The sequence below is a fragment of the Coregonus lavaretus genome, assembly GCF_964263955.1.
Source record: "Coregonus lavaretus genome assembly, chromosome: 3".
In the NCBI taxonomy this organism is placed as follows: Eukaryota; Metazoa; Chordata; class Actinopteri; order Salmoniformes; family Salmonidae; genus Coregonus; species Coregonus lavaretus.
The window spans coordinates 29013435-29157613 of NC_139990.1; the positions used below are offsets into that span (position 1 = coordinate 29013435).

Here is a 144179-nt window from a genome sequence, read left to right on the forward strand (position 1 = left end):
ATAATAAAGTTAAGTATGTTCGCAACCAACGCTGCGCATTGGTCTACTCTCTACGACGATCGTGACAGAAGATCCCACCATACCAGGACCAAGCAGCGTGTCCAGGAGCAGGCAGCCTGGACGTGGGAGCAAATATTGGACGGGCAGGGGTCCTGGACCTGGGAGGAAATCCAGGCCGGGATGGACCGCCGTCCATGGAGTGAGACGGTAGAGGCGCGACGGAGAGAGGAGCAACGGCGTCAACAGTGTCGTCGTCGGACGGACGAGAGGCAACCCCAAAAAAAATTTAGGGGGGGCATACGGCATGGGCGACGGGGCAGCAGGAGGCAGCTACAGGGCGTAGTAGGAGGTTAGGTGAGGAGGCCACCAGGTTAAGGGGGCTATTGGCGCAGAGGGAGCAGGAGTTAGTGGTGCAGAGGGTGGAGCTATTGGAGGCGATAAGGGAGAAGGTGAGAATTGAGGCACGGCGAGAGGAACTCGGTAGGCAGCTGAGGGAGCGGAGGGTTATGACGAAACCCAGTCCCGCTCCTCACACCAAGCAAGTGGTGTGCGTCACCAGTCCGGTCCGGCCCGTTCCTGCTCCCCGCACTAAGTGGATGGTGCGCGTCGCCAGCCCGGCCCGGCCTGTTCCTGCCCCTCGCACCAAGCCTACGGTGTGCGTCGCCAGCCCGGCCCGGCCTGTTCCTGCCCCTCGCACCAAGCCTACGGTGCGCATCGCCAGCCCAGCCCGGCCTGTTCCTGCTCCCCGCACCAAGCCTACGGTGTGCGTCGCCAGCCCGGCCCGGCCTGTTCCTGCCCCTCGCACCAAGCCAGGGGTGCGCATCGTCAGCCCGGTCCGGTCCGTTCCTGCTCCACGCACCAAGCCAGGGGTGCGCGTCGTCAGTCCGGCACAACCCGTGCCTGGGTCACCGGTGCCTGATCAGGTACTGGTCAGCTGCTCCACAACGGAGCTTAAGCAATCCGCTCCTTCAATGTCCAGTCCAGCTCCAGCCTGCGGGACCAGACCGGACCAGGGGCGCTACGGGGGGATTATTGAAGGGTGGTGGTCAAGCCCGGAGCCGGAACCGCCTCCGAGGAGGAATGCCCACCCAGCCCTCCCCTGTTTGGGTTTTGTTGAGGTGCGGTCGCAGTCCGCGCCTTTGGGGGGGGGGGGGTACTGTCACACCCTGGCTCTGGGGACTCTATATGTTGAGCCAGGGTGTGTAGATTTATGTGTTTATGTTCTGTGTGGGAGTTCTAGTTGTTGATTTTCTATGTTGGCCAGAGTGGCTCCCAATCAGAGGCAACGAGTGTCAGCTGTTGCTGGTTGTCTCTGATTGGGAGCCATATTTAAACAGTCTGTTTCCCTTAGTGTTGGTGGGATCTTGTTTCCGTTTGGTTTGTTTCTGTGTTAACCGTAGGACTGCACGTTTCGTTTATTGTTTTGTTGTTATATTATCACTTAAGATAATAAAGGTAAGTATGTTCGCAACCAACGCTGCGCATTGGTCTACTCTCTACGACGATCGTGACACTTGGCTGTGTGCTTAGGGTCGTTGTCCTGTTGCAAGGTGAACCTTTCTGAGGTCAGCATTCTGAGGTCCTGAGTGCTCTGGAGCAGGTTTTCATCAAAGATCTCTCTGTACTTTGCACCGTTCATCTTTCCCTTGATCATGACTAGTCTCCCAGTCCCTGCCGCTGAAAAGCGTCCCCACCACCATGCTGCCACCACCATGCTTCCCCGTAGGGATGATGCCAGGTTTCCTACAGACCTGATGCTTGGCATTCAGGCCAAAGAGTTCAATCTTGGTTTCATCAGACCAGAGAATCTTGTTTCTCATGGTCTGAGAGTCCTTTAGGTGCCTTTTGGCAAACTCCAAGTGGGCTGTCATGTGCCTTTTACTGAGGAATGGCTTCCGTCTGGCCACTCTACCATAAAGGCCTGATTGGTGGAGTGCTGCAGAGATGGCTGTCCTTCTGGAAGGTTCTCCCATCTCCACAGAGGAACTCTCCAGCTCAGTCAGAGTGAACATCGGGTTCTTGGTCACCTCCCTGACTATGGCCAGCTCTAGGAAGAGTCTTGGTGGTTCCAAAATTCGTCCATTTAAGAATGATGGAGGCCACTGTGTTCTTGGGGACCTTCAATGCTACACAAATGTTTTGGTACACTTCCCCAGATCTGTGCCTCGACACAATCCTGTCTCGGAGCTCTACGGACAATTCCTTCGACCTCATGGCTTGGTTTTTGCTCTGACATGCACTGTCCAGTGGTGGAAAAAGTACCCAATTGTCATACTTGAGTAAAAGTATAGATACCTTAATAGAAAGTTACTCAAGTAAAAGTGAAAGTCACCCAGTAAAATAGTACTTGAGTAAAAGTCTAAAAGTATTTGTTTTTAAATATACTTAAGTATCAAAAGTAAATGCAATTGCACACTCCAACACTCAGACATTATTTACAAAATATGCATTTGTGTTTAGTGAGTCAGACCATAGGCAGTAGGGATGGCCACGTGTTATCTTGATAAGTGTGTGAATTTCACAATTTTCCTGTCCTGCTAAGCATTCAAAATGTAACAAGTACTTTGGGTTGTCAGGGAAAATGTATGGAGTAAAAAGTACAATTATTCTTTAGGAATGTAGTGAAGTAAAAGTAAAAGTTGTCAAGAATATAAATAGTAAAGTAAAGTACAAATACCCCCAAAAACTACATAAGTAGTACTTTAAAATATTTTTACTTAAGTACTTTACACCACTGTCAACTGTTGGACCTTATATAGGCAGGTGTGTGCCTTTCCAAATCATGTCCAATCAATAGAATTTACCACAGGTGGGCTCCAATTAAGTTGTAGAAACATCTCAAGGATGATCAGTGGAAACCGGATGCACCTGAGCTCAATTTGTAGTCTCATAGCAAAGGGTCTGAATTTGTAAAAATTTGTAAAAACCCGTTTTCACTTTGTCATTATGGGGTATTGTGTGTAGATTGATGAGGAAATTGTTTTATTTAATCCATTTTAGAATAAGGTTGTAACGTATCAAAATGTGGAAAAGGGGAAAGCGTCTGAATACTTTCCGAATGCACTGTATATTTGATTCTCTGCTCTACACGCTCCTATTAACAGCGTATGAATGACTGGTTTATCATGTCAATAAAGCTATCAGCTAGCCTAATTAAAACAATGTACTGCTCTTTGCTCTGACGCAGTGAAATGCAGCAAGAAGATCAGCGGTAGATAGGAGGGGAGGGATTGGTAAACTAAGTTTCGTTTCTTCCATAAACACAACTTCACCTTGTGAAAAAAACATGGAAACATGGAAACATGCCAAATGCAATAAGTACATTGTTAACTTAATATGGTCATATCGGTTTGTTTGTCTTAGATGTGGCAGATTGCTTGGAGTAAGTTTAGCTTTATGAACTCACGTGAAATACAAATGATATCACTTGAAGCATTCTCAAAATGTTATATTTTAAAGAGCATGATAATTTAGAACATTAATATTGCATTTGTCCATTTGATGTGATTTGCGTGCACAAGTTCCTGCAAACCGTGACCATAAGAGTGGTGGGGCAGGTCAAATGCAAATTCTGCCTTTTAAAGTGCTGATTTGCATGGCTAACTATCGTGACTAACAAGGTGATTCTGTGTACTTACAATGGTTTCTCTATTGTACTTGCAGCCACTATAGGCAAATCTAAAGAAGTCAAAAGTAAAACAATTTCTATTTTATTATGATAATTTCTTTATTTATACCTGTGTCACCAATTTAACACCAAGCTAAGGTGACAAGTGTGGTGTGAGAGAATGAATTGATAATTAGACAAATGTATTTTCCAAATAACACGTTTTAGATAACTGACACATTTTCTTTTGTTTAGGCTAATGATGCAGTGGGCATACAGCCTTTAAAATTATCCCATTATGTCACGATCGTCGTAAGGAATAGACCAAGGCGCAGCGTGATGAACGAACATGGTTAAACTTTATTATCTTTAGTGATAATAGACCACAATAACCAAAACAAGAAACGACTCGTGAAGTCCACGGTAACAATGACCAACACGGAACAAAAACCCACAAACACAAAGGGAAAACAGAAAGTTTAAATATGGCTCCCAATCAGAGACAACCAACGACAGCTGACACTCGTTGCCTCTGATTGGGAGTCACTCTAGCCAACATAGAAATAAACACAACAGAATGAACACACCCTGGCTCAACATATAGAGTCCCAGAGCCAGGGTGTGACAGTACCCCCCCCTAAAGGCGCGGACTGCGACCGCGCCTCAACTTGAACAAAACAGGGGAGGGCTGGGTGGGCATACCTCCTCGGCGGCGGTTCTGGCTCCGGCCTTGCCACCCACCCTCCAATAAACCCCCCATAGCGCCCCTGGTCCAGTCTGGCCCCGCTGGCTGGAGCTGAACTGGACTTAGCAGGAGCGGTTAGCTTCAGCTCCATAGTGGAGCAGTTGACCGGTACCTTACCAGGCACCGGTGACCCAGAAACTGCAGAGCCTGCAGAGCTCCATCATACTATCCAGGTCTGTGCCCAAACAGTTTGAGCTTCTACTTCTAAAAATCCACCTTTCCAGAAATAAATCTCTCACTGTTGCCGCTTGCTACAGACCCCCCTCAGCCCCCAGCTGTGCCCTGGACACCATATGTGAATTGATTGCCCCCCATCTATCCTCAGCGTTCGTACTGCTTGGTGACCTAAATTGGGATATGCTTAACACCCCGGCCATCCTACAATCTAAACTAGATGCCCTCAATCTCACACAAATTATCAACGAACCTACCAGGTACAACCCTAAATCCGTAAACATGGGTACCCTCATAGATATCATCCTGACTAACGTACCCTCTAAATACACCTCCGCTGTCTTTAACCAGGATCTCAGAGATCACTGCCTTATTGCCTGCGTCCGTAACGGGTCCGCGGTCAAACGACCACCCCTCATCACTGTCAAACGCTCCCAAAAACACTTCAGCGAGCAGGCCTTCCTAATTGACCTGGCCCAGGTATCCTGGATGGATATAGATCTCATTCCGTCAGTAGAGGATGCCTGGTTGTTCTTTAAAAGTAATTTCCTCTCAATCTTAAATAGACATGCCCCATTCAAAAAATACAGAACTAAGAACAGATATAGCCCCTGGTTCTCCTCAGACTTGACTACCCTTGACCAGCACAAAAACATCCTGTGGCGTACTGCATTAGCATCAAATAGCCCCCGCGATATGCAACTTTTCAGGGAAGTTAGGAACCAATATACACAAGTAGTTAGGAAAGCAAAGGCTAACTTTTTCAAACAGAAATTTGCATCCTGTAGCACTAACTCCAAAAAGTTTTGGGACACTGTAAAGTCCATGGAAAATAAGAGCACTTCCTCCCAGCTGCCCACTGCACTGAGGCTAGGAAACACTATCACCAGGCGCAGAGGCGCAGAGGAAGACGGGAGAGGTTGTGTTTTCTCTAGCAGGAGGTAAGCTTGGCTTCTTATATGGTGTTGAGTATAGCTTAAACCATGTACAGTAATCCCTCGTTTATCGCGGGGGTTACGTTCCGAAAATGACCCGCGATAAGTGAAATCCGCGAAATAGAAATTTTTTTTTTTTACAATTAGCAACTATTACATGTATACAAATACAGTGACTCACGTGTAGGCCGTTTCACTGCTCTTCAGACTGGGCCGCTGCATCCTGACTGCGCTCTGCAGTGTTCTCTTCTTCTGAAGCCCGCGGTGCAGGTGTGTTTGTTCGGGAGAAGAACATAGTGATAGGCAGCTGTTGTCGCTCTTTTTTCTTCTTTGCAAAAAGATCCTTGTACACCGACATGCCACCATCGATTACGTTGGAGAACTGTAATGAACGGCTCATCAAAGGGTCCCATTCCTCAGCTACTCGCTTAAGTTCAGTGGCCATTCGCACCATGGTTGCTAAGCGACCAAGCGTTAGTCCTTCCTCCTCATCTCTCGTGTCCTCTTCTCCCTCTTCTCTTTCATCGTCGCTTTGTCATTTACCTTCCCTTAGCACAGTGGTCACCAAACTACGGCCCGCGGGCCGGATACGGCCCGTCAGCACATTTGGCCCGGCCCTCTGAACAATCCCAGAGACGCTATCGGATTTTTTTCCTATTTGGCCTCCAGAAAAAAAATCCTAGGCTCGGCCCTGTCAAAGAGAGAACGGAATAATGGCGAAAAGGTTAGGTAAGAGAAAAATTGATTCAGAATGCAGGGTATTTAACCCGCAGTGGACAAACGATTATTTTTTTGTTCAATGCAAAGAAAAGGCTGTTTGTCTCATCTGTCAAGAGACGGTGGCGGTATTCAAAGAATACAATCTTCGCCGACACTATGAATCCCGTCACAAAGACAAGTACGATAGCTTGCAAGGCCAAATACGAGCAGACAAACTCTCAAAGCTAAAAAGTGGACTACTATCTCAGCAGAATACATTTGTACGCCAAGCTCAGCTGAACCAGGCATCCGTTCGGGCCAGCTTTCGGGTTGCTAAACTGATAGCAAGCAGCGGTAAGCCTTTCACTGACGGAGAGTTTGTTAAGAAATGTATGGATGCTGTCGCGGAGGAGGTCTGTCCCGAGAAGAAAGATGCATTTAATGCCGTAAGTCTGTCGGCGAGTACAATCACCAGACGCGTTGAAGAAATCGGGAGTAATGTATATGCCCAGCTGCAGCAGAAGACGAAAGAATTTGACTTTTTTTCATTAGCACTGGATGAGAGCACGGACGTGCAAGACACAGCGCAACTGCTCATTTTTATTCGTGGAGTTAGCGCAAACTTTGAGATATGCGAGGAGCTGGCAGCCCTCCAAAGTCTCAAAGGGACTACAACGGGTGAGGATATTTTTGACAAAGTGTGCCAAACCATGGAGAAGTTGGACCTGGACTGGTCAAAGCTAGCTAGCATCACGACTGACGGGGCTCCTAGCATGGTGGGCGAAACTCGCGGTCTAATAGGACGCATGAACCGGGAGTTGGAAAAAAGGGGTCTCACCGCCCCGCTACGAGTCCACTGCCTAATTCACCAGCAAGCACTGTGCTGCAAAGTGTTGACGTGGGATTCTGTAATGAAGGTTGTGGTGTCGTGCATAAACTTCATCAGAGCAAAGGGAATTAAACACAGGCAGTTCCAAGAATTCCTGTCTGAACTGGAGTCTACGCACGGAGATGTGCTGTACTACACAGAGGTCCGATGGCTGAGCCGGGGCAGAGTTTTGAGGCGTTTTTACGAGCTGCTACCCGAAATTAACGCATTTCTTCATTTAAAAGACAAAACGGTCCCAGAGCTGATCGACCCAGAATGGAAATGGCACCTCGCATTTTTAACAGACGTGACAGAAATACTTAACAGCCTTAACTTGCAGCTACAAGGCGAGGGGAAACTCATTTGCGACATGTATTCACACATAAAAGCATTTGAGGTGAAATTAGCGCTGCTTTTGGAACAAGTGAAAAAGCGCAACTTCGTCCATCTTCCTGCTACCCAAAACCTGTCGACAGAGAACCCAGCGGTCCCGTTCCCAGCTGAAAAGTGCGTGGAAGCACTGGAAATGCTGAAGGCGGAGTTCAGTGTGCGATTCAGTGAACTACATGTTCATGCAAAAGAAATCCGTCTTTTTCAGAACCCCTTTGTTGCCGACATTGATGAAGCCCAGCCTTCATATCAGTTTGAGTTGGCTGAGTTACAGAACTGTGATGTTCTGAAAGACGCATTCAAGCCCAACAGTCTCATTGACTTCTATGCCGCCCTCCCAAACGACACATATCCAAACATCAAAAAACACGCAATGAAAATGTCCACAGTTTTTGGCAGCACGTATATCTGCGAGAAAACCTTTTCTCGCATGAAACTGCTGAAAACTCCGATGAGATCAAGATTGACAGATGAACATTTGCATCAGTGCTTGAGACTGGCTGTAACTAGAATGGAACCTGATATTCAACTTCTCACCAGCCAGATGCAGGCCCACAGTTCACACTGATGAACATACATAGGTAAGCTCACTTTTCTGACTTGAATGAGTCATTCTGAGCATAAACAAATATAATCATAATAAAATCTACTGGGATAAAATCCATCTTTACAACCATACTGGTAGTGAAATGTATTGTGCTGTGTAGGTGCTGTATCACTTAGTTCAGTTTCTCAACCTGCTTCCTTTGTGGTTTTCACAGGGAAGTTGATGAGAGAGAGCTGCAAACAGCGGTGTCTACAAGCCTACTGGAACCTACAAAAGGATTATAAGGAAGGAACACAAGAACTTTAAGAGACTGCTCATATGTGTCAGAGAGATTCTGCTCTGACAACTGAGCTGAACTTTTATCTGTTAAGATTGTGCATGGCACAACAGAAAGTTAATGTTCCATGGCTTTTTTTTTCTATGAAGAACCCAGAGAGAGTTATTTAGTTATTATTTATTTCATAAATAGTGTTATTTATTTCCTGTTTTTTCTGTGAAGAACTCAGAGAGGGTTATTTAGTTATTATTTATTTCATTAATAGTGTTATTATTTGTTTCCTGACTTTTTTTCTGTAAAGAACCTGGAAAGGGTTATTTGGTTATGTGTGGCTTTCTGGAAAACAATACATTTTTTAAGCTCCCCTACGATCGTCACACTTTTTCTGTTACAAACTGACACCGGCCCCCCATCAGAGAAGGGAAAAGTTATGTGGCCCTCACAGGAAAAAGTTTGGGGACCCCTGCCTTAGCATGTCCAGAAGTTTAACTTTATCTGAGATAGGTAGCATCTTCCGCCGTTTGGGCCCATCCGCAGGTGCTTTTGTCGGTCCAGGCCGTTTCGTCGACATTATGGGTTTAGGAGATGTTCGAAATTACAAGATAATTTGGCCAACTTAATGTAAATTTGCCAAGCTGTTTTATGTACGTACACATAACTGCACGAGACGACAAAATGATAGCACAATTCGTAGCATGTTTTGATACAAGAAGCGGGAGTGAGTTTTTAGCGAATCAGAATGCAGAGCACAATGCACCAAAAAAAAAAAAATGCATTATGAAAATCCGCGAAATAGCGAATCCGCGATAAGTGAACCGCGAAGTGGCGAGGGATCACTGTATTTAGATTGTAGGTAGGTATTGTAGTTAGGTATTATAGGTAGTTTACTCAGGTAGTTATTGTAGGTTATTGTAGGTAATTATTGTAGGTAAGGACTGTATTCGGCGGACCCCGGCGAAGCACGAGGCTAGCCTACCCACTACTTGGACCAACAAAGCTAGCTAGCTAGCGGGTAGCTACCGGTAACTTTTAGCAACTGTGGTTAGCTGTTTCCAATGTTATTTCACGCTTAAGAGTACCTGTAATTGAGCCAGCTAGCTGCCACCTTCAGCTGTTTTTCTAACCTCATTATCATTAACGTTAGGTGGTTGGTAGCTGCTGTACTTAATTTCGGCTACTGATTGCAGTCTGCCAGTTTGGCTTTATACATAGCTTGGGCTTTGTCGAGTAAGGCTTAAACTATGTATTTAGATTGTAGTTAGGTACTATAGGCAGGCATCGTGGGCTGTATATTATTAAGTAGTATAGGTAGGCATCGTGGGCTGTTCATCGTGGGTAGCTGTTGTGTAGTTATTGTAGGTTACTTTTGTATTCGGCGGTGCCGGATGTAGCACGAAGCTAGCTAGCTAACTCACCTCCTGGATTAGCTGGCGAGTTGCTATTAGCAACGGTTGCAACTAAAAACAATATCCTTTTAGCCAGCTACATTCGTTCCCAGCGACGCCGTTTTTCAAACAAAGTCAACACAGTAGCCATTGCTAGCCAGCCAACACTACCAGCTGGCTGTACTGTGGTAGCTAAATACAATATCTTTGTGCTAGCTACCCAAAGTTTAATCATTGCTGCGTTATGAAAGGTAAGCTTGGCTTCTTATATGGTGTTGAGTTAAGCTTAAACCATGTATTTAGATTGTAGGTAGGTATTGTAGTTTGGTATTATAGGTAGCTTACTCAGGTAGTTATTGAAGGTTATTGTAGGTAATTATTGTAGGTAAGGACTGTATTCGGCGGACTCCGGCGAAGCACGAGGCTAGCCTACCCACTACTTGGACCAACAAAGCTAGCTAGCTAGCTAGCTAGCGGGTAGCTACTGGTAACTTTTTGCAACTGTGGTTAATTGTTTCCAATGTTATTTCATGCTTAAGAGTACCTGTGATTGAGCCAGCTAGCTGCTACCATTCAGCTGTTTTTCTAACCTCATCCGAGGCATTAACGTTAGGTGGTTGGTAGCTGCTGTACTTAATTTCGGCTACTGATAACAGTCTGCTGTAGTTTACAACAATTCTAATTTCTAAAGTGGAAGTTGGGAGAGTTTTACTCGGGTGGTTCAGTGAAACAATTATAGTTTCTGAGGTGGAAGTTGGGAGAGTTATATATATTTTTTTTTTTTGGTGAGGGAGGCCTGCTCTCTCCTTTCCCTGATGTTTAGTTCATTTCCTCCCGATCTCCTCTGCATTATTGTAGCCATCTGCTGCAGCCTGTCAACTATGCCTCTGCCTATCCCTGTTCTCTCCTCTCCGCACAGGCTACACAAACGCCTCACACCGCGTGGCTGCTGCCTCTCTAACCTGGTGGTCCCTGCACGCACCACACACCTGGAGTTCCAGGTCTCAGGCAGCCTCTGGAACTGCCGTTCTGCCGCCAACAAGGCTGACTTCATCCTAGCCTATGCTACCCTCCAGTCCCTCGACTTCCTGGCACTGACGGAAACATGGATTACCACTGAAAACACTGCTACTCCTACTGCTCTCTCCTCGTCTGACCATGTGTTCTCGCATACCCCGAGAGCATCTGGTCAGAGGGGTGGTGGCACAGGAATCCTCATCTCTCCCAAGTGGTCATTCTCAATTTTTCCCCTAACCCATCTGTCTATCTCCTCATTTGAATTCCACACTGTCACAGTCACTAGCCCATTTAAGCTTAATATCCTTGTCATCTATCGCCCTCCAGGTTCCCTTGGAGAGTTCACCAATGAGCTTGACGCCTTGATAAGTTCCTTTCCTGAGGATGGCTCACCCTTCACAGTTTTGGGGGATTTCAACCTCCCCACGTCTACATTTGACTCATTTCTCTCTGCCTCCTTCTTTCCACTCCTCTCCTCTTTTGACCTCACCCTCTCACCATCCCCCCCACTCACAAGGCAGGCAATACGCTTGACTTCATCTTTACTAGATGTTGCTCTTCTACTAATCTCACTGCAACTCCCCTCCATGTCTCCGACCACTACTTTGTATCCTTTTCTCTCTCGCTCTCCTCCAACACTACTCACTCTGCCCCTACACAGATGGTAACGCGCCGCCGCAACCTTCGCTCTCTCTCTCCCACTACTCTCTCCTCTTCCATCCTATCATCTCTTCCCTCTGCTCAATCCTTCTCCCTCCAATCTCCTGATTCTGCCTCCTCAACCCTCCTCTCCTCCCTTTCTGCATCCTTTGACTCCCTGTGTCCCCTATCCTCCCGGCCGGCTCGGTCCTCCCCTCCAGCTCTGTGGCTTGATGACTCATTGCGAGCTCACAGAACAGAGCTCCGGGCAGCTGAGCGGAAATGGAAGAAAAATAAACTCCCTGCCGACCTGGCATCTTTTCACTCCCTCCTCTCTACATTTTCTTCATCTGTTTCTGCTGCTAAGGCCACTTTCTACCACTCTAAATTCCAAGCATCTGCCTCTAACCCTAGGAAGCTCTTTGCCACATTCTCCTCACTGCTGAATCCTCCCCCCCCCCCCCCCCCCTCCTCCCTCTCTGTGGATGACTTTGTCAACCACTTTGAAAAGAAGGTTGACGACATCCGATCCTCGTTTGTTAAGGCTAATGACACTGCTGGTCCTGCTCACACTGCCCTACCCTATGCTTTGACTTCTTTCTCCCCTCTCTCTCCAGATAAAATCTTGCGACTAGTGACTGCAGGCCGCCCAACAACCTGCCCGCTTGACCCCATCCCCTCCTCTCTTCTCCAGACCATCTCCGGTGACCTTCTCCCCTACCTCACCTCGCTGATCAACTCATCCTTGACCGCTGGCCATGTCCCTTCCGTCTTCAAGAGAGCGAGAGTTGCACCCCTTCTCAAAAAACCAACACTCGATCCCACTGATGTCAACAACTACAGACCAGTATCCCTTCTTTCTTTTCTTTCCAAAACTATTGAGCGTGCCGTCTTTAGCCAACTCTCTTGCTATCTCTCTCAGAATGACCTTCTTGATCCAAACCAGTCAGGTTTCAGGACTGGTCATTCAACTGAGACTGCTCTTCTCTGTGTCACGGAGGCTCTCCGCACTGCTAAAGCTAACTCTCTCTCCTCTGCTCTTGTCCTTCTAGACCTGTCTGCTGCCTTTGATACTGTGAACCATCAGATCCTCCTCTCCACCCTCTCCGAGCTGGGCATCTCCGGCGCGGCTCACTCCTGGATTGCGTCCTACCTGACCGGTCGCTCCTACCAAGTGGCGTGGCGAGAAGCTGTCTCCGCACCACGTGCTCTCACCACTGGTGTCCCCCAGGGCTCAGTTCTAGGCCCTCTCCTTTTCTCCCTATACACCAAGTCACTTGGCTCTGTCATATCCTCACATGGCCTCTCCTATCATTGCTACGCTGACGATACACAACTAATCTTCTCCTTTCCCCCTTCTGATAACCAGGTGGCGAATCGCATCTCTGCATGTCTGGCCGACATATCAGTATGGATGACGGATCACCACCTCAAGCTGAACCCTGGCAAGACGGAGCTGCTCTTCCTCCCGGGGAAGGACTGCCCGTTCCATGATCTCGCCATCACGGTTGACAACTCCGTTGTGTCCTCCTCCCAGAGTGCGAAGAGCCTTGGCGTGACCCTGGACAACACCCTGTCGTTCTCCGCCAACATCAAGGCGGTGACCCGATCCTGCAGGTTCATGCTCTACAACATTCGGAGAGTACGACCCTGCCTCACACAGGAAGCGGCACAGGTCCTAATCCAGGCACTTGTCATCTCCCGTCTGGATTACTGCAACTCGCTGTTGGCTGGGCTCCCTGCCTGTGCCATTAAACCCCTACAACTCATCCAGAATGCCGCAGCCCGTCTGGTGTTCAACCTTCCCAAGTTCTCTCACGTCACCCCCCTCCTCCGCACACTCCACTGGCTTCCAGTTGAAGCTCGCATCCGTTACAAGACCATGGTGCTTGCCTATGGAGCAGTGAGGGGAATGGCACCTCCGTACCTTCAGGCTCTGATCAGTCCCTACACCCAGGCGAGGGCATTGCGTTCATCCACCTCTGGCCTGCTGGCTCCCCTTCCTCTGCGGAAGCATAGTTCCCGCTCAGCCCAGTCAAAGCTGTTCGCTGCTCTGGCACCCCAATGGTGGAACAAGCTCCCTCACGACGCCAGGACAGCGGAGTCACTCACCACCTTCCGGAGACATTTGAAACCCCACCTCTTTAAGGAACACCTGGGATAGGATAAAGTAATCCTTCTACCCCCCCCCCCCCCCAAAAAAAAAAAAAAAAAAAAAAAGAAAGTATAATCGTAAAGTGGTTATCCCACTGGCTATAGGGTGAATGCACCAATTTGTAGTCGCTCTGGATAAGAGCGTCTGCTAAATGACGTAAATGTGCCCTTGAGCAAGGCACTTAACCCTAATTGCTCCTGTAAGTCGCTCTGGATAAGAGCGTCTGCTAAATGACTAAAATGTAAATGTAAATGTAAATCTACAATAATCGAGAATTTCAACAAGCATTTTGCTACGGCTGGCCATGCTTTCCACTTGGCTACCACTACCCCGGCCACCAGCTCTGCCCCCTCCGCTGCAACTTGCCCATGCCCCCCCCGCTTCTCCTTCACACAAATCCAGACAGCTGATGTTCTAAAAGAGCTGCAAAATCTGGACCCCTACAAATCATCTGGGCTAGACAATCTGGACCCTTTCTTTCTAAAACTAGCCGCCGAAATTGTCGCAACCCCTATTACTAGCCTGTTCAACCTCTCTTTCGTAACGTCTGAGATCCCCAGAGATTGGAAAGCTGCCGCGGTCATCCCCCTCTTCAAAGGGGGTGACACTCTAGATCCAAACTGTTACAGACCCATATCCATCCTGCCCTGCCTTTCAAAAGTTTTTGAAAGCCAAGTCAACAAACAGATCACCGACCATTTCGAATCCCACCGTACCTTCTCCGCTATGCAATCCGGTTTCCGAGCTGGTCATGGGTGCACTTCAGCCACGCTCAAGGTCCTAAACGATATTATAACCGCGATCGATAATAGACAGTACTGTGCAGCCGTTTTCATTGACCTGGCCAAGGCTTTCGACTCTGTCAACCACCGCATTCTTATTGGCAGACTAAATAGCCTTGGTTTCTCAAATGACTGCCTCGCCTGGTTCACCAACTACTTCTCAGATAGAGTTCAATGTGTCAAATCGGAGGGCCTGTTGTCTGGACCTATGGCAGTCTCTATGGGGGTGCCACAGGGTTCAATTCTTGGGCCAACTCTTTTCTCTGTGTATATCAATGACGTCGCTCTTGCTGCTGGTGACTCTCAGATCCACCTCTACGCAGACGACACCATTTTGTATACATCTGGCCCTTCATTGGACACTGTGTTAACAAACCTCCAAACGAGCTTCAATTCCATACAACACTCCTTCAGTAGCCTCCAACTGCTCTTAAACACTAGTAAAACTAAATGCATGCTCTTCAACCGAACGCTGCTTGCACCCGCCCACCCGACTAGAATCACTACTCTAGACGGGTCTGACCTAGAGTATGTGGACAACTACAAATATCTAGGTGTCTGGTTAGACTGTAAACTCTCCTTCCAGACTCACATTAAGAATCTCCAATCCAAAGTTAAATCTAGAATCGGTTTCCTATTTCGCAACAAAGCCTCCTTCACTCATGCTGCCAAACATGCCCTCGTAAAACTGACTATCCTACCGATCCTTGACTTCGGCGATGTCATTTACAAAATAGCCTCCAACACTCTACTCAGCAAATTGGATGTTGTCTATCACAGTGCCATCCGTTTTGTCTCCAAAGCCCCATATAATACCCACCACTGTGACCTGTACGCTCTTGTTGGCTGGTCCTCACTACATATTCGTCGCCAAACCCACTGGCTCCAGGCCATCTATAAATCACTGCTAGGCAAATCCCCGCCTTATCTTAGCTCATTGGTCACCATAGCAACACCCACCCGTAGTCTGCGCTCCAGCGGGTATATCTCACTGGTCATCCCCAAAGCCAACACCTCCTTTGGCCGCAATTCCTTCCAGTTCTCTGCTGCCAATGACTGGAACAAATTGCAAAAATCTCTGAAGCTGGAGACACTTATCTCCCTCACTAACTTTAAGCATCAGTTGTCAGAGCATCTTACCGATCACTGCACCTGTACACAGCCCATCTGAAATTAGCCCGCCCAACTACCTCATCCCTATATTGTTATTTATTTTGCTCATTTGTACCCCAGTATCTCTATTTGCACATCATCTCTTGCACATCATTCCAGTGTTAATACTAAATTGTAATTATTTTGCACTATAGCCTATTTTATTGCCTTACCTCCATAACTTGCTAAATTTGCACACTGTATATTATATGTATTTCTGTTCTATTTTTGACTTTGTTTTGTTTTACCCCATATGTAACTCTGTGTTGTTGTTTTATCGCACTGCTTTGCTTTATCTTGGCCAGGTCGCAGTTGTAAATGAGAACTTGTTCTCAACTGGTTTACCTGGTTAAATAAAGGTGAAATAAAAAATAAAAAAATAATAATAATAAAAGGCACGGGTTGTGCTGGACTGACGACGCGCACCCCTGGCTTGGTGCGTGGAGGAGGAACGGGCCTTACCAGGCTGACGACGTGCACCCCTGGCCTGGTGCGTGGAGGAGGAACGGGCCTTACCAGGCTGATGACTCGCACCCCTGGCTTGGTGTGTGGAGGAGGAACGGGCCTTACCAGGCTGACGACTCGCACCCCTGGCTTGGTGCGTGGAGGAGGTACGGGCCTTACCAGGCTGACGACTCGCACCCCTGGCTTGGTGCGTGGAGGAGGAACGGGCCTTACCAGGCTGACGTCTCGCACCCCTGGCTTAGTGCGAGTGGCAGGAACAGGCCGGGCCGGGCTGGCGACGCGCACCGTAGACTTGGTGCGAGTGGCAGGAACAGGCCGGGCCAGGCTGGCGACGTGCACCGTATACTTGGTGCGAGTGGCAGGAACAGGCCGGGCCGGGCTGACGACGCGCACCGTAGACTTGGTGCGAGTGGCAGGAACAGGCCGGGCCGGGCTGGCGACGCGCACTGTATACTTGGTGCGAGTGGCAGGAACAGGCCGGGCCGGGCTGGCGACGCGCACCGTATACTTGGTGCGAGTGGCAGGAACAGGCCGGGCCGGGCTGGTGACGCGCACCGTAGACTTGGTGCGTGGAGCAGGGACAGGCCGGACTGGGCTGGCGACGCACCCCGTAGGCTTGGTGCGTGGAGCAGGGACAGGCCGAACCGGGCTGTGGAGACGGATAGGAGACCTGGAGTGAAGAGCGGCCACAACCCGTCCTGGCTGAATGCCTACCCTCACACACTCTGTGTGAGGCATCCGCACAGGACGTACAGGGCGGTGTACCCGTAACCTGGTGGCCTTCTGAATCCGCCCCTTTTCTGCCTCCGTCAGCCCCGTCGTCCATGCCGTGTGCCCCCCCCTAAAAATTTTCTGGGGTTGCCTCTCGCCTGTCCGACGTTGACACTGCTGACGCCGCTGCTCCTCTTTCGCCAGGGCCTCTCCCGGCGCTTCCTCCCATGTCCAGTCCAAGTTCTGCCCCGGGACACGCTGCTTGGTCCTTACTTGGTGGGTTTTTCTGTCACGATCGTCGTAAGTAATAGACCAAGGCGCAGCGTGATGAACGAACATGGTTAAACTTTATTATCTTTAGTGATAATAGACCACAATAACCAAAACAAGAAACGACTCGTGAAGTCCACGGTAACAATGACCAACACGGAACAAAAACCCACAAACACAAAGGGAAAACAGACAGTTTAAATATGGCTCCCAATCAGAGACAACCAACGACAGCTGACACTCGTTGCCTCTGATTGGGAGTCACTCTAGCCAACATAGAAATAAACACAACAGAATGAACACACCCTGGCTCAACATATAGAGTCCCAGAGCCAGGGTGTGACACATTATCAACATTCTCATCTAATCAGTGAGCTAGAAGTAAGTCGTTTCACTTCAGGTCACATTCTCTGATGTAGTAAATGTCTAGTAATGTTTGTTATTCAGCTGCATCACTGTTGAAATTTCACAATAAAAATATAGCCAACTTCCTGATAACAGTACCGATATCTATCCTCTGACCTGTCATTTGAAGCAAAGATAACGTTATTTAATAATAATAATTATAATAGGTTTATTTTATATAGTACTTTTCATTACAAAAAGAATCTCAAAGATGTAAAAACAAACAAAACAAATGGGGGGGGGGAGGGAGGGGGGGGGGGGGGTTAGAGCTCGGTGGTAAGGGGACCAGGATTCCGGTGGTAAGTGCGATGACGCGAAAGCGTAAGAATGGCACTGTTAAGATCAGAGATTTGTCTCCTGAAACACCTTCGTTCAAGGTGTACATACCTATCCGCCTCCGAGAGGAAGCGGGCGCTTCAAGTCACGCGGCTCGGGGCTCAACCTGTGGTGTGCTTTGCTCTCCGGAGCAGGTCGCCACTAAAAGGGGTGATCAGTGGGGTAGTGTTGAGTGTAGAGGTGGATCAAATGAATATTCCTAGTGTTTCTGACGCCTGTCATTTGGTGAGACGTAGACCCAGTGGCAATGGCGAGACTGAGAATACTCTGTCAGTCTTGTTGAGATTTGACACAGAGTTTCTACCTGATAAGGTCGGGTTAGGTTATATTTGCTATTCTGTGAGGGCCTATGTTCCAAACCCGCTTCAGTGCTTTAGGTGCCAAGGATTCTGACATGTTGCAGCAGTGTGTAGAAGGGAGATCCCATGATGTGAGAAATGTGCAGGAGTGCATAGTCAAAGGGAGTGTAAAGTTGGGATAGGGAAAGCACTGTATGTCAACTGTGGGGGTGTCCATGCAGCTGGGGATCCGAAGTGCCTTGTGAGAAAGAGACCGGTTAAGATTGCCAGAGTTCGAGTGCGGCAGAAAGTTTCCTATGCTGAGGCAGTGAAGAGAGTAGAGGATAGCCCAAGGGTGAGTGAGTCGACTGGGAGACCCCCAGTGAGTAGGCCTGAGGGGAGCGAGCATAGAGGATGAGTTTTAGTAAAGTTGGAATTCTTGCATTTATAGCCATGGTGAAAACCACAGAGGATATGATGTAGTTGCAGCAGCAGAGAAATATTTGGGTGTGAGAGATTTTAGTCCAGAAGATCTACAGGAAGTTTTGAGAAAGGGGTTCCATCCTCCCAGGCCGTTGAGCCTGGTGCAGGGTTAGATGGTGGTGCAATTTGAGTCTTTCCCATTCCCCTTTTCCCTTTTTTTTTGTGACCAAAATGTGTAATCCGCCAAAAAAAAAATTGTGTATTGCTGCGAAAGGCAGCAATACACAACACAGCGTCTAGTCTGCCGGAAAGCCACATGAAGAAGAAGGCAGGTCTTGGGCGATGGTCTTCCACAGCTTTAGATGATAAGGTGTTGTTCAGCCAGGCAGTTCAGAAAGGCTAGGCAGTAGCTTAAGCAGAGGGAACTTCGATGGCACAGAGAGGGAGCAGCGTCAGTCAGTTACTTATACAGGCCCGGAGCTCTTCATCAGGCACCTCGTTCATTGTCTCCTCCTTCTCCTCTGTAGGTAGGCTGGATAGTCCACTACTGAAGTGTAACACCCACCCGTGCTACACTGTGTCTGAAGTTTCAAATCAAAATCAAATGTTATTTGTCAAATGCGCCGAATACAACAGGCTTAGACCTTACCGTGAAATGCTTACTTACAAGCCCTTAACCAACAATGCAGTTCAAGAAATAGAGTTCAGTAAAAAATTAAATAAAAAGTAACACAATAAAATTACATAACAATAACGATGCTATATACAGGGGGCACCGGTACCGAGTCAATATGCGGCGGTACAGGTTAGTCGAGGTAATTTGTACATGTAGGTAGGGGTAAAGTGACTATGCATGGAAAATAAACAGCGAGTAGCAGCAGGGTAAAAACAAAGGGGGGAGGGGGTCAATGTAAATAGGCCAGGTGGTCATTTGATTGATTGTTCAGCAGTCTTATGGCTTGGGGGTAGAAGCTGTTAAGGAACCTTTTAGACCTAGACTTGGCGCTCCGGTACCACTTGCCATGCGGTAGCAGAGAGAACAGTCTATGACTTGGGTGACTGGATTCTTTGACAATTTTTTGGGCTTTCCTCTGACACCGCCTAGTATATAGGTCCTGGATGGCACGAAGCCGTACGCACTACCCTCTGTAGCGCCATAATGGACAGATGCCGACCAGTTGCCATACCAGGTGGTGATAGTTTGTTAGTGATGTGGACACCAAGGAACTTGAAACTCTAGACCCACTCCACTACAGCCCCGTCGATGTTAATGGGGGCCTGTTTGGCCCACCTTTTCCTGTAGTCCATGATCATCTCCTTTGTCTTGCTCACACTGAGGGAGAAGTTGTTGTCCTGGCACCAAACTGCCAGGTCTCTTACCTCCTCCCTATAGGCTGTCTCATCACTGTCGGTGATCAATCCTACCACTGTTGTGTCATCAGCAAACTTAATGATGGTGTTGGAGTCGTGCTTGGCCACGCAGTCGTGGGTGAACATGGAATACAGGAGGGGACTAAGCACGGACCCCTGAGGGGCCCCGGTGTTGAGGATCTGCGTGGCAGATGTGTTGTTGCCTACCCTTACAACCTGGGGGTGGCCCGTCAGGAAGTCCAGGATCCAGTTGCAGAGGGAGGTGTTTAGTCCCAGGGTCCTTAGCTTAGTGATGAGCTTTGTGGGCACTATGGTGTTGAACGCTGAGCTGTAGTCAATGAACATCATTCTGACATAGGTGTTCCTTATGTCCAGGTGGGAAAGGGCAGTGTGGAGTGCGATTGAGATTGCGTCATCTGTGGATCTGTTAGGGCGGTATGCGAATTGGAGTGGGTCTAGGGTTCCGGGATGATGGTGTTGACGTGAGTGCTACAGGGCGGTAGCCATTTAGGCAGTTTACCTTTGCATTCTTGGGCACAGGGACTATAGTGGTCTGCTTGAAACATGTAGGTATTACAGACTCGGTCAGGGAGAGGTTGAAAATGTCAGTGAAGACACTTGCCAGTTGGTCCGCGCATGCTCTGAGTACACGCCCTGGTAATCCGCGGCCTTGTGAATGTTGAACTGTTTAAAGGTCTTGCTTACATCGGCTAAGGAAAGCATGATCACACAGTCATCCGGAACAGCTGGTGCTCTCATGCATGCTTCCGTGTTGCTTGCCTCGAAATGAGCATAAAAGGCATTTAGCTCGTCTGGTCGGCCCGCGTCACTGGGCAGCTCACGGCTGGATTACCCTTTGTAGTCCGTAATTGTTTGCAAGTCCTGCCACATCCGATGAGCATCAGAGCCGGTATAGTAGGATTCAATCTTAGTTCTGTATTGACACTTTGCCTGTTTGATGGTTTGTCTGAAGGCATAGCGGGATTTCTTATAAGCGTCCATATTAGTGTCCCGCTCCTTGAAAGCGGCAGCTCTAGCCTTTAGCTCGGTGCAGATGTTGCCTGTAATCCATGGCTTCTGGTTGGGATATGTACGTACGGTCACTGTGGGGACGTCATCGTCGATGCACTTATTGATGAAGCCGGTGACTGAGGTGGTATACTCCTCAATGCCATTGGATAAATCACGGGACATATTCCAGTCTGTGCTAGCAAAACGGTCCTGTAGTGTAGCTCCGTATTGAGCGAGTCACTGGTACTTCCTGCTTTAGTTTTTTTTTTGCTTGTAAGCAGGAATCAGGAGGCTAGAATTATGGTCAGATTTGTCAAATGGAGGGCGAGGGAGAGCTTTGTATGTGTCTTTGTATGTGTGTGGAGTAAAGGTTTAAGGCACTTAAACTCATCTTGTACAAAAGGTTAAGGTTACAAAGGTTCTCCATAGTTATTTATCAAAAGTAATCAATATCTTCACTCAATAGACTATCTGCACACATCTAGCGTGAGTTGGCTAAACATTGCTATAACATTCTATTTTATTTATAACAAAACATTTTATTTATGGATAGTGCTGCTGAATTTAAAAGAGTGTATATGTCTTTATTCCACTATCTTATTGAATGAGATGACACATCATCATTTGTAGGACAATTCTGAGCCTGGGAATTGTGATTTATTATGCCTTGCCTCAAACTCAAAATATGCACTGTCCCTCCTACCATTGTTCTCTATGCTTTTACTAACCCCTAGTGGATAAATGTACTACTGCAGTCCCCTAGAAGCAGGAAGTGACGTTTTAGAAAAGCTAACGCGGTTGTCTTGTTTGAAAGAGTCAGTGTTGAGTCGAAACAACACATTTACAAATAAACCAGACACGTAGCTACGATAAATCACAGTTGATAATTGTAAGGACACCACTTTACACTGTAAGTTGATGTGTTTTTATTTCACTAACTTGCTTCATAGTATTTCATTAATTATTTAGCAAGCTAACGCGTTAACTAGCTAGCTATGGCTAACAGTCACTGAGCTTGTTTTATTTTGCTATGGACTCGACGCTATCCATGTCTAGACAGTTCATGATTTTCTTTGGTATGCAAATAATTTACACACGTTTCTATTTATTTAGCTAGTTACGCTAAATCAGACTTTGATACACAATTTACGGCATCGCCACGTTTCGTGAATAACTAGTTAGCTTAGTAGCCCTTGTTCGGGACTCTCAGTTCTCAATAGTGTGCAACTGACTGCAGTTCGGGGCGTTCCTCATCGAGCATTTCATTGGTTCCTTAATGACCCCCCCCAAGCACGCCATTAAAAAAGGTTAAAACGGTGTACAGTGAGTGTGTATTTTGAATGTGTGAGATTATTTTGATGTGATATGAAAGTACAGGGATTTATGTTTCTAGAACCATACCGCAATTGAGTCGATTCACGTGTAGATGGAGTGTTTGTTTGGCTGTTTTGGCTTCGAGACAATTCTCCTTTAAACAGAACATGTAAGGTCCTTGGACTATAAAGAGTAACAATAGGCTCCTTTAATCCATTATTGGGCTAGCTAATTGGTAGCTAGCATAACAAGGGTGCTGTTTATTATATTTACATTTTAGTGTGTTTTCACATATAGTCCTCTTTAAAGTAAACTCTGTAAATGTAAAAAAAAAAAAAAAAAAGAAGAAGCTAAAGAACTCAGTTCTCTTTGTATTCACACTGCCCTTGCCTTTGAATGAGGACTCAACTCTTGCCAGTTCACTTCACCTATTTTGTGATCCGAGTCATTTTAGCATTCACATTGCTATGTTTCGAAAGGAACCAATATATTTTTCCAACATTCACTCAATGCACTGTGGATTTTTACAAAGTGCAGGACAAGCCATTCCATCAGAATGTGTTATCGGACAGCTAGATATACCATATATCTACTTACATTTTGAAAGCTAATCGATTGCATTTAGTTAAAAGATGAGACATAATAATTGTAATCAGAAGATACTTTTACCAATAATATTTACATGTTAACAGAATAAATAGCAGAATAACTGCAGATTAAATAATGCTGTAATTGAAAAATTGTACACCAAGTGTAGGCTACTGCCCCTTTAAGAGCTAGAATGGATTTTGTACCCTATGTTGTGATTTGCACCAAATACTTTGTCTTCTTCTCACACTATTCAAACCCCACAATCGAATAAACAGCTTATGAAGCTCTCTTAGCCTATAGATCACATATTGCTAACAAATAATCTGAACTAAAAACTCCACACATATTTTAGAATATCCTTGACAATCACTAATCAATATGCAAAAACTGCAATTTAAAAAAAACTATTCTGCACATCATAATTTTCTCTTTTGTGGCAGCAATGTGAGGTGCTATGGCAGGGGAAACAGTGTTGCAGTAGTCTAGTGTGTGGTGCGGGAATAATGACAAGCGAACCTGGGGAGCTTTGTGTTCTTATTGCCCTAAAAAAGGGAACCGAACTGCTGAATTCAAGCGAACCGAATTCAGACCACCTCTCGAGATGGTCTCAGTTCGGTTCGCATTTGCGTCTCTTTTGAGGGGTCTGAGTTCCTTTTGGAGTGTTCACACTGCACAAAACATTAAGCAAATCGCACTGAGTTCACAAAAATTGTCTGAAAGGGACCGAGTGTGAAAACACCCGTAGTCATATAGCAGACCACACTTATCCAGAGCGACTTACACTACAGTGCAGTTTCATACATTTTGTACTGGTCCCCCATGGGAATCAAACCCACAACCCTGGCGTTGCAAGCGCCATGCTCTACCAACTGAGCCACACGGGTTAATGCCTCCCTCAAATATCTTTACCTTGGTTGAACAAATCCTTTAAGTAAAGCAGTATCACTTTGGTTTTAATATTTGATAAAAGCTTGTGCAAATTGCCTATGAGTGCTTGCTTACCTGTGTACTCCATTGTGCCAGACCCCCCTCTCACCCTTTGTACTCCCTCCCCATTCCCTTCCTCCCCTTTGCGTCCCTCTTCCCCTCCCTAGGTCCCATATGGCTACACCCTTACCTCAAAAGGGGCCTGGTCTGGCTGGTATGCTCCCCCAGCAGCAGCAGTCCCACCTGCTCCCAGGCTCTGGCTCAGGCCCCGGCCAGCCCCCTATGCTCCCTCAGGGAGCCCTGAGAGAGATCTCCCCTGTGTTCCTCTGTCGCATCGGCCAGGAGACCGTCCAGGACATCGTCACACGCACCATGGAGATCTTCCAGATCACACGAGCCACACAGGTAATGCCAGTGTTTCCCCAAAGGTTGGACACATTCATTTTATACATTATGCCTTCGCATCACATGGGGGGTTAATTAAAGAATGATGTGCTGTCTGTCAGTCTCATTGAGCGTGTCCCCCATAGATATTCAATATAATACTGTTTATAGTATACAGTGCATTCGGAAAGTATTCAAACCCCTTGACTTGTTCAACAATTTGTTACGTTACAGCCTTATTCTAATATGGATTAAATTGTTTTTCCCCCCTCATCAATATACACACAATTCCCCATAATGACAAAGCAAAAACAGGTTTTTATAAATTTTTGCTAATTTATAAAAAATAAAAAATAAAACGGAAATATCACATTTACATAAGTATTCAGACCTTTTACTCAGTACTTTGTTGAACACCTTTGGCAGCGATTACAGCCTTGAGTCTAATTTGGGTATGACGCTACAAGCTTGGCACCTGTATTTGGGGAGTTTCTCCCATTCTTCTCTGCAGATCCTCTCAAGCTTTGTCAGGTTGGATGGGGAATGTCGCTGCCCAGCTATTTTCAGGTCTCTCCAGAGATGTTAAATCGGGTTCAAGTCCGGGGTCTGGCTGGGCCTCTCAAGGACATTCAGAGACTTGTCCCGAAGCAACTCCTGCATTGTCTTGGCTGTGTGCTTAGGGTCGTTGTCCTGTTGGAAGGTGAACCTTCGCCCCAGTCTGAGGTCTTGAGTGCTCTGGAGCAGGTTTTCTCCCAGTCCCTGCCGCTGAAAAACATCCCCACAGCATGATACTGCCGCCACCATGCTTCACTGTAGGGATGGTGCCAGTTTTCCTCCAGAGCTGACGCTTCGCATTCAGGCTAGAGAGTTCAATCTTGGTTTCATCAGACCAGAGAATCTTGTTTCTCATGGTCTGAGAGTCCTTTAGGTGCCTTTTGGCAATCTCCAAGCGGGCTGTCATGTGCCTTTTACTGAGGAGTGGCTTCCGTCTTGCCACTCTACCATAAAGGCCTGATTGGTGGAGTGCCACAGAGATGGTTGTCCTTCTGGAAGGTTCTCCCATCTACACAGAGGAAATCTGAAGCTCTGTCAGAATGACCATCGGGTTCTTGGTCACCTCCCTGAACAAGGCCCTTCTCCCCCGATTGCTCAGTTTGGCCAGGCGGTCAGCTCTAGGAAGAGTCTTGGTGGTTCCAAACTTCTTCCATTTAAGAATGATGGAGGCCACTGTGTTCTTGGGGACCTTCAATGCTGCAGAAATGTTTTGGTACCCTTCCCCAGATCTGTGCCTCGACACAATCCCGTCTCGGATCTCTACGGACAATTCCTTCGAAATCATGGCTTGGTTTTTGGCTGACATTCACTATCAACTGTGGGACCTTATATAGACAGGTGTGTGCCTTTCCAAATCATGTCCAATCAATTGAATTTATCACAGGTAGACTCCAATCAAGTTGTAGAAACATCTAAAGGATGATCAATGGAAACAGGATGCACCTGAGCTCAATTTCAAGTCTCATAGCGAAGGGTCTGAATAGGGCTGTGGCGGTCACGAAATTTCGTCAGCCGGTGATTGTCAAGCAAATAACTGTCGGTCTCACGGTAATTGACCGTTAATTAACAAACACATTTAGCATCTCCTGGCTTCCACACACAGCCTACAAGCCACTGATGCAGACCTTTGGAACATCTACATTTAAAAAAGTCTAATAAATCCATGTAATAACCTACACCTTCACTATAAATCCATTATTATAGAAAGGATATTTTCTCCAAATGATTTGAGGGAGTGCGCACATGCGGCGGTTATTCTGTGTTGAACGGTTAACAAAGAAATAGGTACTCCTATATGCTTAATTTAGAGTTATTTATGTAACTTTAGTTGTTCTACAAATGTTGGGCTATATGTTTAGATTTTTAATACATTGTAAGGCTGCATGATGCGACTAATTATGATTAGAAAAAAGTTGCTTGAAAGGCATGAGCTCTGCTTTGTTTTTTGTGCAGGCTGTACACACTTCGTCAGTCTCTCATTCACAATTTGAGAAGCACTTGATAATGCCACGAATCTCCCGGCGGCATCCCCTTTGTGTGGCCATATCGAATTTCCCAGCGGCATCCCCTTTGTGTGGCCATAATGCACCCTATAAAAATCCATGCCTTTTGCAGCCCTTCTCCCTGAGTGCTGCCTGCTCCGAAGCACTTCTCACTCACACGGCTCTCATCACGTGATCTGGTCTTTCTCACAGGCTACAAGTGAAGACAGACGCATCAGAGATGCAACTGCGCGCTTCCTTATCCAATGCCGAGGTGCATATTGAAGATATTGGAAGAACTGTCCACATTTACTTTTCGTCAGCCAACAAGATGAGTAGGCCTAACGAACAGCCAAAGCAAATATTCCAAACATAGTCTGGGACAATTGTGGGATGCGATAGATCCCAAAATAATACAACCACTATCATCAAAAAACCTTTTTTACGTAATGAGGCTGACGCAACAGATCAGAATGTTTAGCTTAAAATGTTGATAAACTATTAGGCTATTTCTTCACATTATAAGCGCAGCAATGCGCACACAGCAGTAGGCTATAAGCGTGAATGTTCCATTAGCAGGAAAACCCCATTATCAAAAGTGACCACAAATGCGATTATGCATGTAATGCTTTTATGATAAAGGTGCATTTCTTTGGTGAAAATTATTTTCCCCAAACTTGAAACGCACGTGCTGATTATGTATGCCAGTTAGGCTCTACACCCCTTGTAAAGCGGATTAATGTGCTTAATTTTAAGAAGTTATTTGGCCACTTTAGTTGTGATACAAACCTTATTAAAACATATAGGTTAGGCTACATTAGGTGTATGATTAAAAAAAAGGCATCGTTTCTTATGCTGGGCATCATTCACAAGTGCTAAGCTAATATTGTCACCCATCAGACTATTCTTGATTTAATCTTGTCTTTACATATACTAAATAATATGTGTGAAATTCGTTTTGATTTAGAATGGACCATTATCATGAACCGGTATCGAAACAGGGACAGGGGAAAAAATACATTTAATCTCTGCACTTAAATAGCGAATGGAGGACGCTTTTCCTGTGGTTCATTTTCATACCAGCCAGGTAGGCTATGCACCTGTTGTAAAGATAAGCAATGTGCTTAATATTAGGAAAGTTGAGAAATAAATATAGTAGGCCTAGCCTATAGAAAGCTGATGGGATCCTCCTCTTTTTAATAAGAGTCCATCACTCAGTTTTCTTGCACAATTTCATACATGAGCTCATGTGCTCTCATTAAGTGTTTGATTAGATTTTCGAAAACATTTGCATTGATGTCAGAGTGATTAGAGGGACAATGCTGTCTCTCCAACTGCTGAGTACCAGGCAATTAGCAAGTTTGGTAGGCTACTAATGACCATCAGCAGCATCAGAGCTTGGAGAAGCCTAATTACCGTGACTAAACGGTCACCTGGAATTTGACTGCCTTCATGATGCGTGACCACCGGTGTGGCAGTAATACGGTCACCGCAACAGCCTTAGGTCTGAATACTTATGTAAATAAGGTATTTACATTTTTTTTTTAAAATACATTTGCAAGCAGTTCTAAAAACCTGTTTTCGCTTTGTCATTATGGGGTATTGTGTGTAGATTGAGGAATTTCTATTGAATCCATTTTAGAATAAGGCTGTAACGTAACAAAATGTGGAAAAAGTCGAGGTCTGAATACATTCCGAATGCACTGTACATACAATATACTATTAGCCTCATTCTGTGGTTATTCCTGCTCTTTCCCCCCGTCTGTCAGCTGCCTAACGGGGTGACCCAGAGCCAGGCTGTGTATCAGGACCGCTTTGGGAAACTCCAGGAGCACCTCCGTCAGCTGGCCCTGCTCTTCCGCAAGCTCCGCCTCCTCTACGAGCGCTGTGTGGAGATGACCTCTGACCTGCAGGAAGAACCCTCAGAGGTAGGGCTCAACTTCCGCATTGTCTCCGTACTGCTGTGCTGTTTGTTGCTACTTGGCTACCTGCCAAACTATTCACGTTTTACTTTTAATAAACGTTTAATCAATCTCTGTGTTCAACAAATTTACCAACTTTTTAGTTTTGTCCTCACTCATCTTTTTTCGTTAAACTTTTTCACCCCGGACGTTTATCCCGAGACAGAAGAGTCATTTTCCTGTGCGTTTTAGCTGCCAACTTTACGTTATTTTCCTTTTTTCCATCGCAACTTTTTTCCCTTATTCAACTTTTTCACTCCGGACGCTTTATCTGGACATGGTTCATCAACATCTTCAACAGCCGAAGCTAAGTAGTAACATTAACATGATGTCTTCTAATTGCAGTCGCTGTACTCATAATATACAGGAGAATTCTCGCCTTACGGCGAGAATAGCTGTGCTACAAGCCCAGCTTCAGACGCAATCGTTAGGCAAGGGTAATATCAGTGTAGGAAAGGAAGAAACAGCGTCTGTGCCACCAGTAAGTACAGACAGTAACGTTAGTATAAATCCCCCCGCACAGTCCCCGCAGCCGGACAACTTTCTCATGGCTTCTGGAGGGAAATACTGTTGGAATGCTCAACCGGTGTCGCTCATTCAGCCGACAGAAACCTTCAACCGGTTTTCCCCATTATGTAGCAAGTCGGAGTCTGAGTCTGAGTCTTCTCTAGTCTCTACTCCTCCCGTTACGGGGTCTGAGACTCCGAAGGCTCCCACCATTAGCTCTGACAAATTGAAAACCCTAGTCATTGGCGACTCCATTACCCGCAGTATTAGACTTAAAACGAATCACCCAGCGATCATACACTGTTTACCAGGGGGCAGGGCTACCGACGTTAAGGCTAATCTAAAGATGGTGCTGGCTAAAGCTAAAACTGGCGAGTGTAGAGAGTATAGAGATATTGTTATCCACGTCGGCACCAACGATGTTAGGATGAAACAGTCAGAGGTCACCAAGTGCAACATAGCTTCAGCGTGTAAATCAGCTAGAAAGATGTGTCGGCATCGAGTAATTGTCTCTGGCCCCCTCCCAGTTAGGGGAAGTGACGAGCTCTACAGCAGAGTCTCAGCACTTAATCGCTGGTTGAAAACTGTTTTCTGCCCCTCCCAAAAGATAACATTTGTGGATAATTGGCCCTCTTTCTGGGACTCACCCACAAACAGGACCAAGCCTGACCTGCTGAGGAGTGACGGACTCCATCCTAGCTGGAGGGGTGCTCTCCTCTTATCTACCAACATAGATAGGGCTCTAACTCCTCTAGCCCCACAGTGAAATAGGGTGCAGGCCAGGCAGCAGGCTGTTAGCCAACCTGCCAGCTTAGTGGAGTCTGCCAATAGCACAGTCAGTGTAGTCAGCTCAGCCATACCCATTGAGACTGTGTCTGTGCCTCGATCTAGGTTGGGCAAAACTAAACATGGCGGTGTTCACCCTAGCAATCTTATTAGGATAAAGACCTCCTCCATTCCTGCCATTATTGAAAGAGATCGTGATACCTCACATCTCAAAATAGGGTTACTTAATGTTAGATCCCTCACTTCAAAGGCAGTCATAGTCAATGAACTAATCACTGATCATAATCTTGATGTGATTGGCCTGACTGAAACATGGCTTAAGCCTGATGAATTTGCTGTGTTAAATGAGGCCTCACCTCCTGGTTACACTAGTGACCATATTCCCCGTGCATCCCGCAAAGGCGGAGGTGTTGCTAACATTTACGATAGCAAATTTCAATTTACAAAAAAAAAAATGGCGTTTTCATCTTTTGAGCTTCTAGTCATGAAATCTATGCAGCCTACTCAATCACTTTTTATAGCTACTGTTTACAGGCCTCCTGGGCCATATACAGCGTTCCTCTCTGAGTTTCCTGAATTCCTATCAGACCTTGTAGTCATAGCAGATCATATTCTAATTTTTGGTGATTTTAATATTCACATGGAGAAGTCCACAGACCCACTCCAAAAGTCTTTCGGAGCCATTATCGACTCAGTGGGTTTTGTCCAACATGTCTCTGGACCTACTCACTGCCACAGTCATACTCTGGACCTAGTTTTGTCCCATGGAATAAATGTTGTAGATCTTAATGTTTTTCCACAAAATCCTGGACTATCGGACCACCATTTTATTACGTTTGCAATCGCAACAAATAATCTGCTCAGACCCCAACCAAGGAGCATCAAAAGTCGTGCTATAAATTCTCAGACAACACAAAAATTCATTGATGCCCTTCCAGACTCCTTCTGCCTACCCAAGGACGTCAGAGGACAAAAATCAGTTAACCACTTAACTGAAGAACTCAATTTAACCTTGCGCAATACCCTAGATGCAGTTGCACCCCTAAAAACGAAAAACATTTGTCATAAGAAACTAGCTCCCTGGTATACAGAAAATACCCGAGCTTTGAAGCAAGCTTCCAGGAAATTGGAACGGAAATGGCGCCACACCAAACTGGAAGTCTTCCGACTAGCTTGGAAAGACAGTACCGTGCAGTACCGAAGAGCCCTCACTGCTGCTCGATCATCCTACTTTTCCAACTTAATCGAGGAAAATAAGAACAATCCAAAATTTCTTTTTGATACTGTTGCAAAGCTAACTAAAAAGCAGCATTCCCCAAGAGAGGATGGCTTTCACTTCAGCAGTGATAAATTCATGAACTTCTTTGAGGAAAAGATCATGACCATTAGAAAGCAAATTACGGACTCCTCTTTGAATCTGCGTATTCCTCCAGGGCTTAGCTGTCCTGGATCTGCACAGCTCTGCGAGGGCCTGGGATCGGGAGAGACACTTAAGTGTTTTAGTACTATATCTCTTGACACAATGATGAAAATAATCATGGCCTCTAAACCTTCAAGCTGCATACTGGATCCTATTCCTACTAAACTGCTGAAGGAGCTGCTTCCTGTGCTTGGCCCTCCTATGTTGAACATAATAAACAGCTCTCTATCCACCGGATGTGTACCAAACTCACTAAAAGTGGCAGTGATAAAGCCTCTCTTGAAAAAGCCAAACCTTGACCCGGAAAATATAAAAAACTATCGGCCTATATCGAATCTTCCATTCCTCTCAAAAATTTTAGAAAAAGCTGTTGCGCAGCAACTCACTGCCTTTCTGAAGACAAACAATGTATACGAAATGCTTCAGTCTGGTTTTAGACCCCATCATAGCACTGAGACTGCACTTGTGAAGGTGGTAAATGACCTTTTAATGGCGTCAGACCGAGGCTCTGCATCTGTCCTCGTGCTACTAGACCTTAGTGCTGCCTTTGACACCATCGATCACCACATTCTTTTGGAGAGACTGGAAACCCAAATTGGTCTACACGGACAAGTTCTGGCCTGGTTTAGATCCTACCTGTCGGAAAGATATCAGTTTGTCTCTGTGAATGGTCTGTCCTCCGACAAATCAACTGTACATTTCGGTGTTCCTCAAGGTTCCGTTTTAGGACCACTATTGTTTTCACTATATATTTTACCTCTTGGGGATGTTATTCGAAAACATAATGTTAACTTTCACTGCTATGCGGATGACACACAGCTGTACATTTCAATGAAGCATGGTGAAGCCCCAAAATTGCCCTCGCTAGAAGCCTGTGTTTCAGACATAAGGAAGTGGATGGCTGAAAACTTTTTACTTTTAAACTCGGACAAAACAGAGATGCTTGTTCTAGGTCCCAAGAAACAAAGAGATCTTCTGTTAAATCTGACAATTAATCTTGATGGTTGTAAAGTCGTCTCAAATAAAACTGTGAAGGACCTAGGCGTTACTCTTGACCCTGATCTCTCTTTTGACGAACATATCAAGACTGTTTCAAGGACAGCTTTTTTCCATCTACGTAACATTGCAAAAATCAGAAATTTTCTGTCCAAAAATGATGCAGAAAAATTAATCCATGCATTTGTTACTTCTAGGTTAGACTACTGCAATGCTCTATTTTCCGGCTACCCGGATAAAGCACTAAATAAACTTCAGTTAGTGCTAAATACGGCTGCTAGAATCCTGACTAGAACCAAGAAATTTGATCATATTACTCCAGTGCTAGCTTCCCTACACTGGCTTCCTGTTAAGGCAAGGGCTGATTTCAAGGTTTTACTGTTAACCTATAAAGCGTTACATGGGCTTGCTCCTACCTATCTTTCCGAGTTGGTCCTGCCGTACATACCAATACGTACGCTACGGTCACAAGACGCAGGCCTCCTAATTGTCCCTAGAATTTCTAAGCAAACAGCGGGAGGCAGGGCTTTCTCCTATAGATCTCCATTTTTATGGAACAGTCTGCCTACCCATGTGAGAGACGCAGACTCGGTCTCAACCTTTAAGTCTTTACTGAAGACTTATCTCTTCAGTAGGTCATATGATTGAGTGTAGTCTGGCCCAGGAGTGTGAAGGTGAACGGAAAGGCTGGAGCAACGAACAGCCCTTGCTGTCTCTGCCAGGCCGGTTCCCCTCTCCACTGGGGTTCTCTGCCTCTAACCCTGTTGCAGGGGCTGAGTCACTGGCTTGCTGGTGCTCTTTCATGCCGTCCCTGGGAGGGGTGCGTCACTTGAGTGGGTTGAGTTACTGACGTGATCTTCCTGTCTGGGTTGGCGCCCCCCCTTGGTTTGTGCTGTGGTGGAGACCTCTGTGGGCTATACTTGGCCTTGTCTCAGGATTGTAAGTTGGTGGTTGGGGATATCCCTCTAGTGGTGCGGGGGCTGTGCTTTGGCGGAGTGGGTGGGGTTATATCCTTCCTGTTTGGCCCTGTCCGGGGGTTTCTTCGGATGGGGCCACAGTGTCTCCGGACCGCTCCTGTCTCAGCCTCCAGTATTTATGCTGCAGTAGTTTATGTGTCGGGGGGCTGGGGTTAGTTGGTTATACCTGGAGTACTTCTCCTGTCTTATCCAGTGTCCTGTGTGAATTTAAGTATGCTCTCTCTAATTCTCTCGTTCTCTCTTTCTCTCTGAGAACCTGAGCCCTAGGACCATACGTCAGGACTACCGGGCATGATGACACCTTGCTGTCCCCAGTCCGCCTGGCCTTGCTGCTATTCCAGTTTCAACTGTTCTGCCTGCGGCTACGAAACCCCTACCTGTCCCAGACCTGCTGTTTTCAACTCTTAATGATCGGCTATGAAAAGCCAACTGAGAGACCTGAGCCCTAGGACCATACGTCGGGACTACCGGCCGTGGTGACTCCTTGCTGTCCCCAGTCCGCCTGGCCTTGCTGCTATTCCAGTTTCAACTGTTCTGCCTGCGGTTATGGAACCCCTACCTGTCCCAGACCTGCTGTTTTCAACTCTTAATGATCGGCTATGAAAAGCCAACTGAGATTTATTCCTGATTATTATTTGACCATGCTTGTCACTTATGAACATTTTTGAACATCTTGGCATGGTTCTGTTATAATCTCCACCCGGCACAGCCAGAAGAGGACTGGCCACCCCTCATAGCCTGGTTCCTCTCTAGGTTTCTTCCTAGGTTTTGCCTTTCTAGGGAGTTTTTCCTAGCCACCATGCTTCTACACCTGCATTACTAGCTGTTTGGGGTTTTAGGCTGGGTTTCTGTACAGCACTTCGAGATATTAGCTGATGTAAGAAGGGCTATATAAAATAAAATTGATTGATTGATTGATTGAATTAAATCTGTCTGTCTATGTACAAAATCGCTCTACTGAGCCTATCCAAGCTGTACTGGGCTGGCTTGGTTATGCATTCACCATAGTTGCTGGAATGGATCATGTAAAAAATTAAATATCCTAGCCAGTACGATTCGGGTCTGCCCTCTAGTGTGAGTCAGGCACGTTTGTCTTTCTGTCTATACACAAGCTCTACCTTTTTTTCTGTCTATCTGTACTTTGTCACCTTTGACAGTATATTACTTGTCCTGCAGTTGTTTCGATGCGTGCCAATGATGTGATAAACTTAGTGTATAATACATTTTCTTTCCAGCTGGTGCCATATGTAGGAGAGGAGATAGCCCCTGTGAGAGTGGATCCCTGCAGTCTGGCTGTAAACCAGGAGAGACAAGAAGTGCTGGAGGTTTGTGACGTGTCCACTTCCTCTGTACGTCACTGATTCAATATTGTTTCTTGGATGACAACCAATAGTTAGTACAGTGACAGTACATTTCCTTGATTCTGATTGGGTTCTGTGTCATGGTCCCTCCCACAGAAGGTGAGGCAGAAAAACCAGGAGATGAAGATTCTGATGGACCAGATGAGGAACCTGTTATGGGACGTCAACGCCATGCTGACACTCAGGAAATGACATCACAGATGAACTCACCCCCTCCCTCACTGCACTTCACGATGCCCTCCCACTAGGGGCCATTAATTATTACTGACCAAGAAAACTCTAGGCCCTAGTACCTCCAACCATTGTTGTGCTGGTGTGAGACAGACCGCTGGAAGCTTTGGGTGATCTACCTTTACAGTATGGTGCTTTCAGAGACATTGAATGAACTGACTTTACTTTAAAATGTTTTTACTACATATGTTTTGTACTGTCAATATGAGTTCAGACTTGCAAAGCCTCAGGTGAATTTCCTGCCTTTTTTTGGGTGGTAAGCACTGACCCAGGACCAGCTAAATAAACTTTAATTCAGTGTTATGAATTCCACTCAGTGCCCAAAGGGCTGATCTAGTGTCAGTGCTTAACATCTGCCCTTATTCTTTGTGTACCAACACTAGTGAGTGTCACCTGTGAACTGAGTTGAAGACAATGGTATCTCATCACAACTTAGCCCATGGCAGCTATTTATCTCAGGTATGTGTGTGTCTTAGCATCATTAATGAGGTTAGCTTCCTAAGTGCTGGGCAACACACCTGCTTACCTTAAGGGTTGAGGACCTTGCATGCCGACTGCTGAGGAGTCGGAAGTATCATGCGTGTGAATCTATTTTTGTACACTGTGCAGGATCTCAGAGAAAGCACAAGCAATAGGTTACTGAGTCTTTTTCTACAAAATAAATACATTGTAAAAACACAGATTTTTGTGAGATGTTTGCTTTGCCTTTTATACTTTTAAGGGTCTGGTGAATGCAGTTGAAGTAATGCTTTGTGATGTCAAAAGTCTACATCTGCGTTGAATACCACCGTTTGCACTGTTTTTATTGGTCTTAGTTACATTTACATTTACGTCATTTAGCAGACGCTCTTATCCAGAGCGACTTACGTGATGTGAAATGAACCAATCGCTTTGCGACATTCCCAACTCGCAGATGTGCTGGAGTGCACTGCACCATTAACTGTCCTCTTGGCGCCTTCCTTCGATATGAAATACTGTTCCTCTCCATTCAAACAGCAATGGGAGTGAGTGACATCTTCAACAAGTGTTCATTCACCCATCCATTATCAATGGAGAACCAATCACAGGGGACATAAGGCCTCCTCCATATGTTATCTCCTCCAATAGCCCGTTGTCTCAGACCCCTGGAGGCGGAGTCTCTCTTAGCTTTAGGTCCCCTTCCTATTTCTTTTATCATCAGATCAGTCCACCCATGTCTGTCTTTCTACATTGAACCACCAGACCAGGCCTCCACACAGTGTTTCCCTCTCAGTCTGTCGGTCCCCGTCAGGCACGTTCCAGGTCCTTGTACTTCTTGCGCAGGACAGACACCTGGTCCTTGAAGAGCAGGGGGTCCAGGCGGAACTGGGAGTGGACCAGGGGCATGTAGCCGAACCATCTGGCAAAGCTGTTCACACACTCCTGTCTCTGGGTAAAGTGCTCTGGGTTGGCCCACGGAGCGCTCATCTTCGTACCCTAGAAGGACGAGAGGAAAAGAGGATGTGGAGAGAGAAGAGGGTGAGTTTGAAACCAAGATCGTCGTACACACTGTTGCACATAACGCCAATGTACAGACGGGATGTACAAATGGAATTATGGTTCTCTGTATACCGTGGGAATGTATACTGTAGACAATTACTGGTGTCGAGATTCCTCAATCTTATCTATAGGCTGATAAAGATGTATGGCTGATGTAAAGTATATTTCCTGTCAGAAAACTAGGGAACTGTTAAAATTACGATGGCTAATTGATCTCACGTCTGATACAGATAGGGTTGTTCTCTCCAATCTGACAGAGTAGGGCGAGATACTGTGACATACACGGTCTGGGATAATCTCATCTTCACTAAAATAAACCGGAGCAAGGTATTGTTAGGTAAAAAGGAGTTGTCATTCTTATCAGCCATTGTCAATTATAGGCAGCAGATGTTTACAGGTTTTGTTGAGGTTGTTCAATGGGCTGACTTTCAGCCGGGGTCATTTGAACAGAAAGTTTTGCACTTGATTATTATTGTGTATTCTCGCAGCAATAACAGACTGGCGAGGGTGCAGAGAAGGATTGAATGATTATTGTTGTGTAAAAATATATCTATAACAGGTTGAACTCTGTCTAACCCTTGTTAATAAGCTGTCTATCTATTCATTCTGCTATTGGTTGATCTTTAAATTTAAGAAAACAAATTAAATGTAACAAACTTTTTTGGACACCAAGACAACAAATGTTATGCTTTATATACAGTATCACGACTACAGCAATAAATAACTAATTGGTCAGACATCCAACTGATGGGAGTGGCCTCACCTGTGGGCTGGGCAGCTCATTGGTCAAATTCACCATTGATGGGTGTCGCCTCACCTGTGAGCTGGGCAGCTCCTTGTACTGCTTCCTCTGGGCCACTTTGATTGGCGGCAGGTGGGTGACGGAGGAAACCAGGAAGTTCATGAGGATGTCCTCACAGTTGGAGGTGCGGTCCACCAGTGCCCGCAGTGAGGGGGGCAGGTAGTGGGAGAACAGGTAGTGATAGTACCTGATGGAGAGGAAATGGAAGGGTGAGAGATAGCAAAGTGATCACTAAAATGGCAAATAAATAGTTGATGTGCACAATGTATCTACTTGTCAGATCTTGTTGGTTGGAATATTGATATTGAACTGTACATTAAGCCTGGTAATACATTCTTCTAAGGGCAAAATGTAAGTGGCCACAGCTCATAGACCATCTGTTTAATGATCTTCGTTTGTTTACTATGTTTTTCTATTGTGTGTCAGTAGAGCAACTGCTCAGTTGTGCATGATGTTAGTCATAGAAATAGAATCCATAGAAAGGGCTTGGAACCTCTAACCCTGGCAATTTGACTGGTTAACTTGAATGGGGAGGTCCGTTCTACCTGTGGTAGAAGGCTGCTCCCGTCAGAACGATGGAGTACTCGTTAGTCCACTTGGAGGTGTACCCCCACGCATGCTTCACTGGGTCCCAGAAGTGACTCCTGGGGGGGTAGCCCACGATGCGCTCAGGAAAACTCCTCCACACCAAGAAGGCAAAGTTCACCTGCGGGAAGAGTGAGTACAGTTAGATGGGTAAAGTGGGTGTGTGTTTTCTACCACAGTGTGTAGTTGTTTAGGAAGGTCATACCTCACTGGTCAGCAGGACTGTATCTTCATCCAGACTCAGCACTGCCTCTGTCTCTATGGCCACGTTGGGCAGGAAACGACTGCTCGTCTGGAGAAGGGGGATCGAGAGAGAGATAATCATTTCCATTCCTTATTAAGGTTGACAGTGGTTGGTTTATGTGTGGGAAAATGAAGGAATGACAGGGACACTGTCCGCTCCACTGAGGTCTGTGGTATGGGGAGAGAGAGGATGAGTCAATGTCACGGATGTGTGAATGACAAGCAGTGAAAAAGGAAGGATTTTACTCCCATAGATTCACTCTGTTTTGTGGTTAGAGGGCGGGGTAGACAGACAGAGAGAGGCACAGAGAGAGGCAGACAGTGTATCATTCTGCCTCTCCCGTGGCCTGACTTGGGTTTTGGTGACGTCATTGTCACTCACCTTCCTCCTGCCGTCTGTCACAGTGAGGGGGACAGGCATGGGGGGCCATTTACTCCTGTGGGGCGGCGGCTTCTCACTGTTCCACAGGATGATGATCTAGAGGTGGAGGGAATAGTGTGTGACACAATAAGCATAAGGGTTATTAGGCTTAATGAAGCAATGTAGAGTTGTCCATTTGTTACCTATGACCTCTTATTCACCAACACGCTAAAAACACACTCACCTGTGTACAGTATTTGGACTTGGAGACCACCTGAAGCAGCTTCATGATTGGCTGAGACTGGGAGACCAATGGGGAGACGGCATGGATGATGGCGGTGAACTCTTGACCTGGACTGACCCCTGCAGGAAGGAACGAGGAGTTTCTACTTTTACTATCTACCTTGTACATTGTTGCATATATGAAAGTAGTAACATATTTACTGTAGGAGCCAAATATTAGATTTGCTTTATATACTATTTATTATAAACTTTATGAAATATCTATTTTTGTTTTATCAGAGGAGACCCTATAGATGAGATATAATTATAAGGATGAGCCAGTCTAGTCAGGTAGGTCTGAACTAGTCGGAACCGGTCCAGTCCGGTCTGGTTCCTACCTAGGCTCAGGTAGTAGAAGGGGAAGTGGGCCAAGTGAGTGGAGTACTCTGGCAGGACAAGCAGGCCTCCTGGTAAGGAGTTCCACATGTACTTATTTCTGGAGACGTGGGAGAACACCCGGTCCTTGATTATCTGAGAGAGAGAGCGCGATGACAAGGTGAGAAGGTTTAAGGGGAGCTACTGTATGTTAATATGTTAGAACGCCCTGATGTACCCATATGTTCAAACCTTAATTATCTATGTCCATATGGGCTGGCCAACTTTGTGTGTGTAAAACTGAAGTAATCACATCAAGAATACAAACGCAGCAATCTTAAGTACATGCACTTGCTCACTTTGACCAGCTAGTGTCAGTATAAGAACAAAACATCCAATCCAATACGTGTTCATTAGAGCACATCGCAGCAAAATATAATTGCCACAGAAAACAAAAACAAGCATTTCTTATTGGACAATGTCCAGGTACTGTTTCAGTCCGTTTTCTCCCATTTGGTGCCTAATGAACAGGACTCCTTATCACCTACCTCCAGTGTGGTGAGGACTATCTTGTCTACGGAGGAGAAGTAGGCCTCCCACAGCATCTGGGTCCGCTGCCTCAGAGCTAGGACCCGCTCATTTCCCACCGCACGCACCGTAGACGGGACCTGGGAGAGAGAGGAAGACGAGGGAGAGAGGGTGGAAGTTGAGGGAGAGAGCAAGGGTGCGTGAGATAGAAAAGGAAGAGCATAGCAGGCAAGGTCAATCATGTATTCAACAGGATAAAACAATCAGAATGTTGCTGAATGAAATGTACTTCATAGAATGACACTGCTCTCTACACTGCCTGGTAAAATAATAACATTTTCTTACAGTATAATGTTACATTTTTACCTGCAAGGCTGAACCAACTGGCAGTCAATAACCCTTACTATGGAGGAAGACAGGGAAAGTGGGAAGACACTAGCTACATTATTTAAATCCAGCCAGAGTCAAATCCACTATCAATGGTATTGTTTTGCCAGAGGGAGAGCTTGGGTTCAGGAAAGGTTCCCAGCAGCTACCCTAGCTCACCTACCTCTGTCTATAGCGCAGACTACTTCCATCAGAAGTAGTACTCTTATTTCTCACATGATTTACCTGAAACCAACATTTCAGGCAAGTTACATGTTACATGATGACACTACGCTCTACTAGAGGAAAATAAAAAGGGGTCACCCCACTGGCACCAAACGAAAATAGCCCAAATTCAACCCATTCATTCTCCTAAACTAAATACTATGAATGTGTCAGCTAGCTGAAGAAATAGGAAATATATCCAGTAGACTCACCTAACCTGTAAGTCTACAACAGGCAGTTACTTTGGATAAAAACATCTGCTAAATGGCCATGTGATTTGATTATTATTAAAGTTAGCCTAGTAGGGAAGTCTGCATCTTCTACAGTGATGTTAAAAGGCCAGTCAGATAGCCAGTTGACTCCCCTAGAACTTAGTCTACCATATAACAGCTCTTCTAATGATAGGGACCTGAGGAAGCAAAGGGCCTCCCTCCTCTTTCACTCTCTCCATCTCCTCTCTCTCTCCTCCCTCTCACTCTTTCTCTCCTCCAACTCTCATCTCTAGATCTGAAAGAGAGATTCACCTCTCAATGATCTCCTGTCTCTCTGATGTGCTTGGCCCCATTCAACCTCCTGTCACCAGCTTTATTTCCTCAAAACTCACAAGGCGTGTGTGTGTTTGTGTGCGTGGAGTGTTAGAGGGGGAGGAGTGTGTGTGTACATGCGAGCGCACGTGTTTATGGGTGCACACGTGGGCCTAACGTTGTTGCGGTCAATTCCATTTTGAATCTGTAAATTCTATGATTTTAACATGTCCCATGATGTACTTTCAAAAATGCTATTTAGCTAGCTATTAGCTAGCTATTAGCTAGCTGAATGTCAGGTTATTTCCTGTATCAACTGGGTTCAAACATAATTGATTCCAGGTGTGTGTGTTTGTGTTACCTGCAGTAGCAATCTCTCATCTCCTTCTATGACAGCCTGGTTCCACTGGATGACATCAGAGAAGGGCAGCTCCCAACCATTACTAAGCAACACTGGAATACACGCTGCCTAGAGAGAGCGAGAGAGAGAATAGATTGAATACTCTGTTTTCAGCAGATGTACACGTAAGATAATCTATCATCTGGAAAATGGGTGGGTCAGTGTGACAAGCAGACAAAGTCAGTGGAAATGCTACCGTTGTTCATCTGCTCTGCTTGTGGTAGACAGGCCATTTTTCAATATAAATATGTTGTCTAGATTTCCAGTCTTCGTCTCTGACACATACCACCATAGTAGCAGCTGGTACTTCAATAAGGCAGTCTGAGCAGATAATGAAATCGATGATGCAGTGTGTGTGTGTGTGTGTGTGTGTGTGTTTGTGTGACACTCTTGGGGAGGTTGCATGAGTCACAGCTAATATCTTGCCAGTCCCAGGAGCCCCTTGGGGCCCTAGAGAAAAAGAGATCACATTTCTGCTGCATCACACACACAGATTTAATAGACCCCTAGTCTGCTAATTAAGTACACTACACAGGGAGGATGGCGAGAGGGAGAGAGAAATGGAGAGAGATGGGCATAATACATAATATTTTTTTACGCTGAGTTTGATGTTGCCGTATCCCCTTGTTTACTGACAGCCAGGTTTTTGATGTTGTTCTACTTTTCTTTTTTCAGCTCCCTCCTTCAATCTCTCTCTCTAAGCTGCGGGCCTGGGTGTTGATGGTTTTATTTACCTTTCTAATTAAATCACAGGAGAGCAGCCAGAACCAGCTACAGACTGAGATCAGACGACTCCGACTGAGATTCCCCCTCTAGCGGTTTGAAGCTCCGCTAGTTGCCTCACCAGAGACCAGCCCTCACCAAGGAAGCCATGCTGACGACGCTAAGATACGCTAGGCTACACTCCAGGTAACAGGGTCAAGCCAGATGCTAAGGCCTCCTGAGCTGACGTGAAGCCTGGGGCTTGCCTGAGCCACTTCCCCAGAGATATGGTGCTGTGAAGCGGACTGACTAAGAAGTATTCCCCTGTCTGGATCCCATTGCAGCTCAGCATGTGGGCATATGTGTATTGTTGTATTTTGCATTGGGAGATGAAGAGAGGAGCATCAGGGTGAGTGTGTGTGTGTGTGTGCGTGCGCGCATGGGCATTTGTCTGTGTGTGTGTGTGTGTACTCAGGCATTTGTCCGTGAGTGTGTGTGCCCCCATGGGAGTGTATGTACCGAGAGTTGGAACGCTGGCAGTAAGTTTCCTACCACACTGGTAATTGCAAGTTCTTTTGTGGGCTTGGGCTGGCACGAAAATAAAAAGGAGATCTTACAAATCTCAGACTGGCCTGAATGGAAAAGCAAAGGAGACAGAGGAATAGAGGGAAGAGAGATGGAGGGAGAGAGCGGGGGAGTGAGTGCCGAGGAGGAATGAGTTAGCTGTGTGAGAGTGAGCTTCCCTGCCAAGCCCTGCGTTCAGTGGATTTGCCTATTCAGTTTAGATCAGCAGTGTGGCAGGCTGGCACCCCTATGGAAGCTTCCGGACCATTGAGAGACTCAGCGAGAGAGAAGGAAAGAGGGGAAAGAGGGCCAGGGAACACAAGAGTCTGGGAGGTTCATTGGTAGGTAAAACCATGAACACAGCTCCATCACCAAAACATCAACATGGGTGGTAATTCCACACAGTTCGTCCCATATAATTATTTCTTTAACTACATGCTTTATTGAAGCTGAGTTTGATGAAAGGTAATCCCTTTCAATGTTATATTTACCAAATCCCCCCCCCCCTTTTTTTTGTTGCAAATTAGTCAACACCACCATAATGGTTAACACCTTAAATTGTACACGTTAGTAGAGCACATAAGGATCTTCATACGAAAGTTGGTCAGAGTGTGGCTATGATACTAATAGTGTAACTGCTAACACAATCCACATCAACGCATAATCTTGATAGTTCAGAGGTGTATTCGTACTCGTAGCTTGGTCCCAGGAGTTGGTCATAGGAGTTGGCAAGACGGCACAAACAGATCACATATCTGGGACCATGCTAGTGTATTGTGAGCAGTATTTGGCATTCTTCTAGGACCATGCAAGAGTATTGAGATCAGTATTTGGCATCCTACCTGTAGAGACTCTAGGAAGCGAAAGGAGCCCAGGCGACGACCCCGAGGAACCAGGCAGAAGGTGGAGTTGTGGAGCAGCTCCTGGTAGTCAAACCTGAGAGGAGAGAAAGAAAGGATTGAGAGTTAGTGTTAGAGGACAAATTCTGCCTTCATTTTTACAGAGGGAACAGCGTTCACTTTTACAAAGGCTCCATTTCGACCATGAAGATAGCAGTTCTAGAGTCGAAAGACTTATGTTAGGGTCAAGAGAGACCTATTGACATTAGGCTTCTGTAAAGATACCTACTCAACAGTGTGTCTGGGCACAATTCTTGCTGGGGATTGAGACACGCACAAGCACACACGCCCACACTCAATATGCTGTCTCGACCTCTGAATGCTCGGCTATGAAAAGACAACTGACATTTACTCCTGAGGTACTGACCTGTTGCACCCTCTACAACCACTGTGATTATTATTTGACCCTGCTGGTCATCTATGAACATTTGAACATCTTGAAGAACAATCTGGCCTTAATGGCCATGTACTTTTATAATCTCCACCCAGCACAGCCAGAAGAGGACTGGCCACCCCTCAGAGCCTAGTTCCTCTATTGGTTTCTTCCTAGGTTCCTGCCTTTTTAGGGAGTTTTTCCTAGTCACTGTGCTTCAACATCTGCATTGCTTGCTGTTTGGGGGTTTAGGCTGGGTTTCTGTATAGCACTTTGTGACATCTGCTGATGTAAAAATGGCTTCATAAATACATTTGATTGATTGAATATGGTTGGAATAACTGGACCTGTTACATAATACAATTATGTATTGTTTTTGTGTTAGAGAGTACAATAGGAAGACATGGCCACATCTTAGCTATACCATTCCATTGCCATTGACTGTTGCTTGAACTACAGTGAGGGAAAAAAGTATTTGATCCTCTGCTGATTTTGTACGTTTGCCCACTGACAAAGAAATTATCAGTCTATAATTTTAATGGTAGGTTTATTTGAACAGTGAGAGACAGAATAACAACAAAAAAATCCAGAAAAACGCATTTCAAAAATGTTATACATTTATTTGCATTTTAATGAGGGAAATAAGTATTTGACCCCTCTGCTAAACATGACTTAGTACTTGGTGGCAAAACCCTTGTTGGCAATCACAGAGGTCAGACGTTTCTTGTAGTTGGCCACCAGGTTTGCACACATCTCAGGAGGGATTTTGCCCCACTCCTCTTTGCAGATCTTCTCCAAGTCATTAAGGTTTCGAGGCTGATGTTTGGCAACTCGCAAAGCACACTCCACAGATTTTCTATGGGATTAAGGTCTGGAGACTGGCTAGGCCACTCCAGGACCTTAATGTGCTTCTTCTTGAGCCACTCCTTTGTTGCCTTGGCCGTGTGTTTTGGGTCATTGTCATGCTGGAATATCCATCCATGACCCACTTTCAATGCCCTGGCTGAGGGAAGGAGGTTCTCACCCAAGATTTAACGGTACATGGCCCCGTCCATCGTCCCTTTGATGCGGTGAAGTTGTCCTTTCCCCTTAGCAGAAAAACACCCCCAAAGTATAATGTTTCCACCTCCATGTTTGATGGTGGGGATGGTGTTCTTGGGGTCATAGGCAGCATTCCTCCTCCTCCAAACACGGCGAGTTGAGTTGATACCAAAGAGCTCCATTTTGGTCTCATCTGACCACAACACTTTCACCCAGTTCTCCTCTGAATCATTCAGATGTTCATTGGCAAACTTCAGACGGCCCTGTATATGTGCTTTCTTGAGCAGGGGGACCTTGCGGGCGCTGCAGGATTTCAGTCCTTCACGGCGTAGTGTGTTACCAATTGTTTTCTTGGTGACTATGGTCCCAGCTGCCTTGAGATCATTGACAAGATCCTCCCGTGTAGTTCTGGGCTGATTCCTCACCGTTCTCATGATCATTGCAACTCCACGAGGTGAGATCTTGCATGGAGCCCCAGGCCGAGGGAGATTGACAGTTATTTTGTGTTTCTTCCATTTGCGAATAATCGCACCAACTGTTGTCACCTTCTCATCAAGCTGCTTGGCGATGGTCTTGTAGCCCATTCCAGCCTTGTGTAGGTCTACAATCTTGTCCCTGACATCCTTGGAGAGCTCTTTGGTCTTGGCCATGGTGGAGAGTTTGGAATCTGATTGATTGATTGCTTCTGTGGACAGGTGTCTTTTATACAGGTAACAAGCTGAGATTAGGAGCACTCCCTTTAAGAGTGTGCTCCTAATCTCAGCTCGTTACCTGTATAAAAGACACCTGGGAGCCAGAAATCTTTCTGATTGAGAGAGGGTCAAATACTTATTTCCCTCATTAAAATTTGTTTTTCTGGATTTTTTTGTTGTTATTCTGTCTCTCACTGTTCAAATAAACCTACCATTAAAATTATAGACTGATAATTTATTTGTCAGTGGGCAAACGTACAAAATCAGCAGGGGATCAAATACTTTTTTCCTCTCACTGTACATGACTGTGTTGTGGGAAAACAACTTCTCTATTGCTTAGACCCACACAGGGTCAGTTTCAGTGTCAGCTTCTATAATTTGTATTTCAAAAAGTATTCAGTCAGTCACACTGAAAGACATTCCATCAAATCCAACTGTAACTGCAACATACCGGTACCCATATTCTGTACACATTACTCTCAGGACTTGACTTGAGGCTGTTGCTAGAAACCATGCTAGAAAGTGGCAATATTGTCAATTAAGATGACCTGGTGCATGAACTATTTATCTGTTGGTTTGTTCATAATTTCAAAGTAAAAGGAAGGATAAATGGTTTACATTAAGGTTAGTGGTTTGTGATTATAATTGCGTTGGTGGTCAGAAAGTGCCATACTCTGTTCTCTCTGATATAGACAGATGGGGATGATAGCGTTGGAATGGAATGTATGGCTTTTAATCAAATCAAATCCAAATGTATTTGATGTGCATTATGAAGATCTCAAAACATTTCACACAATGAGTTTCTCCATTCCAGCAACATACTTTACATGGCCAAAAGTATGTGGACACATGCTTGTCGAACATCTAATTCAAAAATCATGGGTATTAATATGGAGTTAGTCCCCCCCTTTGCTGCTATAACAGCTTTCCACTAGATGTTGGAACATTGCTGCGGGGACTTGCTTCCATTCAGCCACAAGAGCATTAGTAATTCATCCCAAAGGTGTTCGATGGGGTTGAGGTCAGGGCTCTGTACAGGCCATTCAAGTTCTTCCACACCGATCTCGACAAACCATTTCTGTATGGACCTCGCTTTGTGCACGGGGGCATTGTCATGCTGAAACAGGAAAGGGCCTTCCACAAACTGTTGCCACAAAGTTGGAAGCACAGAATCATCTAGAATGTAATTGTATGCTGTAGCGTTAAGATTTCCCTTCACTGGAACTAAGGGGCCTAGCCCGAACCATGATAAACAGCCCCAGACCATTATTTATCCTCCACCAAACTACAGTTGGCACTATGCATTGGGGCAGGTAGCGTTCTCCTGGCATCCGCCAAACCAAGAATCGTCCATCGGACTGCCAGTGAAGCGTGATTCATCACTCCAGAGAACGCGTTTCCACTGCTCCAGAGTCCAATGGCGGCGAGCTTTACACCACTCCAGCCCACGCTTGACATTGCGCATGGTGATCTTAGGCTTATATGTGCTGGCTCCTCAGCCATGGAAACCCATTTCATGAAGCTCCCGACGAACAGTTATTGTGCTGACGTTGGTAGGGAGGGAGTGTTGCAACCAAGGACAGGCGATTTTTACACGCTTCAGCATTAGGCAGTCCCGTTCTGTGAGCTTGTGTGGCCTATCCCTTCGCGGCTGAGCCGTAATTGCTCTTAGATGTTTCCACTTCACAATAACAGCACTTACAGTTGACCGGGGCAGCTCTAGCAGGGCAGAAATTTGACGAACTGACTTGTTAGAAAGGTGGCATCCTATGACGGTGCCACGTTGAAAGTCACTGAGCTCTTCAGTAAGGCCATTCTACTGCCAATGTTTGTCTATGGAGATTGCACGGCTGTGTGCTCGATTTTATACACCTGTCAGCAATGGGTGTGGCTGAAATAGTCAAATCCACTAATTTGAAGGATTAGGGTGTATAAAAGGGTGTCCCCATGTAGTGTATTTGCTCTCGATGTATGTTTATGCTTGTGGTCATTCTGGCATCTGATTGGATATCATTCCTACAGTGTTTTGGGTGTGAAAGGCCATGATTTGTTCAGGCACCAGCATCCCCTCTCCTATTTGACGGTTGAAGTGAGTGTGGTTTTGCGTTAAGAACTAGAATGGAGACAGTTTTGTTGTTATGTTCGTAATAGAGATGGTTATGGCTGTGGGTAGAGAGAATTTATCATAAATCCGTTGTTAAGGGTGGAAATTAACTGTTCAGGTTGTGATGAGAGTTGACAGAGTGGATCTGAAATCAGTGCATAACTGAGCATTAGAAATACCCCCAGAGCTACCAAAATAACCCAATGTTCCCAACCAACTGTGGCAAGCTGCCAATGTGTGGAGTGCATTCTGGTGCAAAATGGGTCCCATGCATCACCCAGGTGGGTCCTTCACAGTTCTGAGCTAGGTAGTTTAGGTGACCTCCCCGCACCCCCCAACCCTCTAAATGTAAAACATGTTGAAACCCAGCAAAAAATACCTACAATGCAAGCCATTATCAAGCCAGTGGAACCGTTTAACGGCCCATCGTGTTTCTCACTGCTCTAAGTACAGTCAACAGACAGAGCAAATAAACAAGTTTCTTATGAAAGAGTTCCTATATCCTCGTCTCTCCTGCTCTTCTGGCAACAGTCTTGTTTACCCGCCCAAGGGGCGTCAGCATAAAATACGTCCGCCGCCGCTAATCTAGCCTGTCTCTGTCTCGACTGTACCGACCATAGTTTATTCACCACTCTGTGAGTGATGAGATACAGGCGCAGGGTTTTAAAAATGTGAAAATTGCTGATGTTGGCACGGATTGGGATCTTGGTGTGAGTTTCTCGGTGAGCTGTTGAATGAGTGTCACTATCAGGGTTATGGTGTATACATACATACAAATCCGTGCACACACACACACGGAAATGTGCACACACACTAACACTTACAGCAATACACACATTCACATACTGTATGCAAACATCCACCAGCTTGTTTTTCAATAGAGACCCACAAGCGCACACACACAGGCTCACACGCAAGCACACATACATACACACAAGATTTCACCCTCCCACACAAAATGCACAAACACAACCACATAATGTACACAAACACCCTAGAGAATTAGGGTAGTGAAAGGGTTCATTGTTTTCCGTTTGCCACCGCTATACTGCGATATTGTGCTGTTTTCCACCTGTTGACAGAGCTTAGCCAGTTCTGCTAAAACTGCAGTCTGTGTGTGTGTGTGTGTGTGTGTGTGTGTGTGTGTGTGTGTGTGTGTGCGTGTGTGTGTGTGTGTGCGTGCGTGCGTGCGTGCAAGTGCATATGTGTGTGCGTGTGTTTCTGTTTGTGTGCTTACGTACAGTACATGCTTATATCTTCTCAAATCTGAGGCTTTGTCTGATAGTTAGTGGATACGAGCCAATGTGGGTTATTTCTCATGTGAGTGTGTATAACGTGTGTTTGGATGTACTTGTATAGCCACTTACCCATTAGAGAGAGACAGAGAGAGAGCTCTCCCCAGCATGTGGTGGGAGTGGAGTGTTGCTGGTGACCTACTTCCTCCCACTCTGGTTCATGCTGATTTGTTCGCTGCTGTTTTTTAATGAGGGAATTTACTTAAAGCAAAGGAACAAATACATCATTTAACAGCAGTTTGTTTCCAAGAACAAATGAACAGGCTCTCTCTCGCTGTCATTCTCCCTCCATCATTCTCTAGCACTCTCTTTTCCTTTCCTATTGATTGAGTGAGTAAGTGTGTGTGTTGTCCCCACAAGGATAGTAAAACAAGGAACATTCTCCCTCGTGGGGACATTTCCCAAGTTCCATATGAGGACAAATGCTATTTTAAGCTCAGGTGTTAGGTTCAGGGTTACAATTAGGGTTAGGGTAAGCAGTTAGGTTTAGGGTTTTGGTTATGGGTTAAGGTTAGGTTTAGGGGTTAGGGAAAATAGGATTTTGAATGGAAATCAATTTTAGGTCCCCACAAGGATAGAAGAACAAAACGTGTGCGTGTGGAGCAGGGCCAGTATTAACAGACTGTTCTCTGTCTGCTAACGGGACATGGAGCATGTCTCCTCTCTGTACTCCATCGTCATGACCCATTGAGTGTGTGTGTACATGCGTGCATACATGTTTGCTTGCAGGGGTATGTTAAGTGTGTGTGTGTGAGCGTTTTTCACATGCCTATTATGGATGTGGGATATACAGTAAGTTACTGTGATCTGAAATCTATTTTTTTTTATGTGTGTGAAACATGCATGATTGCATTTGTCTACCAGTATGTGTGTACTTGGTATGGATGCACTTGAATGTATGAAAGGGGAGTTTGTCTGATTGTATGACTGTTTTCGGTCAGCCCTCATTGAAATGTGCTCTGATCTTTGTGAGGGTGTCGGTTACATGTTAGGGATGGGCATTTGAAATGATTTCACTATTCAAATAACATCATGATATGTTTTCAGATATCCCAATAGTCGAAATCCATGTGTTTTAAATATTAAAACATTTTGGTGGGGAGGAAACGTCAATGGAGACTTGCTATCGTGACGCTGCGCTCTGCTTGGGCGGGGAGGGGCGAGATGGGAACAAGGGAAGGTGTGTGTGACAGTCTGTGTGTGGCACGGAGAGAGGGAAAGTAGCCAAACCAACTCACGCTAGTTAGACAAACTTGTTGCTGCCATAGGTTATCTATCATACCATCTGGTAGTGCCTGTCTTGACTGCATAAAATCATTGTAAAGAAGCTAGATAGCTACAGTAGCCAGCTAAGTTAGCCAGCTAGCTAGCTAAAGTAGCAAGGCTAATTGAGGCTATTTTGAGACGTCCTTTTCTACAACAACTCCATTCATATGAAACAGCCTACCTGTTCGTTGATCATTGTAGCCTACTCCTTCTCATTTAGCCAACTTTATTCTGTAATTTGAATTCCATTTTGCATTGATTAGAAATCTCCCACTTCACTTGCTACACATGGAGCATCTGACTGTAGCGCTGCTCTTTGACCGATAATAATAACAAGCTACACGTGTGTAGGCCACCAGTGCTTATTTTTTTTATGGGGTGCGCACATAAAAACGGTCATATTTATTAATTAAAATAGGCCAATTTTTTGGACAAATGTTTTACTCTCCCAAGTTATGGAATACTAACAGCCGTTCAGATTAGAATATGAGAATAACTGTGCTATCCCTATTACATGTATGGCAGCTTGCAACTCTTACAAAGCAGGTACATGTGGATTGCTGATCAAATGAAATCTTATTTGTCACATGCGCCGAATACAATGGGTGTAGACTTTACCATGAAATGCTTGCTTACTAGCCCTTCCCAACAAGTACCAGTACCAGATCAATGTGCTGGGGTATGATGTATTTTAGGTAGTTATGTACATGACGGCAGGGTAAAGTGACTAGGCATCAGGATAGATAATAATAAGAGTAAAATAAAGAACAGAGTAGCAGCAGCATGAGTGTTTGTGTTGTGTAGGTGTGTGTGTGCATATGTAGTGAATGTGTATGGGTTTTGTGTGAGAGTGTCAGTGTAGTGTGTGTATATATAGTCTTGTGAGTGTGCATAGTCAGTGCAGATAGTCTGGGTAACCATGATGTCAGTGGAGGCTGCTGAGGGGAGGACGGCTCATAATAATGTCTAGAACGGCGCAAGTGGAATGGCATGAAACACATGGCTTCCATGTGTTTCATGTATTTGATACCATTCCACAAATTCCGCTCCAGCTATTACCACGAGACCATTCTCCCCAATTAAGGTGCCACCAACCTCCTGTGCATGATGTATGTAATACAGAAAGTAAGCCTATGTACAGACTGTGACATTGTGCACTGCAGTGTGCCGTAATAAAGTGTACTGGTGTGAGGTGTGTATTCCGCTTGCACTCTGTATGTGTGTACTTTTGATGCACTGTGTGTGTGTGTGTGTGTGTGTGTGTGATCTGCAGACGACTCACAGATGCTCTTCCGATCCCCTGTGTCCCAAGGGGGTCTGAGGTTATTAAATATGAAACATAAAATATGGCGGAAATCCATGTTGGAGAAAAACAGGATCTAATCGAGCAGTTGAGGCAACAGACACACTGTTCCAGCCTGCACACACAAACACACACAAATGTGCACACACATACACATCTAATTTTCGACGTCGCTGTCGGTATCTTTTGCTCTCTCATAAACATAAACTCACATGCACACTATCTAAAAATGGTTTCTATCTATTTTTTTTCTCTAGTAAACAGACAGAGACACACGCCAGACAGACCACACACACAAACGCACAACATGCAACACACACAGACGGTCCACAGATGGTACACACACACACGGCAGCGTCTGTCAGCATGCTGAGGCCCAGGGCTCACTGTTGTACGGCTATCATCAAAATGATGTTTACAAAGTCTCCAGCACAGTGACTCACTCACTGTGTGTGTGGGTCATGTACGAATGAATGTTTGTTAAGTGTGTGCACACGCATGAACTAGATTCACCTCTGACTTTCAATGTACAGCATGCTGCTCCTTTTTACCCCTCTGTCTCTCTCTTCTCCTATACATTTCCTTCCTCCCTACCCCATCCCTCCATCCTACTCCCTCCCTCTCTTCCCTTCTCTCTGGTCACAATCCCCATATGAAACATTGATAAGGTAATGAAGCAGAATGAAGGGGAGAGTATTGAGCCGATACAGATGGACACACATGGAGGGGGCAGGACCAGTTGATTGACAGCGGCTGCTGGTCAGTTGATACCACACCACATTTCTCACTAGCAGCGTGCAAAGGTCAGATGTCAATGACGTGTGTGTGTCTGACAGGCAGTATGGATTAGCTGTCTAGCTAAATAGTCAATACTGTGCATGCTCTGTTCACCTCAGCGAACACAAAACAGACTGAAGGGCTAACCCTGAGACACATACCATGCAAGCATGCACACACACGCACACACACACACACACACACACACACACACACACACACACACACACACACACACACACCACTGTCATACAGTACTTCTACACCAATCATACAGTTCATATGGACTTTAACATGAATCCTAACACATACACCAGCCATTACACTGTCTCTGCTACACTGCAACACTGGCAGTATGTACAGTATTAGTAATGATAAAGTCTGAGAAGTACTACTCATACTCTAACCATGCACTGTCTGTTCAGCCTACATATCACTACAGCCCACAGTGCTGCCTCCATCCATATTCCATACTGCAGTAGACTGGACATTTCTGCTCCCAGAAAGAGAGAGAGAGAGGGGGAGAGAAAGAGAGAGCACGGGATGTGGCCAGCTGTTAATGCCTTTGGGACAGCCTCAGTACCACACACAGTGGAAAGAGAGAGAAATAGGGAATGAGTGATAAAGAGAGGGAGAGAAATAGGGGATAGAAAGTAAGAGAGACAGAAACAGAATTTGCGGGAGAGACAGAGCAAGGAATAGACAACTAGAAAGAGAGAGGAATAGGATGTGTGTGAGAATGAGAGATTTTGTAGCAGTTTATATCTGATGGCTATGGGTCAAGTTCAGGGTTACACCCTACACAGAACATGCCTAAGATAATACAGTTGGAGAGACCGAGAGAGAGAGAGAGACCGAGGCAGAGAGAGACGGAGAGAGGGAGACAGTGGAAGGTTTCATAGGCAGTTCAGGTTTCAATGTGCGGAGGAATAAGCTCTCCAAGTATCCTCTTACATGAGAGAGAGAGAGAGAAAGAATCTCCGCTTCCACTGCAAACGGAAAATGCCGATAGGGTGCTGTGTATTATTACTCAAACTTTCAGAGTGACAGGTGCATGTCATGCTCAGTGTGTTTGTTTATACGTGTGCATGTGGTTGTGCATCATCTCCTGCTGTGTGTAAGTCTTTGTGTGTGGGCACATGTCACGGTGTGTGCAGATGTTTAATCCGATCTTGTATACAGTATGTCTGTATTTTCTATGGATGCCTCCCACATATCCCCCGTACGACAGTTGCAGCAGCCGGATAGATAAGCCTTTCTCTCCTATTTTCCCTCCATCCATCCATCCCTCCCTCCCGTCGTTCCTCCCTCCATCTATCTCTTTGTCTGTCTTGCTTCTGTCCAAGTCCTCCCTTGACACACACGTTGTCGCTATGATTTATGTATTACTCAATGCATCACTCAGATGGAGACGAGGCTAACAACAACAGCGAGCCAAAATATCAAAGCTTAGTATCTTCTTTATTTAAAAATTTGATTTCCTTATCTAAAGGGGAAATTATCATAATTATTTATTTACACTGAACAAAAATATAAAACGCAACATGCAACAATTAACAATTTTACTGAGTTTCAGTTCATATAAATAAATCAGTTAATTGAAATAAATTAATTAGGCCCTAATCTATGGATTTCACATGACTGGGAATACAGATATGCATCTGTTGGTCACAGATACCTTAAAAAACGGTAGGGCTGTGGATCAGAAAACCAGTCAGTATCTGGTGAGACCACCATTTGCCTCATGCAGTGCGACAAATCTCCTTCGCATAGAGTTGATCAGGCTGTTGATTGTGGCCGGTGGAATGTTGTCCGACTACTCTTCAATGGCTGTGCGAAGTTGCTGGATATTGGCGGGAACTGGAACATGCTGTCGCACACGTCGATCCAGAGCATTCCAAACATGCTCACTGGGTGACATGTCTGGTGAGTATGTAGGCCATGGAAGAACTGGGACATTTTCAGCTTCCAGGAATTGTGTAAAGATCCTTGCAACATGGGGCCATGCATTATCATGCAGAAACATGAGGTGATGGCGGCGGATGAATGGCACGACAATGGGCTTTAGGATCTCTTCACAGTATCTCTGTGTATTCAAATTGCCATCGATAAATGCAGTTGTGTTTGTTGTCCATAGCTTATGCCTGCCCATACCATAACCACACCGCCACCATGGGGCAGTGTGTTCACAACGTTGACATCAGCAAACCGCTCGCCCACACGACACAATACACACTATCTGGAAAATGTATGCACTCACTAACTGTAAGTCGCTCTGGATAAGAGCGTCTGCTAAATGACTAAAATGTAAATTTAAAATCTGCCATCTGCCCGGTACAGTTGAAACCGGGATTAATCCGTGAAGAGAACACTTCTCCAATGTGCCAGTGGCCACCAAAGGTGAGCATTTGCCCACTGAAGTCGGATGCGACGCCGAACTGCACTCAGGTGAAGACCCTGGTGAAGACGACGAGCACGCAGATGAGCTTCCCTGATATGGTTTCTGTCAGTTTGTGCAGAAATTATTTGGTTGTGCAAACCCACAGTTTCATCAGCTGTCCAGATGGCGGGTCTCAGACGATCCCGCAGGTGAAGAAGCCGGATGTGGAGGTCTGGGCTGGCGTGGTTACACGTGGTCTGCAGGTTGTGAGGACGGTTGGACATAGTGCCAAATTCTCTAAAACGACATTGGAGGCTTATGATAGAGAAATGAACATTAAATTATCTGGCAACAGCTCTGCTGGACATTCCTGTAGTCAGCATGCCAATTGCACACTCCCTCAAAACTTGAGACATCTGTGGCATTATGTTGTGTGACAAAACTGCACATTTTAGAGTGGCTTTTATTGTCCCCAGCACAAGGTGCACCTGTGTAATGATCATGGTGTTTAATCAGCTGCTTGATATGCCACACCTGTCAGGTGGATAGATTATCTTGGCAATGGAGAAATGCTCACTAACAGGGATGTAAACAAATTTGTGTACAACATTTGAAATAAATAATATTCTTGTACTATGGAAAATTAATGGGATCTTTTATTTCAAGTCATGAAACATGTTGCGTTTATATTTTTGTTCAGTGTATTTATTGAACGCGGATAATGATCAACATCTAAGAAGGAATGGAGATATGATAGTGTCAAAGTAGTGGGTAGTCTCTAGGATATCTGCTAGGATATCTGCTATTGATGTTTTTGAAGCTATGGTATTTCTTGATACTGCCTGGTATTCCTCTGTGATTCTTTTATCTAAGAGCTATGCTAATTGCTCTGTTCTCTGTGTTGTTTTTCAACATAAAAACGTAGCCAATTTCCACGAGGGATAATAAAGTTGGATATAACAATCTATCATCCATATTAGTGGTGGATGTGCAAATGAATGTAAAATGTGACCCTTGGATGTTTAGGAAGTTAATTACCTACACATGAAGTAAAGCCATTTGAGACTGTGTTTAGCACTGCATAAATGTAACCCTTTTATCATTTTAATACAGTGCATTTAGCAAAAGTAAGTACAGGAACTCCTGTATAAAAGATAAGCTATATTGTATAGGCAATATATGACAACATGAATTGCACAAATGTTTTATGTCAACCTCTGACCTAAATACTGTACATGGTAGAGAGCGATTGACTACTGTGTAGGCAGACCTATGTCCAGCCCAGTTTCCCGGTGGATCCCACCCAGCCTGTATAGTATACCCATAAATTATGATATTATAGAGGTCTTGAACTGCAGCTGCTCTCTAGTAGAATCCACACAGAGCTTAGTTCATATCATCACTGCTATTTGTTCTGGACATAGTACTTAGCTCCACATGTACACAAATACACAGTCCATCCTGTCATTACACACAATCCACTCTCCTCTCTCGGTCTCTCTCTCTCGCTCTCTCTTTCTCCTCCATCTCACTTTCTCTCTCTCCCCATCTCTCTCCATCTCTCTCCCTCTCAATTCAATTCAGTAGACTTTATTGACATGGCAAGTTAAATTACTTACATTGTCAAAGTACACTTATAACAACAATGGTGGGACCAACAGCAATAGGACATCAATAATAATAGTAGTAGTGGAAATGGTATTACCATTAACAGCAACTACAACAACAATATTAATTATAATAATAATAAATTAAAGCAATAGTGTTAGGCCAGTCTCATCATGACTGAAAAGCCACATGGCATGGTATGAAAGCCAGAACAAAACTGCAAATATTATTGACATTACATTGCACTTTTCACTGGCTGTCCCTCAGGTTGTGGCAGGAGGACACATATTTGGCTTTTCACCCAATAAATATTAGATTTTTTTCTTCATCTTTTATAGTTGCAAATTCTTTGTACTGAATTATAATTTTGGGAAAGAAAGACTTAAGAGAATCTAAGTATTTGCCACAGTGCAATAGGACATGCAGCTCTGTCTCTACCTTTCCCCGGGGGCAGAGTGAGCACAGCCTGTCCTCTCTGGGCAGCCGGGTCTGCCTGTGACGACCGGTCTCTATAGCCAGACTGTGCTCACTGAGTCTGTACCCTCTGTTTTCTATCAGTCGCAGTGGTCAGATAGTCTGCCTGTTTAGAGCCAAGTAGCATGGAAGTTTACTCAGATTTTTTGTGGTGTCTTTCCAATAGGTGATATATTTTTTATTTTTGCTTTGTGATAATTTGGTTGTGCCAGATATTCTGAGTGCTGTCCTGAGGCTCTATGGGGTTGGTTTGGGTTAGTGAACTGAGCCTCAGAACCAGCTGACTGAGGAGACTCTTCTTTTTTAATCTCTTGACATTGTACACTGAGTATACCAAACATTAGGAACACCTTCCTAATATTGAGTTACATCGCCCCCTTTTGCCCTCAGGACAGCCTCAATTCGTCGGGGCATCGACTCTACAAGGTGTGGAAAGCGTTCCACAGGGATGCTGGCCCATGTTGACTTCAATGCTTCCCACAGTTCTGTCAAGTTGGCTGGATGTCCTTTGGGTGGTGGACCATTCTTCATACACACGGGAAACTGTTGGGCATGAAAAACCCAGCAGCGTTGCAGTTCTTGACACAAACTACCAAACCCCGTTCAAAGACACTTACATCTTTTGTCTTGCCCATTCACCTTCTGAATGGCACACATATACAATCCATGTCTCAATTCTCTCAAGGCTTAAAAATCCTTCTTTAACCTGTCTCCTTCCCTTCATCTACACTGATTGAAGTGGATTTGACAAGTGACTTCAATAATGGATCATAGCTTTCACCTGGATTCACCTGGTCAGTTCATGGAAAGAGCAGGTGCTCTTAATGTTTTGTACACAGTGTAGGGCTGTGTGATTACATTTTTCGGGATCGCTTGTTTTTAGATGGTTGTAAAATGTAATGTCTCTTTATTCAATCCGAATAAGGAGGGAGTATTGGCCCAATTCTGCTCTACATTAGTTATTTTGAGTTTTTCTTTGCACTTGCAATACACTCTTGCAAAACTCTCCATGCAGTATTTCGATTGGATGTTTGTCCCATTTGGTAAATTCATTATTAGAGAGTGGACCCCATACTTCGCTGCTATATAGAGCAATTGGTTCTATAACTAATTGGAATATTTTGAGCCAGATTCTAAATTGGAATTTCGATTTTAATGTTCCTTTTAATGGCATAGAACGCTCTTCTTGCTTTCTCTCAGCTCATTCACAGCCATGCGAAGCTACCTGTGTTGCTGATATTTACTCCTAGATATGTGTAGTGTTTGGTGTATTCTAATAGAACTGTGTCCAAATAGAATTTGTATTTGTGATCCTGACTTCCGGACCTCTTTTGAAATATCATTATATTTGTTTTTTTTTGGTTAACTGTCAGCCCAGGTCTGTCAGAACGTGTGCAGATGATCTAGGTGCTGCTGTAACCCCTACTTAGTGGGACAGCAGATTATTCTAATGTTTTTGCCAATTCATTCATGTAGATATTAAATAGTGTTGGACTAATTGAGCAGCCCAGTTTAACTCCACGTCCCTGAGAGAAGAAGTGTGTTTGCTTGTTGCCAATTTTAACCACACATTTGTTTTTAGTGTACATTGATTTAATAACATCATATGTTTTCCCTCCCATGCCACTTTCTATTAGTTTATAAAAAATACCTTTATGTCAAATTGAATCAAATCCTTTCTTCAAGTCTACAAAACATGAGTTGATTTTGCCTTTGTTTTGGTTTACTTTTTGCCAGTTAGAGTATGGAGGGTATACTGTACATGTGGTCTGCTATGGTAATTCGGTTAAAATCCAATCTGGCTTCTACTCAGGACGTTGTGTTCATCAAGGAAATTAAGTAGTCTGCTATTTATGATACTGCAGAGAATTTTCCCAAATTCCTCTGTAATTATTTGGGTCAAATTTGTCTCCTTTTTTATAGATTTGTGAGATCAATCCTTGGTTCCAAATATCAGGGAAAATACCTGCAGTGAGGATAATGTTGAAGAGTTTGAGTATAGCCAATTTGACTGCGTGGTCTATATAGTTGATAATTTCATTTCAAATACCATCAGCACCACAGGCCTTTTTGGGTTGTAGAGTGCATCGTTTTTCCAAGAATTCTTGTTCTGTAAATGGGTCTTTGACCGCTGATTTAAGGATTTGTAATTTGTCTAGTATATCTTTTTGTTCTGGGCTCTTTGTTATATTGCTGTAGAGGTCTGCAAAGTGATTTCTACACACAAAGCCAATTCGTCATGATGTGGTTTGTTTAATTTATTCAAATTCTCCCAGAAGTGGTTTGATTCTATGAATACCTCAATTACATCCAGCTGATTTCTAATGTGCTGCTCCTTTTATGTTCTTAGGGTGTGTTTGTATTGCTTCAGTGTTTCCCCATAATGAAGGCATATATTTTTGTTATTTGGATCTCTGTGTTTTTGATTAGATATATTTCTCAATTACTTCCTTAGATTTTTGCAATCATTATCAAACCATTTTTCATGATCTATTATTTTTGGTTTGGTCTTATGATTCTTTAGATTAGCCAAAGAGGCTAATTTGTCAAAAAATTAAGTTTATGTTCAAAACTGCCAGATTTACACCATTGCTGTAGGAGAATGTTAAGGTTAAAAAGTTGTCCAGGATCAATTTGATTTTTTGGCTACTAATTGCTTTTTGGTAGATTTCTGTACTGTTTGCACTCCATCTATACAGTGGATTGCGAAAGTATTCACCCCCCTTGGCATTTTTCCTATTTTGTTGCCTTACAACCTGGAATTAAAATGGTTTTTGGGGGGTTTGTATCATTTGATTTACACAACATGCCTACTACCACTTTGAAGATGAAACAAACAAGAAATAAGACAAAAAAACTGAAACTTTGAGCATGCATAACTATTCACCCCACAAAGTCAATACTTTGTAGACCCACCTTTTGCAGCAATTACAGCTGCAAGTCTCTTGGGGTATGTTTCTATAAGCTTGGCACATCTAGCCACTGGGATTTTTGCCCATTCTTCAAGGCAAAACTGCTCCAGCTCCTTCAAGTTGGATGGGTTCCGCTGGTGTACAGCAATCTTTAAGTCATACCACAGATTCTCAATTGGATTGAGGTCTGGGCTTTGACTAGGCCATTCCAAGACATTTAAATGTTTCCTCTTAAACCACTCGAGTGTTGCTTTAGCAGTATGCTTAGGGTCATTGTCCTGCTGGAAGGTGAACCTCCGTCCCAGTCTCAAATCTCAAGAATTTCCCTGTATTTAGCGCCATCCATCATTCCTTTAATTCTGACCAGTTTCCCAGTCCCTGCCGATGAAAAACATCCCCACAGCATGATGCTGCCACCATCATGCTTCACTGTGGGGATGGTGTTCTCGGGGTGATGAGAGGTGTTGAGTTTGCGCCATACATAGCGTTTTCCTTGATGGCCAAAAAGCTCAATTTTAGTCTCATCTGACCAGAGTACCTTCTTACATATATTTTTGGGGAGTCTCCCACATGCCTTTGGGCGAAGACCAAACGCGTTTGCTTATTTTTTTCTTTAAGCAATGGCTTTTTTCTGGCCACTCTTCCGTAAAGCCCAGCTCTGTGGAGTGTACGGCTTAAAGTGGTCCTATGGACAGATACTCCAATCTCTGCTGTGGAGCTTTGCAGCTCCTTCAGGGTTATCTTTGGTCTCTTTGTTGCCTCTCTGATTTTGCTCTCCTTGCCTGGTCTGTGAGTTTTGGTGGGCGGCCCTCTCTTGGCAGGTTTGTTGTGGTGCCATATTCTTTCAATTTTTAAATAATGGATTTAAATGGTGCTCCGTGGGATGTTCAAAGTTTCTGATATTTTTTTATAACCCAACCCTGAGCTGTACTTCTCCACAACTTTGTCCCTGACCTGTTTGGAGAGCTCCTTTGTCTTCATGGTGCCGCTTGCTTGGTGGTGCCCCTTGCTTAGTGGTGTTGCAGACTCTGGGGCCTTTCAGAACAGGTGTCTATATACTGAGATCATGTGACAGATCATGTGACACTTAGATTGCACACAGGTGGACTTTATTTAACTAATTATGTGACTTCTGAAAGTAATTGGTTGCACCAGATCTTATTTAGGGCTTCATATGAATGAATACATATGCACGCACCCCTTTTCCGTTATTTATGTTTTATACTTTTTTGAAACAAGTTATTTTTTTCATTCCAATTTTTCATTCCAATTTTGACTATTTTGTGTATGTCCATTACATGAAATGAAAATAAAAATCCATTTAAATTACAGGTTGTAATGCAACAAAATAGGAAAAACGCCAAGGGATAGAATAGAATACTTTTGCAAGGCACTGTAAGCCTGTTTAGTAGCATGTAATGTATTGGGCCGTGATGCTTCATGGTTGGGTTCCGTTCTTCTCAGATACACTGTGATTTTACTGTGGTCTGAGAGAGGTGTTAATGGGCTGACTGTGAAGGCTTTGAGAGACTCTGGGTTGAGGTCAGTGATAAAGTAGTCTACAGTACTGCTGTCAAAGGATGAGCTGTAGGTGTACCTACCAAAAGAGTCCCCTCTTAGCCTACCACTGACTATGTACAGACCCAGTGTTCAACAGAGCTGCAGGAGCTGTGCTCCATTTTTGTTTTTCACTTTGTCATAGTTGTTTCTGGGGTGGTATGTGGGGAGGGAAAGGTTGTTGCTTCCCGTTAGGTGTTTATCCCCATGACTGTTCTAGCATCCAGAGCTCTACTGACCAGTACATTGCCTTGGGCCTGAAAGTGACTAATCTCCCCCTCTAGAATGGAGAAACTCTCTTCATTGAAGTACGGTGACTCTGAGGGGGGAATGTATCTGGCACAGAGGAATATGTTTTACCAGATAAAGAATGATTCGATTGAATGAATTAGTTCAGATTTATACCATATTAACATGCCCCCTGAGTCTCTGCCCTGTGTGATTCCTTTTAATTTGGTGGATGGTACGATTATCTCCCCATAACCTAGTGGACAGTCAGTGGAAACATCACCTCTGCAACATGTGAATGAGCCAATTGGAAGCTGGGGATGATTAGGTGGCCATGATGGTCAGATTGGGAATTTAGCCAGGACACCGGGGTTAACACCCCTTCTCTTACAATAAGTGCCATGGGATCTTTAGTGACCACAGAGAGTCAGGACACCCGTTTAACGTCCCATCCAAAAGACGGCACCCTACACAGGGCAATGTCCCCAATCACTGCCCTGGGGCATTGGGTTATTTTATTTTACACCAGAGGAAAGAGTGCCTCCTACTGGCCCTCCAACACTACTTCCAGCAGCATCTGGTCTCTCATCCAGGAACCGACCAGGACCAACCCTGCTTAGCTTCAGCTGCAAGCCAGCAGTCGGATGCAGGGTGGTATGCTGCTGGCCCAGATAACATTTGTGTCATGCCACTTGGGTGGATGTAGTGTGAGGATGGTGGAGTTCTTACCATAAACCCCAGCCTATCACGTGTGAACATGTGTTTAATGTCACTCATTTCATTAGTGGGGGCTGGGCCAGTTGCTCTTCTCACAGCCTATGCGTAGCTCTGCCTGCCGGGCTGTGGCTCCTCCAGATATGGGTCTGCATTGGGGGAGGGGGATGGTAGGCCTCGTCTGGGGGGGTCTGAAGCTGGGCTGGGGTGGTCTGTGCTGCGCTGGCTGTGGGGGGCGTTGAGGTTGGTGGTGCTGTGGCCTTGGCTGGGGGATCCAGGGTGCTGGTGCGGGGTGAGGTCTCTGTGATATCGGGGGGGAAGGGGGGGCTGCTCTGCACCCTCTCCTGTTGAGCACGCAGGTCGATGCTTCCAGTGTGTATGATTATGTGGCTTGGCGACCCGAGCTGGGCCTTATCAAGTAGCTCCATGGCACTCTGCATTGTTGGGCACCACAACTTTTGTGTCTAGGGAAATGTTCCTTCTCCTGAACAAACTTCCCATTTGAGTCCAGGACGATATCAGCCAGTGTGTCTTCTGGACTGGAGGGGGTAGAGTGGGGGCTGGTCTGTGCCGGTGCCACGGTCAGTGGGATGCTGTTCTGTGAGCAGGGGGGAGGCGGGCAGCAGGCAGGGCTGGGGAGGCCTGATTGGTTGAGGTGGGCTCTGTTGTGTGAGGGCAGGTCACAGAGTGGAGATCTAGCTGCTCCTGCAGCTCCTCTCTTAGTGTGGTCAGCTCGTTATTACTGCTCTCCCTGTCTTTGTGTAGCTCTCTCACCTCCTTTGTTAGATCAGCCAGCTCCCTCTTGAGTCCATCTCTCTCTTGCTGGACCTCTTTCAGCTGTGCTGCAAGGCTGCTGTCCTGCTCTGTACGCACCTTGGTTAGGAGCTCATCTAAGGTGTGGATGTCTTGTTGCTGTTTTCTCACGCTCTCCCTGAGCAAGACCACCTCCTCCTCCAGTTTGGTGAACTCTTCTCTAATGGTAGCTCATGGTGGTGAGGAGGGCCTGAGCCTGCTCTGCACTGAGGGGGTCGCTCTCCTCCTGTGGCGTGTCCTCCACTATGGTGGGAAGAGAGGTGCTGGATGTGCCTTTTTGGGTGGCGAGAGTGGGGGTGAGGGTGGTGCTGGTTGAGTCTCTCTTGTGGGAGGGTGTGTCACTGGTGGTGTCCTTCTCTCTCTCTCTGCTCTCTCCTTAACCCATTAAAGGCTAAGCCCTGTCTATGCCGGGGGAAGGGGGTGGGGTTCTACTAAGCTATATGGAAATGTTTTAAGAAGGTCATACCAAGGATCATTTTGCTATTTGATTTTAGAATTGTAAGACCCCATAAAGTATAAAAAAAGATATGTAAAAATTATTTGATGAAAAATTGGGGGCCAAAAATAAGGGGTTAAATACACTATATATACAATAATATGTGGACACACGTTCAAATTAATGGATTCGGCCATTTCAGCCACACCCATTGCTGACAGGTGTATAAAATTGAGCACACAGCCATGCAGTAGAATGGCCTTACTGAAGTGGCCTTACTTTCAACGTGGCACCGTCATAGGATACCACCTTTCCAACAAGTCTGTTTGTCAAATTTCTGCCCTGCTAGAGCTTCCCCGGTCAACTGTAAGTGCTGTTATTGTGAAGTGGAAATGTCTAGGCACAACAACAGCTCAGCCGCGAAGTGGTAGGCCACACAAGCTCATAGAACGGGACCGTCGAGTGCTTAAGCGCGTAGCGCGTAACATTTGTCTGTCCTCAGTTGCAACACTCACTACCGAGTTCCAAACTACCTCTGGAAGCAACGTCAGCACAAGAACTGCTTGTCGGGAGCTTCATTAAATGGGTTTCCATGGCTGAGCAGCCGCACACAAGCTTAAGATCACCATGTGCAATGCTAAGCGTTGGCTGGAGTGGTGTAAAGCTCGCTGCTATTGGACTCTGGAGCAGTGGAAATGCATTCTCTGGAGTGATGAATCACACTTCATCATCTGGCAGTCTGACGGACTAATCTGGGTTTGGCGGATGCCAGGAGAATGCTACCTGCCCGAATGCATAGTGCCAACTGTAAAGTTTGGAGGAGGAGGAATAATGGTCTGGGGCTGTTTTTCATGGTTCGGGCTAGGCCCCTTAGTTCCAGTGAAGGGAAATCTTAATGCTACAGCATACAATGACATTCTAGACGATTCTGTGCTTCCAACTTTGTGGCAACAGTTTGGGGAAGGCCCTTTCCTGTTTCAGCATGATAATGCCCCGGTGCACAAAGCGAGGTCCATACAGAAATGGTTTGTCGAGATCGGTGTGGAAGAACTTGACTGGCCTGCACAGAGCCCTGACCTCAACCCCATCGAACACCTTTGGGATGAATTGGAACGCCGACTGCGAGTCAGGCCTAATCGCCCAACATCAGTGCCCGACCTTACTAATGCTCTTGTGGCTGAATGGAAGCAAGTCCCCGCAGAAATGTTCCATCATCTAGTGGAAAGCCTTCCCAGAAGAGTGGATGCTGTTATAGCAGCAAAGGGGGGACCAACTCCAAATTAATACCCATGATTTTGGAATGAGATGTTCGACGAACAGGTGTCCACATACTTTTGGTAATGTAGTGTATGTGTAGCTTGGTATTTTGGTCGTTTGATGTAGTTGCATTAACTCCCCTTGCTAGATTTGTTCTAGCTCAATTTTTCTATCTCGCTGGTTAGCTTGCTGACTAGGTTTTTGTTGTGCAACGTTAGCTAGCTAGGGAGAGTCAAAACCTCTTCATTTGAGGCGCAAAGTAACTTTTTTAAATAATCTGATTGAATAGAGTTGTTGTTCATTTATTGTCTTGAATTCTTTTTAGATTTCAGTGTTTATCTCATTTTGAAAACAAAAAAAGAGAGAAATAAATCAGGAGCTCACGCTGAGCATCTCTCTCTCTCTCTCTCTCCCTCCCTCCCTCCCCCAGTCTCTCTTTGTTAATTACAGAGAGATGTGGATAAAGGGACTAAGCTCTATAATCTGGACTGATACGACCTGACCACCAGTTGATCCCTTAACACTATTACTTACTCCTCAACCAAGCACAAACATGGACACACACACACCTAGACAAACATATACACCAACCAGCACACACACATGGACACACACACCTATACACACATGAATACACACACCAAGACAAGGACACACACACCTAGACACTCTTCAACCCAGCACACACACGGACACACAAAACTACACACACTATTATAAATGTACATTGTTACACACACACACACACTCCTACCCATTCACACACACAGAGCTGAGAGTTTGAGAAACTTCATCATGGGATGTTATATATAGAAATGAGACCACAGCTGTCCATTAGGCTAAAAGCACAGAGATAGTGTAGTGCTGTGCAGAAGCACAGTCCTGTCTCTTTGTGACAAGAGAGAGTAGAAGAGAAAGATAAATTTTAGAGGGTCTGTACAAAGGTAGGGAGCAGGGAGAGTGAGATACAGAGCCGTCATGGAGAGGAAGGGAGAGGGGGACCGGGAGAGAGGGAAGAAAGACTGCATGGGTGAGGGAGAAAGAGATTGGGGGGGTCTGTACCACAGGTGGCTGGTGGCACCTTAATTGGGGAAGATGGGCTCATAGTAATGGCAGCAACGGATTAAATGGAATGGTATCAAACACATCAAAAACATTCACTCCATCAGTCCTGCTCTCACCAGCCTCCTGTGGTCTGTACAAAGGTGGAGAGGGGCAGAGAGATACAGAGAGATAGATATTGTGGAAAGGGAAGCGGTTTGATGTTTATTGGGATGACTCTTGTCCTGGAGGCAGAGCTCACGATTTCCACTAGATGGTCCAGCGGTCAAAATAGGCTATCCTGTAAAAATTCATAAAAACAAAATAACGATTTTTGGTCTCAATTTAGGGTTAGGCATAAGGTTAGCAGTGTGGTTAGGGTTAGGTTGAAAATCAGATTTTATAGCCTCCCGAGTGGCGTCACTACAGACCCGGGTTCGATCCCGGGCTGTGTCGTTCGGGTTAGGGGAGGGTTTGGCCGGCTGGGATGTCCTTGTCCCATCATGCTCTAGCGACTTGTGGTGGGCCAGGCGCATGCACGCTGACTTCGGTCGCCAGCTGTACAGTATTTCCTCCGACACATTGGTGCGGCTGGCTTCCGGGTTAAGCGAGCAGTGTGTCAAGAAGCAGTGCGGCTTGGCGGGGTCGTGTTTCGGAGGACGCATGGCTCTCGACCTTTGCCTCTCCCGAGTACGTACGGGAGTTGCAGCGATGGGACAAGACTGTAACTACCAATTGGATATCACGAAAAAGGGGTGCCAGCTTAGTGACTACCCTGCAAAGCTGCCTCCAGTACATGAGTAATCCCAATAAATGCCAAAGCTCTGGTAGAGATTAGGAGGTCTGCATGGAGGACAAAAAGAAGGGGGAAGAGGGACTGAAAGATTGTTTCATTATCAACTGTTTTGGCAATGGCAAGTGTTTACCACAATAGTGTGCTGGAATTTAATCAAATTGAATGAGAGGGAAGGAGGGAGAGAAATAGAGAGGAGAGAGAAATAGGAACCCTAGTCAAAAGGTCTTCTAGAATTCTGATAAAACAAATCCAATTGAAATCCAAAAGAAAATCCTATAGGACATTTTGACTAGTGAAGAAAGAAATAGAAACATAAAGAAATAAAGTAAGAGAGCGCAGTGAGAAAAGAGGCCCTCCTAACTACCAGGCAGACTGAGGCATTGCTGTAGGTGACTGTCAGAAGTCCACCATGACTGATATACATTTAGAGAGAAGAAAGCCAGAGAGGAGATCAACTCTCTTTCACACCGTGGGAGTGTACTGTACTGTCAAATCAAATCAAATTGTATTTGTCACATGCTTCGTAAACAACAGGTGTAGACGAACAGTGAAATACTTACTTACGTGGCCCTTCCCAACAATGCAGAGAGAGAGAGACAATAGAGAAATAATAGAATAGTAATTACATGTAATAATAAAAGTAATAATAAGTACAGAATGAGTAACGATAAGTTGGCTATATACACGGGGTACCAGTACAGAGTTGATGTGCAGGGGTATCAGGTAATTGAGGTAGATATGTACATATAACTAGGAATAAAGTGACTAGGCAACAGGCTAGATAATAAACAGTAGCAGCAGCGACTGTGAAGAGTCAACAAAGTTAGTGCAAAAAGGGTCAATGCAGATAGTTAAATAGTTAACCAAATAGCTACCCGGACTAACTATTTAGTAGTCTTATGTCTTGGGGGTAGAAGCTGTTCAGGGTCCTGTTGGTTCCAGACTCGGTACCGCTTGACGTGCAGTAGCAGAGAGAACAGTCTATGACTTGGGTGGCTGGAGTCTTTCACAATTATTAGGGCCTTCCTCTGACACCGCCTGGTATAGAGGTCCTGGATGATATACTGGGCCGTACGCACTTCCCTCTGTAGCGCCTTGCGGTCGGACGCCAAGCAGTTGCCATACCAAGCGGTGATGCTGCCAGTCAAGATGCTCTCAATGGTGCAGCTGTAGAACGTTCTGAGGATCTGAGGGCCCATGCCAAATCTTTTCAGCCTCTTGAGGGGGAAGAGGCGTTGTCGTGCCCTATTCATGACTGTGTTGGTGTGTGTGGACCATGATAGAGCCTTAGTGATTTGGACACAGAGGAACTTGAAGCTCTCGACCCGCGCCACTACAGCCCCGTCGATGTGAAAGGGGGCGTGCTCGGCCCTCCGTTTCCTGTAGTCCACGATCAGCTCCTTTGTCTTGCTGATGTTGAGGGAGAGGTTGTTGCCCTGGCACCACACTGCCAGGTCTCTGACCCTCCTCCCTATAGGCTGTCTCATTGTCGTCGGTGATCAGGCCTACCACCGTCGTGTCTTCAGCAAAATTAATGATGGTGTTGGAGTCGTGTGTGTGTGTAGTGTGGGGGCTGTGCTGCTTGCTTCACTCCCTTTGCCAGTTTCATTTTCCATTAGATTTAAACGCTCTATCTCTCATGTCCATCACAGACTTTGAGAATACAAAAGAAAAAGCAAACTGTACACTACCGGTCAAAAGTTTTAGAAAACCGACTCATACAAGGGTTCTTCTTAATTTGTACTATTTTCTACATTGTAGAATAATAGTGAAAACATCAAAACTATGAAATAACACATATGGAATCATCTAGTAACCAAAAAAGTGTTAAACAAATCAAAATATATTTTATATTTGAGATTTTTTAAATAGCCACCCTTTGCCTTGATGACAGCTTTGCACACTTGGCATTCTCTCGATCAGCTTCATGAGGTAGTCACCTGGAATGCATTTCAATTAACAGGTGTGCCTTCTTAAAAGTTAATTTGTGGAATTTCTTTGAGCCAATCAGTTGTGTTGTGACAAGGTAGGGGGGTATACAGAAGACAGCCCTATTTGGAAAAGACCAAGTCCATATTATGGCAAGAACAGCTCAAATAAGCAAAGAGAAACGACAGTCCATCATTACTTTAAGACATGAAGGTTAGTCAATCTGGAACATTTCAAGAACTATGAAAGTTTCTTCAAGTGCAGTCGCAAAAACCATCAAGCGCTATGATGAAACTGGCTCTCATGAGGACCGCCAAAGGAATGAAAGACCCAGAGTCACCTCTGCTGCAGAGGATAAGTTCATTAGAGTTACCAGCCTCAGAAATTGCAGCCCAAATAAAGGCTTCACAGAGTTCAAGTCACAGACACGTCAACTTCAACTGTTCAGAGGTGACTGTGTGAATCAGGCCTTCATGGTCAAATTGCTGCAAAGAAACCACTACTAAAGGACACCAATAAGAAGAAGAGACTTGCTTGGGCCAAGAAACACGAGCAATGGACATTACACCGATGGAAATTTGTCCTTTGGTCTGTAGTCCAAATTGGAGATTTTTGGTTCCAACCGCCTTGTCTTTGTGAGACGCGATGTTGGTGAATGGATGATCTCCGCATGTGTATTTCCCACCGTAAAGGATGGAGGAGGAGGCATTATGGTGTGGGGGTGCTTTGCTGGTGACACCGTTTGTGATTTATTTAGAATTCAAGGCACATTAACCAACATGGCTACCACAGCATTCTGCATCGATATGCCATCCCATCTGGTTTGGGTTTAGTGGGACTATCATTTGTTTTTCAACAGGACAATGACCCAACACACCTCCAGGCTGTGTAAGGGTTATTTTACTAAGAAGGAGAGTGATGGAGTGCTGCATCAGATGACCTGGCTTCAACAATCCCCCGAGTGGGACCGTAGAGTGAAGGAAAAGCAGCCAACAAGTGCTCAGCATATGTGGGAACTCCTTCAAGACTGTTGGAAAAGCATTCCAGGTGAAGCTGGTTGAGAGAATGCCAAGAGTTTGCAAAGCTGTCATCAAGGCAAAGGGTGGCTATTTGAAGAATCTGAAATATAAAATATATTTTGATTTGTTTAACACTTTTTGGGTTATTAAATGATTCCATATGTGTTATTTCATAGTTTTGATGTCTTCACTATTATTCTACAATGTAGAAAATAGTAAAACAAATAGAAAAACCCTTGAATGAGTAGGTGTTCTAAAACTTTTGACCGGTAGTGTCGTTTTTTAAAATCTGTTATAGAGATAGGGGGAAGAGATGGAGAGGTTGAGGGAGAGAGAGAATTGAGAAAACAGGCTGTCTTTTGGGTGAAAGAAATGGTGTTGAATAATTTATAATGACTTTACACATCAACTACAGTTTTTTCCATGCTGCTCGCAAATAAATAAGAAGTGTTGCATGCTCACACGTTAAAACACAGTGGAGTGGCTGTGTGTGTGTGTGTGCATATTTCTGTGTCCTACGTTTTGATTTTTTTAATCATAATTAATAAGATTATATCGACAGGGGAAACTGATTCTAGATCAGAACTCCTACTCTGAGACGCTTTATGAATACAGACCTGGGTTCAAATAGTATTTGCCATAATGACGTGAAATGCCCTCAATAGGAAGCCATAGTGACGTGAAGTGCCCTCAATAGCAAGCCATAGTGATGTAAAATGCCCTCAATCGGAAGTCACTACTTTGCCAGGTTAGCGGAGAGTGACTCAATAGAGAACGTTCCTGTGTGTGTGTGTGTGTGTGTGTGCATGCACGTGTGTGTGTCGTAGGTCCAAGGCCAGTAGTTGTATCCTCCAGACCGACCCGCTGAGCTTGAACTCAGTGATCCTGCCATTCAAACACCCAGGGATGTCCTACACGGCAGATGAACAGTGTCAGATCCTCTTCGGTGCCACCGCCTCCCACTGTCAGAACATGCAGGTGAGTGAAGCACTGGGAAATGAGAGTGAACTGCATCGCAGCATCAGAAATGCAGCAACGTTTTTTTTCGAAGGGTGCATTCACACTGAGCAGCACAGCGTAAAATGGCGGCGCCAAATGAATGTATTTCAATGGGGAAGGTGCATTGGGGTGGTGGAGGGAACGTGCATCAGTTTGCTTGAGGTTGCAGCACACCAAGCACTGCCTTTAGTCTTTAGCCAGAGTCCCTTGTCTTGAGAGAAACCAACTGCTGTCTGCTAACCCTCCCTACACACTCCATTAAAAACCACTCAACCTTAAAGCCACACCACACCAAACCAGAGAAACGTTAACAGGCTTGTCGTCATTAGCAGACCACCTATAGACCTCTAACCCAATAGAGGATAATAGATAATAGTAGATTAATAAACATTGCCAATAATAGTCCAGTCAATGACTCCACCGCTTCAAAAATGATTAATTAGGCCTATTTTGGCCTTATACAAATAAAGATAAATTTAGAACAATACATGAGCAGCTGTACCAATAGTCGTTGATGGAAGTTGGAACGCCCACCCACAGGTGCAGGTACAGTATAATAGAGTTGACTGCCTGTAACTTAGCGGCGCCGCTTTGAAGTTGTACACTAAGGAAACAAAGCATGACCACATGACATATGTAGTACTATTTTGACCATGTATACGTTAAGAAACCCCCCCATTATTTTTAACATCCCTGTTAGGTACTTAGTGATAACATGGTAAATGTTTCTACATTATTAACAATTTGAAAATACCCATCATCTTGTACTCCAATTAATGTCAAATGGGTCAAGTCCACTTATACAGTAAGTCAAGCGTTGTAAACTTCGATTCACTTCCTGACTCGACAAGGAGTTGTCCCCAAATTTAATGACTACACACAGAAAATAGCCTGGCTGTGTTTTAAGGAAACTAGATAAAGCTACTATTCATTCCAATTCTCATTTCATCAGTACCATCTGTGGTCGTTTGAACCTAGTGGACTCTCTCTATCCCTCCCCCAATCTCTCACTCTTGGGTTCCTATTCTCCCATTTGATTGCATGCCGTTTGATTCAGAATCGTGTCCAGTTGTCCACCATTGATGAGCTGTTGCTTTTCTTAGAGGATTATGGTCCTAATGTGATAGAATTCAGTCATGTTTCTCGATCTCTTTATCCATCTCAGTCAGCTACTCCACAAACCAGGGCCAGTGCTTATAAAGCATCTCAGAGTAGGAGTGCTGATCTAGGATCAGTTTTGCCTTTAATGTCATAATGAGTAAGGTTACATGACCTCCCGCTGCTTCTTTAACAGAGACATTGCACAATAAACAACAACTGTCAATATAGATGTCAAAGTGTCTGGGTGTAAGCTAGACAGCTATATATTTCACCTATTGTTTTGTAGGGGTCATCAACATGAGTCATTCATCTTGGTTGATAAGAGAGAGAGAGCGAGAGAGAGAGAGAGAGAGAGAGAGAGAGAGAGAGAGAGAGAGAGAGGAGAGAGAGAGAGAGAGAGAGAAGAGAGAGAGAGAGAGAGAGAGAGAGAGAGAGAGAGAGAGAGAGAGAGAGAGAGAGAGAGAGAATGAATATATTGAATACTCTGTTCTCAGCAGATGTACACGTAAGATAATCTATCACCTGGGAAATGGGTGGCAGGTCATCCACATGACTGCCTGTGTTTTATGATGCTGACAGAGCCACCACTGCCAAGCTTTAATCAGTTAGGGCCCTGACACACTCCCCTGGGTGGTAGGGAGTGTGTGTGTGTGTGTGGAAGTGTGTGTTTGTGTGTGTGTGGATCAGTACAGATGTGTGTAAGTGGGCTTCCACAGATCTGTGTGTGTGCCTACATCTGAGTTGGTGTGTGAAGATAGATCAGTGTGTGCGTGCGTCTTGAGATCCGGCAGATTATTCTGTTAGACGTCAACGTAGAACACAAACTAGACACTGCTGCATTGTGGGTCTTGATTAAATCCTTAAAATATGCAAGTAATTTACATAAGAACATCCTGAAATAGGGTGCAATCTTTTTATATCAGACAGATTATATTTATCTTTGCCATGTAACCCCTACGATCTCATATTTCCCCAACTGCAACACTACAAGCTCTTGTGAGTAAATCATCTCTCCTTTTGCCATTCCAAGATACACTGTGATTTTGGACAGTGTACACAGTATGTGGCTAAGATGAAAAAATAAAAATAGTTGAGACCTTGGAATTATACGGTCCAACTGATGTGCTATTGTACAATTTCTGCAATGGAAAATGGAAAAACTAATTGTAACTTGAAACTTAGAAGCTCAGTATCACATATTAACAGTTTTCTAAGAAAAGTACACAAATACACCAGTGGACATATAATTATATTTCCATGGATCCCTTATTGACCTACTCTAAGCTTCCTGTTTTTAATGTTAATGTGGCCTTGTTGACATGCTCGTGGAGTAGCCTGATTATTTGCTTGTTGGCATGGGCTGGTCAGGTCATGGTGATTACCTGGTAATTACCTTTGGACTGTAGGGGACTTGGAGTATCATGGAGTTCTGCTTTGGGTAACACTTAGGTCTGTATGAGGTGAACCTGCAGGCTTGTATGTGTCTTCTTGAATGTGTTTTAATGGCCTCCTGCTGTGTGTGTGTGTGTGTGTGTTGGGATCATGTGGAATCGGTGTGTCTGTGTTGAGTGTGACACCTGTGTAGACAAAGATTGGACAGATAAATTGCAGAGACTAGAGGTCACGGCAAGGGAAGCAGTATCACGGAGCGTGTGTCTCAATGTTTATGTTTAATGCCCTTTCTGCTTGCCCAAACACTTGAACACCCTCCTCCGAATCACAATGATATCCTTTATATCCACTAACAGAGTAGGCTGATGTACGTCACACACACACAGGGATCAAAATAGACCAATTTCACCTAGCATCTGACACTCATCATATGACATTCTACTCCGTGTGACTTCTCTGATTTCAACATGCATCACACACACACACACACACACACACACACACACACACACACACACACACACACACACACACACACACATACTCCCATAGGAATGTGTGGAATGTTTAGCTCTCCCTTAAATCACGCTGTTCAGTGGAATTCCTATCCTGTGTTATAGTGTGTGACCTGACCCTGTGACCGCCCCCTGTAGAGGAGAGACTTGTACTGTTTATTTAATGGACCGTCCCTTTATGGGCCAGCTACTGCCCCGTTACCTGCCCTATATCACTGAACCATTCCTTTAACAAAAATATAATTTTGCCCAAGTTTTGGTTGCTTGAAGGTTAAGGGCCAGCTACTAACTTATGACCATTAACTGACCTATAACCAGACTGAACTTTAAACGGCTACTTACTGCTCCTATCACTGTACCATCCCTTTAAGGGCCAGTAACTGCCCCATGACCAAATACTGTGGGAATGTGGTTAGAATGGTCTGTGAAGGTCATGTTGAGTTGACAAGGTGCTGTCTCTGTACACACACACACACACACACACACACACACACACACCTTCTAGTCCGTGCCACATTATGCAGCCTGCAGCCTTATTGAGTGACTGTCCTGTTTGTGGCTTTTCCACAGAGTGGCCTTTCCAACACACACAGAGCCCAGTGTGGCCAGACTGGCCCTGCTCCAGAGGCTGCCTAGAACATTCATCCAGCCCAGAGACTGGTTGTAAACACCAAGCACAACAACAACTGTCTTTACCCACTTCACTTTATCCACCCCATAACTTTTAGCCTTACATAGCACCAATACACAAACTACACAACAACTGTATACCGACCCCTAATCCACTCTTACACAATAATTTGACACAGACGATTGCCTTTTACCCACCCCCAACACAGAACTACTGGTAATATGGCACACAGACAACTCAGCCTCTCCTAACATAGTACTTAAATACTAATACAGAAAACTACCGCCTGGCTGTACTCATTTCCTCAATCCCTAACTCACCCCTACACAGCACCAACACCACCAACAGCCTAGAGACTTCATTATCCCCAAAGGGCCATTTGTGTTGCCAAACTTCCTTCTACAGAACAATTAAACACAAACAAGCCAACAGCTACTGTAACTGCCGTTGCAAAATCAGACAAACAGGCTTCAGCAGTCAAGAAAATAACTTGCCAAATATCATATCCTTCACAGTACTTCCACAGGATGACAAAACAACATCTTGTTTTGGGAAGGGAGTTACTGCTTTCAGTACATGAAGGGAGTTACGGCTTTCAATACATGAAGGGAGTTACTGCTTTCAATACATGAAGGGAGTTACTGCTTTCAGTACATGAAGGGAGTTACTGCTTTCAGTACATGAAGGGAGTTACTGCTTTCAGTACATGAAGGGAGTTACTGCTTTCAGTACATGAAGGGAGTTACTGCTTTCAATACATGTCAAACATTTTCTGAAAAGGTTTTCATCTGACAGCGACAGTATAATAAGAATGTGATATAGGATGTGTGTGATGGTATGTGTGCTAATCTTGCGTGTATGTGCGCAAGACTGCTTGCAGGTGTGTGTGTGCATCTGTGCAAGAGGTGAGGGGTATATAATCCTGCACAGCTAGACTCTTTGTTTGATTGACAGATCTTCATTTAGCTACCCCATCCTCTCTCCACCACACACACACACACACACAGCATTGAATAGAGCACCTCTTCAGGGGGTAAAAGGTGACATTGAGAGCAGACAGACAGACAGACAGAGACAGGAGAGAGGGCTCACACATGCCAATTAACCAAGCCCCCCTCGTATTATCACCATGGTTACCGTGCCAACCCGCAGCCACTCGAATATCTGTCCCAGTCTGATGGCTAACTGCTTGTCTCTGACAGTAAACTCATACCTAGAGGCACACACACACACACAGGGCCTGTCTAACTTGGGGTATTTGCGCAAAATTATTATTATCTGGCTAATAATGGGGGCCTCAAGGGAAAAAAAATGGGCCGGTGTGGGGGCCTCAAGAAAAAGATTATGGGCTAGGGTGTTAGAAATGCCAGGGGTGTTAGACGTGTAAGCTGCTGTCAAAGCCACATGACGTGTGCAACGATGTCATCAAGGCAAAGGGTGGCTACTTTGAAGAATCTCAAATATAAAATATATTTTGATTTGTTTAACACTTTTTGGGTTACTACATGATTCCATATGTGTTATTTCATAGTTTTGATGTCTTCACTATTATTCTACAATGTACAAAATAGTAAAAAAAACAAAAAAACATTGAATGAGTAGGTGTGTCCAAACTTTTGACTGGTACTGTATACAAGCTCCCAGTAATTTATTGGTTAAACCACCAACGTTTCGGCATCACTGAGCCTTCTTCAGGGCACACTTCTTCATTACCCTGAAGAATGCACAGTGATGCCGAAACGCTGGTTGTTTACCCAATAAATGACAGGGAGCTTGTGTATAGAGTGTGCAACTCTCTTAATTTATTTTTTATAGCTTACTATTTACTCGCCGTTAGTCAGCACCTCTACTGACTTTTTGGGGTGTGCACCAGCTCATGCTTTTTATTACACTTTTATATAGAGAGAGACACACACACACACACACATTATCTGTATCTTTCACACGGACAGAGAGGTAAATGTATATTCCTGCTACACACAAACACGGGTGCACGCACACACGCAATGGCTCCTTTTTACATGGTGCTGTAATTAGTAGCAAAGTTAATTAGACACAGAAACCAGAGTGAGGAATTGTCCTGCTGGGCTGCACTCATCCATCACGTCTCCAGGGAAGATGATCACACACAAATGCGAGCATGCACAAAGACAACACGCAAAAGCATACAGCATTCGTATCCACACACATGGAAACACACACACACAAACGCTCACACATGCACACACATTCAAGAGCACACGTGTTCCTTCTCCCCCACTAATGTGTTCCTTCTCCCCACTAATGTGTTCCTTCTCCCCCACTAATGTGTTCCTTCTCCCCCACTAATGTGTTCCTTCTCCCCCACTAATGTGTTCCTTCTCCCCCACTAATGTGTTCCTTCTCCCCATTCCAGCCACTCATCTTTCTCTTTCTCTCTCTCTCTGACACACACACACACACACACACACACACACACACACAAACACAAAGCCCTCAGTAGCATGTCAATTCCAGTGTGCGGTAAAACATAAACGTCTGGCAGAGAGCATTTCTCTTTCAGCTTTCAGTGGCCTTCTCTAGCTAATAGCACCTCTTCAGATGTGGCACTTCAATCAGACAGACACAGACACACACACATCCTTGTAACGATATCCCAACAACACCGCTCCCTCCCTCTTTTTTCTCAACCCGTCTAGCTGTCTTTCTTTCGAACAAGGTGAGCGAGACCGTGACGTCCGGCTCTTCAAACTACTTCCCCCTCATAAGCATACAGCACCGTTCTTCAGATTTGTTTGCTAGCCTCCGGTTTACCTTGCTGAACCCAACTCTGGTCTGGTCCATGCCTAGAATTCAGAAGCGCTGCTTTGGGACTCGGTGAGGGGGGTAGACAGAAGTGACTCTCCTAGTTCTTTCCTCTTTCTTACTTTCTCTTTACAAGCCCCCTGACAGACATTGAAATAGGACGGGGTGATGCATCAGGAGAGCGTGCCCAAACAGATCTGGTTAAGATTAGCAAACACGCACACACACGAGCACATGCAAACACACATGGCCGTTAACAGCTAGCGCAGTACAAACAGCTAGAACAGTAGAAAACAAAAAGCCTTGTTAAAACTGCAGGAAGAGTGAGAATAACACCGTATAAAGCCTCTCTCTCTCTCTCTCTCTCTCTCTCTCTCTCTCTCTCTCTCTCTCTCTCTCTCTCTCTCTCTCTCTCTCTCTCTCTCTCTCTCTCTCTCTCTCTCTCTCTCTCTCTCTCTCTCTCTCTCTCTCTCTCTCTCTCTCTCTCTCTCTCTCTCTCTCTCTCTCTCTCTCTCTCTCTCTCTCTCTCTCTCTCTCTCTCTCTCTCTCTCTCTCTCTCTCTCTCTCTCTCTCTCTCTCTCTCTCTCTCTCTCTCTCTCTCTCTCTCTCTCTCTCTCTCTCTCTCTCATCAGAGGGTCAGGGTGGGGTGATAGGAGCAGAGACTCAAATGGAATCAGGTGCGGCACAGCGCGGGGATGGCGAGGCGTGACGGAGGCTCAGGAGAGGGTTGTTTGACTTTACAAGTAATTGAGCCACAGACGTACGAACAGCCATCTCAAATAACACATGGGAGACCGAGGGAGGGGGGGAGGCGGACAAGGAGGGATGGACGAGGGGGGAGATGGAGGGATGATGAGATAGAGGAGAGAGTGGGATGAAGGAAGGAGTGAGGGACAAGGAAGGAGAGAGAGACGGTGGAGGGAGGGAAGGAGGGAGGGGAGGATGGGAGATGTTTGGCTGAGGAGAGAGAATGAATGATGGGCTTGGGAGGAAGGGGAGGATGGGAGATGTTTGGCTGAGGAGGAGAGAGAATGAAGGATGGGCTTGGGAGGAAGGGGAGGATGGATAGAAGAGAAGGAGAGAGACCCTGGGGGAAATGGTATCCGATAATTAAAGAACTGTTGTCTTGCAGAATGGGCTAGTCTTTATACTATGTGCTGCTGAGCACATTCCCAATTCAATTTCAATCCGATAATATGAATACGTGCCCATGCTTGCTAAGCTTTTTGCTGTCAAAGTAATGAATAACATAGCTCAAATCCACCAAATATGCACATCCATTATGACGCCATAGTCTGACAAAGACGACTTATATGAATACTAGTAGACCAAAGCTTTCTCTCTGACCCAACCAGTGTGTCCATATGTGGCTCTTTAAAACTGACCCCAGACCAGTGTGTGAGGGTTACACAAACATCACCCAGCATAGCCTCCTTAACCCTTCCTGCATAAAGAGCACAGTGTTCAAATACATACAGGAGGGGGTGCATCTCAATAGTCTAAAGTGGCTTCCTCCCTTCATCTCCTCTCTTTGATATGCACTAATATTAGAACAAAGGTCAAAGCAATGTGAAGGAAACCTAGCATGAATCTAGTGTGTCACTTGTGCAGTTCGTTAAAAAAGCTAAGAATACAAAGACAAAGAGAGGAAGCTACTTTAGACTATTGAGATGTACCCTCCCGACTATTGAGATGTACGACTTCAACAGCGCTCTGGCTCCAACGGAGGGAAATTCATGACATTCCTCCATCGCTGCCCATCACTCTTTCCCACCATTACTTTTTTCTTATGTTTGTGAAAATTACCACACCATGTCATTCTCTTCGACTCCACTCTCAATTTCCTGTCTCGGCTGACGTTCGCAAAAGGCGCTCAAGAATGAGGGCGTGAGTTTTATCTGGTTGGGTCTCTAAAGCTCTTGGGAACAAGTACAAAGAGGAGAGAAGCTTGAGATTCATCCAATTCCCGCTTTCTAGCTGACAGATGAGAGATTAGTGGTTAATTAAGTTTGACAAGTTGACGGGCATGCACGGAACCGGCCCTGAGCCTATGAGAATTGAGTCTTGCAGGGGCCAAGACTCAATATTATCTAGCCTGTTGCCTAGTCACTTTATTCCTAGTTATATGTACATACTGTATCTACCTCAATTCCCTCATATCCCGCACATTGACTCGGTACTGGTACCCCGTGTATATATCCAAGTTATTGTTTCTCATTGTGCATTTATTATTACGTGTTATTACTTTTCTATTATTTCTCTATTTTCCTTCCCGCTGCATTGTTGGGAACGGCCCATAAGTAAGCATTTCACTGTCAGTCTACACCTGTTGTTTTACGAAGCATGTGACAAATAAAATGTGTTTTCATTTTAATAGGAATAATAGATATAGTACGGCCCAGTCGGTGGGAAAACAACCCCAAGCCCCTTCTTCCCCTTTCATGTTGGCAGATCTGAAAGTATTGGATAGATGTAAGCACAATCCATAGCTAGGTTGACCCTTAACTGTTGCTTATACCTTTCCATTCTTGCAGATCTGCAAAGGGACAAGGGCTAGGGAAAGGGGCTAAGTGCTGGTTTTGGACTGGGCCAATCTTACTTGGTAGGACACAACCTAGCAGTCTAAGGCTACGCCCTCAACAACTAAAATCAGGGAAAGTTAGATAGGACTTATAAACGTCATTCATTTCCCACCCAGCCCTATCAGATGAGTTGGGGACCAGAAAACAAAACATCAAGAAGAAAGAAAACCATTTCCTTTTAGCCAACTCTGATTTAGCTACAGTCTGTGAGCTGCTGCTGCTAAGCAGAGAGAAGGTTACCACAGAGACGATTTCCATGTAGCATTTTTCAAATGTCATGCCTCAGTCAGAGCCAGACAATAGTAAACACAGTCTCCGACGACCACCACAAAACACCCATAGTCTCACTGGAGCTAAAGCACTATACCACAGTCCATTTCATTCAAGTGGCCATAGTATCTTTCTTGATAAATTCATCAAAACCCACTTTCTGCTCTTGATAGGCATGTAAATTGCTTCCCATAACATCAAACGGCGCGTGAAAGTGACATCAAAGGAAATGGAGACTTTAAGTTTCACCTGGATCTGTTTTTTACCAGGGTTGTTTGTGTTGGAAGACGGTTTGGGCAATATGGAGACCGTGTTTGTTTCTGTACATTGCCATACTTCAATCATAGCTTTGAATTGAAAGTTCAAAGTATAAGTTCAAGGTTGAACCGTACTAATTAAAGGCCAAATTACTGTAACTGAACATTTGGAACAGTGCTTATTTGCATATTTCTTTCCAGCAGGGGTAATTTATACAGGGGTAATATATAAAACTGACAGTTCATTAGTGCCGATTCTTAGCAAATCAAAATGTTTCACTAGAACTAACATTTCAGAAAACCCTCAGATTGTTTCTACAACTGGGTTGCCAGCTTACTGGTTTCCTCTGCACTCCTACATTAGAGGAGTGGGGGTTTGGTTAAACATTTCTCTCACTAGGGTCTCCTCTCCAGCTAAGAGAGCAGGGAGAGCATCAGAGCAGGAGCATTAAGGATCAACTGCAATCAGCACTAGGCATAGACAGGGTTTAAAGATCAGGGAAGTACTGTAGCTGCAACTTTCCCAGCAAGGATCAATGCTGCATTACCGTAAGGAGAAGAGGAGAGGAGAGAGAAAGAGCAGACAGTATAAGGATCAATGCTGCATTACCGTAAGGAGAAGAGGAGGAGAGAGAGAAAGAGCAGACAGTATAAGGATCAATGCTGCATTACCGTAAGGAGAAGAGAAGAGGAGAGAGAAAGAGCAGACAGTATAAGGATCAATGCTGCATTACCGTAAGGAGAAGAGGAGAGGAGAGAGAAAGAGCAGACAGTATAAGGATCAATGCTGCATTACCGTAAGGAGAAGAGGAGAGAGAAAGAGCAGACAGTATAAGGATCAATGCTGCATTACCATAAGGAGAAGAGGAGAGGAGAGAGAAAAGATAGAAAGAGCAGACAGTATTTATTTTTCTCTTTCTGGCACAGTCATGTAGGCCTACTTTCTCTCCTTCTCCCTCCCGCTCTCGCTCTCACACTCTTTCATTTTCTCTTTCATACACACACTTGCACATCCAATTCCTCTATCATATCTCATTCTTTCTGTTTCTCTCTCTCACACACACACTCCCACATACACACTCCTTATCCCTCTCCCCCCTCTATAGGGGTCTATGGACAATGCGCAAACAGGGCCGACAGAGCGTAGCGCAGTGCTGCAATGTCGTTTTTCGTCCCAAAAGCGGCGGCTCCTTGTCATTCGACGCAATATTTTCCTACCTGGAAATTGAGACCCGACGTATCATTCCTTGCGAAGACTGAGGGGCAGCATTGAGTGATTTTAGCAACGGAAGTCCCGCCCCTGTGTCTACATCACATATTTTCCGGTATCCCTTCTGGTATAAACTTCGAAGAGATGGATGTTCTGCTACTTCGCTTCTACTACTTGCAAGATTCTTTTTTTGTGCTTTTTATTTCGACCATGGTTACCTGCAAGGAAACACGTGCCGTCATCATTGGCTTCACAGGCAAGGATATTGCTGCTAGTAAGATTGCACCTAAATCAACCATTTATCGGATCATCAACAACTTCAAGGAGAGAGGTTCAATTGTTGTGAAGAAGGCGTCAGGGCACCCAAGAAAGTCCAGCAAGCGCCAGGACCGTCTACTAAAGTTGATTCAGCTGCGGGATCGGGGCACCACCAGTGCAGAGCTTGCTCAGGAATGGCAGCAGGCAGGTGTGAGTGCATCTGCATGCACAGTGAGGCAAAGACTTTTGGAGGATGGCCTGGTGTCAAGAAGGGCAGCAAAGAAGCCACTTCTCTCCAGGAAAAACATAAAGGACAGACTGATATTCTGCAAAAGGTACAGGGATTGGACTGCTGAGGACTGGGGTAAAGTTATTTTCTCTGATGAATCCCCTTTCCGATTGTTTGGGGCATCCGGAAAACACCTTGTCCGGAGAAGACGAGGTGAGCGCTACCATCAGTCCTGTGTCATGCCAACAGTAAAGCATCCTGAGACCATTCATGTGTGGGGTTGCTTCTCAGCCAAGGGAGTGGGCTCACTCACAATGTTGCCTAAGAACACAGCCATGAATAAAGAATGGTACCAACACATCCTCCGAGAGCAACTTCTCCCAACCATCCAAGAACACTTTGGTGACGACCAATGCCTTTTCCAGCATGATGGAGCACCTTGCCATAAGGCAAAAGTGATAACTAAGTGGCTCTGGGAACAAAACATCGACATTTTGGGTCCATGGCCAGGAAACTCCCCAGACCTTAATCCCATTGAGAACTTGTGGTCGATCCTCAAGAGGTGGGTGGACAAACAAAAACCCACAAATTCTGACAAACTCCAAGCATTGATTATGCAAGAATGGGCTGCCATCAGTCAGGATGTGGCCCAGAAGTTAATTGACAGCATGCCAGGGCGGATTGCAGAGGTCTTGAAAAAGAAGGGTCAACACTGCAAATATTGGCTCTTTGCACTTAATGTAATTGTCAATAAAAGCCTTTGACACTTATGGAATGCTTGTAATTATACTTCAGTATACCATAGTAACATCTGACAAAAATATCTAATTACACTGAAGCAGCGAACTTTGTGAAGACCAATACTTTTGACTACGACTGTACAGCTGGACACTCACCCATGTACCAAAGCAGGAAGGTCTCCATTGAAAGGCCACTACACATAACACAAGGTTAGGTAAATGTCTTGAGGGTCTACCCTCACAAAAAAAAATTATGAAAAACTAAAACAAGGATGAAGTGAGTCATCATAGTACTCTTTATTGTGATATGACAGTTAAATCCAAACAGCAAAACCAAGTGTGTAGCTCACAACATGACACAAACCGTCAACCAGAAGAAGAGAACGTATGTGTGCACATGTTTTCCAAACCACACTCCAACATTTACTGTAGGATGCCATACGTGATAGCAGCATCCTGGAAAGACAATTGACCTGCTGGCGTGAGGAAGTAGTCTTTGAGGTTGTTGCGCATGTCTATAGCAACTCTGGTTGCCTTGTCTGTCGACATGTTTCTTAGGTCCAGGAAGCTGGTGTTTCCTTGTGCCACCTGTCTCCACTCTCCTGGAAGCAGGTCCCTAGTGGGTGTGGAGTGGTCAAACGTGGAGTGAATGTACCGTGTTGATGTGTCTGTGGTGCAAAGGTAGTCGTGGAGGGTCATGCAGGCCTTCACAATGGTCTCAGCTTTCTCTGGGGCAACCTCAAGGGTTCGTCCCAGGATCCTCCATCTTGCAGCAAGGAACCCAAAGCAGTTCTCTGAAATTCTTCTGGCTCTTGAGTGGCAGTAGTTGTAGATCTTCTTGGCGTCATCAAGGCCAGAAGAACCTATGAATAAAACAAATGTTTCCATTAGTAATGAACAGTAACATGAAGGCTATCAATTGTGTACTGTAACAACTTTGTAGCCTATGCTTTGGACATAGGCCCCCATCCTCTTATTGGGATGCCAGATCACTTTTATTTGAGGCATATCATTACAACGTCTATATTGGTATATTTTTCACATCATATGTATATAGTCACATGTATTTAGCGTATCTTACCTGGATATGGTCAGTACCTTGCATCGCAGACTGCTATCAGGACCATTGAGAAAAAGCCCTTGTAGTAATCGCTGCCCGAGTTTGCTGGATCTCGGATCCTAACATGTTTTCCGTTGACAGGTCCTGCACAAAATGGATAATTCCAACGATCCCCAAAATCTCTGCCAATTTCTGCCCATTGTGCCACGGAGGGATAAGCAACAAAATCCTCCTTCAGGACAGTCCAGATAGCCTGGCACACATACGCGACAATTGCACAAACTGTCGAGATTCCTAGTTTATAAGTTATAACTCGTAGCGATACTTTGCTGTGTGCTGCCACTCACCAAAAACCGAATGGTCACAGACTTTCTGCAGCACTTACGGGAGAGCTGTGAGTTCGCTTGTGCGAGATGCGAGGGGCAAACCGCTGAAGCATGTCATCAAACCGACATCCGAATGTATTGAAAATGTCTTTCCTCGTCAATGCTTCGCATAGGTTGGACAAGAGACGTGTATTCTCCATCGTCCCCTCTTGTAGTGTGGACGAACTTGCCATTTTCTCAGTCTTATTTTTCTTCTCCTCCTGAGTAGTAACAGCAGTTCAATTCAAAAAGAGACATGTTTGCTTCTGTGGCTAAAAAGTAGTGTCGTAAAGCATAGAACACCAGACTAGCATTTGTAAACAGGCATATAACACCGGATCCGGATGTTCAAACATTGTCGCTAGCTAGTTAAAAAGAGTGCCTCGGCCCCTCTTGCTTGGTAAGCTACTCTAGCTCTCCAAGCCCCCTAGTGGATAAACACTATACAAGGCGGACTTCCTCTCTGGGTGGAACGCAACGAAAAGAGTCTGCTGCCCCCCAAGAAACACATCCACCCACGTGCACGCACACACGTAGATTAACGAAGTGGAGCTTGTAGCCACTTTATGATGGATTGGTATCCCCACTCCGTCTCTCCTAACAGACAGACAGAAAGACAGAGACATTCCAGATAACAGGCAGGACACCAGCCAATCAGCAGCGAGCACACCCATTCCATTCCCACCCAGAGGGAAGGGGTACTGCAAGGGTTAATGAAGTTAATTTGGAGGCTACCACACAGCTAATAGCCCTATTATATTTGTACTGTAAGTATGAGTTATTAACTAAGACTGTATCTCTCTACTGTGGTATTTCACAAAGACATGCTTATTCAATCTTCTTGATTCATTGCATACAACTGGTGCTTCCACTGAAGCTAAATGCTACAGGCTAAAACAGCAGGACTGAATAGGTGATTTACTGATAAGAGAACCAGGAAACGATCTATGCTCTATGCTCTATGCTGCACTAACAACATTACCTAAATGCTTACCACTGCAGTAGTGGCAAACTGATAGCCATAACATTAGGACAACATAAGGAGTAGGTTATCTAATCCATTCTGCAGGGGAGGGATCCATGCAGTATAGATTTCTAGATTTCATTCCAGAGAAGGTTTCTTAATAGATCAGTGGGTTTATTGGATCTATGGATTCTCTCTAGTTCATTCGTCTCTAGGGCACGGTGGAGCTAGTGAATGAATATAGATTCACTGTGCTGACGAAGGGAGTCTGGCTCTGTCTGTCAGCCTACACCCTATTAGGAGCAGTGATGGAGTGTGTGTGTGTTTTTGGCTTTCTTATCCTTGTGGGGGACCAGAAGTCCTCACAAAGATAGTAAATCAAGGAAAAGTGGGGACATTTCATCGGTCCCCACAAGGAAAAGGGTTATTTTAGGCTTAAGGGTTAGGTTTAGGGTTACAATTAGGGTTAGAATTAGAGTTAGGTTTAGGGGTTAGGGAAAATAGGATTTTGAATGGGAATCAACTGTTTGGTCCCCACAAGGATAGTAAAACAAACGTTTGTGTGCGTGCGAGTGAGTGAGTGAGTGAGTGAGTGAGAGAGCGCATACGTGTCTGTATGTGAGTGCGTGCATGAGTGTGTGTTCACCTAAATGTGTATTTTCCTGCTTAGGGCATGTGTGTTATGCACACATTTCTATCTACCTATCTGTGTATGTGTGTGTGTTTGCAGAAGCGATAAAGTCCATTCCTGGAATGGCTCTGGCCTTGTGACCCGGCTGTCCATCCCTCCAGCCACACTGGGGTCTGACTGGGGGTAGTTGAGTAGTCTAGCTAGTGGACGGGGAGAGGAGACAGGACTAATGCATTTACTGGAGTGGAGACAGCTCACTCACTGCACCTGATCATATTACAGCCATAGAGAGGAAAGAGAGAGAGAGGGACAGAGAGAGAATGTGTGTGTGAAGACAAGAGGGAGAGAGAGGAATAAAGAGAAAGAAAGACAGGGCAGAGACAGATATCGGGGGAGAGACAGAGGGGAAAAAGAGATGGGGTAGATAAAGAGAAAGGGAGGAACAGAGAGAGTGCAAGAGAGAACGAGAGAGAGAGAGGGAGAAGGGGCAGAGAAGCTGAAAGCCAAGAGAAATAGCAGGAGAGAGCGTGAAAGCAAGAGAATGGAAGAGGGTGTCAGAAAGAGAGCAAGAGACTCATTGCAACAGAAAGAGAGAGGCACAGGCTCTGGTTACTGCAGCCCTGCCAGCCTGACTACACCGGACAGGATGGTGGGTCCGCTGGGACAGGGGTGACAACCAGGGGACAGCTGGAAACACAGGGACAAGGATGGGCAATCTGGCCAAGGTGTGGGTAACCTGAACTGGGGTGTGAGAGTGGGATATGAGGAGTGGGTGTGGATCCAGAGACATGGGTATTGGGTGAAGGAGTAGCAGTAGTAGTAATAGTAGTGGATGCCAAGCAAGGGATAGTCCTAGGAATGGAGCTATGAATGGAGTTGGCTAGGAAGTTGATAGTGGAGACTGCTTGTAATGTAGGGTGTAGGGTCAGAGGGAAGGGCGTGTGAAGAGTGAAGAAAATGACTGAAATAGGCTAGGTGGTTTGTAGGGGCAGTGGGAAGGGCATAGTGTGTTGGCTGGGTGTATTATGTAAAGGTAAGAGGCAGAGAATAAAGCAATTCAAATGTTCTCTGAAAACAACATGCAAACTGAGGTATAGGGAGCACAGTGTAACAAAGCAGGTTTCAAATACATATCATTGCGATGTGTGGTCGGTCCTCTATAGGACAACATGAAGAAAAATTGCTAGTTTGAGCCCAGAAGCGTAGCCTAGCTTTGGGCCAGTAACCGAAAGGTCACTGGTTCGAATCCCCGAGCTGACTTAGTGAAAAATCTGTCGTTGTGCCCTTGAGCAAGGCACTTAACCCTAATTGTCCCAGGGTCGCAGTCAATAATGGCTGATACCTGGCCGTGACCCCACTCTCCGAGGGTGTCTCAGGGGGAGTGGGATATGCAAAAAACTGTATACATGAAATAGGATAAATGTAAGCACCCACCTAATAATAATAATAATAATAATAATAATAATAATAATAATAATAATAACATCCCGAGAGCCCTTATAGCCCAGCTTCAGTATAGCATTTAAACAGTCTATACCTAGTAGACGGTTCCAGAGCGAGCAGCTGGGAGCGGCAGCCAGTCATCATAGGTGTAGCAGAGAGAAAAGGGACTCACACCAAACCAGCCTCAGCTAGCTCCCAGGCTATCATTAAATAAGAGTTGAACAGTGGAACTCATTAGTCTAGCCACACACTGAAACATACTTACACCGACATCCCAACACACACATACATAGCACACATACACACGCATACTGACGCCACACCCACATTCACACTCACCACGTACGCTGCTGCTACTGTCCATCTATCCTCTTGCCTAGTCACTTTACCCCTACCTATATGTACATAGCTGAATCATAAAGTGGAAAATCACATTAGAAAGTTAACCCAGTTTGGGGGGTTAAATCCACCCCTTTTAAATCCCAATTTAACCCTAATTCCAGACTGTATATTAGTGAATAGCCTCTGAACCATGACCCTAGCCGTCTGTCAAAGACTAAAGCTACCCAATGGGACATTAAGACCAATGGTTTAAAGCAGTCTAGGGAATCCTCTTTTCCCTCATAGATGGCCAAAAAAAATTACTAATTAATACTTTTACATGTATATTTAATAAATGTATTCTTTTTTTGTCTTGACATTTCTGAAAGACAAGACTTGCTAAAAGGTCAACTTCACCTAATTGTATGGAACAATAAACATATAGTGTAAGGAGCATTTGCTTTCACCTTTTCCCTAATCCCTACCATCCATAATCTCCGGATACAGAGTTGTGGGTTCACAAGGTCAAGTGGAGGATATCAAAACGGGTAAACAAGCGAAAAACAGAGCGAGAGAGGGAGGAGAGTCTTATCAGCAGAAGGCAGGAGTCCCCCTCTCTCTATCTCCTATCCTATATTGTCAAAGGCTTTCTGCTCCAGTTGGCTCGGACAAAAGCGAGTGAGGACGCCGGGGGCTTTTCCCGCTATGATCGCCGTGGCACTGGCCAGGCTGGATAAAGGGCCCGATTAGGCTGGTGAATGGGCCCCCATTAAGGACATCCACACTAGTAGAGCCAGGGGCCCCGGCGTGGGCTGGTGGTAAGACAGCGTGGTAAGACAGCGTGGGCCCCCCGGGGCCAAACGGATCCGCATCAGGAACCTGAGAGGCACCTGACAACCTGACAGGCTGGACTCTCCCACTCAATATACACAGGTCTAAAGGAGAGGGATAGCTAAATGCAAAGAGTAAGGGGTGTCTGCACTAGAGCTAGTAAGAGAGAGCCTATGTTCTCAGTCTTTCTTACCAGAACATTTAAAGGTAACAAAATATGCAAATGTGGGACTGCAAACAAGTCAAAAAATTTTTGCTAAGCATAACTGATTCTGTTTAGCATTTCAAAAGAAGGTGTTTACCAGACAAAAGAGACAGCCATCTGAGCAGCAACCAGACATAATAACATGCAACCACATGGTACCACCACTAGGTGCTATGAGGTCAGCTTACTGATAGGGGGCAGTAGAGCAAAAGAGAGGTCACTGGTCGACATCTCTTATTAGTTGTATTAAACACGACCCTGTTTGACTCAGAGAGGGCAAGACCTTCTCAATCCCTCCCATAACCTTTGGTTGGCTTGTCTTATGCCATCCTGTAAAAGGCGGGGGGGTGCGCGCGTGACTGTCCATGAGCGCGTGTCCGTGCAGACATGCATGATTAACGCATGAGTGTGGGAAGAGTGGAAAGTGTAGGCAGGATGTGTGTATGTGTGTGTGCATGAGTGTGTTTACTGCTGTCAGCACAGCAATGCTGTTAAATAAGTTCAATGTTAAAAAGAGGGAGGGGCGGTGATTAAAAAAAGCATAAATCAAAAAGAGGGAGTAGACTGATGGGAAGAAGAACTTACAGTAAGAGTAGAGTTCAAGAGGAAGTAAAGAGTGAGAGAAGGGAGTGCAGGAGTGTGGGAGAGAGAGAGACTGGAAGAGGGCAAAGGGAAGGAGAGTGTGGGAGAGAGAGCTAGGGATGGAGGTTGAGAACAAATTTACAGAGACAGAGGGAGAGAGACGGGAGTGTGGGAGAGCGAGAGCAGGACTGGAAGAGGAAAAATGAAAGGAAAACGGGAGCGAGAAAGAGAGAGAACTTGAAGTCTCATTTCACCTTTTTTTAGAGACACAAACAGAGAAGTTTGTTCTGGACTGGAACACGAGCCGCACAGACCACATGCTCTCCAGGGGTACAATTTCACAGCCCCTAATTACAGTGGGGTGTAGGATTTCTTATTAGGGCCTGCCAACATCCCAACACACACACAATTATACACACACACACGAAGGCATACACATATGCACTCACAAAAACACACATGCACGCACACACACACACAAATCCACCCACTCAAACACACTTACACAAGCATGCATGCAAGTACACACCTATGGTCGAACTGCAGAAACAGTATAACTACAGTACAATTCATGACATCTCTTATTATGTAGGAGTCAGGACCATTCATAGTTTCAGTTCATTTATAGAAAAATCACAACTATTTCAGATATAATTCCTATAATGCATTATCCATGTAATAATGATGTTGTCCTTTACTGTACTATATACACACACTACATGGCCAAAGGTATGTGGACACCCCTTCAAATTAGTGGATTCTGCTATTTTAGCCACACCCGTTGCTGACAGGTGTATAAAATTGAGCACACAGCCATGCAATCTCAATAGACAAACATTGGCAGTAGAACAACTGTTTAAGCTGAATGGAGAGGTACATCATTTTGCCATTGCACCCCACTCCTCCCTCCCCACGCCCCTGATACTTATACCTCAACCGTAGCGCTTCAACTATGACTAAAGTAACTCTATGAAGTGTTCTACTAGTATGTGTGTGTGTTTGTATGTATGTGTGTGTTTTTGTATGTATGTGTCTCCTGAAACTCCCTGCTCCATTTCCACTCCTCTCTTTTCACACACTCCCTCATTTACATTCACCTTACAATGCAGGTTTTTCTTTCCTTTCTCAGAGAATCCTCCAAAGTAAGAAAAAATGGAGACTAGGCCGTTAAGCCTCCCCCTCTCTCCCTCCTCTCGATTTGTCACCCTTTCTTTCTGGGTCCTTTCCCTGCCTGAAGACTCATCATCATCATCATCATCTTCTTCTTCTTCTTCATCTCCTCTGCTGTCTGCCTCTCTCCCTTCCTCCCCCTCTTCGATCCTCCCTCTATCTGTCCTCTCCCTCTATCAAACCCCCATGTCTTGCCTGTCCTGCAATCCCATTCATCCCCCTCTCGTGATCCTTCCCTCTCTCTGTCTATGTTTCGCTCTCCATTACTTAATTTACAACCCCCCCTCACTACCCTGTGTAGTCCCAGGTCCTCCTGGGTTAATCTGTTGGTGGACCAGATGCATGGGCTCATTAACCTGGTACAACCTGCTAAGAGGCTGCAGACTGCCTGAGCCCACAGCCAAAGAGGACAGGATAAACAGAGAGGAGGGAAGGCGGGGGGAGAATGAGAAAGAAGGAGACATTGAGAGAAAGAGGTAGAGAGAGAACGAGAGACAGAGAGAGGGGGGAGAAGAAAAAGAGAGGGAGAAGACAGAGGGAGATGGAGAAAGAGAGCGAGAGAAAGAGAGGGACAGAGGGCCTTGGAGGGTGGGATTTGTTACCTAACCTCATTCTCAGACTCCTTCAGCTTCATGAGACGTTTATATTGTCATGCTTTCATTTCATTCATTCTGACTCCATTTCAATGCATGGTTCTCATTTTATTCCCGAAAAGCCCACACACTCCTCGGGATATGAGAGCCAGAGAGAGGTCAATGTAATACCCAGCCCCCACCATCAACATCCTCCTGCACCTCTTCACACTCCGAGGCCCCCGTCCGTACCCCATTTCCAACACAGAGGGAGAAGAAAAAAGCGCTACACACATTATATCTTTTAAACGCTTCGTGTTTTTCTTCCACACTGCTGCAGTCTCTCAAACCTCACCCCCACTCCATGCACCCCTCACCATATCCAAATCTAAACTGCCATCATATAATATAAGCCCCCACACCCCCTGATGTTTGAGCAGACTGTTTGTTATGTGTGGAATAAATGAGCTCATTCATACAGTATTGAGTGGGAGCTCCGTCCCCTTCCCTTCACCACTGGCCCAATGTAAACAACCCAGAAAGGTAGCTATGCCCTGGCCAGATTACAACTGCTAAAACAGGGCCCTCCTCTCGCCCTCATTCTAGAGGTATCCGACCAGGACCAGATTACGGGTGTACTTTGTTGGAAGCTACATGAAAAGATAGCCTCCCCCTATTCAAATCAAATCAAATTGTATTTGCCACATGCGCTGAATACAACAGGTGTATACCTTACAGTGACATGCTTACTTACAAGCCCTTAGCAAACAATGCCATTTTAAGAAAAATAAGTGTTAAGTAAAAAATGGATAAGTAAAAAATTATAATTAAAGAGCAGCAGTAAAATAAAATAACAGTAGGGAGGCTATATACAAGGGGTACCGCTACAGAGTCAATGTGCGGGGCACAGGTTAGCCGAGATAATTGAGGTAATATGTACATGTGGGTAGAGTTAAAGTGACTATTAACTGCTATTCTTATTCCAGTCAACTTTCCCTCTCTTCAATCACACTCTTTCCACCGTGACACCGCTCCTCTATACATGGATGAATACACTTCTTCTCAGGAGGTTTCAGAACCTTTTCAGAACGTTGAGCACATACTGCAACAATCTATTGGTCTTTGGATGTTGACTTGTTTTAAGGGGTGTAAACTCTACACCAAGATCTTACACAGCCAGGACCACACTCTGTTCTGTAAATCTAACACAACACACAACCAACACTCAATAAGCTTAACAAGATAACTGGAATAGTAACTGTAAAAGACAGAGAAAATAACCAGAAGAAGACCTCAGTTTAGATGAGAGAGAGAAAATCTATCTCATAAAAGCCCAAGATCTAAGGGCTGCAATAAACGCCCAGTAAAAACAAAGCAATACAAGTACAAGCCCAAAGAGTATTCCTGATGAAACTGAACACAAGTTATGACACAACCTCACAATAATAACCCTCCCTAAGGGGAGAATCCTAACTTCCACTTAAGTTTAATTATTTTCACTTAGTCAAGCATTGATGTCAATGAGTGACTAACTGAATTGGAAGTTAGGATTCGCCATTCTGCCCCTTAGGAACCTAACTTACCTCTCATACTCCAGGTTGTCATGGTCACAGCGGGCGTCTTTGTGTTTCTCCCAGTCCTTCCCGTGACGGCATGTGGTGAGGGACACGATGTCCTTCCCATTATGGATGTGATGCAGGGCATTACGGGTGTCCGAGCCGATGCCCGTTAGATACCGCTTCCCTTTGAACATCAATAGGTACTTCCTGCGTGGGGGCACCGTGTTTCGCACCAACCAGCCCCTCTCGCCCCCCTTCAGGGGGTGCTCCTTGGAGAACAGGGGGATGGAGACGTCGAACCCGGGCCTGAAGTGTTCTGTGTTGATGCTGGCTTTAGCCAGGATGGCCTGGCCGATGTTGAAGCCCAGGTCCTCGGTGTAGTTGGGCCAGGTGCCCGAGTACAGGTTAAAGATAAGGTGGTTCCGGCCCTCGTTCCAGAGCGGGTAACCTTTGATACGATCGTCTAGGTTGGGCACGAACTGCCCCGAGAGCTGGTCGCGGTCCAGAGTGTCAATCCCCAAAACGAAGAGACACGCCTCGCGAGGGTCCGTGGTGTAGTACCGCGACTCGCCTATAGACGTCAGAATCTTACGATAGCTCTCCGACAAGCGCTCGCCCTTCTCCGACGGGTAGACGTACACTCTAAACCCGTCACGCCCTCTACGTCGACATCTTGTAAAGTCGAAGCAGGTCTCCATGCGGCAGCGACTGTCTTTATAGATGCCCGTCCAGGCTTGGTGACGCTGCTGGAGGGACTCGGTGGAACCCAGCCCCGTCTGGAGTTCCTCCAGCTGGGCATAGCCCGGCAGGAGGGCCCGGTCGGTCCAGTTGGGCCAGGGACGCACCACCTCGCCCCTCTGCTGCCCCAGCAGCTTGAGGAGACGGACCTGGACCCCGCCGCCCCAGTAGAAAAGCAGCAGCCAGCAGCAAGCACACAGCCCCAGCAGGACATACTTCTTACGCGCCTGCATGGGGCCCAGAGTGTCTCTCCTTCTCTCTCTTTTTCTCTCTCTCTCCTTCTCACTCTCTGCCCCTCAGTTATAAGCCTCACAGCGGTGGGCGAGTTGTTTCGAAGGCCTAACAAGGAGGATCCAATATAGAACGGTGTGGTAACTTGGACATCGTCGCTTCCAAGTCTGGTCCCATCCAGTTTGAGCCCATTGAGGATAAATAAATGGATGTTGAAGCCACTTTCTCCTGTTTCTCTCTCTCGTCTCTCTCTCAGATTCGGGTGCTGTGGCGCTGTGGCGCGTATGTGCACTTCCTGCGCTGCCCGATGCTGAGGATGATGAAGGGCGATGTCTCCTCTCTCTCAAGCCCTCCTCGCCTCCTCATGGCGCCCGCTGTCTCCCGGGTCTCTCCTGAGGACGTAAAAAAACGAGATCACAGCTCAGTACACAACCCGAGGAGCACTTAACAGCACAGCCAGAGCACAGCAGCACTATGCATATGAACAAGTCAAGGAACACTGTCTGAAATGATTCAGCAACACACCATTACGTAATGCACACAACACACCCCTATACCAACATGCAGATATACTGTATAAACCAAAACATACACTATAAGCATGAAGCGTGTACACACAGCGTGTAATTTCATTCACATAATATTCACTATAAAACCCCCTGATAAAATCTTTATGTAGAACTCGCTTGACGATTGAATCTCCTCAAACACAGACCTCGCTCAGTTCAGTTCGCATAGCACACAGCTCTGGCGAGACACAAACAAAAAAACAAAAACACTCTCTCTATATTTGAAAATGGTCAAAGTAGTTTTAATGTTTGGTCTGGTTATGCTATTGACGTCTAGTCCTGGAACCATGGTGTTTTGGTTTTAGTGTGCCGAACATGAAGCAGCCAGCTCAGATATTATCATGTACTTCAAGCTCTAGCTGAACAGCGTCAGATACAGTTGAGATGCAGTGGATGGGAAAATGGGGAGCCGTTTAGCAACTGAAATGGAGATTTGTAAAGTAATGGAAAATACAGCCACTTTATGGCAGTGTAACGTCCGTTAATCTTGGGGTGGGGAGAGAGGGGCTTTTTGTTACATTTGAAAACATCAACCCGGTAAGTTTGCCAAAGCATCCCCCCAAAACTCCCCAGTGTGTGTGTGTGGTGTGTATGTGTGTGGAACACCTCACAGAGCAGACCAGTGTTCCTACTGCCAGCCGCCACACAAAGGCAGCTTTCAGGTCTCACCTGCTCTCCCTCACTTTCTCTTTTCCTCCCTCTTTCTTCCTCCCTCCCTCTCTTCTACCTCTCATTCCTCTACCTTCTCCATCCATGCAGAATTGATGGCCACCCTACATGTTCCTCCTGTTATCATGCATACGGGTGATATTGATCAACAATGCATTGTCTCATTAGACCAGTGTATTGTGATACTACAGAATGACCTTTGAATGTAAATTGAATGACTACTAAAACATACATTTCCAACTCATTGTGTCTGTGTGTGTTTATGTGAAACCATGTGTATATCAGGTGGGGTCTTTATGCAGGCCTCGTGAATATTTGTGTCTGTATGCAGGCCTCTTGTGACTATTTGTGTGTGTGTGTGTCTGTCTGCGTGTGCGCGCGTGTGTGTGTATGTATGTATGTATGTATGTATGTACAGTCGTGGTCAAAAGTATTGAGAATGACACAAATACTAATTTTCACAAAGTCTGCTGCCTCAGTTTTGATGATGGCAATTTGCATATACTCCAGAATGTCATGATGAGTGAACAGATTAATTGCAATTAATTGCAAAGTCCCTCTTTGCCATGAAAATGAACTTAATCCCCCAAAAAAACATTTCCACTGCATTTCAGCCCTGCCACAAAAGGACCAGCTGCCATCATGTCAGTGATTATCTTGTTAACACAGGTGAGAGTGTTGATGAGGACAAGGCTGGAGATCACTCTGTCATGCTGATTGAGTTAGAATAACAGACTGGAAGCTTTAAAAGGAGGGTGGTGCTTGAAATCATTGTTCTTCCTCTGTTAACCATGGTTACCTGCAAGGAAACACGTGCCATCATCATTACTTTGCACAAAAAGGGCTTCACAGGCAAGGATATTGCTGCTAGTAAGATTGCACCTAAATCAACCATTTATCGGATCATCAACAACTTCAAGGAGAGAGGTTCAATTTTTGTGAAGAAGGCTTCAGGGCGCCCAAGAAAGTCCAGCAAGAGCCAGGACCGTCTACTAAAGTTGATTCAGCTGCGGGATCGGGGCACCACCAGTGCAGAGCTTGCTCAGGAATGGTAGCAGACAGGTGTGAGTGCATCTGCATGCACAGTGAGGCGAAGACTTTTGGAGGATGGCCTGGTGTCAAGAAGGGCAGCAAAGAAGCCACTTCTCTCCAGGAAAAACATCAGGGACAGACTGATATTCTGCAAAAGGTACAGGGATTGGACTGCTGAGGACTGGGGTAAAGTCATTTTCTCTGATGAATCCCCTTTCCGATTGTTTGGGGCATCCGGAAAACACCTTGTCCGGAGAAGACAAGGTGAGCGCTACCATCAGTCCTGTGTCATGCCAACAGTAAAGCATCCTGAGACCATTCATGTGACCAGCCAATGGAGTAGGCTCACTCACAATTTTGCCTAGGAACACAGCCATGAATAAAGAATGGTAACAACACATCCTCCGAGAGCAACTACAGTGAGGGAAAAAAGTTTTTGATCCCCTGCTGATTTTGTACATTTGCCCACTGACAAAGAAATGATCAGTCTATAATTTTAATGGTAGGTTTATTTGAAAAATGCATGTCAAAAATGTTATAAATTGATTTGCATTTTAATGAGGAAAATAAGTATTTGACCCCCTCTCAATCAGAAAGATTTCTGGCCCCCAGGTGTCTTTTATACAGTTAACGAGCTGAGATTAGGAGCACACTCTTAAAGGGAGTGCTCCTAATCTCAGTTTGTTACCTGTATAAAAGACACCTGTCCACAGAAGCAATCAATCAATCAGATTCCAAACTCTCCACCATGGCCAAGACCAAAGAGCTCTCCAAGGATGTCAGCGACAAGATTGTAGACCTACACAAGGCTGGAATGGGCTACAAGACCATCGCCAAGCAGCTTGGTGAGAAGGTGACAACAGTTGGTGTGATTATTCGCAAATGGAAGAAACACAAAAGAACTGTCAATCTCCCTCGGCCTAGGGCTGCATGCAAGATCTCACCTCGTGGAGTTGCAATGATCATGAGAACGGTGAGGAATCAGCCCAGAACTACACGGGAGGATCTTGTCAATGATCTCAAGGCAGCTGGGACCATAGTCACCAAGAAAACAATTGGTAACACACTACGCCGTGAAGGACTGAAATCCTGCAGCGCCCGCAAGGTCCCCCTGCTCAAGAAAGCACATATACATGCCTGTCTGAAGTTTGCCAATGAACATCTGAATGATTCAGAGGAGAACTGGGTGAAAGTGTTGTGGTCAGATGAGACCAAAATTCCCCCAACCATTGGCTCGGGGAACAAAACATCAACATTTTGGGTCCATGGCCAGGAAACTCCCCAGACCTTAATCCCATTGAGAACTTGTGGTCGATCCTCAAGAGGCTGGTGGACAAACAAAAACCCACTAATTCTGACAAACTCCAAGCATTGATTATGCAAGAATGGGCTGCTATCAGTCAGGATGTGGCCCAGAAGTTAATTGACAGCATGCCAGGGCGGATTGCAGAGGTCTTGAAAAAGAAGGGTCAACACTGCAAATATTGACTCTTTGCATAAACTTAATATAATTGTCAATAAAAGCCTTTGACACTTATGAAATGCTTGTAATTATACTTCAGTATACCATAGTAACATCTGACAAAAATATCTCATAACACTGAAGCAGCAAACTTTGTGAAGACCAATAGTTGTGTCATTCTCAAAGCTTTTGACCACGACTGTATGTATGTGAGTGCACATCAGGTAGTCTCAGATAGTGAGCTCACTGAGAGCCATAGAGATTCTGGGTGTTGGTTTTTGGCTCAGCCAAGCTCCTTTCCCACAGCACAGTGGCAAGTTGACAAAGTTGTAAAGAAACAGACACTAGGGATCCCATTACATAGTCCTCATCAATAATTTACCAGCTCCTTTAGTTAAGACATTGATTTTCCTTTCTGCATTATATCCCCTGCCTTTCCTACTGAAGTAAAACTCAATCTACCTCAGGATACTCTCACACGGCTAAGACATATATCCAATCTGACAGAAAAAAGGCAACCTGAGCCAGGAGTTGGAGCCGGTTCAGGGAACAGAACCGAAAACCGATTTTTTGAGGAACGGAAACATAACCCGGAACGAAAGTGATCTCTAGTGTTCCGGAACAGAAACGTTATTCTGAAATCTTGAGGTCCGGTTAATGTCATTTTTTTGTTCCAAAGATATAAGGGTTCTGCTTGGAACGATTGGAAAATAATTTTGGTTCCACCACTGACCCGAGCACTATAATGTCTCTAATGATTTGTAGTTTAGGGTGATTGGTAATGGTATGGGAGTTATGATAATGATCATTGTCATGATGGTGACGTGATGGTAATGATGCTGGTAATGACAAGGATGGATTCTCACTTTCTTCTCCAACTAATACCAAGATATTGTCACAAAATGAAAGACACCAAGAAGTTAAATTCCACGCTGCCACCAAAGAACCAGGGAAATGTCAACCAGCCCCTCCACATCTATCAGTAATCCCCATAACCAACTGTCAACATTATGCAAGGCAACGATAGAACCCCAATTGCCATCCTGTTTATTGTACTGTGTAAACGAAAACAGTAGTGTAACAATAGATGGCATTCACCATAGTAACAACAGAAAACCCATTAGCGCTGGGAGCACTAGCTAATAAATGTAGGCCAATACAATGTAACAGCCTTTATACAAATGTACATAAACACACACACAGGCACACACACACACACACACAAACGCACATGCACGCACACACACACACAAACACACATGCACACCTTGGAGAAGGAGTTGCGTAGCCTGCTAAGAGAGTTGCGGGAGAGTATGTGGATCCACTGTCACGGATCAATTATGAATGGATCAGTATGGTGGGGCCTAGCACTGAGAAAGGTAACATGGCCTGTTGAGGAGCCTGAGGGAAAGTACAGGATTCAGACAGAGGTGAACCTTTAGGGTTTTAGTTGGAAGCTCTTAGACCGCGTCCTTCCTTTCTTCCTTCCTTCATCTTTTATGGTTGATCACTGGTCTGACATTAAGCTTTGACAAATATGGTAAAGAAGGGTAATGGATTCATTTTTAGTTCCACCACCAATATGTTGATGTCAGACTCGAGATCAGATCAAGAAGGTATCTGTGAAGTATTTCAGCTTAGCCTTGAGATATGGGGTGACAGAAGGTGTGGAAGCTGTCTAAAAACCCAATCCAGGCAAAGCAGCCTCGAAAAATTATTCAGTAATTTGTCACACTAGAAGGCATGAGACTTGAAAGAGTAAGGTACCTGAGATGACTGTGACTTGCCTTTTCAGGTAAGTAGTGAATTCAAATAAGAAAGACTTTTGAGATGTGTGATGAGGATACTTACTGCAATGCATTGTGGGAAGGCTAACACACAAGGAAGTAGATGGGTCATCAAAGCAGTAGGGAGTGAAATATACAGCAAATCTACTTGTCACCTGTGTGTTTGCATTGAGCATTAAAAGCCACACCGTAAACATTACAGGTGCCTTGTGAAATCTCTTTATTATCAAGACAAATGAGCTCCAAGTTCCCTTCCTCACCCTAACCTCTCTACCCCCATGCCTACACTGCATCCTCACCTCTGGCTGGGTTTGTTGTTGGTTCACAGGCTTCAGTCAGTGTGGGTGACAGCTAGACTAGCGGCCTGCTCAAAGCTCTTCCCTCCATCGCCTCTCTCAGGACCTCGAGGACTGCCTGCCCTCAACTTTGCCTGCTGTTCCCACAAGACTAACTAGTCTCTCTGCAGCTATCGAAGGAAATGCAATTGAATCATCAGTAGATTGGATTGTGTTTACAGCAACCGTCGACTGCCACAGCAACCGTCGACTGCAACTCCGATGCAATAATACAGAAATGTAACAGGATGGGGAATATGTATGAAGGCATTGATAGAAACTGAAATGAGCTTGCGTTGGACTCTGAAGGAAGTAGTCATTTCCACTGTGCATGGGGAAGCGACACTATTATGTCAGAGATGATTTGCGTAGGTATATAAATTTGACTATAAACGGACACTAGATCAGCAGCATCTGATTTTAAAATAGTAAGTAAATTATTTCAGAACAGAGTTGGAATGCCTGAGTCAGTGTCTATCTTCGTGATAAAGTTACACAGAGACTCAAATCCTGAACTGCTACTTGTTAGGCTGTTTTCTGCCAACGTGTTCAGTTAGTAGGCTCTGTGTGTGTGTGTGTGTGTGTGTGTGTGTGTGTGTGTGTTTTTGTGCACACACACACGTGTTTACTGGACTAAAGCTGGACACACGTTAGTCCAGGGAAATTAACTGTTCCTAAAGAAAAACAAGTATTGCGGTGAGGTGAGAGGCGAAGCCAGACTAAAATTAAACACTGGACTCTGTCATTAGAGGCCAGAGAGCCATAGCGGCAATTCCAAGGGGCCTCCTAGTCTGAGCCTTATTGTGCCATGCAATGTGTGCTTGTGGGGACGTGTGTGTTTGTGGGGAAGACCTGACCAGGAATGACTGAGGTTGTGGTTTGTCTGCGGTCATCTCAGAAAGTGCTTTTGGGAAAAAGGGAAAACAGGAACAGTCCAACCAACGCCCAAGGCACCCAGGCATTAAGGGCGTCTAGGTGATTCTCTTTGCTGTTTTTGACAATGGAGGCAGCACACACACCTTTTTTATTCATGAGCAAGGCTGTTAAGAAATTGGGTTCCTTTCTGTCTACAGTGAGCTAGTAGTGTGGAATTGTTCCATTTAGTAGAGATTACCTGAGGACCGTAATGACCATAAACCTCATTAAGCCCTGGTATTTTTATAAGGACATTTTCTTGATAGCTGTGCGTTTCTACCCAATAAAACCTTGTTGCCCTACGTGGTGAGAGTCTGCGACAGACTCTGACACGGTTAATAAGATGTTTACCTTTAGCCTGAACGACCCGTGCCTAGCCTCCCACCGCCTCAACGATAATTACAACCTGGCTTGATTAATTATGTCTCCATAATATGCTGCTCTCACTCCGATGCCACGAGGGCTGATTAAGCAAACGTACAAGATGGGTTGGAACAATTAGGGCTGCTAGCTCCGCAACGACTATTGCTGCTCAAACAGCAGAGCATGTAGGATATGAAACACAACTTATCATGCTATCTGCATGGGGCTCCAAGCAGAAGATGCCCCCTATATGCAGATCTGGGATCAGATTATAGTGAAAAAACTTTGACTATGGGGGATGAAAGTAAAACATAACCTTGGATCAGGTCTAAAGGACAATTTCACGACTACATAATGATCAGTCCAGGGAAAAATAAATGTTTATCCATGGGGTTGGACTCTAAGGAGTGATGTGTAAGAGTGGCCTGGACCAAAAATAATAATTTTTATGCCTATGGGATGCCAGTGTTTTATGGCTGTGCCCAGCAATTCTATAATTCAAACTTTGCTTCCTCCATTATGATACCCATTCCAGAACAGTGGAGGCTGCTGAGGGGTGAACGGCTCATAATAATGGCCGGAACAGAGCAAATGGAATGGCATCAAACACCTGGAAACTATGTGTTTGATGTATTTGATACCATTCCACTGATTCCGTCCTCCCCAATTAAGGTGCCACCAACCTCCTGTGTTCTAGAAGCAGCCTGCCAGCCTCCATTGTGTACCCCGTCCTTCACTATACAAAATGAGGTAATATATTAAGTGTGAAATGATGCAATGAGTCCGACATCCTTGTCAGAGCAGCAGAGAGCCGAGTCACTTTCAATCACCTATCCACATCTCTAGATACCATGGTATCACACTCAAGCTGAGTCATACAGTATAGACTAGTCCAGATTGAATCTGCATGATGATTCTTTCAACACCTTTACTAGACCACGTTCTCCGAATATGGATAAATAATAACTAGTATCCTGAAAGAGAAGCTAGAATCCTTAGTTGCTACATCCATTTTTGGATTTACTAATTAATAATATATACCCATTAATTATTGAAGAATATAACTTGTCTCATGAGCTTAGTTCAACTGTCATTTCCCATCAGAACCCAAAATGTAAGCTTGTTTTACTCCAATGTTTGTAAACAATGTAAATGCAAACAAACGCTGTACAGCTTCAAATCATGCTTCAAACTGATTTTAATATCACGGATGGTCAAACCTTGCATCCATAGCTCGGTCTATGCAGCTCGGTCTATGAATTTGAGAGTGGTTACATTTCTCCAGGCTCATCCCTCAGCTAGCTTTAAAGCTATTACTGTTTGGTAGCAGTGAATGTGAAATCATTCCACAGGTTTTGTGTTTTGATTTCTAATTATTTATGGGGCGTCAGTTCGGACCATGTCCCTCTCCTTGGCTGCACTTCATCAGTCAATACCATAAATTAATTATTGTCAGGGGATGTCACCATTTAATTTTACACCCAAAATGCTTCACAACTGAATTGGTTGTGACACCTCTCTTGAAATTGGGGATACTGAGCTTCATATCTCTGTCAGTGTATCCAATCTGAGTGCGAAGAAAGGCATCTCTGAGCTTCAACACTTGGAAAAACAGGGTCATCCATCATCACAACTCAAAATGTGTTAATGGCCTTTCCAAGACACACACATGGTCATGCATAATGTTATGTTAATAGATTTGAAATTTAATTTACAAATGCCATCATTCTATTGCAACAAATGCAAAATTACACCCATATTAGATTATTTCTGAAGCAGAGCATTCAACCTTCATAATGTTTTACATAATTCTTATCCCTCAGAAAACAAGCAAACAGCATAATAGTAAAAAAATAAAAAAATAAAGATGTTTTGTCACATACACCGGATAGGTGTAGTGAAATGTGCTGTTTTACAGGGTCAGCCATAGTAGTACGGCGCCCCTGGAGAAAATTAGGGTGAAGTGCCTTACTCAAGGGCACCGATTGATGTTTCACCTTGTCGGTTCAGGTATTCGAACCAGCGACCTTTCGGTTACTGACCCAACGCGCTAACCGCTAGGTTATTGTGTTGTTACCTGTACTTATTGTGGTCCTACGGAAATGACGGGCAGACAGTCTCATCCACTTTCAAAAGTAAGTCCTTGTCGGTAATCTTCGTGATTTGTCAGCAATAGTTGTCAACAAAATCTGTCATTGCTTGCTCGCCTCTGTTCTCTTGACGCTCCTCTAGCTACAGCGGCACGTTGTGTTTGCGTACAAGTTGAGCGTCCTTTCTATACGCACAAGGGTAGATCAATACCCCGATGTCGTTGAGGCACTTCGCACTGACTGTCCTCTCGATTTACGAACTCTATTACATGATTGTGTTACACGACTGACACGCGCAAACATACACACCGGGCGCGTCCATAAAAATAATAATCACCACGGAGATTCCCTCCGCCCATGTCTGCGATTACAATGACAGTTTTCTCCGTCTCCACAGTGGCATAACTTGGGTGTTCGCCCTACCTGGAGCCACATTAAACCGCACGCTTTCTCTGCAGCAAGGAAATTAACAAATTATTTAATATGATTCACTCTCTTTGAATATTCATCGTGCCAGCAGTATAGGTTAGCCTATATGAGAAATAGACTACAGCCTATCCCTGGTGTCTATCATTCCCGTATTGCACTCCCTTAATCTGAGCATGAGTGTGTCGAGGGCGTTGATACAATTCGGTAGAAGCTATAGAAACAATGCATAGGGGAAATAAACAATCGTTGTGGCTACAAATAGACCAAGCATTTAAATGCGCTGCCATCGGTTGGGTTCATAGGCTACTCGTAGAATGTCAACAGTGACAGTATGGGACTGACCCGAGCATGCGGACTCCGTAGGCTATGCTATGCTCATTCCCTTATGAAATTAATATTGAACAGTAGGCACAATGCCCTTGGACACTGAGCACGACATCACATGCAGGATCACCATTCTGTCTATAAACACTTGTCCATATACAGTTTTATGTGATTGAGAATAATCCTATTACTTCCGGAGTGCAACATGCAGTCATTGATATAGGCTATTGAAAAGACAAAATACAGACATAATAGTCTATCTCCGGGTAGGGCTGCCGACACCTCCAGTGCGCTCCGCCTGCTTTCTCCCGACAGAGAACTCACCCTCACCGAGGGGAGCAAAACAAAGCGCAGTTCCCCTCTCAGGCAATTTCCTTTTCACTCCTCGGCCAAGCATTTGCAAATCACCTCCGCATGCACGCACACGTTATCCTGCAATACCGGAATTTGGATATTTGCGATAAATTGTCCATTTTTAACATACACAACGTTCCAAAGACGACCCGCCCCCTGCGTTTGTGATTGGTTTTCGCGGCGCCGAGGTACCTCCGTCGAGCAAAGCTGTAGTCTATTTAAAGAAAATACACACATCTGTCTAGCGGTTCCGCGCAACTGGAGGACTTTGTAACCTTTGAATTACACACACAGAATGGCTTCGACTTTGAAATGATCCCTAAATATCGTGACCTTGGGTCTATAAGGCTATATTTGTGCAAAGCATAGTTCTGAGATATTGAGCATCAAAGTTTTCACATCCCAGATTTTGTAGTAAATTATTCTTTCATAACCCATTAAGGTCCTCACCTTAAATGTACCTTCAGTGCAGAGTATAAAAATCCTGAAATCCGTTTTTTTAGGGGGGTGCAAACGCACCTGGGTTCAGCCGTAAGGTTCTACCTGGCACAGAATGTTTATAGAGAACTAGCTAAAGCGATAGTTCACAAAAATGACAAATACACTATATTCTATAGAGAACTAGCAACATTGCTAAAGCTTAGCTCTGGATGAGTAAACTGATATATTTTTCTGGTCTCTGACACCCAAAGTCAGTTAATTACTTGCTAGTTATCAATACAAATGTTTGTAATTTTTGTGAAATACTCCTTCCATGTAGGTTTTCGTATTGATATAGAAAAATACAAAAACAGCAATGCCTCTCCAATTGGCCTTAAACATTCTCAAAGGCACCTGTAGCCTATTTATTTGTTTTTACCATAAAGAGCTTAAAGGAATATTCCACCCCAAAACTATCTTTTCGTATTTGTTTCATTAGTCTATTGTTGATATAGTCCCTAAATGTTTTACATGTCAACAATCAAGTTAAGATAACTTTCAAAAGACCTAAATACAGCCGGTATGATGCACTTTGTATCATACGATGCAAAACACAGCATCATATGATGCAAAATGTATCATACCGGCTGTATTTCTGTATAAAAAAAATATATATCTTGAAAACTTGATTACTGACATGCAAAACACTTTGGGACTATGTCAACAATGGATTACTAAAACAAATATCAAATTATAGTTTTTGCGTGGAGTTTTCCTTTAAGTGATGGTCATTCTTCTGATCTTCTGAAAAAGTGGTGAAAAAGATCCAAGTAATTGCAAAAGAGGACCAGAACCTATGAATAATCAAGGACTTGGGACAATAAGGTTCTACCTGCAAAATATATGGTTTTGAGATAATTAATATTTTTCAAGTCCCAGATCTCAGAACTGTTCCTCTTTCATGACTCAATAAGTACATCACCTTATATACAATCATTTTTCATTGACAACCCAGCATTGTGTGATTGGATTGCAGATAGAACCTTATAGCACCAAGTTCAAATGTGTTTGCGCAGATAGCATTTTCAGATTTCTCATTTTATTCATCGTAAATTTACTTTTTCACAAATCTGACATATCTCACATGTGAATGACCTCCTAAAGAGCAACTCTATGTGTATAACTCATTTTTGACCAAAATTGCAGATAGAACCTTATAGTCCCAAGGTCTCTATGTCAGCAAATGATTTGGGTTCAAGATAAACATTGCATAACTCTAGACCATGCTTTTATACTTAGTTTGTCTGTGATATAATTTATGCTAATCTAGTTTGAGCAGGAATAAAGAGGCTGGAAAATAAAAAATCTGAAAACAACTAGCCTATCTCACACAATTTAAACAACAGCCAAAACTAATTCAGTAATTCAATCTTTTATCACACTTGGTGTTCATTAAAACACACACATACAATGTTACAATGTCAATTACATTGTCTGTACACCTACGGTATAAAGTGCTACCAATCAAAATTAAGAAAGAAGGGGAGGGGTTGTATGCACATGTGAGTAAAATTATCAAGTCATCAGTATGATCAAGGTGGTCTCTTTGCGAATATAACCTACCCAAATGCTGGTCATTTTCTATGCATCTGTGCCTCCCTGTGTTCAAAATATTTAACTACTCACAGTCTCTCACTCCTTTGTGAGGCTGCTCCATGTTCTCTGTCCTGCAACAAGCTCTCACAGTCTCACGTCAGAATTAGACGTTAATCCATGATTCTCAAACGTAAAATTTCAAAGTTGTTACATATATCAAATTTTGAAGTGTTTGGTTACTTCTCTGTATCGTTCCAAGGTTAAGTTTACATTTTAGTCATATAGCAGACGCTCTTATCCAGAGCGACTTACAGTTAGTGCATACATTATTATTATTTTTTTCATACTGGCCCCCCATGGGAATCGAACCCACAACCCTGGTGTTGCAAATGCCATCCTCTACCAACTGAGCTACATCCCTGCTGGCCATTCCCTCCCCTACCCTGGACCAATTGTGCGCCGCCCCATGGGTCTCCCGGTCGCGGCCAGCTACGACAGAGCCTGGATTCGAACCAGGATCTCTAGTGGCACAGCTAGCACTGCGATGCAATGCCTTAGACCACTGCGCCACTCGGGAGGCATTAACTCAGAATTCTTAAGATTACCTGATTTGTTTAATATTAATAGTTAACAATTACAGTTGAAGTCGGAAGTTTACATACACCTTAGCCAAATACATTTACAGTTAATATAAGGAAATCAGTCAATTGAAATACATTCATTAGGCCCTAATTAAGTTTTTCACAATTCCTGACATTTAATCCTAGTAAAAATTCCCTGTCTTGGGTCAGTCAGGATCACCACTTTATTTTAAGAATGTGAAATGTCAGAATAATAGTAGAGAGAATGATTTATTTCAGCTTTTATTTCATTCATCACATTCCCAGTGGGTCAGAAGTTTACATACACTCAGTATTTGGTAGCATTGCCTTTAAATTGTTTAACTTGGGTCAAACGTTTCGGGTAGCCTTCCACAAGCTTCCCACAATAAGTTGGGTGAATTTTGGCCCATTCCTCCTGACAGAGCTGGTGTAACTCAGTCAGGTTTGTAGGCCTCCTTGCTCGCACACGCTTTTTCAGTTCTGCCCACACATTTTCTATAGGATTGAGGTCAGGGCTTTGTGATGGCCACTCCAATACCTTGACTTTGTTGTCCTTAAGCCATTTTTCCACAACTTTGGAAGTATGCTTGGGGTCATTGTCCATTTGGAAGACCCATTTGCGACCAAGCTTTAACTTCCTGACTGATGTCTTGAGATGTTGCTTCAATATTATTTTTACTTTTTTTGTTAAAAATAAATGCACTGTTGGTTAAGGGCTGTAAGTAAGCATTTCACTGTAATGTCTGCACCTGTTGTATTCGGCGCATGTGACCAATACAATTTGATTTGATTTGATTTGATATATCCACATCATTTTCCTTCCTCATGATGCCATCTATTTTGTGAAGTGCACCAGTCCCTCCTGCAGCAAAGCACCGCCACAGCATGATGCTGCCACCCCGTGCTTCATGGTTGGGATGGTGTTCTTCGGCTTGCAAGGACCCCCTTTTTCCTCCAAACATAACGATGGTCATTATGGCCAAACAGTTCTATTTTTGTTTCATCAGACCAGAGGACATTTCTCAAAAAAGTACGATCTTCGTCCCCATGTGCAGTTGCGAACCGTAGTCTGGCTTTTTTACTTGTGTCATGCACAAAGTAGATGTCCTAACCGACTTGCCAAAACTATAGTTTGTTAACAATACATTTGTGGAGTGGTTGAAAAACAAGCTTTAATGACTCCAACCTAAGTGTATGTAAACTTCCGACTTCAACTGTATATTCTTAACAATAGTAAGGTATTTCTGTTCTACTTATGCTGTGTTTTCTATAAAGGGATGGTTCCACTCTCTGCTCCCTGTAGCTGGTCTGGGAGAATCGTCAAGGACATGGTGTGACTCGAGTTTAGAGATAGTTTTATTAACAGAATAGACCTGTATTGTCTTGTAGTGTATTAAGAATTATGACTTTGCTAATGTTTTCAAGTGGAACCTGAGAGGTTGTTTGTTCAGTTTCAGAGGGAGTTGTTTTAGGGTGACACCCCATAGAAGAGAGGGAGTGTGTGTTGTAGACAGGGGATTGGACAGTAGAGGGAGCCACCCATATTTTGGGGAATATTATAAGTACTGGGTTTGAACAAAGAAGATTAGAGCGGACATTGTAATTTGGAAAACACTGCTCTCCGGATGCTCTAGACATCTGTAAACGTATGCTGAAATCTTGTGATATGAATAAAACTTATGATCAAAGCTCAGTATAAGCGGACTCCTTTGTTACAGCATAATTAGCAACATTGACTCGACACTACAAATTTGGCGACGAGTGATGAGGCGGGTCTGCGTCTCTGCAGTGTTATATTCATGAGCAACGACGTGACTCTCGCTCAAGACGCCGGCTTAAGGTGAGATTTCTCACGGTCTTGTGTGTGTTTCCTTCGTCAGCTTTTGGGTGTGCGCTCAGGAGATGTACCGTAGGGGACCGATGTGTGCTTCTGTTGCTTTTATTGCTGTGGACTAGGGGTCTGGCCTAACCATTCTAAATTTTTTTGCACTGGTAAACAGCGCAAAAGGGGGGAGTGTCTATAGAGTGTCTATAGAGATACTTTCCTTGAATAAGAGTTCAAGAACAATCGATTGAGAGGAATAAGGCTTAGGCATATGTATGTAACTTAGAACCGTCGTGAATCAACGGAAGCCCTTTTATAAAGGCGACCTCTAAGATGGGCCAAAAATCCTAATAACGCGTTAGGTGTGGTTAGGTGAGTCCTGGGGACTGGAGGCCGTGGTATATTGATATTGTATGTTACCGCTCAGCTGACAGTTGACGAATTGTTTGATTGATGTAACCACTCGTTTCAATTCCACAGGGATCTCGTGGTAGCACAAATTTAGCAAACAAAGAATTTTACGGCACGGCGGAGGGAGAAATGCTAAACGTGGCCTGCTAATTATGCTTCATGCTACATGCTAATGCTAATGCTAAATGCTAATTCATGCTACATGCCAACTTTGAGGCGTGCATCCGTTTAATATTTTTTCCTTGGTGGTCCATTGGAATGGGACGAGCCACCAAAAGGTGTGTTTAGATAGTATGGGCTTGGTGCCTGATGTTTTGTGAGCTCTGTTAAGTGTTATTGTTTGTCTATAAGGGTAAAGGAGAGGAGCTATAGCGGGAATGCTAACGTTCTGTTGTCTGGAGTGAAGAGAGCTGATAGAGAACTCCTTCCACTGTGAAATCGTACTGATGAATGTACTGCGCATGCGTGTGATTTTACGACACTAGAGTGACGTAGGGGTAAATAGGTCACTCCTCTGCTACACTGTGCAAGGGGGGAGGCTCAGACGAACGAGGGAACAAAAGACATAGACATTTAGAGTCTAATGGTGTATTCTGGTTGTTACATCGGCTGCTGTTTGACGATGAAACTGTTTTCTTGAGACCTATTGAATTGATAAATGAGAGAGAGATGTTGACGGATTAAAAATAAAAATAATTAAATAAATAAATAAAATAAAAATGTTATTGAGCTATTTATACGATTCCTGAGTTATTTCTTAGAGTGAATTTGACTGGAGGAATATTGAATGGTTAAAGTAACTCAGTGATTGCATAAACTACTACATTCTTGTCTGTTTCTTTGTTCTTTTGTCATATGAGAGACGATAAGAGGAACGAGGAGAGAGAGAGAAAGAGAGGAAGTGCTGACGTGTACATCATGTGACAGGGTGTGACGCGACAGAGGCTGCTGCACCGGATCTCGTCAAATATCAGGCTAGTGCTGTTCTGTTTACAAAGGCCTTCCCCTACAGGATATTTGATGTTATGACAATTTGGCAGGGACTTGGCAAAATACTGATCAATTGATGAAAATAAAAATTGCATTTTGGAGTTTTTGTGCATGAGTGGGTTTGATTAGAGTTGTGTTGGGAATCGAGAACTGACATTATTCTGTAAAATTAAGATGATTGGATGCTTATTAAGCAATGGGGTTTATGAGTACTGTAGTGTTGCTGGATTATAGGTATTTTCTTTTTGGATTGCTCTGAAGTTGTCTACTTTCCTGTACTTTTCCTGATTGAAGGTGGTAAGATAGCCACTAATTGATAAATTAGTAAAATAAAATAAAACATTATTTTTGATTATTCGTAAATTTATTGATTAATTGTTTAATTAAAAAAATATATATATATTAATAATTAAAGGGAGGACACTATAAGCTATATATTCTAAAATAATAAAATAATTCACAATAAAGGAATATAAAATAGTTGTTGCAATGGGGAAAAAGGATATCAGGACTATGAAGGTAATTACACCTGTTGATATAGTACAGAATAGTAATCCTTTAGTTAATGGTATTGCTAGGTTATCCGGCAAATGGAACAAACGTTGGCCTGACATTGAACAACCATGGCCAGTGGAAGGGACTCTTAACCCTGATGTAATCAACACAATGAAAGTGCTTCTGTCAATTCATAAAGCAGAATCAAAAGAAAGGGAAAAAAAAGGGAACAACGTAAAGAAAAGAGACAAAGAGAGCTGGGTGTTGTTAAGTTGTCCTTCATTCTCAAACAAAAACTGATAAAAGATGCCAGCGATAAAATAAACAAAGGTATAGAGAAAATGGTAAAACAAGGAAAGGCGACAGAAAAACTAATGGCAGAAGTCAGTACACCTTTCTCACATACGGATTCAGCAAAAAGACCCCCACCTTATGAGGAAGAAGTAGAGCTTAAGGACGTCTATCCTCAGCTTCCGGTGATCATTCAGGAGGGTGATTATTGCATCAGAGATGAAGATGAACGAATAATAGAGAGAGGACAAGCAGAAACGACCATAACTCCAGAAGTAAGAAAAAAACGAGATGTCTGGAAACTAAGGGTAGAATGAGGTTCAGGAGAATGGAACTTGATGAAGATGATGATGATGATGATGATGATCAGAGTGATCCAGAAGAGATCATGGGTGGATATGACCCTGTGATCAGACGGAGGTTGGCAAGAGCGGAAAAAAGGGGTGATGGATGTTTGAAGAAGAAGAATACAAGAGATTCGAGTTCTGATAAAAGCAAAGATGAAGACAGCGATGAAGAGTGGGAGAGTAAAGGTGCTTCATATTCAAGGGGATTTTTTCCAACAATGACTAGCACAGAAGAAATAGAAAGAGATATAGACCGATGCGTATCATGCCTGGATAAAGTGAATGATTTAGGAGAAGTAAAAGAACTGGAGGAACAACTCAAGAAGCTGAAGATACAGAAGAAGAAACTGCTGAGAAAAGAATCCCAAGAATTTGAGAAAAAATATACATTGAGGCCAAGGAAAGAGGGCACTAGCAAGAAAATTATGCCGGTGATCATTCGAGGTCAAAACTTAGAATATAAGCCTTTGCAAAGTACCGATATGTCAGATATACTTGAGAAGCTGCCTACTCTTCAAGATGGAGCCTATCCTTGGATTTCAAAATTGGAAGAAATTACGGTGGGAACACAGTCTGCTATAGGAGACATTAAGAGACTTTTGGCTAATCTCCTGGGGATTCCAGGTATGGAAGACATTTTTCAGAGAGCGGGACTGAATAGATATGTGGGGACTGCAGTGAACGACCCTGAAGTGTTGGCTGCAAGTAGGAATCGTCTGTGGAGAGCATTGAAAGATACAGTTCCAACAAATGTGCATCCTGATAACATTCTGATTGACCCACTAGGACAACAAGAAAATCCGAGAGCCTATGTGTCAAGAGTTCATCAAGTGTGGAGAAATATTACTGGAAATGATCCAGATGTGAGTCAAATTGAGCAGTCAATTTTGAGAGCTAAATTGCAGATGGGACTGCCCTCACCAGTAAGGAGTAAACTGGCAGAGGTGGTTGGACTTGGAAGCATGACAAAAGGTGTCTATACAGATCATATAGCCCATCAAGTGGATTTGTACATAAAAAAGGAACACAACCAGAAAGAACAGGACCAAGAAACTCTCAGAAAACTCAATCAAATACAGCTGGGGGAGAAGAAGAAGGAGAAGAAAAGCTTTGGTTATGAAGAATCCGAGTGAATCGAATCAACAATCACTGCTACAGCTTCAACTGAACAAGGTTAAATGCAATTGTACCAGCCACAACAAGTGGTATAAGTTGTTTCATATCCATAGATGGTTTCTGGAAAGAGGGAATTTCTGAGGAAGATAAAGGAGCAAGTGAAGATCATCTGGAGGACAGGTGAGCCCTTAAAGGAGCAAGGATTCTAGTGTGCCTAGAAGATCCGAAGGGGGGTGTCAGCTGATAGCACCGATTAGGGAGAAAAAAATATCCAACAATTGAAGTGAAAATAAAAGGACTAGGAGAAGTGATAGTGGAAAAGCTTTTACCTGTGTTGAGCCTGATGTGGTTACACATCTCACTATGTAAAATTAACTAATTAGGATAGGGATTTGAGGGAGTAAAACAGCTGATTACTCTTAAGGAACCAATTGAGCTCTGCTATAAAAATCAAAGAGAAATTAAAATACACATACTGGTATCAGAACATATACCTATTGCATTGTTGGGAAGAGATGCATTGTGTAAATTGAACTGTACAATAAGATTTACACTAGACGGCTGTCTGGTAGAAGATTTTAAAAGAGTAGGGTTTTTGGGAATCATATTTGCTTGAAAAAGACAATCTGTCTGAAAAATAAGGTTAAAAGGGGTGACTGTTATTCTTGGTTACATTCCTACACCAAGAGATTTCAAACTAGGCTAAAAGATGTTCAATCGTTTGCCAAGTCTGTGTGTAAAGAAGTCAGAAGCAGGTGGGGACTTCCCGATCACATATTCAAAAAATTGTTGGTAAAGGGATTTTGTGAATAAATCAGTGGAAGGGTTTTTTAAAAAGTTAGGAGAAAAGTTATATTAAAAAAGTTAGGAAAACTAGGGTTGAAGGAACTCTAGGACAGTAAGCTAAGTTTCAATGTTAGTAGGAAGAGAGAGTGACACTGGTGTTATAGATGCATTGAAGAATATAAGGGATGCATTTGGTAGATCTGAAGGAGCTGGATGGTCAGCGAAGACTTGGTTGCAAGATCAGTTAGGCCAAGTGGGAGCAGTGATGGTTCAGATTTTAGTAGCAGCTTTGATAGCACTGTGTGTGATGTTTTGCTTTTGTAATTTGTTACTGACCTTTGCGAAAGCTATGATATTGAGATGGGTTGGAGTAGTGATGCCTGGAGACAACACTCAGATGCCGTTGTTGACTGTTCCTGATCTGGATGAAGAGGGACAAGTGGGACTGGATGGAGTATTGATGGATAAATATCCTTTTTGATTATTTGATTATTTTTCAAATATTTTTCAATATTAGTGTGATTTTAGTGTTTCGTTATGAATCAAAGGGGGGAAATAGAATAATGTGATTCATATATCATTTTATATCATTTTTTATATTCTTAGTTGATATTGATGTTTTAATTTGAACGTGTTGTTTTGCAAAAGATACTGTTTGGTCTTTTCTTTTCTTCCAGAAGCATTTGGGGGAATATGTAGAGATTGAAATACTCAAACAAGGACAATATGAAGGGACAATATGAAAGGAGAATATGAAGGGACTGGAGGAGATGGAACAAGGAAGGTGTGGAAATGTTCCAATTCCATCATCGAAGATGCATTGGAAGTCGACACTGCTGAGGAAATGAAGTGTAGTGGACTACATTCCAGTGTCTGCAACGAAATATAGACATATTTGCATGTGTAATACATAATTTGTGTCATATTCTTAGGTATTAATTTTTGTAGAATGATATTTGATGTTATTGGATACATGTGGGGATCTTAGATGTTTTTGTTTATTTCGTGGAAGCTTAGGGACATGGAGTCTAGGCAGGGATAGAGATAATCCACCGTAGGGTCCGATGGGTCGACCAGCCTGAGAGTGGACATTTTGGATAGTATTTTGTTTGCTGGGGCTTTCATGTGTATTTAATTGCATCATAGTTTCAAATGCATTGATAAAGATTTATGAATTGATCTGGAGTACCTAGGTGGTTGCCTGGGGCAGAGGGGCCGTGAGAGAATTTTACTGTCTTGATTGATGGATGGATATTTGGAAAGAAGGCTGCCAGACAGGTTTTTCGCTCTCACACCTCATAAAGATTTGTTCATATTTCATAGTAATGTATTCACACTTCATAAAGATTTGTTATATTTCATAGAAAGGTATTTACACTCCATAGAAAAGTGTTTTGGGTTTGTTGTTAAAGATACTCAATAAGAGAGATTGTTACTTGTCATAATCCTATTCTTTTTGATTTCGAGACTTTTAGTTAGTCTCGAAGGGGGGAAATATGTAGTGTATTAAGAATTATGACTTTGCTAATGTTTTCAAGTGGAACCTGAGAGGATGTTTGTTCAGTTTCAGAGGGAGTTGTTTTAGGGTGACACCCCATAGAAGAGAGGGAGTGTGTGTTGTAGACAGGGGATTGGACAGTAGAGGGAGCCACCCATATTTTGGGGAATATTATAAGTACTGGGTTTGAACAAAGAAGATTAGAGCGGACATTGTAATTTGGAAAACACTGCTCTCCGGATGCTCTAGACATCTGTAAACTTATGCTGAAATCTTGTGATATGAATAAAACTTATGATCAAAGCTCAGTATAAGCGGACTCCTTTGTTACAGCATAATTAGCAACATTGACTCGACACTACAGTCTCCCCTCATCTTTGCTTCTGTTCAACTTGGTCACATGGTCAAGAGATAGAGTCTCTGAGAGCAACCACAGTTTTTCAGTTCATCCTGTCTTTTAATATCTTCCAAGGGCACAGCTGTGTGGAGATGTGAGGTGAACAGAGGCTGGCTTGAACGGAGAGGAGTAACGGAACTAACGTTATCACTTGTTTGTGCGCTATGAACCGATACACATAGCCACAAGAAGAAAACAAGGTAGCTTGTTTTCTTCCGAGCTGACAGGGAGGGGTGGAACCAGCCATGACTAAGCATTTTTAGGTCCATTATATAAGACGTCAGCATTTTCTGTTTGTTGGGCTCTCAACGAATCACCTACGGGTGGTCGTTGACCAGCTCCATTATTGCAATAATTAATCGATAACAAATAAAGATGATTGTTTGAAGAAATGACAAAGTCTCTCTCACTTGATTAGAATTGCCACGACATTAGGCATGAACTGCAAATGGTTAAGGTAAGGGTTAAGGTTTGGGGTAGGCTTAAAACAAAAATATATAAAACATCTATCTATCGCTGGATTCGAACCAGAGGCAGATGCTTACGTGCATCCGCCATCCCTGCCCACAACACTCTAGCAAAACCAAAGCCTACTTGAAGGTAACAGCGCTCACTAGTGGCTGGTTTCCACGCCATCTCCCGACGTCCTCAGACATGGATGGACATCGAATACTGACTTGTATCACGGGTGACCTGCCTGCTCTGTCAACGGGCTGCTCCCATGACGACATCATAGGCTAGCCTATCTCTTATCTTCCATCTCTCAGGATTGAGATCATTGTGCAACACTGTGCAGGTTGTCTGCAGATTAGCAACAGCATCTGTCACAGTTTCAATGTGATTCCAGGATTCTTTCACTCCAAATGAAAACAAAGTACATTTACGATTAAAATATGTCCCAAATGCACTGGCTGCATCTTACTTCACATAATAAACCTTTATGTGTTCAGTGTGTAGGCTGAACAAAATAAAACATTATTTAAAACACCTAAGCAACCTGAAGTGAATTTGCACTGTTAGCATAATATTTGCTTAGCTTTATAATATTCTTTAATCAGTAATTGTTATGATATTAATCATATTTCAAAGCACAACACAACTTATATTTCAAAGCACAAAAGGCTTCATTTATAATAATGAGATTGGATTTGATTCCTTTGATCCATAATTGATGATCTGCAACCATATCAGACACACTCCTCATCAGATAAGTGTCAGTGTAAGAATGGAAAAAACGTTAATTTTCTCAGTTGCATTCTCTAAAATAGCAGAACCTTAGTAGCCAAGGGATATGTAGGAAGGCAGTCTTGCAAAAAGGTCTTCAAGTGCATAATGAAGGTGAATTCTGTTTCTTCTGAGCACGCCCGTCAGTCTCTACCTAGTAGGATCTCGGTGTTGTGGCTGTTCTCAGCACTGAGCCTGGAGTTTGTTCTGTAGTGATCCACACTTTCTGTCCAGATGTGAGCTCAGGTAGTGGTCTTGAGCGGTGGTGTTGGTTGTAGTTCTTTGCTTACTTCCGCCTTCCTTCCTCATCCATTTTGCGGAAAGCCTGCACATCCGGCCACTTGGTAAGCTTGTGCACAGATGTCTCCCCATGAGCAGTTGTGCTGGAGAGAATCCATGCTCCAATGGTGTGGCTCGGTATGCCAACAGCGCTCTGCTTTGGTCCATGTCTCTTTTCCAGAGATTTTTGATGGTCTGTACAGCACGCTCCGCGGAACCACGGACTGCTTGTGATGTGCATGAAGTTGTTCTCTTGAGCGTAAGCCCGGAAGATCTCTGCGGAGAACTGCGGTCCATTGACTGAAACTACCGTCTTCGCAACTTCATGACGGGCAAATGCCTCTTTTACAGCTCTGTTGGTGGACTCAGCCGAAGTCACTCTCATTTCAGCTCCTTTTCTTTTTCAAGTGTTCTACTCTGTTAGCCAGCACCTCGCCTAAATAGGTGTGCGTTTCTTTCGACTCCAAATTACTCTAATTTCAGCTACCTCAATGTATCTGGAGAAGTAGTCAACAATCACCAGGTACGTTTTTTTTTCTCCCACTCAAACAGTTCCATTCCTACCTTTTGCCACGGTCGTTCAGGAACTGAGGTAGGTATAAGCGGCTCTCTGTACAGTGTTTTTTGTTCTTTGGAGATTTCACACCTGTCGACGGATCTGGCCTGAAATTCCTGGCCACCACACTGATTGCTGGGCCCTTGATTGGCACTTTGAGATTCATTGATGTCCTTCGTGGATCTTTTGAAGTATTTCACCTCTGAATGTCTATGGTATTACGAATCTTTCTCCTTTTAGAAGGTCACCTGCCATGAGAAGTTCTGCCCTGGCCTGCCAGAAAGGTGCCACGTCTGTGTCCAGCTTGTGTTTTTCCGGCCATTTGGTAAGGCAGTATTGTTTTACTTTTTTGCAGGTTTTGTCAGCTTGTGATCTGTTTCAGTCGAGCCTCTGTAGCTGGTAGTGAGGAAACTATAGTACACTTGGAATACCTTTTCCAGTTGTAGGTTGTCGGTGGATGGTGCATCACCTAGCAGTGCCCTCGACAGCGTATCTGCAGTGATGAGATTCTTTCCTGGCACATGGACTGTGTTCCAGGAAAATCTCAGAAGTCGCAGTCGAAATCGAATGACCCTGGGTGTCAGTGGATCTAGGGCTCTGGAGCCTAGCAACGGTACCAGGGGTTTGTGGTCAGTTTGTAGGTGTGAACTGCAGGCCCTGAAGGTAAGAGGTCAGTCTTTCACACACCCATGTGGCTGCTAAGGCCTCTTTCTCAATCTGCGCATAGCGCTTCTCTGTGTCAGTCATTCCTCTCGAGATGTATGTCACAGGTCTCCAAGTGTTGTCAGCCTGTTTCTGAGTCAGCACCGCACCTACAGTATGCCAGTATGACGATGTGTCTGCTGCAACCGTCGTCTCAGCCACACATGAGTACTGAGCGCGCACTTTTCGAGAACTCAGTTATTCCTTGAGCTTCTGAAAAGCAGTCTTTTGGGGATGCCCCCGCAACCTTCGTTCTTCTCTCGCCTCCGCTCATTCAATGGCATGCTGAATGTAGCCAGTTGGGGCAGAAACTTAGCAAGGTAGTTCACCATGCCCATCAGTCGGCGAACATCCGCTACAAATGTAGGCCCGGCATCTCCCTGATTGCCTTGATCTTGTTGTGATCTGGCTCCAGTCCTGAAGCAGAAACCTTGTGACCTAAGATAATGATTTCATCCTTGACAAACACACACTTTTCGTTGAGTGAGAGACCTTCCTGTTGGGTCATTCCATGTCATTTCAGCAAGCCATGTCACCCACCATTTCAGATTGTTCTGAAATCGTTTCTGTAGTTAAAAACAGATACGATTAGCATCCCTGAAACATTATTTTGTTGAAATATAATTTGATCTCTGAGAAATTAAGCTAATTGATTGCACCAAAATCGGCCATTTTCATTCATAGGATTCATATAATCTTCAATAAATATAGTACCTAACATCTGATTTGGACCATAATTCTTCCTAACAATGAGTCAGACATGAGGAATCCAATGAAATTATAAATAGCCACCACAGACGCCCCACACCCCACACCAATCGCACAGTATCAGTTTTCTATGTCTGACAAGTAGTATGGAGCTGCTGCTTGGAGTATTGCTTCTTCAACCTTTGTATTAATATATCCCTGTGAATCTGGTGATGTTTTTCCCCCCCTCTGTTCAGAGAAATTAGCCATTAAAGTCACTTACATTCTTTACTTTACATTGTGTGAAAGTACAAAGTTTTGCCCACTAGATGCTGCTGTTCCTGCTACTGCCACCACACCCTTGTATCAATTTTGCTGGTCTCTTGTGTTTATTAAATGGATCACATTTTCTTCGCAACTTTGGGTAGAAAACCAATTGCTTTTGCTCATGATGAAAATAAATTGTTTGGTAATCCTCACAATTCAAGGCAGTCCTTCATGAAAGCAATTCAGTTTGTCCTTCTCTTAGGCTTAATTTGTGTCCAAGAAACGGCCCCTCTGTGTGTTGTTTATTCCCTTTAAAAAAGTCTGGATGGGCTTCCCGAGTGGTGCAGCGGTCTAAGGCGTCACTAAAGACCCGGGTTCGATCCCGGACTGTATCAGAACCAGCCGTGATTGGGAGTCCCATAGGGCGGCGCACAATTGGCCCAGCATAGTCCGGGTTAGGGGAGGGTTTGGCCGGGGGGCTTTACTTGGCTCATCGCGCTCTAGCGATCATTGTGGTGGGCTGGGCACCTGCAGGCTGACCCCGGTCGTCAGTTGAACGGTGTTTCCTCCGACACATTGGTGCGATTGGCTTCTTGGTTAAGCGGGCGGGTGTTAACCTCTACAGGATGGGTGTCCCTACACCGGGACGGTTGCTGCTTAATATGCAATATGTGACTAGAATGGCGTTGTAAACAACAGCCAACTTCCAAGACATAGACATGTCTTATATGGGCAGAATGCTTACATTCTTGTTAATCTAACTGCAGTGTCCAATTTACAGTAGCTATTACAGCTAAAAAATACCATGCTATTGTTTGAGGATAGTGCACAACAACAAAACACTTTTATCACGGCAAAGTGGGCGGGTGTTAAGTACCGCAGTTTGGCGGGTCATATTTGAGCAGAACAGCAGACTGCTGCATAATGCCCCTTTTTGCGATGCTTTCTGCACTCAGCCTCATTGGCTGGACAGTCCTTCCATCTATGTTCTTGTCCTCCTCCACATCATTTGCACTCCTTTTCACTTAGATTTTCATATGTTGTCTGTGCACTTTGTTGGAATTTCTTCAATTTCTTCCACTTTGCTTTGGTGGCATCCACATTTGTAGTGATTACTCCTACTGCATTGCTGTGCAGTAATGTTCGCTGTATCTTTACAGTTTCACTTTATCTGACTCTTTGAATAGCTTTTGCCATTGTCACGTCTGAGTCAAACTGAAGCTTTTCTGACAGCCTCTGACAGTCTTTTATTCCAACAACAATTCTGTCTCTTATCAGATCTTATTTGAGCACTCCAAAGTTACAATGCTCAGCCAGCTTGTGAGTGGACAGCTGTGATGAATGCCTCTGCACTCTCTCCCTCATCTTGACACATCATGTTGAATTGAGCTCTATCAAAAATAACATTGTTTTCCTACACAATGCTCCTTTTACTGCATCATAAATATTTTTATCTGCATCAGTCCATTGATACTCCCAAAATATAATCAGCGGCAACCCATATAGCATACATATATACATACACCTTAGCCAAATCAGTTTTTCACAATTCCTGACATTTAATCCTAGTACAAATTCCCTGTCTTAGGTCAGTTAGGATCACCACTTTATTTTAAGAATGTGAAATGTCAGAATAATAGTAGAGAGAATGATTTATTTCAGCTTTTATTTCTTTCATCACATTCCCAGTGGGTCAGAAGTTTACATACACTCAATTAGTATTTGGTAGCATTGCCTTTAAATTGTTTAACTTGGGTCAAACATTTTGGGTAGCCTTCCACAAGCTTCCCACAATAAGTTGGTTGAATTTTGGCCCATTCCTCCTGACAGAGCTGGTGTAACTCAGTCAGGTTTGTAGGCCTCCTTGCTCGCACACACTTTTTCAGTTCTGCCCACACATTTTTTATAGGTTTGAGGTCAGGGCTTTGTGATGGCCACTCCAATACCTAGACTTCGTTGTCCTTAAGCCATTTTTCCACAACTTTGGAAGTATGCTTGGGGTCATTGGCCATTTGGAAGACCCATTTGCGACCAAGCTTTAACTTCCTGACTGATGTCTTGAGATGTTGCTTCAATATATCCACATAATTTTCCTTCCTCATGATGCCATCTATTGTGACGTTCTGGCTCCGGGACTCTTAGTTGTGAGCCAGGGTTGTCATTTTCTTTTGGGTGTATTTCTATGTGGGATCTAGTTGTTTCATTTCTATGTTTGGGTTTTATGTTGATTAGTCATATGACTCCCAATCGGAGGTAACGAGTGTCAGCTGTCGGCTCGTTATCTCTGATTGGGAGCCATATTTATACTGTGTGGTTTCACCTTGGTTTTGTGGGTTTTTGTTTCCTTGTTGCTGTTAGTCTATATCAGTATTTGGACTTCACTTTCGTCATATTTGGTTTGTTGTTTTGATCGTGGTTTCTTATTAAATAAGTCTACGATGTTCGCTCAACACGCTGCGCTTTGGTCTCCTCCTTTCGACGATCGTGACAGAAAAACCCACCACAAAAGGACCAAGCAGCGCGTCCAGGAGCAAAGGGTCTGGACATGGGAGGAGGCGCCGGGTCAGGAGAGAACGTTGGTGGATGTCCTCCTCGGCTGGGGACATATTACCCAGGAGGAGGCCGTCCGGTACCGGAGGGCGATGAAGGGGGAGAACCTGGCAGGAGAGGAGCAACGGCATCGGCAGGGCCATCGTCGGAAGGACGGGAGGCAACCCCAAAAAGTTTTTGGGGGGGGGCACATGGCTTGGGCGGCTGGGCAGCAGGAGGCTGCCACAGGGAGAAAAGGAGAGAAGGCTAACGGAGTACGGGAGCCATTGGCGAGTAGAGGGAGGGAAGTGTTTGTGGCACGGCGTGAAGGACTGATGTGTGTTGCCAGTCCGGTCCGGCCCGTTCCTGATCCTCGGTTGAGGCCAGTGGTGTGTGTTCCCGGTACGGACCGGCCTGTTCCTACTCCAAGCACCAGGTCCACGGTGTGCTACGCCAGCCCGACCCGGCCTGTTCCGGCCACTCGCACCAGGGATGCGGTGCGCGTCGCCAGCCCAGCCCGGCCTGTTCCTGCTCCACGCACCAGGGATAGGGTGCGCTTCGCCAGCCCGGCCCGGCCTGTTCCGGCCACTCGCACCAGGGATACGGTGCGCGTCGCCAGCTCAGCCCGGCCTGTTCCTACTCCACGCACCAGGGATACGGTGCGCTTCGCCAGCCCGGCCCGGCCTGTTCCGGCCACTCGCACCAGGGATACGGTGCGCGTCGCCAGCCCAGCCCGGCCTGTTCCTACTCCACGCACCAGGGATACGGTGCGCTTCGCCAGCCCGGCCCGGCCTGTTCCGGCCTCTCGCACCAGGGATACGGTGCGCGTCGCCAGCCCAGCCCGGCCTGTTCCTGCTCTCCGCACTAGGCCTTATGTGCGTCCCCAGGGTCCAGCATGCCCTGTTGCTGCTTCCCGCACTAGCCCTGGGATGCGTGTCCTCAGCCCGGTACCTCCAGTTCCGGCACCACGCATCAGGCCTACGGTGCGTCCCCAGGGCCAAGCATGCCCTGTTGCTTCTCCCCGCACTAGCCCTGAGATGCGTGTCCTCAGCCCGGTACCTCCAGTTCCGGCACCACGCACCAGGCCTACGGTGCGCCTCAGACGGCCAGAGTCTGCCGTCTGCCCAACGGGGCCTGAACTGTCCGTCTGCCCAACGCCGTCTGAACTGCCCGTCTGCCCAACGCCGTCTGAACTGCCCGTCTGCCCAACGGCGCCTGAACTGCCCGTCTGCCCAACGCCGTCTGAACTGCCCGTCTGCCCAACGCCGTCTGAACTGCCCGTCTGCCCAACGGCGCCTGAACTGCCCGTCTGCCCAACGCCGTCTGAACTGCTCGTCTGCCCAACGCCGTCTGAACTGTCCGTCTGCCCAACGCCGTCTGAACTGCCCGTCTGTACTGAGCCTGCAAAGCCGCCCGTCTGCCATGAGCCTTCAGAGCCGTCCGCCAGACCGGAGCCGCTAGAGCTCTCCGCCAGACAGGATCAGCCAGAGCCTTCCGCCAGACAGGATCAGCCAGAGCCTTCCGCCAGACAGGATCAGCCAGAGCCTTCCGCCAGACAGGATCAGCCAGAGCCTTCCGCCAGACAGGATCAGCCAGAGCCTTCCGCCAGACAGGATCAGCCAGTGCCTTCCGCCAGACAGGAGCAGCCAGAGCCTTCCGTCAGACCGGATCAGCCAGAGCCTTCCGCCAGACAGGAGCAGCCAGAGCCTTCCGCCAGACGGGATCAGCCAGAGCCTTCCGCCAGCCATGAGTGGCCAGATCCGTCAGCCAGCCATGAGCAGCCAGATCCGTCAGCCAGCCATGAGCAGCCAGATCCGTCAGCCAGCCATGAGCCGTCCAGCCAGGATCCGCCAGAGCCGTCCAGCCAGGATCCGCCAGAGCCGTCCAGCCAGGATCCGCCAGAGCCAGCCAGCCAGGATCCGCCATTTAGTCAGGTGCTGCCCCTTAGTCCAGTGCTGCCCCTTAGTCCAGTGCTGTCCCTTAGTCCGGTGCTGTCCCTTAGCCTGGTGCTGCCTCTTAGTCCGGTGCTGCCCATTAATCCAGGTGGGTTTAAGTGGAGGGTGGTCATTGGGAGGAGGTTAAGAAAGCGGGTAGTAACTATAGTGGGGTGGTGGTCAAGCCCGGAGCCGGAACCGCCTCCGGGGAGCAACACCCACCCAGCCCTCCCCTATTGTGGGGTTGTGAGGCGCGGTCGCAGTCCGCGCCTTTAGGGGGGGGTACTGTGACGTTCTGGCTCCGGGACTCTTAGTTGTGAGCCAGGGTTGTCATTTTCTTTTGGGTGTATTTCTATGTGGGATCTAGTTGTTTCATTTCTATGTTTGGGTTTTATGTTGATTAGTCATATGACTCCCAATCGGAGGTAACGAGTGTCAGCTGTCGGCTCGTTATCTCTGATTGGGAGCCATATTTATACTGTGTGGTTTCACCTTGGTTTTGTGGGTTTTTGTTTCCTTGTTGCTGTTAGTCTATATCAGTATTTGGACTTCACTTTCGTCATATTTGGTTTGTTGTTTTGATCGTGGTTTCTTATTAAATAAGTCTACGATGTTCGCTCAACACGCTGCGCTTTGGTCTCCTCCTTTCGACGATCGTGACATCTATTTTGTGAAGTGCACCCGTCCCTCCTGCAGCAAAGCACCCGCACAGCATGATGCTCCCACCCCCATGCTTCACGGTTGGGGTGGTGTTCTTCGGCTTGCAAGGACCCCCTTTTTCCTCCAAACATAACGATGGTCATTATGGCCAAACAGTTATATTTTTGTTTCATCAGACCAAACTGTTGTCTGGCTTTTTTATGGTGGTTTTGGAGCAGTGGCTTCTTCCTTGCTGAGTGGCCTTTCAGGCTATGTCGATATAGGACTCGTTTTACTGTGGATATAGATACTTTTGTACCTGTTTCCTCCAGCATCTTCACAAGGTCCTTTGCTGTTCTGGGATTGATTTGCACTTTTCACACCAAATTACGTTCATCTCTAGGAGACAGAACGCGTCTCCTTCCTGAGCGGTATGACGGCTGCGTGGTCCCATGGTGTTTATACTTGCGTACTATTGTTTGTACAGATGAACGTGGTACCTTCAGGCATTTGGAAATTGCTCCCAAGGATGAACCAGATTTGTGGATGTCTACCATTTTTTTTGCTGAGGTCTTGGCTGATTTCTTTTGATTTTCCCATGATGTCAAGCAAAGAGGCACTGAGTTTGAAGGTAGGCCTTGAAATACATCCACAGGTACACCTCCAATTGACTCAAATTATGGCAATTAGCCTATCAGAAGCTTCTAAAGCCATTTTCTGGAATTTTCCAAGCTGTTTAAAGGCACAGTCAACTTAGTGTATGTAAACTTCTGACTCACTGGAATTGTGATACAGTGAATTATAAGTGAAATAATCTGTCTGTAAACAATTGTTTGTGTCATGCACAAAGTAGATAACCGACTTGCCAAAACTATAGTTTGTTAACAAGACATTTGTGGACTGGTTGAAAAACAAGTTTTAATGACTCCAACCTAAGTGTATGTAAACTTCTGACTTCAACTGTACATAAATACATACATACATACACATACATACATACATACATACATACATACATACATACATACATACATACATACATACATACATACATACATACATACATACATACATACATACATACATACATACATACATACATACATATATACATATATACACATACATATACATTTCCTTTAAAAAATATATATTTCCCTTTATTACTTTCCAACCCCACCACCCCTTCCCTAATTGGAGTAAACTAGTGAACAACAATGCTTAGGCCTCTACTTCCAGCTTATACATAATACAGTGGGGGAAAAAAGTATTTAGTCAGCCACCAATTGTGCAAGTTTCCCACTTAAAAAAATTGAGAGAGGCCTGTAATTTTCATCATAGGTACACGTCAACTATGACAGACAAAATGAGAAAAAAAAATCCAGAAAATCACATTGTAGGATTTTTAATGAATTTATTTGCAAATTATGGTGGAAAATAAGTATTTGGTCAATAACAAAAGTTTCTCAATACTTTGTTATATACCCTTTGTTGGCAATGACACAGGTCAAACGTTTTCTGTAAGTCTTCACAAGGTTTTCACACACTGTTGCTGGAATTTTGGCCAATTCCTCCATGCAGATCTCCTCTAGAGCAGTGATGTTTTGGGGCTGTCGCTGGGCAACACGGACTTTCAACTCCCTCCAAAGATTTTCTATGGGGTTGAGATCTGGAGACTGGCTAGGCCACTCCAGGACCTTGAAATGCTTCTTACGAAGCCACTCCTTCGTTGCCCGGGCGGTGTGTTTGGGATCATTGTCATGCTGAAAGACCCAGCCACGTTTCATCTTCAATGCCCTTGCTGATGGAAGGAGGTTTTCTCTCAAAATCTCACGATACATGGCCCCATTCATTCTTTCCTTTACACGGATCAGTCGTCCTGGTCCCTTTGCAGAAAAACAGCCCCAAAGCATGATGTTTCCACCCCCATGCTTCAGAGTAGGTATGGTGTTCTTTGGATGCAACTCAGCATTCTTTGTCCTCCAAACAGAGTTGAGTTTTTACCAAAAAGTTATATTTTGGTTTCATCTGACCATATGACATTCTCCCAATCCTCTTCTGGATCATCCAAATGCACTCTAGCAAACTTCAGACGAGCCTGGACATGTACTGGCTTAAGCAGGGGGACACGTCTGGCACTGCAGGATTTGAGTCCCTGGCGGCGTAGTGTGTCACTGATGGTAGGCTTTGTTACTTTGGTCCCAGCTCTCTGCAGGTCATTCACTAGGTCCCCCCGTGTGGTTCTGGGATTTTTGCTCACCGTTCTTGTGATCATTTTGACCCCATGGGGTGAGATCTTGCGTGGAGCCCCAGATCGAGGGAGATTATCAGTGGTCTTGTATGTCTTCTATTTCCTAATAATTGCTCCCACAGTTGATTTCTTCAAACCAAGCTGCTTACCTATTGCAGATTCAGTCTTCCCAGCCTGGTGCAGGTCTACAATTTTGTTTCTGGTGTCCTTTGACAGCTCTTTGGTCTTGGCCATAGTGGAGTTTGGAGTGTGACTGTTTGAGGTTGTGGACAGGCGTCTTTTATACTGATAACAAGTTCAAACAGGTGCCATTAATACAGGTAACGAGTGGAGGACAGAGGAGCCTCTTACAGAAGAAGTTACAGGTCTGTGAGAGCCAGAAATCTTGCTTGTTTGTAGGTGACCAAATACTTATTTTCCACCATAATTTGCAAATAAATTCATTAAAAATCCTACAATGTGATTTTCTGGAGAAAAAATTTCTCAATTTGTCTGTCATAGTTGACGTGTACCTATGATGAAAATTACAGTTCTCTCTCATCTTTTTAAGTGGGAGAACTTGCACAATTGGTGGCTGACTAAATACTTTTTCCCCCCACTGTATATACATTTGATGGACACAGTCAATTTTACAATAATTATACTTTGTTTGTTTTTACTCCTGAACTTCCTCTACCCTCAACCTCTCCGATCATTGTCATGATGTCCATCTGGTTAGCTTCTATATGCCATATCTTTCTAACTGCTCTTTCACAAAAGCTCTCAACCTATAACCTATATACTTATTATGGACACAGTATGCTTACATTATTAGTTATCTTGTTGTTATTAGTTGTTGTTAGTTGGTATTAGTCCCATCCTTCAACTCCATTCAACACCACCCATCTATGTCTTAACACCATCCATATTGGATTTCTATTTGCCATATATTTTTCAACTGTACTGTGGTGTTTTACAAAAGTTCTGAACCTTTCTATTATCATTGTTTCTACAGATTGTAAATTGAAAATAAACATTTTTGCTAAAAGTATTATTATATTATTGATCGATTGACTATGACTTTTCAGATCACCCAGTAATGCTATCTGCAGGGTTAGCTCCAGGTAAATATTGCAATCCTTTAGCCATTCCTGGACCTGTGTCCAAAGACAAGCTACAAATGGACAGTACCAAAACAAATGATCTAATGATTCTGTCTCTTCGCAGCAAAATCTGCAGAGCTGGGAAGATTGTATGCCCCATATAAATAACATTCTATTCGTAGCAAGAATTTTATATAATAATTTAAATTGAAAAATTCTACGTTTTGAATCCGGCATCGTTTTGTGTATCAGTTCATAAACACTATGCCATGGGATCGGTACGTCAAAAATCTCTTCCCAACTATTTTGCAATCTATATGAGACGGCTGTCAATCCTTTGCTCCTTAAATGAAACTGGCATACTTTGTCATTTATCACAGTTTTCTTTAACCAATTATGTTCTTTAATGGAAGGCCGACAGACAAGTTCCTTATATTTTCCCCCTTTCACTTTCCTCTTCAATTTTTGCGGTAATGCTGCAATTATTTGGTTGTAATTTTGGGTAGAGCAGACATTTCCATATGTTTTTGTTATCTGCATGTGCGACATAACTCCACCAGTCCTACCGATGATATAATTTACGGAGATTATACCTTTTTTAAACATTTTGTAAAAAAAAAAAAGTGTTTTTATCAATTAGTATATTTGAGTTTATCCACAATATTTGTTGCATTATTTGTTCTGTCGTTTCTGGAGGTTTCAATTGAAATTGCAACCAACTTTCTATGGCTTGTTTTAGAAATAGTGATATTTGGGAGATTATTTCCTTTTCAAATAACTGAAAGTGTGAGGTTGTAATCTGAATAAAGGGAAAAAGGCCATTCTTGAACATTGGGTGAGACAATCTTACTAATTTGCTAGAGAACCAGTTCGGATTTAAGTATAACTTTTGTATGACTGAAGCTTTTAGTGATAGGTCTAATGCTTTAATATTTTATAATTTCTGTCCTCTGAATTCATTTTCATTATATAAATAGGCCCGTTTAATTTTGTCTAGCTTGCCGTTCTAAATAAAATTGAATATTCTTTTCTCACATAATTTAAAAAACTGTTCGCTAGGCGTAGGCAAGACCATAAGCAAATAGGTAAACTGGGATAATACTAAAGAGTTAATCAAGGTGATTTTTCCACGAATTGACAGGTATTTACCTTTCCATGGTAGCAAGATCTTATCTATTTTTGCTAACTTTCTATTAAAATGTATTGGAGTGAGGTCATTTATTTCATTTGGGATATGTATTCCGAGTATATCCACATCACCATCAGACCATTGTATTGTTAAACTACATGGTAATGTAACATTTTTATTTTCTAGTGATCCAATACGTAATATAGTACATTTATCATAATTTGGTTGTAATCCAGAGAGGTTAGAAAATGTATCTAGATCCTCTATGAGGCTGTGGAGGGATTCAAGTTGTGAATTTAAAAGAAAACATGAATCATCAGTGTCAAATCATCTTTGTTTTTAATCCCTGGATTTCTAATCCTTTGATATTATTGTTGGATCTGATTTTAATAGCTAACATCTCGATGGCCATAATAAATAGATATGCTGATAGTGGACAACCTTGTTTACCTCCTCTTGACAGTTTAAATCTTTCTGAGAAATAGCCATTATTTACTATTTTACACCTAGGGTTACTATACATGATTTTAACCCATTTTATAAGAGATTCTCCAAAATTGAAATGCTCCAGGCATTTATATATAAACCCCAGTCGTACTTTATCAAATGCCTTTTCGAAGTCTGCTATGAATAGCATGGGGGGATTGGCCGTCTATAAGAAAGAGAGTTCCAAACCTCTCTGCCAATAACAGCTAGTTCTCTGTTTTCCCCTCCCCACTCAGACCACTCACAGACAGTCCTAGCAATATTATTGCTTGAGAAATTGCTCTTTGCTAAGAGGCTATATTTGTTTATTTTTGACAATTTTATTGACACAGTAAGGTACTTAATTGTTACCCAGAAATGATTTGATATTGATATAAAAATGGCTGCATTGGATCTGAAATATGAAAATTATCAATGAAATCACCAGGTAGCCTATTGTTCTGGCTAAGATGCATCTGTAGCAGATTGCTAAACTGTATTTGATATGGTTAGTATGAATGCAGGCTATTCTGTTTTTGTCAGGCAAAACAGGAAAAAATCAAACAAGTGTTTTCTGGTCACTAATCTGGATATGTGCACCCGCCTTTGCACGCTAATGATGGTGACTGGTCATTGGTCAACAGTCAAGACGTGCAACTTTTTGGTTCGGAAGCACAGATTAGATGTTTTTGAGACAAGAATTTGGTGCAATGCCGTAGGTCTATGTTAGTGAACAGATAGAATAGGAAAAGGTATAACTATAAAATACAAATGTTAGGCTCTATGTAGCCTATTAAAATATGTTTTAATAGGCTACATATTAGTTTCACACCCGCAAACCCCCCAAAACCTTGCAGCCCCCACTTTGAGAACCACTGCATTTATTCATTTGTCTAATATGTATGTGTTTATTCATTCACAGCTAGGATGTTGCTGGGCCCAGTACAGGCAGTGTGGTCCCCTCATCTTCTAGTCCCAGTGATGCTAGGTGTTGCACAGACAACTCAGCTGCTGCAACAGAGTCAAGTTAAGAGGAGGTAGAAAGACAACACAGAGAGAGAGAGAGACACACTGACATACACACACAGGGTTAATACTGCTGCTACTTCATTGCACATCCCAGCATATTCTGTAGTATTCATTGTATATTCAGCATATTCTTATTGTGTATATACTGTATTCCTTTTACCCTTCCTTCTTCTTCTTTTAAAAATATTTTTCAATTACTTGGTTGTATTTATATATATATATATATATATATACAGTCGGGAGAACAAGTATTTGATACACTGCCGATTTTGCAGGTTTTCCTACTTACAAAGCATGTAGAGGTCTGTATATATATATATGTATTGCACTGCTGAGGAGAGCCTGTGAGTAAGCATTTCGCTGCAACGTTTACATTCTGGGCATGTGACCAATAAACTTTGATTTGATTTGATGACAGCCAGGCACTAATTTTCAAATTAAGTAGTTAGGCTTTTATAAGGTATTATGAGCCAAGGGTAACCTATTAGGTATTTATTCTGTATTTTTTATTCTTTATCTAATAAATGCGTTTATTAATTCACAACTAAGTTGTTGTTGGGCTCAGTACAAGCAGTGTGGTCCCCTGGTCTTTTGGTACCAGTGCCGTGAGAAAGGATGCTAGGCTTAGCAGAGACAGCTCAATGAAGAGTGCAGTGGAGGTGCGAAGAAAACAGAGAGAGAGACACACAGATGTACTGCCAGTTCCTTATTATGTGACACTAATTAACACAATAATCCTAATTATGTCGACGTATTCACACGCTTAAAAACTGCAAATTAGTTTCCTATAATTGTCTAATAAGTGTATTCATTCATTCACAACTAGGATGATGCTAGGACTAGTACAGACAGTGAACCAGATAATGACGACGCTCAGGCCCACATCAAGTTGAGGAAACAAAGCAAGCAAGCAAGAGAGGTCAACAGAGGAGATCAAGGAGAATCACTGACAGACCAACAGAGTGACAACAGAGGAGAACAAGGAGAAGCACGCACAGACAGACAGACAGACAGAGACAGACACAGACAGACACAGACAGACAGAGTGACAACAGAGGAGATCAAGAAGAAGCACAGACAGACAGACAGAGTGACAGCACAGGAGAACAAGAAGCACAGAAGATGCAGAAACTGACAGCACAACTGGGAGAAAACAAAATCAGAGGCACAGTTATAGTGTTGAGTTGTATCTACAGACTTCATTGGTGTTTATACATGTTGCATTTGTTTTAAACATGAGCTGGTTAAAAAGAGCTGTTTCGCAGTAAAGGTTGAGAAATGCTGTACTATAGTGCGGGCGCGGTGATGTGATGTGGGCAGGTGTGGCTAAAATGTCAGAGCTGAATTTCTGTCCCAGTCCGCCCCTGGTGTTAGCTAGGAGCATGTTTAGTAAGATAAAACAATCAATCAATCAATCAATTTTATTTTATATAGCCCTTCTTACATCAGCTAATATCTCGAAGTGCTGTACAGAAACCCAGCCTAAAACCCCAAACAGCTAGTAATGCAGGTGTAGAAGCACGGTGGCTAGGAAAAACTCCCTAGAAAGGCAAAACCTAGGAAGAAACCTAGAGAGGAACCAGGCTATGAGGGGTGGCCAGTCCTCTTCTGGCTGTGCCGGGTGGAGATTATAACAGAACCATGCCAAGATGTTCAAAAATGTTCATAAGTGACAAGCATGGTCAAATAATAATCAGGAATAAATCTCAGTTGGCTTTTCATAGCCGATCATTAGAGTTTAAAACAGCAGGTCTGGGACAGGTAGGGGTTCCATAACCGCAGGCAGAACAGTTTAAACTGGAATAGCAGCAAGGCCAGGCGGACTGGGGATAGCAAGGAGTCACCACGGCCGGTAGTCCCGACGTATGGTCCTAGGGCTCAGGTCTCTCAGTTGGCTTTTCATAGCCGATCATTTAGAGTTGAAAACAGCAGGTCTGGGACAGGTAGGGGTTTCGTAGCCGCAGGCAGAACAGTTGAAACTGGAATAGCAGCAAGGCCAGGCGGACTGGGGGCAGCAGGGTGTCATCATGCCCGGTAGTCCTGACGTATGGTCCTAGGGCTCAGGTTCTCAGAGAGAAAGAGAGAACGAGAGAATTAGAGAGAGCATACTTAAATTCACACAGGACACTGGATAAGACAGGAGAAGTACTCCAGGTATAACCAACTAACCCCAGCCCCCCGACACATAAACTACTGCAGCATAAATACTGGAGGCTGAGACAGGAGCGGTCCGGAGACACTGTGGCCCCATCCGAAGAAACCCCCGGACAGGGCCAAACAGGAAGGATATAACCCCACCCACTCCGCCAAAGCACAGCCCCCGCACCACTAGAGGGATATCCCCAACCACCAACTTACAATCCTGAGACAAGGCCGAGTATAGCCCACAGAGGTCTCCACCACAGCACAAACCAAGGGGGGGGGGGCGCCAACCCAGACAGGAAGATCACGTCAGTAACTCAACCCACTCAAGTGACGCACCCCTCCCAGGGACGGCATGAAAGAGCACCAGCAGGCCAGTGACTCAGCCCCTGCAACAGGGTTAGAGGCAGAGAACCCCAGTGGAGAGGGGAACCGGCCCGGCAGAGACAGCAAGGGCTGTTCGTTGCTCCAGCCTTTCCGTTCACCTTCACACTCCTGGGCCAGACTACACTCAATCATATGACCTACTGAAGAGATAAGTCTTCAGTAAAGACTTAAAGGTTGAGACCGAGTCTGCGTCTCTCACATGGGTAGGCAGACTGTTCCATAGAAATGGAGATCTATAGGAGAAAGCCCTGCCTCCCGCTGTTTGCTTAGAAATTCTAGGGACAATTAGGAGGCCTGCGTCTTGTGACCGTAGCGTACGTATTGGTATGTACGGCAGGACCAACTCGGAAAGATAGGTAGGAGCAAGCCCATGTAACGCTTTATAGGTTAACAGTAAAACCTTGAAATCAGCCCTTGCCTTAACAGGAAGCCAGTGTAGGGAAGCTAGCACTGGAGTAATATGATCAAATTTCTTGGTTCTAGTCAGGATTCTAGCAGCCGTATTTAGCACTAACTGAAGTTTATTTAGTGCTTTATCCGGGTAGCCGGAAAATAGAGCATTGCAGTAGTCTAATCTAGAAGTAACAAATGCATGGATTAATTTTTCTGCATCATTTTTGGACAGAAAATTTCTGATTTTTGCAATGTTACGTAGATGGAAAAAAGCTGTCCTTGAAACAGTCTTGATATGTTCGTCAAAAGAGAGATCAGGGTCAAGAGTAACGCCTAGGTCCTTCACAGTTTTATTTGAGACGACTTTACAACCATCAAGATGAATTGTCAGATTTAACAGAAGATCTCTTTGTTTCTTGGGACCTAGAACAAGCATCTCTGTTTTGTCCGAGTTTAAAAGTAAAAAGTTTTCAGCCATCCACTTCCTTATGTCTGAAACACAGGCTTCTAGCGAGGGCAATTTTGGGGCTTCACCATGCTTCATTGAAATGTACAGCTGTGTGTCATCCGCATAGCAGTGAAAGTTAACATTATGTTTTCGAATAACATCCCCAAGAGGTAAAATATATAGTGAAAACAATAGTGGTCCTAAAACGGAACCTTGAGGAACACCGAAATGTACAGTTGATTTGTCGGAGGACAGACCATTCACAGAGACAAACTGATATCTTTCCGACAGGTAGGATCTAAACCAGGCCAGAACTTGTCCGTGTAGACCAATTTGGGTTTCCAGTCTCTCCAAAAGAATGTGGTGATCGATGGTGTCAAAGGCAGCACTAAGGTCTAGTAGCACGAGGACAGATGCAGAGCCTCGGTCTGACGCCATTAAAAGGTCATTTACCACCTTCACAAGTGCAGTCTCAGTGCTATGATGGGGTCTAAAACCAGACTGAAGCATTTCGTATACATTGTTTGTCTTCAGAAAGGCAGTGAGTTGCTGCGCAACAGCTTTTTCTAAAATTTTTGAGAGGAATGGAAGATTCGATATAGGCCGATAGTTTTTTATATTTTCCGGGTCAAGGTTTGGCTTTTTCAAGAGAGGCTTTATCACTGCCACTTTTAGTGAGTTTGGTACACATCCGGTGGATAGAGAGCTGTTTATTATGTTCAACATAGGAGGGCCAAGCACAGGAAGCAGCTCCTTCAGCAGTTTAGTAGGAATAGGATCCAGTATGCAGCTTGAAGGTTTAGAGGCCATGATTATTTTCATCATTGTGTCAAGAGATATAGTATTAAAACACTTAAGTGTCTCTCCCGATCCCAGGCCCTCGCAGAGCTGTGCAGATCCAGGACAGCTAAGCCCTGGAGGAATACGCAGATTCAAAGAGGAGTCCGTAATTTGCTTTCTAATGGTCATGATCTTTTCCTCAAAGAAGTTCATGAATTTATCACTGCTGAAGTGAAAACCATCCTCTCTTGGGGAATGCTGCTTTTTAGTTAGCTTTGCAACAGTATCAAAAAGAAATTTTGGATTGTTCTTATTTTCCTCGATTAATTTGGAAAAGTAGGATGATCGAGCAGCAGTGAGGGCTCTTCGGTACTGCACGGTACTGTCTTTCCAAGCTAGTCGGAAGACTTCCAGTTTGGTGTGGCGCCATTTCCGTTCCAATTTCCTGGAAGCTTGCTTCAAAGCTCGGGTATTTTCTGTATACCAGGGAGCTAGTTTCTTATGACAAATGTTTTTCGTTTTTAGGGGTGCAACTGCATCTAGGGTATTGCGCAAGGTTAAATTTAGTTCCTCAGTTAAGTGGTTAACTGATTTTTGTCCTCTGACGTCCTTGGGTAGGCAGAAGGAGTCTGGAAGGGCATCAATGAATTTTTGTGTTGTCTGAGAATTTATAGCACGACTTTTGATGCTCCTTGGTTGGGGTCTGAGCAGATTATTTGTTGCGATTGCAAACGTAATAAAATGGTGGTCCGATAGTCCAGGATTTTGTGGAAAAACATTAAGATCTACAACATTTATTCCATGGGACAAAACTAGGTCCAGAGTATGACTGTGGCAGTGAGTAGGTCCAGAGACATGTTGGACAAAACCCACTGAGTCGATAATGGCTCCGAAGGACTTTTGGAGTGGGTCTGTGGACTTCTCCATGTGAATATTAAAATCACCAAAAATTAGAATATGATCTGCTATGACTACAAGGTCTGATAGGAATTCAGGAAACTCAGAGAGGAACGCTGTATATGGCCCAGGAGGCCTGTAAACAGTAGCTATAAAAAGTGATTGAGTAGGCTGCATAGATTTCATGACTAGAAGCTCGAAAGATGAAAACGTCATTTTTTTTTTTGTAAATTGAAATTTGCTATCGTAAATGTTAGCAACACCTCCGCCTTTGCGGGATGCACGGGGAATATGGTCACTAGTGTAACCAGGAGGTGAGGCCTCATTTAACACAGCAAATTCATCAGGCTTAAGCCATGTTTCAGTCAGGCCAATCACATCAAGATTATGATCAGTGATTAGTTCATTGACTATGACTGCCTTTGAAGTGAGGGATCTAACATTAAGTAACCCTATTTTGAGATGTGAGGTATCACGATCTCTTTCAATAATGGCAGGAATGGAGGAGGTCTTTATCCTAATAAGATTGCTAGGGTGAACACCACCATGTTTAGTTTTGCCCAACCTAGGTCGAGGCACAGACACAGTCTCAATGGGTATGGCTGAGCTGACTACACTGACTATGCTATTGGCAGACTCCACTAAGCTGGCAGGTTGGCTAACAGCCTGCTGCCTGGCCTGCACCCTATTTCACTGTGGGGCTAAAGGAGTTAGAGCCCTATCTATGTTGGTAGATAAGAGGAGAGCACCCCTCCAGCTAGGATGGAGTCCGTCACTCCTCAGCAGGTCAGGCTTGATCCTGTTTGTGGGTGAGTCCCAGAAAGAGGGCCAATTATCCACAAATGTTATCTTTTGGGAGGGGCAGAAAACAGTTTTCAACCAGCGATTAAGTGCTGAGACTCTGCTGTAGAGCTCGTCACTTCCCCTAACTGGGAGGGGGCCAGAGACAATTACTCGATGCCGACACATCTTTCTAGCTGATTTACACGCTGAAGCTATGTTGCACTTGGTGACCTCTGACTGTTTCATCCTAACATCGTTGGTGCCGACGTGGATAACAATATCTCTATACTCTCTACACTCGCCAGTTTTAGCTTTAGCCAGCACCATCTTTAGATTAGCCTTAACGTCGGTAGCCCTGCCCCCTGGTAAACAGTGTATGATCGCTGGGTGATTCGTTTTAAGTCTAATACTGCGGGTAATGGAGTCGCCAATGACTAGGGTTTTCAATTTGTCAGAGCTAATGGTGGGAGCCTTCGGCGTCTCAGACCCCGTAACGGGAGGAGTAGAGACTAGAGAAGACTCAGACTCAGACTCCGACTCGCTACATAATGGGGAAAACCGGTTGAAGGTTTCTGTCGGCTGAATGAGCGACACCGGTTGAGCATTCCAACAGTATTTCCCTCCAGAAGCCATGAGAAAGTTGTCCGGCTGCAGGGACTGTGCGGGGGGAGTTATACTAACGTTACTGTCTGTACTTACTGGTGGCACAGACGCTGTTTCTTCCTTTCCTACACTGATAATACTCTTGCCTAACGATTGCGTCTGAAGCTGGGCTTGTAGCACAGCTATTCTCGCCGTAAGGCGAGAATTCTCCTGTATATTATGAGTACAGCGACTGCAATTAAAAGACATCATGTTAATGTTACTACTTAGCTTCGGCTGTTGAAGATGTTGATGAGCCATGTCCAGATAAAGCGTCCGGAGTGAAAAAGTTGAATAAGGGAAAAAAGTTGCGATGGAAAAACGGAAAATAACGTAAAGTTGGCAGCTAAAACGCACAGGAAAATGACTCTTCTGTCTCGGGATAAACGTCCGGGGTGAAAAAGTTTAACGAAAAAAGATGAGTGAGGACAGAACTAAAAAGTTGGTAAATTTGTTGAACACAGAGATTGATTAAACGTTTATTAAAAGTAAAACGTGAAATAGTTTGGCAGGTAGCCAAGTAGCAACAAACAGCAGAGCAGCACGGAGACAATGCGGAAGCGAGACGGAAGTCACCTTGAGATGCTTCTTACGGAGCCACTCCTTAGTTGCCCTGGCTGTGTGTTTCGGGTCGAGTTAATCTTCGAAATCGCTAACCTCCAATTGTCGCTGTTCAGGTTTGTAATCATGTAATCATCAATCAAAACAGGATATAGTTACTAATTTGAGTGTCCCGGATTTACTTTTACTATGCTACGTCTAGTCTATGAGACCAGGCTGGGCCCCGGAGTCACCAGGACCAAGAAACCGAACACATACTGTTGTAAAGTCTAGTTATAACAGGTGTTTACTGCCATCTAATGGGTGATATCAATACAACACTCTTTTATCAGGGTGGGGTGGGAAGACAGCTGAGCTTAAACTGAAAGTACATTTGTTCTTATACAGGTTCCATTTTGAGAGGATAGAGCAACAACAAAACAATTTGAGAGAAGAAAATAAAGTAAGTAATCTCCTTCAAATGTTGATATTTGGTTCCGTTGACAACCAAACACAATTCAATATCGCTAAATATCATTACATTTGTATTGTCTACTTTTAGATAAAAAAATTCTGTGTTGAATTTAAACAATAGCTGTTGATGACAATAGCTGAAAATGCTATTTAGGCCTAAATAGCATCATTGACTATATACAGTATGAGTGATAAAGTATGGTCACATTTCATTTGCTTTGTTAAACCTACACTTTGTGGAATGACTTCGATAGCTACAGTGAATCTATTTTATTTTTAAGTGGAGATCTCTCAACAATCATTCTCACGATAGCACATTGGTAATAGCCTTAAGACATCTGGCGCCGACGAAGATGGCGGCCTTCGCGACTAGCTCTTAGGAAACTTTGCAGTATTTTGTTTTTTTTATGTATAATTGTTTTACATTATTAGCTCAGAAAGTGTTTTGCATCATTACATACAGCCGGGAAAAACTATTGGATATCCGCCCTTCTGCTTCCCTGAGATATATTTATTCCTGTCTGCGCGATGAACTGAGAACCCATCTGGCTGGATCGATTTCGACAGAATATCCCAAGAGAGCCATGTTTCCGTGAAACAGAGTACAGTGGGGAAAAAAAGTATTTAGTCAGCCACCAATTGTGCAAGTTCTCCCACTTAAAAAGATGAGAGAGGCCTGTAATTTTCATCATAGGTACACGTCAACTATGACAGACAAAATGAGAAGAAAAAAATCCAGAAAATCACATTGTAGGATTTTTAATGAATTTATTTGCAAATTATGGTGGAAAATAAGTATTTGGTCAATCACAAAAGTTTCTCAATACTTTGTTATATACCCTTTGTTGGCAATGACACAGGTCAAACGTTTTCTGTAAGTCTTCACAAGGTTTTCACACACTGTTGCTGGCCCAATTTTGGCCCATTCCTCCATGCAGATCTCCTCTAGAGCAGTGATGTTTTGGGGCTGTCGCTGGGCAACACGGACTTTCAACTCCCTCCAAAGATTTTCTATGGGGTTGAGATCTGGAGACTGGCTAGGCCACTCCAGGACCTTGAAATGCTTCTTACGAAGCCACTCCTTCGTTGCCCGGGCGGTGTGTTTGGGATCATTGTCATGCTGAAAGACCCAGCCACGTTTCATCTTCAATGCCCTTGCTGATGGAAGGAGGTTTTCACTTAAAAATTCACGATACATGGCCCAATTCATTCTTTCCTTTACACGGATCAGTCGTCCTGGTCCCTTTGCAGAAAAACAGCCCCAAAGCATGATGTTTCCACCCACATGCTTCACAGTAGGTATGGTGTTCTTTGGATGCAACTCAGCATTCTTTGTCCTCCAAACACGACGAGTTGAGTTTTTACCAAAAAGTTATATTTTGGTTTCATCTGACCATATGACATTCTCCCAATCCTCTTCTGGATTATCCAAATGCACTCTAGCACACTTCAGACGGGCCTGGACATGTACTGGCTTAAGCAGGGGGACACGTCTGGCGCAGCAGGATTTGAGTCCCTGGCGGCGTAGTGTGTTACTGATGGTAGGCTTTGTTACTTTGGTCCCAGCTCTCTGCAGGTCATTCACTAGGTCCCCCCGTGTGGTTCTGGGATTTTTGCTCACCGTTCTTGTGATCATTTTGACCCCACGGGGTGAGATCTTGCGTGGAGCCTCAGATCGAGGGAGATTATCAGTGGTCTTGTATGTCTTCCATTTCCTAATAATTGCTCCCACAGTTGATTTCTTCAAACCAAGCTGCTTACCTATTGCAGATTCAGTCTTCCCAGCCTGTTGCAGGTCTACAATTTTGTTTCTGGTGTCCTTTGACAGCTCTTTGGTCTTGGCCATAGTGGAGTTTGGAGTGTGACTGTTTGAGGTTGTGGACAGGTGTCTTTTATACTGATAACAAGTTCAAACAGGTGCCATTAATACAGGTAACGAGTGGAGGACAGAGGAGCCTCTTAAAGAAGAAGTTACAGGTCTGTGAGAGCCAGAAATCTTGCTTGTTTGTAGGTGACCAAATACTTATTTTCCACCATAATTTGCAAATAAATTCATAAAAAATCCTACAATGTGATTTTCTGGATTTTGTTTTCTAAATTTGTCTGTCATAGTTGACGTGATGACTATGATGAAAATTACAGGCCTCTCTCATCTTTTTAAGTGGGAGAACTTGCACAATTGGTGGCTGACTAAATACTTTTTTACCCCACTGTATGTTACAGGCCTTGATGTCTCTCTGGAAAGAAATCCTTGCCCATTCCTTACTTTTTTGTGTGTATTGGGTATATGTTGTGTAATTGTTAGATATTAGTGCACTGTCGGAGCTAGAAGCATAAGCATTTCGCTACACCCGCTATAACATCTGCTAAACACGTGTATGTGACAAATACAATTTGATTTGATTTGATTGTCAGTGACAAATATCACAGCTAAGCAGGGCTTGATTAAAACTGGATGGGAGACCAAAGGGTAGCTGTAGTGGATATAGCGTTGAAGATCTGATGTTGTTTTAAAGGTACAAATGTAACGTATTTTATACAAGGTTTGTCTTGTGTTGAAAATTGGTTACCATGATGACATATTCCTGTGGTTGAAATTTCACCCTCAAAACAAAATATTACTTTTTTCATGTAGATTCCACGTCACAATCCGTTGACAAATTACGTTGAAACACCATTGATTCAACCAGTTTGTGCCCAACGGGTGATTAGTACTAGTAGAACTGCTATCTGCTTAGTTACTGACAGATATCAGTTTTCAAAGAGGAAATAAATCAGTAGGCCTCCGTGTTATCAGTAAGCATCTGGTAAAATGATGGAGGAGCTTTGAAATAATATGGTTTTATGGTCCTGGAAACCCACAGGTGTGAACAGTTTCGTTCTTGCACCGCTAACACACCTAATTCAGCTACCCACTGGGCACAGACGTCAGTTCAATGTCTAGTTTTTATTTACATTTGGTTGAGTTGTCCCCCAAAAAATGTATGTCACCATGTCATTGGATTTAGGTTAAAAGTTGGGTAAAAAAAATACTAAATTGCCTTACGTTGATTACTTTTTTCAAATTCTATGTGTTTTCCATGTTGATTCAACATCATCACATACATAATTTTTATTACGTGGAAACAACATTGATTCAACCAGTTTTTGCCCAATGGGTAATCATCAACTATTTTAAGTCAATTTAGTATTGTGAATATTCTGAACACTCTAACATTTAATAAAACATTTAGGAATTATGCCTTTTCAAAGTATTATACAATAATTCACATTTGGAGGAAAAAGCACAAAAACCCATGGCTGTTGGTTTTAGAGTGAAGAAAGACCTATGAAAACTGAAGCATTCTTTACAATGCCATGTGTTCCTGACATAGATTTACAGTGCATTTGGAAAGTATTCAGAACCTTGACTTTTTCCACATTTTGTTACGTTACAGCCTTATTCTAAAATGGATTAAATTGTTTTCCCCCCTTATCAATCTACACACAATACCACATAATGACAAAGCAAAAACTGGTTTTTAGACATTTTAGCAAATGTATGAAAAATGTAAAAATTAAATATCACATTTACATAAGTGTTCAGACCCTTACTCAGTACTTTGTTGAAGCACCTTTGGTAGCGATTACAGCCTCGAGTCTTCTTGGGTATGACGCTATAAGCTTGGCACACCTGTATTTGGGGAGTTTCTCCCATTCTTCTCTGCAGATCCTCTCAAGCTCTGTCAGGTTGGATGGGGAGCGTCGCTGCACAGCTATTTTCTGGTCTCTCCAGAGATGTTTGATCGGGTTCAAGTCCGGGCTCTGGCTGGGCCACTCAAGGACATTCAGAGACTTGTCCCCAGTCTGAGGTCCTGAGCGCTCTGAAGCAGGTTTTCATCAAGGATCTCTCTGTACTTTGCTCCGTTCATCTTTCCCTCAATCCTGACTAGTCTCCCAGTCCCTGCCGCTGAAAAACATCCCCACAGCATGATGCTGCCACCACCATGCTTCACCGTAGGGATGGTGCCAGGTTTCCTCCAGATGTGACGCTTGGAATTCAGGCTAAAGAGTTCAATCTTCGTTTCATCAGACCAGAGAATCTTGTTTCACATGGTCTGAGAGTCTTTAGGTGCCTTTTGGCAAACTCCAAGCGGGCTGTCATGTGCCTTTACTGAGGAGTGGCTTCTGTATGGCCACTCTACCATAAAGGCCTGATTGGTGGAGTGCTGCAGAGATGGTTGTCCTTCTGGAAGGTTCTCCCATCTCCACAGAGGAACTCTGGAGCTCTGTCAGAGTGACCATCGGGTTCTTGGTCACCTCCCTGATGGCGGCCAGCTCTAGGAAGAGTCTTGGTGGTTCCAAACTAATTCCATTTAAGAATGATGGAGGCCACTGTGTTCTTGGGGACCTTCAATGCTGCAGAAATTTTTTGGTACCCTTCCCCAGATCTGTGCCTCGACACAATCCTGTCTCAGAGCTCTACGGACAATTCCTTCGACCTCATGGCTTGGTTTTTGCTCTGACATGGACTGTCAACTGTGGGACCTTATATAGACAGGTGTGTGCCTTTCCAAATCATGTCCAATCAATTGAATTTACCACAGGGGGACTCCAATCAAGTTGTAGAGACATCTCAAGGATGATCAATGGAAACAGGATGCACCTGAGCTCAATTTTGAGTCCCATAACAAAAGGTCTGAATATTTATGTAAATAAGGTATTTTATTTTTATTTTTTATAATACATTTGCAAAAATGTCTAAAAACCTGTTTTCGCTTTGTCATTATGGGCTATTGTGTGTAGATTTATGAGGGAAAAAAATAATTTAATCAATTTTAGAATAAGGCTGTAGTAACGTAATAAAATGTGGAAAAATGGAAGTGGTCTGAATGCACTGTATATAGATTCCTGCAGCCGCATGCAATAATAATATATATAATATGCCATTTAGCAGACTCTTTTATCCAAAGCGACTTACAGTCATGTGCGCATACATTTTTTTTTGTGTATGGGTGGTCCCGGGGATCGAACCCACTACCTTGGCGTTACAAGCGCCGTGCTCTACCAGCTGAGCTACAGAGGACCACAATAGAGTGTACGCTCCACCATCTAAATACTGTCTCTATTTAAAAGGGGGCATGTCAGTTAAAAAATAAAGTTGAAAAAGTTTCTGTACAGGATCCATTTTGAAATGACATAACAGTATAAATTCCTGTGATTTAATCTCTTAACTGGAACAGAGAAAATAAAGTAAGTACAGTATTTCAGATTAAAGGGATACTTCGGGATTTTGGCAATGAGGCCCTTTATCTACTTCCCCAGAGTCAGATGTACTCTTGGATACCATTTTTATCTCTCTGACCAGTATGAAGGAAGTTAGAGGTAGTTTCGCAATCCAATCCTAACTAGCATTAGCACAATTACTGGAAGTCTGTGCATCTACTAGCAGAGAGAGTGAATACTTGGAGTTATCAATGTTGAAGTAAGTACTGCTACTTCAGCTTAGTTACTCAGTCTTACGTTTTTTCAAAGAGGAGGTGAATCAGTTGGTCTAGGTTATCAGTAAAATGGCTAATAGTTGAAGAGCGAAGACAAAACAGGATTTCTGTCCATGTTTGTTTTTATTTGATGGGTATTTGTTTGCTCAAGGTAATATGTGTCATTCCTTTCTGTTTGTGTCTGATCCAGACATTGTGTCTCTGTAGTCTTTACAGTATGTGTTTTGATGTGTGTGTATCACTCTCCATTGTGTGTTTTATACTGTAGGTCTGATGAGAGAGAGAGGAGGGGGGGGGGGGGGGGGGTACATGACCTTAATCCCATAGGAAATCTGTGGAGGGAGCTGAAGGTTCGAGTTGCCAAACGTCAGCCTCAAAACCTTAATGACTTGGAGAAGATCTGCAAAGAGGAGTGGAACAAAATCCCTCCGGAGATGTGTGCAAATCTGGTGGCCAACTACAAGAAATGTATGACCTCTGTGATTGCCAACTATACACACAAAGAACCATCCATCGATATGTATTTTTGTTGTTATTCTCTCAATGTTCAAATAAACCTACCATTAAAATTATAGACTGATCATGTCTTTGTCAGTGGGCAAACGTACAAAATCAGCAGGTGATCAAATACTTTTTTCCCTCACTGTATTTACAGTTGAAGTCGGAAGTTTTCATACACTTAGTTGACTATGCCTATAAACAGCTTGGAAAATTCCAGAAAATGATGTCATGATTTTAGAAGCTTCTGATAGGCTAATTGACATCATTTGAGTCAATCGGAGGTGTACCTGTGGATGTATTTCAAGGCCTACCTTCAAACTCAGTGCCTCTTTGCTTGACATCATGTGAAAATCAAAAGAAATCAGCCAAGACCTCAGAAAAAGAATTGTAGACCTCCACAAGTCTGGTTAATCCTTGGGAGCAATTTCCAAACGCCTGAAGGTACCACGTTCATCTGTACAAACAATAGTACGCAAGTATAAACACCATAAGACCACGCAGCCGTCATACCACTCAGGAAGGAGACGTGTTCTGTGTCCTAGAGATTAACATACTTTGGTGCGAAAAGTGCAAATCAATCCCAGAACAACAGTAAAGGACCTTGTGAAGATGCTGGAGGAAACAGGTACAAAGGTATCTATATCCACAGTAAAACGAGTCCTATATTGACATAACCTGAAAGGCCACTCAGCAAGGAAGAAGCCACTGCTCCAAAACCGCCATAAAAAAGCCAGACTACGGTTTGCAACTGCACATGGGGACAAAGATCGTACTTTTTGGAGAAATGTCCTCTGCTCTGATTAAACAAAAATACACTGCTCAAAAAAATAAAGGGAACACTAAAATAACACATCCTAGATCTGAATGAATGAAATAATCTTATTAAATACTTTTTTCTTTACATAGTTGAATGTGCTGACAACAAAATCACACAAAAATTATCAATGGAAATCAAATGTATCAACCCATGGAGGTCTGGATTTGGAGTCACCCTCAAAATTAAAGTGGAAAACCACACTTCAGGCTGATCCAACTTTGATGTAATGTCCTTAAAACAAGTCAAAATGAGGCTCAGTAGTGTGTGTGGCCTCCACGTGCCTGTATGACCTCCCTACAACGCCTGGGCATGCTCCTGATGAGGTGGCAGATGGTCTCCTGAGGGATCTCCTCCCAGACCTGGACTAAAGCATCCGCCAACTCCTGGACAGTCTGTGGTGCAACGTGGCGTTGGTGGATGGAGCGAGACGTGATGTCCCAGATGTGCTCAATTGGATTCAGGTCTGGGGAACGGGCGGGCCAGTCCATAGCATCAATGCCTTCCTCTTGCAGGAACTGCTGACACACTCCAGCCACATGAGGTCTAGCATTGTCTTGCATTAGGAGGAACCCAGGGCCAACCACACCAGCATATGGTCTCACAAGGGGTCTGAGGATCTCATCTCGGTACCTAATGGCAGTCAGGCTACCTCTGGCGAGCACATGGAGGGCTGTGCGGCCCCCCAAATAAATGCCACCCCACACCATGACTGACCCACCGCCAAACCGGTCATGCTGGAGGATGTTGCAGGCAGCAGAACGTTCTCCACGGCGTCTCCAGACTCTGTCACGTCTGTCACATGTGCTCAGTGTGAACCTGCTTTCATCTGTGAAGAGCACAGGGCGCCAGTGGCGAATTTGCCAATCTTGGTGTTCTCTGGCAAATGCCAACCGTCCTTCACAGTGTTGGGCTGTAAGCACAACCCCCACCTGTGGACGTCGGGCCCTCATACCACCCTCATGGAGTCTGTTTCTGACCGTTTGAGCAGACACATGCACATTTGTGGCCTGCTGGAGGTCATTTTGCAGGGCTCTGGCAGTGCTCCTCCTGCTCCTCCTTGCACAAAGGCGGAGGTAGCGGTCCTGCTGCTGGGTTGTTGCCCTCCTACGGCCTCCTCCACGTCTCCTGATGTACTGGCCTGTCTCCTGGTAGCGCCTCCATGCTCTGGACACTACGCTGACAGACACAGCAAACCTTCTTGCCACAGCTCGCATTGATGTGCCATCCTGGATGAGCTTCACTATCTGAGCCACTTGTGTGGGTTGTAGACTCCGTCTCATGCTACCACTAGAGTGAAAGCACCGCCAGCATTCAAAAGTGACCAAAACATCAGCCAGGAAGCATAGGAACTGAGAAGTGGTCTGTGGTCACCACCTGCAAAACCAGTCCTTTATTGGGGGTGTCTTGCTAATTGCCTATAATTTCCACCTGTTGTCTATTCCATTTGCACAACAGCATGTGCAATTTATTGTCAATCAGTGTTGCTTCCTAAGTGGACAGTTTGATTTCACAGAAGTGTGATTGACTTGGAGTTACATTGTGTTGTTTAAGTGTTCCCTTAATTTTTTTGAGCAGTGTAGAACTGTTTGGCCATAATGACCATCGTTATGTTTGGAGGAAAAAGGGGTAAGCCGAAGAACACCATCCCAACCGTGAAGCACGGGGGTGGCAGCATCATGCTGTGGCGGTGCTTTGCTGCAGGAGGGACTGGTGCACTTCACAAAATAGATGGCATCATGAGGAAGGAAAATTATGTGGATATATTGAAGCAACATCTCAAGACATCAGTCAGGAAGTTAAAGCTTGGTCGCAAATTGGTCTTCCAAATGGACAATGACCCCAAGCATACTTCCAAAGTTGTGGCAAAATGGCTTAAGGACAACAAAGTCAAGGTATTAGAGTGGCCATCACAAAGCC

General features: G+C 44.4%; 2 protein-coding genes across 3 annotated transcripts; one reads left to right on the forward strand and one right to left on the reverse strand.

The window, feature by feature from the left end:
- Positions 1-21409: 21409 nt before the first annotated feature.
- Positions 21410-34813, forward strand: LOC311122875 (mediator of RNA polymerase II transcription subunit 30-like). 2 transcript variants are annotated; one of them, XM_084158115.1, is made up of 5 exons: positions 21410-21552; positions 23571-23879; positions 27664-27822; positions 33777-33866; positions 33999-34813. In XM_084158115.1, the coding sequence occupies exons 2-5, from the start codon at positions 23649-23651 to the stop codon at positions 34092-34094; spliced, it is 576 nt and encodes a 191-aa protein (XP_084014241.1). In that variant the 5' UTR covers positions 21410-21552; positions 23571-23648; the 3' UTR covers positions 34095-34813. The 2 variants fall into 2 exon arrangements, with proteins under 2 accessions (XP_084014241.1, XP_084014240.1); XM_084158114.1 differs by having other exon boundaries at positions 21414-21552; positions 23642-23879.
- Positions 34814-34907: 94 nt separating this feature from the next.
- On the reverse strand, positions 34908-102193 carry LOC311116138 (exostosin-1c-like). Its single transcript, XM_084157382.1, has 12 exons — positions 101312-102193; positions 91158-92494; positions 42391-42484; positions 40244-40351; positions 38788-38907; positions 38263-38395; positions 37887-38005; positions 37664-37759; positions 37244-37330; positions 36999-37159; positions 36469-36640; positions 34908-35588 (listed from the first exon to the last, which is right to left on the reverse strand). Exons 2-12 carry the CDS (start codon positions 92102-92104, stop codon positions 35400-35402), a joined length of 2226 nt encoding a protein of 741 aa, XP_084013508.1. The 5' UTR covers positions 92105-92494; positions 101312-102193; the 3' UTR covers positions 34908-35399.
- Between the last annotated feature and the right edge of the window lie 41986 nt (positions 102194-144179).

Excerpts from the sequence above, each read along its gene's own strand:
- LOC311122875 (XM_084158115.1), top strand. The coding sequence starts at position 23,649 with ATGGCTACACCCTTACCTCAAAAGGGGCCTGGTCTGGCTGGTATGCTC. Across the intron at positions 27,823-33,776 it reads TGCAGGAAGAACCCTCAGAG|CTGGTGCCATATGTAGGAGA; the intron begins GTAGGGCTCAAC and ends TTTTCTTTCCAG. Across the intron at positions 33,867-33,998 it reads AGAGACAAGAAGTGCTGGAG|AAGGTGAGGCAGAAAAACCA; the intron begins GTTTGTGACGTG and ends TCCCTCCCACAG.
- LOC311116138 (XM_084157382.1), bottom strand. The coding sequence starts at position 92,104 with ATGCAGGCGCGTAAGAAGTATGTCCTGCTGGGGCTGTGTGCTTGCTGC. Across the intron at positions 40,352-42,390 it reads GCTTCCTAGAGTCTCTACAG|GCAGCGTGTATTCCAGTGTT; the intron begins GTAGGATGCCAA and ends CGCTCTCTCTAG. Across the intron at positions 38,908-40,243 it reads ATGAGAGATTGCTACTGCAG|GTCCCGTCTACGGTGCGTGC; the intron begins GTAACACAAACA and ends TCTCTCTCCCAG.